This window comes from Euprymna scolopes, chromosome 37 (genome assembly GCF_053919585.1).
Source record: "Euprymna scolopes isolate OS-2025 chromosome 37, ASM5391958v1, whole genome shotgun sequence".
NCBI classification, from domain to species: domain Eukaryota; kingdom Metazoa; phylum Mollusca; class Cephalopoda; order Sepiida; family Sepiolidae; genus Euprymna; species Euprymna scolopes.
In genome coordinates this window covers 52,326,030-52,470,208 of record NC_136518.1, presented here as the reverse complement: position 1 = coordinate 52,470,208, position 144,179 = coordinate 52,326,030, and the positions used below count along the sequence as shown (strand labels likewise).

Sequence of the window (144,179 nt, the reverse complement as noted above, 5' to 3'; positions counted from 1 at the left end):
AACATTTTTTAAAAAACAGTGACGACTTTTTTTTAATATAACAATTCAAGTTAATTTTTATTAACGAACGCTGCAAAATGTTTTCTATTTTACATAAAACAATTTTTGTACATTAACAATTTTGCATGAGACCACGAACTTTCATAAAAAATATATCAATTTAAAAGTAATTAAAATTGATATATTTTTTGTGTAGCAGCAAAATGATGGACTCTCCAAAGCGACCGGAAAATCTTATACGTACTCGTCACGGAATAAAGATGCCATATATTAAAAACAAAATCATTTAAATTGATGAAGTATTTTCTTAATAATTAAGAAAATCAGGTTTTCTAATTTTTAGCGATTAAAAAGTTTGGCACTTCTTCGTTATGATAGCGAAATTTAAAAATCAAAATATTGAATTCAAGTGAAACCAATAATATCTTTAGTGGGGTAGTTGTACCCCAGCTAATTATTTATCTTTTAGAACCCTCGATAAAAAACGACAAACTCCTTTTAACATTGGACCTTTGCAAGTCTTTATTCCACGGGATAATAGTGGTGAAGCGAACAGCCGAGCTGGTCGAAAGAGTGAGAGAGTCTCTCCAGCAGAGATATATATATATAATGAATGAAGGAATGACAAAAGTCTATATTCCAAAGTTCATGATGTTGACCATCCTACAATTAATTCAGTTGACATTTACAATTCTTGACAGTATCTGTTTCATCGCACAATTCAATCACTTAATTATTATATCAATCAGTGAATCTATTTTGCCCTTAACTCATCAGCAGAAATAGCAACAATCAATCCATCAAAAGGAAATAAAATGCGTTTTGACATGATTAAAAATCCGAAAATTGGAAGAGAAGCCATAAATACCTTATAATATGTTTTAGGAATTAATTAATTATATATATATATATATATATATATATATATATATATATATATATATATATATATATATATATATATATGATGATGATGATGATAAGATGGAGGAAGTGAGGAAGCATGGCTGTGGAAATCTTTTTACCCGAATACGATGTCCAGCATGTTAAAAATATACCATTTGTTGTAAAAATCTAAATCTAATGGATATACATCTGAAGAAGTTGGTGAGGACAGGATATTTTTACGGAAACATAAATCTTAAAATTGCCAATTCATTAATGAAACGGCTGTAATGGAAAAATCCAGGAAATAAACGAAGGTTATAAAAAAGAAAACGTGAGTCTTTGAATTTTCAACAAAATTTTGCAATATATATATATATATATATATATATATATATATATATATATATATATATATATGTTTACTGTTTTGGGGGGAAAGAATTCCAACAAACTGCTCAATTAAAAAGAAGAACTTTTTCGATATAAGAGCTTAATATTTATTTATTTAATTGTACAGAAGTTCAGAAAAACATTGGTACCGTCGGTTTCAAGCCCAGCATAAGGGGGACCAGTTAATAAATAAATGTTAGACTCTCGTTGTAACAACATGGTTGGCGAGAGCCTAACATTACTTACGATTTACCATTAACTGGTCTCCCTTATGTTGGCTTGAAACCGACGTTACCAATGTTTTTTGAACTTCTGTACAATTAAATAAATAAATATATATATATATATATATATATATATATATATATATATATATAGAGAGAGAGAGAGAGAGAGAGAGAGAGAGATTGATATATAGAAGTTGTGATATAACGAAATAGTACTGTATGTGGATGACAAATTAAAGCCCCCCCTTTTTGGGTTGAGCACTTTGTAAATATATTTTCACCCGACACGTATTTCAGCAATTAAATGAAGCCTACTATTAATTTGTTTGTAAACAAATGATGGTTTGAGCACTTTCTGCGATGGGCGGGCGTGGATTTAATACACACTCGAAGAGAAATATTTACAGCACTGATTCATAGCCTGATGGTTAGAGCTGTTGACTAGCAATGCAACGGTTGTAGATTCGATCCATGGCTGGGAAAAGGTGTTTGTCTAGCCGCACTGATGAGTTGTAATACAACAAAACATTACTGTATGTGGATGACAAATATATATATATATATATATATATATATATATATATATATATATATATATATATATATATATATATATATATATATTGGAGTGGAGAGGGCTCCCATAAGCCGTGGTGAAGGCAACCTTTCTAGGAGAAGCAAATCTCTGATTTAAAAAACCATAAAGCGGGAGACCAGTACCCGCATTAAGCTGGTCTGCAGTTTAACTTGTTGCTGGCTATCTTGCTCTTGCTTGTTGCTGGATCTCAACATTTTGAACCGAGAGAGAGACTTAGCTGTCGTACAAAGCTAAGACTCTGTAACATCATCTGTGTATAGATACTCCATCAGGCATTTGTCTATAAAAATGGTCCTGTGGCAATGGAAAAGTTGTGACGAGTGGAGGCTTGAAATGCTGGGAGCAACTAATAATTAATCTCAATGACCGTCTTCAGTGTCATGCCTGCTTGAGCATGTGAATTCACCTGTAGGACTAAAAAAAGTCATTTTTGGGCTCATAGACTTTAAGTGTCTGAGGGAGTGGCACTCGTCTGACAAGACGTTGCAATCATCGTATATATATAAATGAGCATGATAGACTCTTACACTTTCTGGCATAGTAATTGCAGACATACTGTTTTATGTAGGCTGTTTTCTCTTTCTTTCTTTTTTTTTTCCATTATACTTCAGAAAGGTCTCAGAAATCAAGGGGGCTCGTTCTTGTGGTTAATACATGATTTATTCATGAGATATATAGATATCTGAATGATCATTTAACATCCTGTTTATTTGAGTTATTAAAACAGAGACTGTTATTTTCTTTCTTCCCAATCGACTATATATAACAATGTTATAGTTTATCTTTCTTGTGGTCTTTTTTATGTTGGGGGAGGGGAACATCTCGGACACGGGAATCTACATGAAATCTCAAACTGAAGTTTGTTTAATCCAATAGGATAAATTGTTTGATTCTTGTCCAGAATTCTTCCCAAATATTAAAAAAAAAAAAAAAATTAAGAAAAATCTGTATGATATACACACCCATCATGAAACGAAAATATCATATTCCAAAAATCACGGAAATTGATCAAGTAGTTGTATTTCTATGAAAAAAATTATTTTTCAGTGATTAAGTGGTTTTCGGGGACATCTATATATTAATACGATAGCATGAGTGTTATTATCTGTGTCACGCTTACATCCGGGTCGTTTAATTGTTATGTACTTCCATTTCTTGTCATAAATGATTTTACCAAGAATTCTTCATAAGTTTTGGTTTCGGTTTCGATTATGGCTGAACGAACTCAAGTTATATATTTATAAGTTTTTATTTTGGTTTCGATTCAAGCTAATGCACCCAAGTCATATAGATATATTTTTTTAAATCGCAACTTTATAATATATAAAATCGATAGAATATTAAATATATGCAAAATCTGCAAGAATTAAAATATCATATTTAAGCGTACTTTACGACCCGGGCGTCTCTGCTAGCTTAGATAAATTCTTTTGCAGTTTTAACAATAATATCAGAGTGTCTCTATTTACACTGAACATCTACAGAATGCCAACATCAATATATTACATACGAATGAGTCTCTTGTGGAATTTCCACAGGTCTCGCTAATTATAACATAAATATCGCAAGTTTAAATCATTAAGTTATCTCCCTTTGTTTTTTGTTCATTTATTTTTTTAGATTTCAAAATGGCGGACAAGACAGCTGCTCTTTCATTACTCATAAAATTTGATTTACTTGCTTAAAAATATATCTACGTGATCAATTTAATTTTTGGAATATGATATTTTTGTTTCGTCAAGGGTATGTACATCATGCAGATCTTTATTTATTTTCTGGGCAAGAATTCTGGACAAGAACCGATTGCTCTTGTTTGTGTCACAACAGATAAAATTGTTAAGTAACAATAACTTCTAAGAGAAAGCCCTTATTTATTTACCTTCTCATGTAGACAAATTAAGATGTAAGGCTCACTTTGGATTGGAACAAATATTAAAATTGCTCCTTGCCTAGCAGGATTTCTCCATTAACCAAGAAAAGAAGAAATTAAGTGTAGTATCAGAACAGTCAACATTTCTCGGTATGGGTCCCTAAGGCGATTTGCAATAAATAAACCCCCGGAAAGGCAAAGACTGAGAAGATGAACTTCCTGGAACTGCACAGGGCCGTACCTCAGACTGACAATGAACAAACCATTTTCCAAAATGATAGGAACTCTGCCGGTCTGATTTTGGAATGAATTCTAACCACAAAAGGATGTAGTACTCTTTTGAAATTTGAAAGTTCACCCTTTACTGCAGGCGATAATAACTACGAATCACAGATTAATTAATTAACACTTCTATCCCAGTACGATTTCACAGAACGAAAACAATCCATTAATGAACACATAGATTAAATAAAGGGTTCAGTTCAAAATTCCGTATAGATTACTGAATTTGAGAAAATGCACCTGGAGAAGGTTGGAGGTTATATCAACCGAAACGTTATGAACATAACAATCAAAATGAGAATAGTAGTTCGAAAAATAAAAAAAAAATTCTTCATTTTTCTTTTATTTCTCAAATTTTCAAACAAATTTAGCCTCTACTTACTTACCTCTTCACAAGGGCAGAGTTAGATACAATGGCGGTTATTAATGCAAGGAAAAGAGGCACTCTGCATTGTGACAGAAATAAAAAAATTGCCTCAGTCTAAAAGCATTTCTTGTAGTTTATATAAATAAAACAGCAGATGTATGTATATGTGTGTGTGTGTGTGTGTCTATATAAAAATGTAATGTACTTGCAATAATCCTTATCCCTGAGTGGATTCCGGGCCTTGATAAGTGGTGATCACTGTGTAAATATATATATATATATATATATATATATATATATTTTTTTTTTTTTTTTTTTTAATCGATAAACTCTTAATCTACTGGTCACATTACGCTGAAATAAACAGGAAATAGTAATCATACACAAAGGATTGTTTATAACGAGTAAAATCTTTGTTTGGATGGATAAATAACGCGTACAGAAATATGTTGCCAACTTGAAATGCAAAATCTTCATTTCAATTTCCTGGCATATTTTTATTAGTTTTATGCACGCGCTAATTCAATCATAGCTACAGTTAGTTTAATTTTAAATCTTTCTTATCTATCTGTCGGGTTAGCTCAGACTGTAAGGAACGTGGCTGGAACGCTAAATGCTTTGGTTCTGATTCTAGCTGATGGTACCCAAGTCGTTTTTTAAACTTTTGAAATTAGTACTATATATTAAGTGCAATACAATATTCAATATAGAAAATTGGGTCTGTAAGAATAAATACGAAATCTGCATGAATTTAAATATATTTAAACGTATTTTACGACCAGGAAGGCCGCATGCCCCCCCCCTCCCCACACACACACACACGCGCGCGCGCTAGTGTTAGAATAGATACCACATTTGCCAAGTCATGGAATTGTAATGAGTTGAACAGAGTTTTCTCCCTTGGATCGGTGAATCAAATACATTCTCAAATGATCGAAGAGGTGTCTTGTTTTTTTACAATAGCAATGTCGGTTAGATACAAGATGAAGAAATTTATTACAGTTTGGGAATAGCATATTTGAAAGTTTTCAGTTATACTAACGTTGTAGATTTTGGTGCTTATTGAGATAAGGTCAACAAATCGATTTTTTCTAATATGTCGTTTTAAGCAAAAACAATACGTACTTAATTGTCATGTCGAAAATAGTAATATATCTAACAATTACGAAAATTCATCGAGTAGAACAACTGTTATTTTGTTTTTATATATATTTAAAAAAAAAAAATGTCTATCGCTATAGACAACAAATATTGCAGCCATGACACAAGTAATCTAAAATATGCATTCCGGAGTTATGCCCCCTGTGTGTGAACTCTTCACTGTCCACTTTATAATATCTAAGAAAATGCAATTTTACCCAATTCCGTAAAAATTACTTTTAACCATAAAATAGCTTTCTAATCGATGATTTAAAAAATTCAATCTGCTGACTTCATCTTATCAAGCACCTAGATTTTTTTTCTATCAAACATTTAGATGGTTTCTTTTAGCGGTTCCAACTTGGGTAAGGTTTTTTTTTTTTTGAATGAGTCGGTTTTAGGAAAATACAGGGTGTCCCAAAAGAAGCTGACGGATTTTAAATTTGATTAACTTCCTCAATATTTAAGTTGTGCTTACCAATTTTCATATGTAGAAAGATGAGCCTCTCCGTGATTTTTTGAGATATTGTAAGATATCATAGTCTACTTATTCTAATTTTATTTACACAACTTAATCTAGGTTATGTTTTTCACAAGGTCTAATTTTAGTTATGAAAAATGATGTTACTCAAATGTCCACCATTTCATTTTCACACTTTTGTGCTCTCTGCAGGGCATTGTCCAGCACATCACTTAATGTTTCAGGGCTTATGGCTCTAATTTCCTCCTCTATATTGTTTTCAAGAGCATTTATTGTAGCTGGTTTGTTTGTGTATACCCACTCTTTCAGGTAACCCCAAAGGAGGAAATCTACACGTGTGAGATTTGGCGAGTGGGGTGGTCAATTTTTCTCACAGCCACGAGAAATTATTCGGTTGCCGAATATGTCCTGGAGCAGATTTAATGTTTCTTGTGCCATATGCGCTATTGCACCATCCTGCTGGAACCACATTGATCGAGAGACCCCAATTTGACTTGATCTCCTTCTTACTGATGTGGATGGATCCTCGGCCACACTCTCTGCTAATCTCTGACAATTCTCATCACTTCTTGCCGTACAGGGTCTACCAGATTTAGGGAGGTCACATACAGATCCTTGCTCATGAAATCGAGCAACCATAGCTTTTATTGCATTGAGAGTAGGGGAATTTCTTGTGTTGAAGTTTCGCCGAAATTCTCTTTGAGTTTTTGAAATTGACTCATTCAACCAAAAATACGACTCTACAATAATTATCCGCTCCTTGGTAGTGTAACAACTCATGATGACCTTGTAAGGGTTATTCTAGATGATCTGAAAAATAAAAGAAAAATATATAAAAAAATTTTTTTTAACTATCAGCTTCTTTTTGGACACCCTGTATTTTCTGTGAAAATGTTTTTTAGGTTTTAAGCGTGTCTGTTCTCCATTATACAAATTATAATTAATTAAAAGTTATTAATAAGAGTTAATAATCATTTGTTGTCATAATAACAAGAAAGTTCAATGAGAAAAGTTAGGAATATTTCAATGGATATGTCGGTTTTAGTTGAGCAGACGATAATGAAATAGTGAAGTGTTGTGTGACTGTGTGTTTGTTAATGTCTGTTTGCATATGCTTATGGTGGTATGTGTGTGAGTTGAGATACAGCCCCAAATGTCACGTTACATCGTTACATGTTAACATGTACAGTCCGTCGCTATAACTAAGGAAAGGAAAAGAAATTCGACCAACTTTTTCACTTTTAATAAAAGGCATTTATTCTTAGTATTTCCAACAACGTATTGCATCTTGTTTTAAAACAGTTCATTTAAACGCGCTTGTCACCCACGTATCGCTCGCTGTTATTTTGCAGCCATGTCTTGAACACTTGCTTCACCGTCGCTTCTCCGGCCATGTGTAACTTTTGTCTCTGCTTTTTCTTTCTATTTTCTTCTTCTCCAGTGACGTCTCTGCTGCTTCAGCCACGTGTCCTTCTGCATCGGATGTGACGTCACTTCACGCAGCCGGCTTCGTCATTTGCATACGTTAGCTGTCATACAGCTGCTGCTAACGGTACTACCGGTTCTGTTTAACAGAAAGGTGCTGAGATAACACTGATTGGTGGCTCAACTAGTTTATTGAAGAAAAACCTGACTTTATATGACGGTCGATGCGGCTCCAAAAGGGCCACTTTGAATAAATTCAGAAAATCCTCTGATTGGCCCAAAATATTTTTATTTGTTTTTATTAATTCAGGTGAGTGTATACACAGGAAAATCTGTGCAGAAACAAGTTAAAGTTATTTTCATTTTGGACGCTGAAATGTAATCATCAGTTGACACAAACATTTAAAAATTGGGGTGGGGGATCTTAAACTTATCTATGTACTAACCAAAGCTTCTTATTTCAGGTAAAAATCATGCAACAGACCAAATACAGGTGAATAAATGTGATTAGTACAAACCAAAGACTGAAGAGAGGAAGAAATGACACAAAAAGGAAATTAGACTAATAATGGAATGCAATTACAAAAACAATCCCCCACATAAAAAGGTTCTTTTGCACGTTTCTATCTCTACTTCTTTATAAAAGCACTTTGTCTGTGTGTGTGTGTGTGTTTATGTTTGTGTTTATGTGTGTGCGAGTTCGTTCCCTATGGAATCTGAAACGACTGGGCCAATTTTTTATTTTAATTTCATATAAATGCACTTCATGTGTCTGGGGGTGTTCTTAGATAGGTGTTGTATTGGAATGCTTTCAATAAGTATCAAAAATCGGAAAAAATTTGATTAAAGAAGGAACGGCCCAATTTTGACTAAAGTTAACACTTTTATACAGACTAACATCAAAAGTGTATCTAAGAAACTTGTCTGTTTGTTTATATTACATCCATTGCATCACTACTACATGTCTTTCCTAATGCATCTTTTTTTAATGCCACATATAAAAAAAAAAAAACAACTTCAAACAAATTCTTTTTGTTTCTTAGTCATCCCAAACAAGAAATATATTACCACTTGGACGCAAGGGGCTACTATTTGAGACCGTGTCCACAGGAGCACTATGTAAGGAGTTGAGCAGCAAGATGTCTGTTCACATACCACTTAAATTTCTGCATGTTAGTACAGTCAGAGAAGCAGGCAACAGGGAGAGAATCCCAAAGTCTAGCTATTCAAAAGAAGAAACTATTAGAGTAGAAGGCTTTCCAACATCTAGGGATCTTAACAGTGAAGGGGGGGGGAGTATGCTGGTTATCGGGTAAGTCGGGATATTTATGTCGAGGGAGCATAAATGCTACGAATTCATCAGGGTACATTCCATTAAAATATTTGTAAAATAGGTACAGAGATTTGTAGCAGTCACAAAAGTATATTTTCTCTTGTGAATCAATGCCCCCACCCCCACCTCTGAGCTGTTCAGCCACACACTGACCACTCAGCTGACAGGGTGCATTGACTCATCTGTCCCCTAAAGAACTACTTGTCGGAACTACAGAGAATCATTAGTTAGGACCGGACCTCCAGCCAAGCAACACCTTTCCTCTCTTGTCTCCTGTCCACCGGACACCTCTACCTAGCATCGATGGCCTCACTTGGAGACAACTGCTATTAACTGGGGGTGATACAGAGAATATACCGACTAACCGACATAGACCCCAAAAAGAGCTTTCTATTCCTTCTTGCTCTACCATACTCCTACCTTTAACTTTCTGCTGTGAAATAAATTTCAGTTTTCGTTGTTATTGTTGAAAAGAAGTTTTGTTGTTCATTTCGTGCTGCGTTCTTTATTAAATATATTTTATTAAGGTTTAAACATTAACCCCCTAAAGATTTTCCTCTACAAAACGAATACCCACCATGTAAAACAGTCCATGCATTTCGAAGTTGGTTAGTCTTCATTCTCATCTCCATTGTTACAGTAAACAATCATTGTTAAAATGTTTTTGATTAATAATGAGGGTATGAACCCAATGATTTTGACAATTTTATTTATAACTACGGTTAGGACAATCAACCAATGAGAAGCCTCCGACCTTATTATAAAAATATTGAATTTTGGATTCAAGTTAGTTTGTTGTCAACCTCCGTCTTGAAATGACTAAATCGTGATTACATTGATTCTTCATCGCCATCTTTGGTATTAAGAATTACTGAACACTCGAAATTGTGACTGCATTGATTCTTCGTCGCCATCTTTGTTATTAAGAATTACTGAACACTCGAAATTGTGACTGCATTGATTCTTCGTCGCCATCTTTGTTATTAAGAATTACTGAACACTCGAAATTGTGACTGCATTGATGCTTCGTCGCCATCTTTGTTATTAAGAATTACTGAACACTCGAAATTGTGACTGCATTGATTCTTCGTCGCCATCTTTGTTATTAAGAATTACTGAACACTCGTAATTGTGACTGCATTGATCCTTCGTCGCCATCTTTGTTATTAAGAATTACTGAACACTCGAAATTGTGACTGCATTGATCCTTCGTCGCCATCTTTGTTATTAAGAATTACTGAACACTCGAAATTGTGACTGCATTGATCCTTCGTCGCCATCTTTGTTATTAAGAATTACTAAACACTCGAAATTGTGACTGCATTGATTCTTCGTCGCCATCTTTGGTATTAAGAATTACTGAACACTCGAAATTGTGACTGCATTGATTCTTCGTCGCCATCTTTGTTATTTAGAATTACTGGACACTCGAAATTGTGACTGCATTGATCCTTCGTCGCCATCTTTGTTATTAAGAATTACTGAACACTCGAAATTGTGACTGCATTGATTCTTCGTCGCCATCTTTGTTATTAAGAATTACTGAACACTCGAAATTGTGACTGCATTGATCCTTCGCCGCCATCTTTGTTATTAAGAAACACTGAACACTCGAAATTTTGACTGCATTGATTCTTCGTCGCCATCTTTGGTATTAAGAATTACTGAACACTCGAAATTTTGACTGCATTGATTCTTCGTCGCCATCTTTGGTATTAAGAATTACTGGACACTCGAAATTGTGACTGCATTGATCCTTCGTCGCCATCTTTGGTATTAAGAATTACTGAACACTCGAAATTTTGACTGCATTGATTCTTCGTCGCCATCTTTGTTATTTAGAATTACTGAACACTCGAAATTGTGACTGCATTGATTCTTCGCCGCCATCTTTGTTATTAAGAAACACTGGACACTCGAAATTTTGACTGCATTGATTCTTCGTCGCCATCTTTGGTATTAAGAATTACTGAACACTCGAAATTGTGACTGCATTGATTCTTCGTCGCCATCTTTGGTATTAAGAATTACTGAACACTCGAAATTTTGACTGCATTGATTCTTCGTCGCCATCTTTGTTATTTAGAATTACTGGACACTCGAAATTGTGACTGCATTGATTCTTCGTCGCCATCTTTGTTATTTAGAATTACTGAACACTCGAAATTGTGACTGCATTGATTCTTCGTCGCCATCTTTGGTATTAAGAATTACTGAACACTCGAAATTTTGACTGCATTGATTCTTCGTCGCCATCTTTGTTATTTAGAATTACTGGACACTCGAAATTGTGACTGCATTGATTCTTCGTCGCCATCTTTGTTATTTAGAATTACTGAACACTCGAAATTGTGACTGCATTGATCCTTCGCCGCCATCTTTGTTATTAAGAAACACTGGACACTCGAAATTTTGACTGCATTGATTCTTCGTCGCCATCTTTGGTATTAAGAATTACTGGACACTCGAAATTGTGACTGCATTGATCCTTCGCCGCCATCTTTGTTATTAAGAAACACTGGACACTCGAAATTTTGACTGCATTGATTCTTCGTCGCCATCTTTGTTATTTAGAATTACTGAACACTCGAAATTTTGACTGCATTGATTCTTCGTCGCCATCTTTGTTATTTAGAATTACTGAACACTCGAAATTGTGACTGCATTGATTCTTCGTCGCCATCTTTGGTATTAAGAATTACTGAACACTCGAAATTTTGACTGCATTGATTCTTCGTCGCCATCTTTGTTATTTAGAATTACTGAACACTCGAAATTTTGACTGCATTGATCCTTCGCCGCCATCTTTGTTATTAAGAAACACTGGACACTCGCAATTTTGACTGCATTGATTCTTCGTCGCCATCTTTGTTATTTAGAATTACTGAACACTCGAAATTGTGACTGCATTGATTCTTCGTCGCCATCTTTGGTATTAAGAATTACTGAACACTCGAAATTTTGACTGCATTGATTCTTCGTCGCCATCTTTGTTATTTAGAATTACTGAACACTCGAAATTTTGACTGCATTGATCCTTCGCCGCCATCTTTGTTATTAAGAAACACTGGACACTCGAAATTTTGATTGCATTGATTCTTCGTCGCCATCTTTGTTATTTAGAATTACTGAACACTCGAAATTGTGACTGCATTGATCCTTCGCCGCCATCTTTGTTATTAAGAAACACTGGACACTCGAAATTTTGACTGCATTGATTCTTCGTCGCCATCTTTGTTATTAAGAATTACTGAACACTCGAAATTGTGACTGCATTGATCCTTCGCCGCCATCTTTGTTATTAAGAATTACTGAACACTCGAAATTGTGACTGCATTGATTCTTCGTCGCCATCTTTGTTATTAAGAATTACTGAACACTCGAAATTGTGACTGCATTGATTCTTCGTCGCCATCTTTGTTATTTAGAATTACTGAACACTCGAAATTTTGACTGCATTGATTCTTCGTCGCCATCTTTGTTATTAAGAATTACTGAACACTCGAAATTGTGACTGCATTGATCCTTCGCCGCCATCTTTGTTATTAAGAATTACTGAACACTCGAAATTGTGACTGCATTGATTCTTCGTCGCCATCTTTGTTATTAAGAATTACTGAACACTCGAAATTGTGACTGCATTGATTCTTCGTCGCCATCTTTGTTATTTAGAATTACTGAACACTCGAAATTGTGACTGCATTGATTCTTCGTCGCCATATTTGTTATTTAGAATTACTGAACACTCGAAATTGTGACTGCATTGATCCTTCGCCGCCATCTTTGTTATTAAGAAACACTGGACACTCGAAATTTTGACTGCATTGATTCTTCGTCGCCATCTTTGTTATTTAGAATTACTGAACACTCGAAATTGTGACTGCATTGATCCTTCGCCGCCATCTTTGTTATTAAGAAACACTGGACACTCGAAATTTTGACTGCATTGATTCTTCGTCGCCATCTTTGTTATTTAGAATTACTGAACACTCGAAATTGTGACTGCATTGATTCTTCGTCGCCATCTTTGTTATTTAGAATTACTGAACACTCGAAATTGTGACTGCATTGATTCTTCGTCGCCATCTTTGTTATTAAGAAACACTGGACACTCGAAATTTTGACTGCATTGATTCTTCGTCGCCATATTTGTTATTTAGAATTACTGAACACTCGAAATTGTGACTGCATTGATCCTTCGCCGCCATCTTTGTTATTAAGAAACACTGGACACTCGAAATTTTGACTGCATTGATTCTTCGTCGCCATCTTTGTTATTTAGAATTACTGAACACTCGAAATTGTGACTGCATTGATCCTTCGCCGCCATCTTTGTTATTAAGAAACACTGGACACTCGAAATTTTGACTGCATTGATTCTTCGTCGCCATCTTTGTTATTTAGAATTACTGAACACTCGAAATTGTGACTGCATTGATCCTTCGCCGCCATCTTTGTTATTAAGAAACACTGGACACTCGAAATTTTGACTGCATTGATTCTTCGTCGCCATCTTTGTTATTTAGAATTACTGAACACTCGAAATTGTGACTGCATTGATCCTTCGCCGCCATCTTTGTTATTAAGAAACACTGGACACTCGAAATTTTGACTGCATTGATTCTTCGTCGCCATCTTTGTTATTAAGAATTACTGAATACTCGAAATTTTGACTGCATTGATTCTTCGTCGACATCTTTGTTATTAAGAATTACTGAACACTCGAAATTTTGACTGCATTGATTCTTCGTCGCCATCTTTGTTATTAAGAATTACTGAACACTCGAAATTGTGACTGCATTGATCCTTCGCCGCCATCTTTGTTATTAAGAAACACTGGACACTCGAAATTTTGACTGCATTGATTCTTCGTCGCCATCTTTGTTATTTAGAATTACTGAACACTCGAAATTGTGACTGCATTGATTCTTCGTCGCCATCTTTGTTATTAAGAATTACTGAACACTCGAAATTGTGACTGCATTGATTCTTCGTCGCCATCTTTGTTATTTAGAATTACTGAACACTCGAAATTGTGACTGCATTGATTCTTCGTCGCCATCTTTGTTATTAAGAAACACTGGACACTCGAAATTTTGACTGCATTGATTCTTCGTCGCCATCTTTGTTATTTAGAATTACTGAACACTCGAAATTGTGACTGCATTGATTCTTCGTCGCCATCTTTGTTATTAAGAATTACTGAACACTCGAAATTGTGACTGCATTGATTCTTCGTCGCCATCTTTGTTATTTAGAATTACTGAACACTCGAAATTGTGACTGCATTGATCCTTCGCCGCCATCTTTGTTATTAAGAAACACTGGACACTCGAAATTTTGACTGCATTGATTCTTCGTCGCCATCTTTGTTATTTAGAATTACTGAACACTCGAAATTGTGACTGCATTGATTCTTCGCCGCCATCTTTGTTATTAAGAAACACTGGACACTCGAAATTTTGACTGCATTGATTCTTCGTCGCCATCTTTGTTATTTAGATTTACTGAACACTCGAAATTGTGACTGCATTGATCCTTCGCCGCCATCTTTGTTATTAAGAAACACTGGACACTCGAAATTGTGACTGCATTGATTCTTCGTCGCCATCTTTGTTATTTAGAATTACTGAACACTCGAAATTTTGACTGCATTGATCCTTCGCCGCCATCTTTGTTATTAAGAAACACTGGACACTCGAAATTTTGACTGCATTGATTCTTCGTCGCCAGCTTTGGTATTAAGAATTACTGAACACTCGAAATTGTGACTGCATTGATCCTTCGCCGCCATCTTTGTTATTAAGAAACACTGGACACTCGAAATTTTGACTGCATTGATTCTTCGTCGCCATCTTTGGTATTAAGAATTACTGAACACTCGAAATTTTGACTGCATTGATTCTTCGTCGCCATCTTTGTTATTAAGAAACACTGGACACTCGAAATTTTGACTGCATTGATTCTTCGTCGCCATCTTTGGTATTAAGAATTACTGAACACTCGAAATTTTGACTGCATTGATCCTTCGCCGCCATCTTTGTTATTAAGAAACACTGGACACTCGAAATTTTGACTGCATTGATTCTTCGTCGCCATCTTTGGTATTAAGAATTACTGAACACTCGAAATTGTGACTGCATTGATCCTTCGTCGCCATCTTTGGTATTAAGAATTACTGAACACTCGAAATTTTGACTGCATTGATCCTTCGCCGCCATCTTTGTTATTAAGAAACACTGGACACTCGAAATTTTGACTGCATTGATTCTTCGTCGCCATCTTTGGTATTAAGAATTACTGAACACTCGAAATTGTGACTGCATTGATCCTTCGCCGCCATCTTTGTTATTAAGAAACACTGGACACTCGAAATTTTGACTGCATTGATTCTTCGTCGCCATCTTTGGTATTAAGAATTACTGAACACTCGAAATTTTGACTGCATTGATTCTTCGTCGCCATCTTTGTTATTTAGAATTACTGAACACTCGAAATTGTGACTGCATTGATTCTTCGTCGCCATCTTTGGTATTAAGAATTACTGAACACTCGAAATTGTGACTGCATTGATCCTTCGCCGCCATCTTTGGTATTAAGAATTACTGAACACTCGAAATTGTGACTGCATTGATTCTTCGTCGCCATCTTTGTTATTAAGAATTACTGAACATTCGAAATTTTGACTGCATTGATTCTTCGTCGCCATCTTTGTTATTTAGAATTACTGAACACTCGAAATTGTGACTGCATTGATTCTTCGTCGCCATCTTTGTTATTAAGAATTACTGAACACTCGAAATTGTGACTGCATTGATTCTTCGTCGCCATCTTTGTTATTAAGAATTACTGAACACTCGAAATTTTGACTGCATTGATTCTTCGTCGCCATCTTTGGTATTAAGAATTACTGAACACTCGAAATTGTGACTGCATTGATCCTTCGCCGCCATCTTTGTTATTAAGAAACACTGGACACTCGAAATTTTGACTGCATTGATTCTTCGTCGCCATCTTTGTTATTAAGAATTACTGAACACTCGAAATTGTGACTGCATTGATCCTTCGCCGCCATCTTTGTTATTAAGAAACACTGGACACTCGAAATTTTGACTGCATTGATTCTTCGTCGCCATCTTTGTTATTTAGAATTACTGAACACTCGAAATTGTGACTGCATTGATTCTTCGTCGCCATCTTTGTTATTAAGAATTACTGAACACTCGAAATTGTGACTGCATTGATTCTTCGTCGCCATCTTTGTTATTTAGAATTACTGAACACTCGAAATTTTGACTGCATTGATCCTTCGTCGCCATCTTTGTTATTAAGAAACACTGGACACTCGAAATTTTGACTGCATTGATTCTTCGTCGCCATCTTTGTTATTTAGAATTACTGAACACTCGAAATTGTGACTGCATTGATTCTTCGTCGCCATCTTTGTTATTAAGAATTACTGGACACTCGAAATTGTGACTGCATTGATTCTTCGTCGCCATCTTTGTTATTTAGAATTACTGAACACTCAAAATTGTGACTGCATTGATCCTTCGCCGCCATCTTTGTTATTAAGAAACACTGGACACTCGAAATTTTGACTGCATTGATTCTTCGTCGCCATCTTTGTTATTTAGAATTACTGAACACTCGAAATTGTGACTGCATTGATTCTTCGTCGCCATCTTTGTTATTAAGAATTACTGAACACTCGAAATTGTGACTGCATTGATTCTTCGTCGCCATCTTTGTTATTTAGAATTACTGAACACTCGAAATTTTGACTGCATTGATCCTTCGTCGCCATCTTTGTTATTAAGAAACACTGGACACTCGAAATTTTGACTGCATTGATTCTTCGTCGCCATCTTTGTTATTTAGAATTACTGAACACTCGAAATTGTGACTGCATTGATTCTTCGTCGCCATCTTTGTTATTAAGAATTACTGAACACTCGAAATTGTGACTGCATTGATTCTTCGTCGCCATCTTTGTTATTTAGAATTACTGAACACTCGAAATTGTGACTGCATTGATCCTTCGCCGCCATCTTTGGTATTAAGAAACACTGGACACTCGAAATTTTGACTGCATTGATTCTTCGTCGCCATCTTTGTTATTAAGAATTACTGAACACTCGAAATTGTGACTGCATTGATCCTTCGCCGCCATCTTTGTTATTAAGAAACACTGGACACTCGAAATTTTGACTGCATTGATTCTTCGTCGCCATCTTTGTTATTTAGAATTACTGAACACTCGAAATTGTGACTGCATTGATTCTTCGCCGCCATCTTTGTTATTAAGAAACACTGGACACTCGAAATTTTGACTGCATTGATTCTTCGTCGCCATCTTTGTTATTAAGAATTACTGAACACTCGAAATTGTGACTGCATTGATCCTTCGTCGCCATCTTTGGTATTAAGAATTACTGAACACTCGAAATTTTGACTGCATTGATTCTTCGTCGCCATCTTTGTTATTTAGAATTACTGAACACTCGAAATTGTGACTGCATTGATCCTTCGCCGCCATCTTTGTTATTAAGAAACACTGGACACTCGAAATTTTGACTGCATTGATTCTTCGTCGCCATCTTTGTTATTTAGAATTACTGAACACTCGAAATTGTGACTGCATTGATCCTTCGCCGCCATCTTTGTTATTAAGAAACACTGGACACTCGAAATTGTGACTGCATTGATTCTTCGTCGCCATCTTTGTTATTTAGAATTACTGAACACTCGAAATTTTGACTGCATTGATCCTTCGCCGCCATCTTTGTTATTAAGAAACACTGGACACTCGAAATTTTGACTGCATTGATTCTTCGTCGCCAGCTTTGGTATTAAGAATTACTGAACACTCGAAATTGTGACTGCATTGATCCTTCGCCGCCATCTTTGTTATTAAGAAACACTGGACACTCGAAATTTTGACTGCATTGATTCTTCGTCGCCATCTTTGGTATTAAGAATTACTGAACACTCGAAATTTTGACTGCATTGATTCTTCGTCGCCATCTTTGTTATTAAGAAACACTGGACACTCGAAATTTTGACTGCATTGATTCTTCGTCGCCATCTTTGGTATTAAAAATTACTGAACACTCGAAATTTTGACTGCATTGATCCTTCGCCGCCATCTTTGTTATTAAGAAACACTGGACACTCGAAATTTTGACTGCATTGATTCTTCGTCGCCATCTTTGGTATTAAGAATTACTGAACACTCGAAATTGTGACTGCATTGATCCTTCGTCGCCATCTTTGGTATTAAGAATTACTAAACACTCGAAATTTTGACTGCATTGATCCTTCGCCGCCATCTTTGTTATTAAGAAACACTGGACACTCGAAATTTTGACTGCATTGATTCTTCGTCGCCATCTTTGGTATTAAGAATTACTGAACACTCGAAATTGTGACTGCATTGATCCTTCGCCGCCATCTTTGTTATTAAGAAACACTGGACACTCGAAATTTTGACTGCATTGATTCTTCGTCGCCATCTTTGGTATTAAAAATTACTGAACACTCGAAATTTTGACTGCATTGATTCTTCGTCGCCATCTTTGTTATTTAGAATTACTGAACACTCGAAATTGTGACTGCATTGATTCTTCGTCGCCATCTTTGGTATTAAGAATTACTGAACACTCGAAATTGTGACTGCATTGATCCTTCGCCGCCATCTTTGGTATTAAGAATTACTGAACACTCGAAATTTTGACTGCATTGATTCTTCGTCGCCATCTTTGTTATTAAGAATTACTGAACACTCGAAATTTTGACTGCATTGATTCTTCGTCGCCATCTTTGTTATTTAGAATTACTGAACACTCGAAATTGTGACTGCATTGATTCTTCGTCGCCATCTTTGTTATTAAGAATTACTGAACACTCGAAATTGTGACTGCATTGATTCTTCGTCGCCATCTTTGTTATTAAGAATTACTGAACACTCGAAATTTTGACTGCATTGATTCTTCGTCGCCATCTTTGGTATTAAGAATTACTGAACACTCGAAATTGTGACTGCATTGATCCTTCGCCGCCATCTTTGTTATTAAGAAACACTGGACACTCGAAATTTTGACTGCATTGATTCTTCGTCGCCATCTTTGTTATTAAGAATTACTGAACACTCGAAATTGTGACTGCATTGATCCTTCGCCGCCATCTTTGTTATTAAGAAACACTGGACACTCGAAATTTTGACTGCATTGATTCTTCGTCGCCATCTTTGTTATTTAGAATTACTGAACACTCGAAATTGTGACTGCATTGATTCTTCGTCGCCATCTTTGTTATTAAGAATTACTGAACACTCGAAATTGTGACTGCATTGATTCTTCGTCGCCATCTTTGTTATTTAGAATTACTGAACACTCGAAATTTTGACTGCATTGATCCTTCGTCGCCATCTTTGTTATTAAGAAACACTGGACACTCGAAATTTTGACTGCATTGATTCTTCGTCGCCATCTTTGTTATTTAGAATTACTGAACACTCGAAATTGTGACTGCATTGATTCTTCGTCGCCATCTTTGTTATTAAGAATTACTGAACACTCGAAATTGTGACTGCATTGATTCTTCGTCGCCATCTTTGTTATTTAGAATTACTGAACACTCGAAATTGTGACTGCATTGATCCTTCGCCGCCATCTTTGTTATTAAGAAACACTGGACACTCGAAATTTTGACTGCATTGATTCTTCGTCGCCATCTTTGTTATTTAGAATTACTGAACACTCGAAATTGTGACTGCATTGATTCTTCGTCGCCATCTTTGTTATTAAGAATTACTGAACACTCGAAATTGTGACTGCATTGATTCTTCGTCGCCATCTTTGTTATTTAGAATTACTGAACACTCGAAATTTTGACTGCATTGATCCTTCGTCGCCATCTTTGTTATTAAGAAACACTGGACACTCGAAATTTTGACTGCATTGATTCTTCGTCGCCATCTTTGTTATTTAGAATTACTGAACACTCGAAATTGTGACTGCATTGATTCTTCGTCGCCATCTTTGTTATTAAGAATTACTGAACACTCGAAATTGTGACTGCATTGATTCTTCGTCGCCATCTTTGTTATTTAGAATTACTGAACACTCGAAATTGTGACTGCATTGATCCTTCGCCGCCATCTTTGGTATTAAGAAACACTGGACACTCGAAATTTTGACTGCATTGATTCTTCGTCGCCATCTTTGTTATTAAGAATTACTGAACACTCGAAATTGTGACTGCATTGATCCTTCGCCGCCATCTTTGTTATTAAGAAACACTGGACACTCGAAATTTTGACTGCATTGATTCTTCGTCGCCATCTTTGTTATTAAGAATTACTGAACACTCGAAATTGTGACTGCATTGATTCTTCGCCGCCATCTTTGTTATTAAGAAACACTGGACACTCGAAATTTTGACTGCATTGATTCTTCGTCGCCATCTTTGTTATTAAGAATTACTGAACACTCGAAATTGTGACTGCATTGATCCTTCGTCGCCATCTTTGGTATTAAGAATTACTGAACACTCGAAATTTTGACTGCATTGATTCTTCGTCGCCATCTTTGTTATTTAGAATTACTGAACACTCGAAATTGTGACTGCATTGATCCTTCGCCGCCATCTTTGTTATTAAGAAACACTGGACACTCGAAATTTTGACTGCATTGATTCTTCGTCGCCATCTTTGTTATTTAGAATTACTGAACACTCGAAATTGTGACTGCATTGATCCTTCGCCGCCATCTTTGTTATTAAGAAACACTGGACACTCGAAATTTTGACTGCATTGATTCTTCGTCGCCATCTTTGGTATTAAGAATTACTGAACACTCGAAATTTTGACTGCATTGATCCTTCGCCGCCATCTTTGTTATTAAGAAACACTGGACACTCGAAATTTTGACTGCATTGATTCTTCGTCGCCATCTTTGGTATTAAGAATTACTGAACACTCGAAATTGTGACTGCATTGATCCTTCGCCGCCATCTTTGTTATTAAGAAACACTGGACACTCGAAATTGTGACTGCATTGATTCTTCGTCGCCATCTTTGTTATTAAGAATTACTGAACACTCGAAATTGTGACTGCATTGATCCTTCGCCGCCATCTTTGTTATTAAGAAACACTGGACACTCGAAATTTTGACTGCATTGATTCTTCGTCGCCATCTTTGTTATTAAGAATTACTGAACACTCGAAATTGTGACTGCATTGATCCTTCGCCGTCATCTTTGTTATTAAGAAACACTGGACACTCGAAATTTTGACTGCATTGATTCTTCGTCGCCATCTTTGTTATTAAGAATTACTGAACACTCGAAATTGTGACTGCATTGATCCTTCGCCGCCATCTTTGTTATTAAGAAACACTGGACACTCGAAATTGTGACTGCATTGATCCTTCGCCGCCATCTTTGTTATTAAGAAACACTGGACACTCGAAATTTTGACTGCATTGATTCTTCGTCGCCATCTTTGTTATTAAGAATTACTGAACACTCGAAATTGTGACTGCATTGATCCTTCGCCGCCATCTTTGTTATTAAGAAACACTGGACACTCGAAATTTTGACTGCATTGATTCTTCGTCGCCATCTTTGTTATTAAGAATTACTGAACACTCGAAATTTTGACTGCATTGATTCTTCGTCGCCATCTTTGTTATTAAGAAACACTGGACACTCGAAATTTTGACTGCATTGATTCTTCGTCGCCATCTTTGGTATTAAGAATTACTGAACACTCGAAATTGTGACTGCATTGATCCTTCGCCGCCATCTTTGTTATTAAGAAACACTGGACACTCGAAATTTTGACTGCATTGATTCTTCGTCGCCATCTTTGTTATTAAGAATTACTGAACACTCGAAATTGTGACTGCATTGATCCTTCGCCGCCATCTTTGTTATTAAGAAACACTGGACACTCGAAATTTTGACTGCATTGATTCTTCGTCGCCATCTTTGTTATTTAGAATTACTGAACACTCGAAATTTTGACTGCATTGATTCTTCGTCGCCATCTTTGTTATTTAGAATTACTGAACACTCGAAATTTTGACTGCATTGATCCTTCGCCGCCATCTTTGTTATTAAGAAACACTGGACACTCGAAATTTTGACTGCATTGATTCTTCGTCGCCATCTTTGTTATTAAGAATTACTGAACACTCGAAATTGTGACTGCATTGATCCTTCGCCGCCATCTTTGTTATTAAGAAACACCGGACACTCGAAATTTTGACTGCATTGATCCTTCGTCGCCATCTTTGGTATTAAGAAACACTGGACACTCGAAATTTTGACTGCATTGATTCTTCGTCGCCATCTTTGTTATTTAGAATTACTGAACACTCGAAATTGTGACTGCATTGATCCTTCGCCGCCATCTTTGTTATTAAGAAACACTGGACACTCGAAATTGTGACTGCATTGATCCTTCGTCGCCATCTTTGGTATTAAGAAACACTGGACACTCGAAATTTTGACTGCATTGATTCTTCGTCGCCATCTTTGTTATTTAGAATTACTGAACACTCGAAATTGTGACTGCATTGATTCTTCGTCGCCATCTTTGTTATTAAGAATTACTGGACACTCGAAATTGTGACTGCATTGATTCTTCGTCGCCATCTTTGTTATTTAGAATTACTGAACACTCAAAATTGTGACTGCATTGATCCTTCGCCGCCATCTTTGTTATTAAGAAACACTGGACACTCGAAATTTTGACTGCATTGATTCTTCGTCGCCATCTTTGTTATTTAGAATTACTGAACACTCGAAATTGTGACTGCATTGATTCTTCGTCGCCATCTTTGTTATTAAGAATTACTGAACACTCGAAATTGTGACTGCATTGATTCTTCGTCGCCATCTTTGTTATTTAGAATTACTGAACACTCGAAATTTTGACTGCATTGATCCTTCGTCGCCATCTTTGTTATTAAGAAACACTGGACACTCGAAATTTTGACTGCATTGATTCTTCGTCGCCATCTTTGTTATTTAGAATTACTGAACACTCGAAATTGTGACTGCATTGATTCTTCGTCGCCATCTTTGTTATTAAGAATTACTGAACACTCGAAATTGTGACTGCATTGATTCTTCGTCGCCATCTTTGTTATTTAGAATTACTGAACACTCGAAATTGTGACTGCATTGATCCTTCGCCGCCATCTTTGGTATTAAGAAACACTGGACACTCGAAATTTTGACTGCATTGATTCTTCGTCGCCATCTTTGTTATTAAGAATTACTGAACACTCGAAATTGTGACTGCATTGATCCTTCGCCGCCATCTTTGTTATTAAGAAACACTGGACACTCGAAATTTTGACTGCATTGATTCTTCGTCGCCATCTTTGTTATTTAGAATTACTGAACACTCGAAATTGTGACTGCATTGATTCTTCGCCGCCATCTTTGTTATTAAGAAACACTGGACACTCGAAATTTTGACTGCATTGATTCTTCGTCGCCATCTTTGTTATTAAGAATTACTGAACACTCGAAATTGTGACTGCATTGATCCTTCGTCGCCATCTTTGGTATTAAGAATTACTGAACACTCGAAATTTTGACTGCATTGATTCTTCGTCGCCATCTTTGTTATTTAGAATTACTGAACACTCGAAATTGTGACTGCATTGATCCTTCGCCGCCATCTTTGTTATTAAGAAACACTGGACACTCGAAATTTTGACTGCATTGATTCTTCGTCGCCATCTTTGTTATTTAGAATTACTGAACACTCGAAATTGTGACTGCATTGATCCTTCGCCGCCATCTTTGTTATTAAGAAACACTGGACACTCGAAATTGTGACTGCATTGATTCTTCGTCGCCATCTTTGTTATTTAGAATTACTGAACACTCGAAATTTTGACTGCATTGATCCTTCGCCGCCATCTTTGTTATTAAGAAACACTGGACACTCGAAATTTTGACTGCATTGATTCTTCGTCGCCAGCTTTGGTATTAAGAATTACTGAACACTCGAAATTGTGACTGCATTGATCCTTCGCCGCCATCTTTGTTATTAAGAAACACTGGACACTCGAAATTTTGACTGCATTGATTCTTCGTCGCCATCTTTGGTATTAAGAATTACTGAACACTCGAAATTTTGACTGCATTGATTCTTCGTCGCCATCTTTGTTATTAAGAAACACTGGACACTCGAAATTTTGACTGCATTGATTCTTCGTCGCCATCTTTGGTATTAAAAATTACTGAACACTCGAAATTTTGACTGCATTGATCCTTCGCCGCCATCTTTGTTATTAAGAAACACTGGACACTCGAAATTTTGACTGCATTGATTCTTCGTCGCCATCTTTGGTATTAAGAATTACTGAACACTCGAAATTGTGACTGCATTGATCCTTCGTCGCCATCTTTGGTATTAAGAATTACTAAACACTCGAAATTTTGACTGCATTGATCCTTCGCCGCCATCTTTGTTATTAAGAAACACTGGACACTCGAAATTTTGACTGCATTGATTCTTCGTCGCCATCTTTGGTATTAAGAATTACTGAACACTCGAAATTGTGACTGCATTGATCCTTCGCCGCCATCTTTGTTATTAAGAAACACTGGACACTCGAAATTTTGACTGCATTGATTCTTCGTCGCCATCTTTGGTATTAAGAATTACTGAACACTCGAAATTTTGACTGCATTGATTCTTCGTCGCCATCTTTGTTATTTAGAATTACTGAACACTCGAAATTGTGACTGCATTGATTCTTCGTCGCCATCTTTGGTATTAAGAATTACTGAACACTCGAAATTGTGACTGCATTGATCCTTCGCCGCCATCTTTGGTATTAAGAATTACTGAACACTCGAAATTGTGACTGCATTGATTCTTCGTCGCCATCTTTGTTATTAAGAATTACTGAACACTCGAAATTTTGACTGCATTGATTCTTCGTCGCCATCTTTGTTATTTAGAATTACTGAACACTCGAAATTGTGACTGCATTGATTCTTCGTCGCCATCTTTGTTATTAAGAATTACTGAACACTCGAAATTGTGACTGCATTGATTCTTCGTCGCCATCTTTGTTATTAAGAATTACTGAACACTCGAAATTTTGACTGCATTGATTCTTCGTCGCCATCTTTGGTATTAAGAATTACTGAACACTCGAAATTGTGACTGCATTGATCCTTCGCCGCCATCTTTGTTATTAAGAAACACTGGACACTCGAAATTTTGACTGCATTGATTCTTCGTCGCCATCTTTGTTATTAAGAATTACTGAACACTCGAAATTGTGACTGCATTGATCCTTCGCCGCCATCTTTGTTATTAAGAAACACTGGACACTCGAAATTTTGACTGCATTGATTCTTCGTCGCCATCTTTGTTATTTAGAATTACTGAACACTCGAAATTGTGACTGCATTGATCCTTCGCCGCCATCTTTGTTATTAAGAATTACTGAACACTCGAAATTTTGACTGCATTGATTCTTCGTCGCCATCTTTGTTATTAAGAATTACTGAACACTCGAAATTTTGACTGCATTGATCCTTCGTCGCCATCTTTGTTATTAAGAAACACTGGACACTCGAAATTTTGACTGCATTGATTCTTCGTCGCCATCTTTGGTATTAAGAATTACTGAACACTCGAAATTGTGACTGCATTGATTCTTCGTCGCCATCTTTGTTATTAAGAATTACTGAACACTCGAAATTGTGACTGCATTGATTCTTCGTCGCCATCTTTGTTATTTAGAATTACTGAACACTCGAAATTGTGACTGCATTGATCCTTCGCCGCCATCTTTGTTATTAAGAAACACTGGACACTCGAAATTTTGACTGCATTGATTCTTCGTCGCCATCTTTGTTATTTAGAATTACTGAACACTCGAAATTTTGACTGCATTGATTCTTCGTCGCCATCTTTGTTATTTAGAATTACTGAACACTCGAAATTTTGACTGCATTGATCCTTCGCCGCCATCTTTGTTATTAAGAAACACTGGACACTCGAAATTTTGACTGCATTGATTCTTCGTCGCCATCTTTGTTATTAAGAATTACTGAACACTCGAAATTGTGACTGCATTGATCCTTCGCCGCCATCTTTGTTATTAAGAAACACCGGACACTCGAAATTTTGACTGCATTGATCCTTCGTCGCCATCTTTGGTATTAAGAAACACTGGACACTCGAAATTTTGACTGCATTGATTCTTCGTCGCCATCTTTGTTATTTAGAATTACTGAACACTCGAAATTGTGACTGCATTGATCCTTCGCCGCCATCTTTGTTATTAAGAAACACTGGACACTCGAAATTGTGACTGCATTGATCCTTCGTCGCCATCTTTGGTATTAAGAAACACTGGACACTCGAAATTTTGACTGCATTGATTCTTCGTCGCCATCTTTGTTATTTAGAATTACTGAACACTCGAAATTGTGACTGCATTGATTCTTCGTCGCCATCTTTGTTATTAAGAATTACTGGACACTCGAAATTGTGACTGCATTGATTCTTCGTCGCCATCTTTGTTATTTAGAATTACTGAACACTCAAAATTGTGACTGCATTGATCCTTCGCCGCCATCTTTGTTATTAAGAAACACTGGACACTCGAAATTTTGACTGCATTGATTCTTCGTCGCCATCTTTGTTATTTAGAATTACTGAACACTCGAAATTGTGACTGCATTGATTCTTCGTCGCCATCTTTGTTATTAAGAATTACTGAACACTCGAAATTGTGACTGCATTGATTCTTCGTCGCCATCTTTGTTATTTAGAATTACTGAACACTCGAAATTTTGACTGCATTGATCCTTCGTCGCCATCTTTGTTATTAAGAAACACTGGACACTCGAAATTTTGACTGCATTGATTCTTCGTCGCCATCTTTGTTATTTAGAATTACTGAACACTCGAAATTGTGACTGCATTGATTCTTCGTCGCCATCTTTGTTATTAAGAATTACTGAACACTCGAAATTGTGACTGCATTGATTCTTCGTCGCCATCTTTGTTATTTAGAATTACTGAACACTCGAAATTGTGACTGCATTGATCCTTCGCCGCCATCTTTGGTATTAAGAAACACTGGACACTCGAAATTTTGACTGCATTGATTCTTCGTCGCCATCTTTGTTATTAAGAATTACTGAACACTCGAAATTGTGACTGCATTGATCCTTCGCCGCCATCTTTGTTATTAAGAAACACTGGACACTCGAAATTTTGACTGCATTGATTCTTCGTCGCCATCTTTGTTATTTAGAATTACTGAACACTCGAAATTGTGACTGCATTGATTCTTCGCCGCCATCTTTGTTATTAAGAAACACTGGACACTCGAAATTTTGACTGCATTGATTCTTCGTCGCCATCTTTGTTATTAAGAATTACTGAACACTCGAAATTGTGACTGCATTGATCCTTCGTCGCCATCTTTGGTATTAAGAATTACTGAACACTCGAAATTTTGACTGCATTGATTCTTCGTCGCCATCTTTGTTATTTAGAATTACTGAACACTCGAAATTGTGACTGCATTGATCCTTCGCCGCCATCTTTGTTATTAAGAAACACTGGACACTCGAAATTTTGACTGCATTGATTCTTCGTCGCCATCTTTGTTATTTAGAATTACTGAACACTCGAAATTGTGACTGCATTGATCCTTCGCCGCCATCTTTGTTATTAAGAAACACTGGACACTCGAAATTGTGACTGCATTGATTCTTCGTCGCCATCTTTGTTATTTAGAATTACTGAACACTCGAAATTTTGACTGCATTGATCCTTCGCCGCCATCTTTGTTATTAAGAAACACTGGACACTCGAAATTTTGACTGCATTGATTCTTCGTCGCCAGCTTTGGTATTAAGAATTACTGAACACTCGAAATTGTGACTGCATTGATCCTTCGCCGCCATCTTTGTTATTAAGAAACACTGGACACTCGAAATTTTGACTGCATTGATTCTTCGTCGCCATCTTTGGTATTAAGAATTACTGAACACTCGAAATTTTGACTGCATTGATTCTTCGTCGCCATCTTTGTTATTAAGAAACACTGGACACTCGAAATTTTGACTGCATTGATTCTTCGTCGCCATCTTTGGTATTAAAAATTACTGAACACTCGAAATTTTGACTGCATTGATCCTTCGCCGCCATCTTTGTTATTAAGAAACACTGGACACTCGAAATTTTGACTGCATTGATTCTTCGTCGCCATCTTTGGTATTAAGAATTACTGAACACTCGAAATTGTGACTGCATTGATCCTTCGTCGCCATCTTTGGTATTAAGAATTACTAAACACTCGAAATTTTGACTGCATTGATCCTTCGCCGCCATCTTTGTTATTAAGAAACACTGGACACTCGAAATTTTGACTGCATTGATTCTTCGTCGCCATCTTTGGTATTAAGAATTACTGAACACTCGAAATTGTGACTGCATTGATCCTTCGCCGCCATCTTTGTTATTAAGAAACACTGGACACTCGAAATTTTGACTGCATTGATTCTTCGTCGCCATCTTTGGTATTAAGAATTACTGAACACTCGAAATTTTGACTGCATTGATTCTTCGTCGCCATCTTTGTTATTTAGAATTACTGAACACTCGAAATTGTGACTGCATTGATTCTTCGTCGCCATCTTTGGTATTAAGAATTACTGAACACTCGAAATTGTGACTGCATTGATCCTTCGCCGCCATCTTTGGTATTAAGAATTACTGAACACTCGAAATTGTGACTGCATTGATTCTTCGTCGCCATCTTTGTTATTAAGAATTACTGAACACTCGAAATTTTGACTGCATTGATTCTTCGTCGCCATCTTTGTTATTTAGAATTACTGAACACTCGAAATTGTGACTGCATTGATTCTTCGTCGCCATCTTTGTTATTAAGAATTACTGAACACTCGAAATTGTGACTGCATTGATTCTTCGTCGCCATCTTTGTTATTAAGAATTACTGAACACTCGAAATTTTGACTGCATTGATTCTTCGTCGCCATCTTTGGTATTAAGAATTACTGAACACTCGAAATTGTGACTGCATTGATCCTTCGCCGCCATCTTTGTTATTAAGAAACACTGGACACTCGAAATTTTGACTGCATTGATTCTTCGTCGCCATCTTTGTTATTAAGAATTACTGAACACTCGAAATTGTGACTGCATTGATCCTTCGCCGCCATCTTTGTTATTAAGAAACACTGGACACTCGAAATTTTGACTGCATTGATTCTTCGTCGCCATCTTTGTTATTTAGAATTACTGAACACTCGAAATTGTGACTGCATTGATTCTTCGTCGCCATCTTTGTTATTAAGAATTACTGAACACTCGAAATTGTGACTGCATTGATTCTTCGTCGCCATCTTTGTTATTTAGAATTACTGAACACTCGAAATTTTGACTGCATTGATCCTTCGTCGCCATCTTTGTTATTAAGAAACACTGGACACTCGAAATTTTGACTGCATTGATTCTTCGTCGCCATCTTTGTTATTTAGAATTACTGAACACTCGAAATTGTGACTGCATTGATTCTTCGTCGCCATCTTTGTTATTAAGAATTACTGAACACTCGAAATTGTGACTGCATTGATTCTTCGTCGCCATCTTTGTTATTTAGAATTACTGAACACTCGAAATTGTGACTGCATTGATCCTTCGCCGCCATCTTTGTTATTAAGAAACACTGGACACTCGAAATTTTGACTGCATTGATTCTTCGTCGCCATCTTTGTTATTTAGAATTACTGAACACTCGAAATTGTGACTGCATTGATTCTTCGTCGCCATCTTTGTTATTAAGAATTACTGAACACTCGAAATTGTGACTGCATTGATTCTTCGTCGCCATCTTTGTTATTTAGAATTACTGAACACTCGAAATTTTGACTGCATTGATCCTTCGTCGCCATCTTTGTTATTAAGAAACACTGGACACTCGAAATTTTGACTGCATTGATTCTTCGTCGCCATCTTTGTTATTTAGAATTACTGAACACTCGAAATTGTGACTGCATTGATTCTTCGTCGCCATCTTTGTTATTAAGAATTACTGAACACTCGAAATTGTGACTGCATTGATTCTTCGTCGCCATCTTTGTTATTTAGAATTACTGAACACTCGAAATTGTGACTGCATTGATCCTTCGCCGCCATCTTTGGTATTAAGAAACACTGGACACTCGAAATTTTGACTGCATTGATTCTTCGTCGCCATCTTTGTTATTAAGAATTACTGAACACTCGAAATTGTGACTGCATTGATCCTTCGCCGCCATCTTTGTTATTAAGAAACACTGGACACTCGAAATTTTGACTGCATTGATTCTTCGTCGCCATCTTTGTTATTAAGAATTACTGAACACTCGAAATTGTGACTGCATTGATTCTTCGCCGCCATCTTTGTTATTAAGAAACACTGGACACTCGAAATTTTGACTGCATTGATTCTTCGTCGCCATCTTTGTTATTAAGAATTACTGAACACTCGAAATTGTGACTGCATTGATCCTTCGTCGCCATCTTTGGTATTAAGAATTACTGAACACTCGAAATTTTGACTGCATTGATTCTTCGTCGCCATCTTTGTTATTTAGAATTACTGAACACTCGAAATTGTGACTGCATTGATCCTTCGCCGCCATCTTTGTTATTAAGAAACACTGGACACTCGAAATTTTGACTGCATTGATTCTTCGTCGCCATCTTTGTTATTTAGAATTACTGAACACTCGAAATTGTGACTGCATTGATCCTTCGCCGCCATCTTTGTTATTAAGAAACACTGGACACTCGAAATTTTGACTGCATTGATTCTTCGTCGCCATCTTTGGTATTAAGAATTACTGAACACTCGAAATTTTGACTGCATTGATCCTTCGCCGCCATCTTTGTTATTAAGAAACACTGGACACTCGAAATTTTGACTGCATTGATTCTTCGTCGCCATCTTTGGTATTAAGAATTACTGAACACTCGAAATTGTGACTGCATTGATCCTTCGCCGCCATCTTTGTTATTAAGAAACACTGGACACTCGAAATTGTGACTGCATTGATTCTTCGTCGCCATCTTTGTTATTAAGAATTACTGAACACTCGAAATTGTGACTGCATTGATCCTTCGCCGCCATCTTTGTTATTAAGAAACACTGGACACTCGAAATTTTGACTGCATTGATTCTTCGTCGCCATCTTTGTTATTAAGAATTACTGAACACTCGAAATTGTGACTGCATTGATCCTTCGCCGTCATCTTTGTTATTAAGAAACACTGGACACTCGAAATTTTGACTGCATTGATTCTTCGTCGCCATCTTTGTTATTAAGAATTACTGAACACTCGAAATTGTGACTGCATTGATCCTTCGCCGCCATCTTTGTTATTAAGAAACACTGGACACTCGAAATTGTGACTGCATTGATCCTTCGCCGCCATCTTTGTTATTAAGAAACACTGGACACTCGAAATTTTGACTGCATTGATTCTTCGTCGCCATCTTTGTTATTAAGAATTACTGAACACTCGAAATTGTGACTGCATTGATCCTTCGCCGCCATCTTTGTTATTAAGAAACACTGGACACTCGAAATTTTGACTGCATTGATTCTTCGTCGCCATCTTTGTTATTAAGAATTACTGAACACTCGAAATTTTGACTGCATTGATTCTTCGTCGCCATCTTTGTTATTAAGAAACACTGGACACTCGAAATTTTGACTGCATTGATTCTTCGTCGCCATCTTTGGTATTAAGAATTACTGAACACTCGAAATTGTGACTGCATTGATCCTTCGCCGCCATCTTTGTTATTAAGAAACACTGGACACTCGAAATTTTGACTGCATTGATTCTTCGTCGCCATCTTTGTTATTAAGAATTACTGAACACTCGAAATTGTGACTGCATTGATCCTTCGCCGCCATCTTTGTTATTAAGAAACACTGGACACTCGAAATTTTGACTGCATTGATTCTTCGTCGCCATCTTTGTTATTTAGAATTACTGAACACTCGAAATTTTGACTGCATTGATTCTTCGTCGCCATCTTTGTTATTTAGAATTACTGAACACTCGAAATTTTGACTGCATTGATCCTTCGCCGCCATCTTTGTTATTAAGAAACACTGGACACTCGAAATTTTGACTGCATTGATTCTTCGTCGCCATCTTTGTTATTAAGAATTACTGAACACTCGAAATTGTGACTGCATTGATCCTTCGCCGCCATCTTTGTTATTAAGAAACACCGGACACTCGAAATTTTGACTGCATTGATCCTTCGTCGCCATCTTTGGTATTAAGAAACACTGGACACTCGAAATTTTGACTGCATTGATTCTTCGTCGCCATCTTTGTTATTTAGAATTACTGAACACTCGAAATTGTGACTGCATTGATCCTTCGCCGCCATCTTTGTTATTAAGAAACACTGGACACTCGAAATTGTGACTGCATTGATCCTTCGTCGCCATCTTTGGTATTAAGAAACACTGGACACTCGAAATTTTGACTGCATTGATTCTTCGTCGCCATCTTTGGTATTAAGAATTACTGAACACTCGAAATTTTGACTGCATTGATTCTTCGTCGCCATCTTTGTTATTTAGAATTACTGAACACTCGAAATTTTGACTGCATTGATTCTTCGTCGCCATCTTTGTTATTTAGAATTACTGAACACTCGAAATTTTGACTGCATTGATCCTTCGCCGCCATCTTTGTTATTAAGAAACACTGGACACTCGAAATTTTGACTGCATTGATTCTTCGTCGCCATCTTTGTTATTAAGAATTACTGAACACTCGAAATTGTGACTGCATTGATCCTTCGCCGCCATCTTTGTTATTAAGAAACACTGGACACTCGAAATTTTGACTGCATTGATCCTTCGTCGCCATCTTTGGTATTAAGAAACACTGGACACTCGAAATTTTGACTGCATTGATTCTTCGTCGCCATCTTTGTTATTAAGAATTACTGAACACTCGAAATTTTGACTGCATTGATTCTTCGTCGCCATCTTTGGTATTAAGAAACACTGGACACTCGAAATTTTGACTGCATTGATTCTTCGTCGCCATCTTTGTTATTAAGAATTACTGAACACTCGAAATTTTGACTGCATTGATTCTTCGTCGCCATCTTTGGTATTAAGAATTACTGAACACTCGAAATTTTGACTGCATTGATTCTTCGTCGCCATCTTTGTTATTTAGAATTACTGAACACTCGAAATTTTGACTGCATTGATTCTTCGTCGCCATCTTTGTTATTTAGAATTACTGAACACTCGAAATTTTGACTGCATTGATTCTTCGTCGCCATCTTTGTTATTAAGAAACACTGGACACTCGAAATTTTGACTGCATTGATTCTTCGTCGCCATCTTTGGTATTAAGAATTACTGAACACTCGAAATTTTGACTGCATTGATTCTTCGTCGCCATCTTTGTTATTAAGAAACACTGGACACTCGAAATTGTGACTGCATTGATTCTTCGTCGCCATCTTTGGTATTAAGAATTACTGAACACTCGAAATTTTGACTGCATTGATTCTTCGTCGCCATCTTTGTTATTAAGAATTACTGAACACTCGAAATTTTGACTGCATTGATTCTTCGTCGCCATCTTTGTTATTAAGAAACACTGGACACTCGAAATTTTGACTGCATTGATTCTTCGTCGCCATCTTTGGTATTAAGAAACACTGGACACTCGAAATTTTGACTGCATTGATTCTTCGTCGCCATCTTTGGTATTAAGAATTACTGAACACTCGAAATTGTGACTGCATTGATCCTTCGCCGCCATCTTTGTTATTAAGAAACACTGGACACTCGAAATTTTGACTGCATTGATTCTTCGTCGCCATCTTTGTTATTAAGAATTACTGAACACTCGAAATTGTGACTGCATTGATCCTTCGCCGCCATCTTTGTTATTAAGAATTACTAAACACTCGAAATTGTGACTGCATTGATCCTTCGCCGCCATCTTTGTTATTAAGAAACACTGGACACTCGAAATTTTGACTGCATTGATTCTTCGTCGCCATCTTTGGTATTAAGAATTACTGAACACTCGAAATTGTGACTGCATTGATCCTTCGCCGCCATCTTTGTTATTAAGAAACACTGGACACTCGAAATTTTGACTGCATTGATTCTTCGTCGCCATCTTTGTTATTAAGAATTACTGAACACTCGAAATTGTGACTGCATTGATCCTTCGCCGCCATCTTTGTTATTAAGAAACACTGGACACTCGAAATTTTGACTGCATTGATCCTTCGTCGCCATCTTTGTTATTAAGAATTACTGAACACTCGAAATTGTGACTGCATTGATCCTTCGCCGCCATCTTTTTTATTAAGAAACACTGGACACTCGAAATTGTGACTGCATTGATTCTTCGTCGCCATCTTTGTTATTAAGAATTACTGAACACTCGAAATTGTGACTGCATTGATGCTTCGTCGCCATCTTTGTTATTAAGAATTACTGAACACTCGTAATTGTGACTGCATTGATCCTTCGTCGCCATCTTTGTTATTAAGAATTACTGAACACTCGAAATTGTGACTGCATTGATCCTTCGTCGCCATCTTTGTTATTAAGAATTACTGAACACTCGAAATTGTGACTGCATTGATCCTTCGTCGCCATCTTTGTTATTAAGAATTACTAAACACTCGAAATTGTGACTGCATTGATTCTTCGTCGCCATCTTTGGTATTAAGAATTACTAAACACTCGAAATTTTGACTGCATTGATTCTTCGTCGCCATCTTTGTTATTTAGAATTACTGGACACTCGAAATTGTGACTGCATTGATCCTTCGTCGCCATCTTTGTTATTAAGAATTACTGAACACTCGAAATTGTGACTGCATTGATTCTTCGTCGCCATCTTTGTTATTAAGAATTACTGAACACTCGAAATTGTGACTGCATTGATCCTTCGCCGCCATCTTTGTTATTAAGAATTACTGGACACTCGAAATTGTGACTGCATTGATTCTTCGTCGCCATCTTTGTTATTAAGAATTACTGAACACTCGAAATTGTTACTGCATTGATTCTTCGTCGCCATCTTTGTTATTAAGAATTACTGCACACTCGAAATTGTGACTGCATTGATCCTTCGCCGCCATCTTTGTTATTAAGAATTACTTTACACTTGAGATCGTGACTGCATTGATTCTTCACCGATTTTATTTACTACCGCCATCTTGTTCAATATAATGTCTCCACACTTAACAATAATTTTTCTTTTTGATTTTTAAACTACAGTAACTTTGTCATCCTTACTATTCAGCAAAAACTAACACTTGCTCCATGGTGCATTCGTCTGTAGAGGTAGGGCTCAAACACTAAAGGTCTGCTTAGTTCAGCGACCAGCAAGCCAAAAGAAAAATGGAGGATGGTTCAACTCTCAGACCTTGCAATCTCATGAGAACGTTGATAAGGTCATGCATTCCATTTAGATTTGAAATAAATGTTGCTTATTCAGATGGGCACTTATGATGGCAATTAAAAGTAAAGAAAATACAGAAAAGTCTGTATGATGTACGTATTAGTCATGAAACGAAGATTAAATATTCCAAAAATCTTGTAATTTGATCAAGTATTTTTTTTATTCCAGAAAATCAAATGTCACTACGTACATAAGATTCTCTGGTTCTTGTCCAGAATTCTCCCTATATTAAAAACAAAAATAAAGAAAAATCTGTATGATGTACATACCCGTGATAAAACGAAAATATCATATTCCAAATATCATGTAGATTGATCAAGTAATTTTATTTTTATAAAGAAAAAGAGTGAGTAATTTAAATCAATATGCATTACAACATAAATCTAGCAAGTTTGAATTATTGTTGAGTCATCTACCTTTGTGTTTTTTTTATATTGTTTTCAAAATGACCGTCAAGGCAGCTGTTCTTTGGTTACTCATAAAATTTGTTTTTCTTTATAAAAATAAAATGGTGCTTATTCAAACTGGCACTTATGGCGGCAATTAAAAGAAAAAAAAAAAATAAAGAAAAGTCTATATGATGTACGTACTGATCATGGAACGAAGATGAAATATTCCAAAAATTATGCAATTTGATCAAGTAATTTTCTTTTTTTAATTCAAGAAAATCAAAGGTGCTTCTACATAATTGGGACAAGATTTTGTAGTCGATAAATGGAGTTTTCAGATAAAAAAAAACAATGGTTTCAACTGATTTTTTTTATCAATTCTAATAAGTTACAATGTTAGCTTCCAAATTATGCAGTCGAAATTACCTGAATATTACTGAATTATTTAAAAAAAAAAAATTTAATTGTGGTAGCAGGTGAAAAACTGCTGCCATCTTGCTTAAATTGAAACGGAAAATTACCTCCTTTTTGAACTCTTCTGTGTCTTACGATCGTTTTTATCAAATTTCTATTTTTATTTTCTTTAATAAATAATCTTGTACCTTATCGATTTTCATAATTTTTGGATACAATGATCTTAAAAATACACAGAATACGCAGATACCATCATTTTCATGTGAAATTGAGTATTACGATTTCCGCAATCTCGTTCTAATAGTGTAGAAGCGCCAAACCAAATTTTAATCCATGCCAATGAGAGGGAAAAAAGTAGCAGCCATAATAGAATCATAAGCAGACAATCGACTTTTATTTCATTTCATTTTTTTTTTTTTTGATAATGTCAGAAAGACAACTGAAACATAAAATTTAAAACCAAACATATCGTTTCAGCCAACTATTCCTTTGGCCTTCATCAGGTGGTATAGGAGCTCCAAATCTCCTAACTGCATTCTCAGCAATTACTGCATTCTGTAGTTGTTGTCGTCTCACCACGTTTTGGCTAAGTAAGCCTCTGACCGGCTTTGGGTAGGATTCAGACAATTCTCACCTGGAATCATAAAGATTCAACATCTTTATCCACTGGACTACAGGCCCCAAAGAGCAATCTAGGTTGGATTTTTTTCTTTTTTTTTTACACGGTGGTCACCACTTATCAAGGCCCGGAAGCCACTCAGGGAATGTTATGATTGAAAACTGATTCCTGACAATTAAAAGTCATAAAAGTTTTTTCTTTTTCAAAATTTTTTTTTAATCCAAAAGTTAAGTTTGTAACCAGAAAATTTTTTTTTAAAAATAAAAAAAGAAGTAAATTGTGGAATTTAGAGTGTGTGTGTGTGTGTGTGTGTGTGTGTGTGTGTGTGTGTGTGTGTGTGTGTGTGTGTGTGTGTGTGTGTGTGTGTGTGTGTGTGTGTGGAGCAATCTTGTAGATGTCCACCAAAAATTTTGTTTTCTGAAAAATAAATAAATAAATAAAAAACATGCGTTATGTTAATAAATTACTGTTTGGTTTTATATATTATTTAATTGGAATTATTGAGATGAGTATTATTTATTAATTATTTATTGCGGACTATTATTCTAATCTTTCTTAGTTGTTTCACAACGTTTCGGCCAACTATTCCTCTGACCTTCGTCAGGTGGTAATCGCGACGGATAGGAACTCTGAATCTCCTGACTGTATTCTCAGCAATTACTGCCATCCATAGTTGTTGTTGTCTCACCACGATTTGGCCAATTAACAAAATTGAACACTCACACTGTGGCCATTATCGAGAAAAAAACGGCGACTCTCTCACGTGACCGATGAATATTCCTGTCTATAAAAGGGGTTATGAAGAGAACTTTCTTAACTCCCTCCTCTCTCTAGATTTTCTTATCTCCGTTCTTTCTAACTCCAAACTTACCTATAAAATGCCAACTTTTATAGGTTTTCCGGTGGGCTGAAAATGAATATCATGGTAATTTCCAAAAATATTTAATTCAAATAAAAAATTGAATACCAAGTTTATTTGTATAAAATTAAATAAAAACACACGCTATCGTATAAATATATAAGTTAAAAAGAAAATTTGAAGAATATTAAAATGGCTTCGGCCTTCACTTATCTGTAAAAAAAACGGCAAATTTGATTTTTTGAAAATAAAAAAAATATTTGATCAGTTTTTGTGACTTTTTTTAATATAACATCTTGATTTCGTGACAAGTAGGTACAATATAAAAGTTTTTCTTCCTTTTTCTCGCCATATGTGCGAATTTGAATAAGCAGCGAAATCTCTCTTGATCTTTTTCTTACCACGAAACTCCATTCTCCTAAAGGCAGGTAACTTTGAAGGGAGGTAACTTTGTCTTCTCTAAAACGACATTAATTTTCCGTTTCTACTAGTAAATAAAATCGAAAAAAAAAATTAAACAAGGGAGACAACTCGTTATTTTGTCTTAAAAATATTAGGTGTATCTTGCATGTCCAAAACTTTGTAATTTTCTTAACATCTGTAAATACAATCATAATTTTATATCATTGCAAATTTGTTTTTATTTTTGTTATTTTTGCATAACAAAAAAAAATTGTTATATATAAGCTCATATAGAAAAAAAATAGGCGGATTTTTTTTTAATATTTTATTTAAGTCAATTTGGCATTTCAACTTTTTATGGTTGTATGGACACGTTGAACTGATTTCTTTTTATTAAATTTACTTCTCAAGGCCAGATGCCACTTGAAGATAAGGCTTTATGAGACGGAATGATGGTCATGATGGTAAGTTTGAATACTTGTGGGGGCGGTTCTATAGAAATGAGCTGCAGTGCAGCTCAACTGCACTTCTATGTAACGTGTCCATACAACCATAAAAAGTTGAAATGCCAAATTGACTTAAATTAAATATTTTTTTTAAAAAACTGCCTATTTGTTTCTATATGAGCTTATATATAACAATTTTTTTTGTTATGCAAAAATAACAAAAATAAAAACAAATTTGCATGATATAAAATTATGATTGTATTTACAGATGTTAAGGAAATTACAAAGTTTGGGACATTCAAGATACATTTGATATTTTTAAGACAAAATAACGAGTTGTCTCCCTTGTTTAATTTTTTTTTTTTTTTTTTGTATTTTATTTACTAGTAGATGGAGAAAATTAACATCGTTTTAGAGAAGGCAAAGTTACCTCCCTTCAAAGTTATCTGTCTTCAGGAGAATGGAGTTTCGTGGTCAGAAAAAGATCAAGAGAGATTTCGGTGCTTATTCAGATTGGCATATATGGCGAGAAAAAAATTAAGAAAAACTTTTATATTGTACCTACTTGTCACGAAATCAAGATAGTATATTCTATATCTTCTATTTATTAGTAGCATAAACAGAAAAAAACATTGTTTTAAGTAATAGAAAGTCTATTGTAAGCCCTGATGATATGGAATGCCATATTCAAAACTTTGACGGTTTAAAGCCAAACAATAAATTTTAAACATTTATTTATTAAAATTAAATTCGATATTTAGATTCAGAACAGAATCTTCATCACGAAATACAAGGTTTATTTCTTTTTTTTTTTTTTTTTTTTTTTTTTACATACCATGGAGATGGTAATGCTGGGCACGTTTTCCTTCAGATGTTGGTAAAGTATAAGGTTTAAATGTCCGATATAGTGGAAGACGTCGGTCGAGCGTGTATTTGTTAAGTAATAGAAAGTTTACTCTTTATAAGCTCTGTTGATATGGAGTGCAAAATTCAAAATTTAACGGTTTATAGACCAAAACAAGTGCAGAATTTCTTTTTGAATAAATAAACATATTTTTTTTTACTAAAATTAAATTCGATATTTCGATTCATAACAGAATCTTCATCAGGGAATACAGTTTTTTTTTTATAACAACAATGAAAAGATTTATTTAATTATCTACACCGCTTGGTATAGGTGGAAGAAAGTCCACACTGTTTGGTATAGTCCAAATTCCAAATAAAGAAAATGAAAAATAGAAAGTTTTTTGAGCTCAAGAAGTCTGTCAGCAGTTATCTTCAGGCAAAGATAATCAATACTTGAGTGTCCAGTGGACAGAGAGAGAGAGAGGGGGGGGTCTTTCCTTGTTGCTTCCAGGGCTCTTTCTGCTGACCGACCATGATTCCCAAAGCGGCTTAAGTTGTTCTTCAGGATATAGATGGAATCAATGAACCCAGGGTGTAATCAGATTGCCGAGCAGGAATATTTCTCCATGAGAGGAAATAAGTATTTATGACTGTAACAACTGACTACAATATGGTCGTCTTCAAGTCCAATGTAAACAAGTTCTTAATGAACCGTTCCCCTTAAGTAATCCAATATACCAAATTTCCACTACCAATGATTTTCCCATTAACACTCATTAGCCCTTATCCTCGAGTGGCTTTTAAATGGTGACTAGTGGTGACTCATTAGTAAAAAAGTAAAATCGTATTATTCCAATTATTCAGACTCCTTTTCTTATCTTTTAATCACCTGAGTTCTCAACTAAATAAAATTATGAGATGTACAACTAAAATGAAAACCACTTACTTCTGCTTGGCAATTCTGACATGTTTAGGGTTTGAATTTTACGTAGTAGATGCGTTTTTAAAAAGCAAATTTTGTGCTTCTATAGAATTAGGACGAGATTTTGTAGTTAATGGAGTTTTCAGATAAAAAACAATGGTTCCAACTGATTTTTTTTGTCAATTCTAATACATTACAATGGTAGTTTCCAAATTATGCAGTCGAAATTACCTGAATATTACTGAATTATTTAAAAAAAAAAAAAAAAGCTTTAATCGTGTTAGCAGGTGAAAAATTGTCGCCATCTTGTTTCTATAAAATGAAGCAAAACGAAACCATAAACAAGGGGAGTAACTAAATTTTTAATGTGACTTATGCAAAACAAATAACAAAATAAACATGACATATATACAGTGTTTCTAAGTCTGATTTTCATTTAAGATTTTTTCAACATTGTTTAATATAAAAATAACTGTTCGCCTAAAAATTAAATAACATAAGAATAATATATATGCAAGTTTTTTTGCAACTGTTGAATTGCCTCCCTTGTAACTCTCTTGTCTCTTACATAAGCATACTAATTGTGTTCTTCAAATTCTATTTTCTTTAATAAAAAATTTTCTACCTTATCGATTTTCATAATTTTTAGATATAATCATCTTAAAAATGCAAGGAATAAGTAGATAACGTTGTTTTCATGTGAAATTCAATATTATGATTTCCAAAATCTCATCTCAATAGTGCAGAAGCACTGCGAATTTTATGCTGCAAATCAGCTACATACATTACAGTTCTGTTTTTTTTTTGTTTTTTTTTTCCCCAGTACAATCGATTCAGTAAAAACTTCTAAGATTATAAAAATTTTTTGAAAAATTTTCCAGTTTAAGTTTAAATAGCAGACGAAATTGCAAGGAACACAAGCAGAAGCGAATTCTCACAGCTGGAGATTTTGTATACACTTTGTTCCTGGCTTGTTCAATCAGAAGCCAATTCTCAGTCATGTGACCGAGTTTATAAAAGGTTAAACCGGCAGCACACTCCCTCTCTTTAACCCTGGATCTTGGACTGGCAACAAATCCACATGGAATGAACCTGACCCCAACTTCTCTCTTGGGACTCAACAGAACTCATCGGCCCGAGGTTTGACACAGAGAAACCAGTCACCAGCAAAGACGAACACACTCACTCTCTCTCTCTTCCCTCATCTTCCGGCATCGATGATTTCACCAGAAAATAACTGCTGATCAGCAGTTATTGGTTAGGGAACCGACAGAATTCCACAAAGGAAATAAGAGAATATCACTTCATATCAACTGGAGGTCGATTTATGCTCAACTTACAGAGCAAACTGACTTCTTCTTCTCATCATCTAAATATTAAACAGTTCTTCAGTTTTTTTGTTTTTTTTTGTAATCTTACTATTTGTAAATTTGACAAGGTACAGTGATTCTGAATTCAGTAACTATAAATTATGTTATCGCAATTGAATCATGCATTTTTTTTACAATGAAACCGTTAATACATTTCTAATTTATTCTAATTTTGTTCAAACTAGCAGGGGAATCCAACGTTGCCTGGGATTGAATAATGATCAATGAATGTTTCACACGTCCATATTTTTATTGTCATTAAAATCAGTGGAATCGCCCATTTTTCCGTCAAATCAATTGATTGCCTCCTGTACTGGGGACACATCACGGTACACCAAGAGGAAGCTTCACATACCTCCTCACAATGACTTAGTCCACAATACATTGTAGTTCACATTGCACTGTTGATTTCATAAAATTACTTTTATATATTAGATTGCTTGAATTAAAATTTAAAATGCAAAAGTCAAGTATTATTGTTCAATTGTGCTTCAAACAGAAACATTCATTTTGAACGTGCCTCAGTCATATCAAAGAACCTACTGTTGTTTTTATAAAATTATTCTCATATGATGGCTTGAATTAAAATTTAAAATGCAAAAGTCAAGTATTATTGTTCAATTGTGCTTCAAACAGAAACATTCATTTTGAACGTGCCCCAGTCATATCAAAGAACCTACTGTTGTTTTTATAAAATTATTCTCATATGATGGCTTGAATTAAAATTTAAAATGCAAAAGTCAAGTATTATTGTTCAATTGTGTTTCAAACAGAAACATTCATTTTGAACGTGCCCCAGTCATATCAAAGAACCTACTGTTGTTTTTATAAAATTATTCTCATATGATGGCTTGAATTAAAATTTAAAATGCAAAAGTCAAGTATTATTGTTCAATTGTGCTTCAAACAGAAACATTCATTTTGAATGTGCCCCAGTCATATCAAAGAACCTAATGTTGATTTCATATGCCGGACCTTTCTGCTTGTCTATCTATCTATATCTATCTATATATCTATAAAAGTGAAAGTGTCTGTCTGTCTGTCTGTCTGTCTGTCTGTGTACATTTCCCTATGCAATAACTCTGTCAATTTTCAATCTACAGACTCGAAATTTGATATACAGAGTACTGAGATTTGGAAAAACCTTTGTAATCCATTTTCGGCCAGAAATTTGTCTGTTAAGGGGTCAAAGTTCAACGATTTGACCTTTGAGAACTCTACCAAACTCCTCCGCCAATTTTGGGTCTAAACACTTGAAATCTTAGATATAGGTTCCTTGGACATGGATCTAACTTAATAAGTTGATTAGAGCCCAAAACAATAAAGCTTAAGGGGTCATAATAAGGGTCAAAATTAAAAAAAGTTTGACCATTTCGGTCTCTACCAAATTACTCAGACAATTTCTAGTGCAAACATTTGAAATTTTACATAAAGGGTATTTAGAGATAAGGCAAGCTTTTTAATCAGTTTGGGTCAAAATTTTGAGCTACCAATATACGAGGGGCATGCAATAAGTAATGCCCCTGCCCCACTTTCCATAGCAGTAGAGCAAAAAAACTTGGCACAGTTATTAGTCTTTCTCTACATAGTAACCACCCAGAGTTATGCATTTCTCCCATCGTTTGATGCAGTTCGTTTTTGTAGAACACCACAGGTTGGTCCTCCAACCACAACGTGACTTCAGAAATCAAGGCTGCATCATCTTGGAAACGCTCTCCTTTCAAAAACAACTTCATGGTTAGGAAGAGGTGAAAGTCAGAGGGTGCAAGGTCAGGAGAGTAAGGAGGATGGGGAAGGATATCATAACCACACAACCGTGCTTCTGATCTGGTGACATGCGAGTTGTTGTGGACCGGAGCGTTGTCCTGCAGGAGGAGAGTACCTTTGCTGATCTTGCCCCGCTTCTTGATTTTGATAGGTTCCCTTAATTTCCTCAAAAGTGAAGCATAATAGGCTCCTATAATTGTGGTACCCTTTGCCAGGAAATCTGTCATCACTACTCCGTCTTGGTCTCAGAAGACTGTGAGCATGACCTTGCCAGTGGAGAGCTGCACCCTTGCCTTTTTTGGAGGTGGTGAGTTCAAGTGCTTCCAATGCATTGACTGGGCTTTGGTCTCTGGATCATAGTGATGGACCCAGGTTTCATCCTGTGTAATCAGTCTTTTGAAAAACTTTGACTCATCTTCTTGGCACATCTCCAAATTCATCCTCGAGCACTCAACACGTTCTCGCTTCTGGAATGGTGTGAGCAACCTGGGAATCCATCTGGCAGACACCTTATGCATATGCAAATGGTCATGAATGATAGTTTCCACAGACCCTGTACTAATCTTGACATCTTGGGCTATTTGGCGAATAGTAATGCACCGATCTTCCAAAATGGCAGCCTCAACTTGACGGACAGATGCCTCATCAATGGCAGAAGGGGGGGCGACCAGGTCTGGGGGCTGTTTCCACAGACTTCCGGCCATGTTTGAATTCACGATGCCAGCGTTTTACAAGGTCATATGATGGGGCATTATCACCATGTTTCTTTCGTTTCATCAAGTCTCCTGTGGTGTGCGTCCTTTCAAATACAAAAACCGGATCACTGCTCAACATTCAACAGGCTCCATTTCACACCTGACTCAGTTCAAACACCTGTAAAACAGAAACCACAATTAGTTCAGAGCTGTAATGTGCCACATAACCCGCAGAGATATAAATCAATGCACATGCAAAATTTCAGCTAGATCAGACAACTGTAAGTGGGTCAGGGGCATTACTTATTGCACGCCTTTCATATAAATGTATGTATGTATGTTTGCATGTCTGCCTAAAACTTTCGACAGAGGCGACAGATTTTTACAAGATCAGTATCGTTTTGAAGTTCGACCTTTCAGACAACAAATATCGAAAAATTGGCTAAAAGCATCAATATCTTCACCTTCAACTGGGCACTTCTACAGGGGGAGGGGTCGCTTTTTTCGCTGATATTTTCGAAAGTCATCCTCTCCTTTTGATTGTCTGGCCTTAATTAAAACCTATGTCACTTCCGGTTTGACGGTGGTTGTAACAGCAAAGACATCACGTTTTTTCCTATTCTTTTTCTCCTTTGCGGTACGGGTTCGAGCCTGCCTTCCTACTATCACTTTTTCTTTTTTTGCTCAACACACACCTCCAAACACCCGGGCAATGCCGGGCTGAAATGCTAGTATAGTAATAAAACTTCTCAAATGCACTTGTGATGTTAGGCTGTATAACTTTGGTCAAAATTACCTGTTCCTTCTTTCATCAGATTATCTCGATTATAAATTATCGATACTTATCATTCTGATAAAAAAGCCTATCTAAGAACACTGCCAGATACATAAAATACATCTGTTTCAGAGACCATAGGCAACAAAATTATGCACACACACAGACACATACAAACACAGACACGTACACAAAGTTCCTTTTAGATAGATAGATAGATAGATAGATAGATAGATAGATAGATAGATAGATAGATAGATTTAATAAAGAAGTAACATACATATGAAAAATACCAAAAATACACATAATCACTCACAGACAAACAATTGTTGTAAGTATCAGTGCCTCTTAGTTAACTTTATTAACCTGAAATAGAAAATATTTAACAAGCATAAATGATGTACAGTGACTAACTAGACTGAGCCTGAGTACAAATCAACACCTCTATTAAATAGACTAACAAATGCGAAGAACATACAAAATTTCACAGCAATAAAAAATCTCAATTAACTCACCACCTGGATTGGAATCGCTATCTTAAAGGACAGGGATATTCCGTCAGTGCTGGAATGCACTCAGCATGGCAGAATATATCTGTATTCAGCTCCTTCAATCCACTCTCTAGTGGTCTCTACCAAGCTAGGATGGTTTTTCTCATTCTAGCGGATTTTCTCTACCATGTCATGCAAGGTAGGATCAGAATCTAAGACAGCATCATCTTACATTCTCACACATGGAATCCGACTAACCATGGGGGGGAATGTGCTTTCGCGTATCGTTGTCTGAGTCTCATTGCCTGAAGGGAAGTAACCCACCAGTGTCTTAGCAACCAATGTTGTTATTTTTTATTCCCCTAAAATGTAATAATGCTTTCTTTGTAATTCTGCATAAAGTGGTGAAACTGTTCACATAGAAAGGTATTCTAGCATCGTTCTCTGTGGAAATACACGTTTATTTTAAGATAAAATACACCTTGGATGCTTGAACTGTGGCATTCGTAAAGAGAAAACCATACCATTGAATTTCGTTTTTCTACTGAGGTTATGTTAGTTGGTGCTTAGCAGAAAAACAAGATGCTTCAAAGGGAATGCTTACACATAAACGTATGATCATAGTCATTCCTAATTGTCTGTATTTTTGAGATGAGGTGTTTGAGTTCAATCCTGAACGAAGGCAGTGAAAAAGTAACATTCAAAACAGAGAATCAGCAACTATGTCCCAGAGCCTAGCTGGAGTCCGAACACGGTACCCCCGTAATAATAATAAAGGGTTGGGTTCGAGACTCCTAACAAACGGTTCCCCAGTTCGATACAAAACACCTGATGAAGGCCGGAGGGCAAAACGGCCGAAACGTTGTGACGATAACAACCAAGATGAGGAAGTCAGTCCGACAATCTCAATCAATAGTCATTCCTGTCTGAAATTATTTCATCATTGATCTTGTAATTGTTTGGTATTTAAAAAAAAAAAAAGGATAATGATTATTTTGTTCTTGTTGTTTTCAAGATGGAAGTTTGTTAATAATTTGAAAGTAAAATTATATAAAATTCATTTAGACTAAAATTCAAGATGGCCGTCCAAACCTTCTTCAAAAAATCTTAAATAAAAACGAATATTTGCTTATTTTCCCTAAAATTTAACAATTTTATTTTTTTTATAAAATAACAAGTCTGCATAAAATTAAATGTTTTCTTTGTCTTAATAAGAAATTTTTTATTTAATTTTGAACGTATATAAACTTTAACTTTTATGCCTACCGATCAGCACATATTTCGATACTACTAGTGTTGAGACGATTAATCAGAATCGGAATTGGGAATCGGAAAAATCAGAACTTTTTAAGATATTGGAATCGGAATCAAAAAAATTTGTGCCTTGCCTGTTCTACAAGTATTTTAATGGTGAATGCTCTGACGAACTGCAAGAACTTATGCCCCCACGATGTAAACACCCTCGACAAACCTGACAGGTAGCTAAATCCCACACCCACACAGTAGAGATCCCTAGATGTAAAAAATCTTTCTACTCCAGTAGTTTTTTCCCCAGAACCGTTAGACTTTGGAATTCTATTCCAAGTCCCTGCTTCCCCAACTGTACTGACATCCAGAAGTTCAAGTGTAACATGAACCGACATCTTGCTGCCCAAATCCCTACATAGTACCCCAGTAGTTGTTGCCCCTGATAGTAGCCCCCTATACCAAAGTGGCAATTTGCCTTGTTTGGGGTGAAAATGTAATAAAAAAATTAAAAATTTCTAGTGCCAAAAACAATTCCTTACTTTGCTGCTTTTAAATTGGTTTCATTTAAAACAAAATCTTCTACTGCTGGTAGATAAATAATATGATAAATAATGAATATTTATTTATTTTAAGCTGCCAGTAAAACTAAAAGGAAAATTGTTACATATGAATGTGTAACAGTAGTTATGTCTGCTTGAAATTATTTCATCCTAAAATTCAAGATGGCCGTCCAAATCTTTTATTAAGAAACATCTTAAATAAAAACAAATACTTGCTTATTTTCCATAAAATTTGATTTTTTTTACACAATAAAAAGTTTGCATGAAATTAAATGCTTAAAGAAGGAATAAGATATCCATCTAACAAGATTATTAATATTATAAACAAATCAATGGAAACATGGAGAGTGGAACTGACAGCTGGAGAACAACACCTGACTGAAATAAGAATACAGAGAGGTGTCTTCCAGGGAGACTCTCTATCACCACTTTTGTTTATTATAGCAACATTATAACAGATGTTACTGAACATAATCAGAAAAGATAATTCCAGATACAAGCTTATAGCCACAGAAAAAAAAGAATAAACCATCTCATGTATATAGCCGACCTGAAGCTATTTGCAAAAAAACAAAAGCAGAAAACAAAAACACAACAAGAAGAGCTAATAGACACAACCAGAATCTTGAATTCAAAATGGAAAAATGCAACTATTATAAAATGAAAAAAGGGTAAATTTGCAACAGCAGAAATCATAGAACTACACAAGCAAGAGGAGATGAGGGCTCTTGTTGAAAATGATACCTATAAATATCTATGAGTTTGGGAAGTAGATACCATCAAATCAAGAGAAATTGAAGACAAGAAAACTCTTAGAAACTAAATTATATAGTAGAAATCTTGTATAAGGAATCAACATCTGGGCAATTTCACTAGTAAGATATTCTATACAATTCATAGGTTGGCCAAAAGAATTTAGGGATATTGATCAGAAAATTAGGAAACTAATGACCATGTACGGTAAACTACAGCTGGAAGATGATACTGACTGGTTCTACAGGAAAAGGAAAGAAGAAGGAAGAGGACTGGTAAGTATAGAAAACTGTGTGGAAGACACAAAAAAAATTGAAAAAAATAAATAAACAAGTACACAGAAATCTGATTATTGCAGTAAAAGATGCCAGAAAAATGAAAAAATACGGAGAGCATTGAAACTGAAAAAAAAAAAAAGAAAAGAAAAATGGCAACAAAAAAAGCACTTACATGGAAGATTTATAAGACTAACCAGAAAAGACACAAACATATCTGAATATGGCTACAAAAAGGTCACTTGAATAGAGAAATGGAACTGCTACTTCTAATGTTGTAGGCCCAACTCACAAAATTGAAACAAAAGGCAGAAAGTAGAAACAAAAACAAAGAGATAGACATGGTTTCAATCAACACCGGAGTCAAACTGCCTTATTTACTCTCCCAGCCCCTTGCACTCTCTTTATTATTTCTGGTATCTCAATATGCATCCCCAGTAGTCTTAACTACTGACACTCAAAGGAGACAAATAATTATATGATTAAACTACTGACAGCAGCACAGAGCAACACTATCAGAACAGACTATATCAGAGCTAAGATGGACAAACACCTCCCCAAAAAAGTAAATGTACACTCTGTGGAAAAAGAGATGAAACAGTTAATCATATAATAAATGAATTCAGCAAAATAGCACAAAGATTACAAAAACAAATACAAGAGTGTGAAAAAAGTCGTTCATTGTTTTCCCCAGTCCTATCTATCTTGTCTTTTATATAATTAGTTGGATCATATTTTGTACAGTAGCAATTCCGTTTCTCTGTTCAAGTGTCCTTTTCATAGTCATGCCAATGTGTTTTCATGCATCGCTTTTTTGGTCATTTTATAAATTGTTCATGAAGCCGTTTCTCTTTTCATTTTGTTTTTAGCACATTTTGTTTCTAGTTTAACTCCTCTTTATATTGCTCACTAGCAGGGAGACCTGACAGTGCTCGGGATTGAATAAAGATAAATAAATGTTTCACATTTCCAATACTTTTATCGTCATCAAAATTGGTGAAATCGCCCATTTTTTTATTAAATCGATTGATTGCCTGCTCTAGTCAGGGACCAACTGCGGTGCACCACGAGGAAGATTTTCATGCCTCCGTGCAGTGCCATAATCCACAATACATTGTAATCTACATTCCTCCGTAGAAAACCTCCAGTTGATTTCATAAAATTATTTTTATATAATAGTTTGAGTAAAAGTTTAAAATGCAAATGTCAAGTATTATGGCTCAATTCCGCTCTAAACAGAAACATTCATTTTGAACAGCACCCCCCCGTCTTATCAAAGAACCTACTGTTGATGCTATATGCTGGGCCCTTCTGCTTGTGTGATGATAAAACTTTTCAAATGCATTTATAATGTTAGGCTGTATATTTTAGTGAAAATCGAACTGTTCCTTCTTCAATTTTTAATACTTATTGGGGGCATTTCAAGACAAAACCTATTTAAGAACACTCCCTGACACATGAAGTATATTTGTGCAAAATTTTTTAAAAAATCAACCCAGTTGTTTCGAAGTCCATAGGGAACGAACCCCCCCACACACACACACACACAAAGTGCCTTTTATATATAAGTAGAGATTTTGGCAATGGTTTTTGGCAAAGGTAATCAATCCTTGCATACTTGATGGTATGCATCATTCTGGTTCTTTTATCGTATCATCCACACAGTCTTCTATATTTACCAGTCCTCTTCCCCTTTCTCTTTTTTTTACATAGCAAATTTTCCTAAGATTCCAGTTTCTTTTCATGTCATACGGAAGATCTTGGTATTTCGTTATCTTTTCCCTCTTAACTCAGTGTAAACCAGCATCATTGGGAACATTACCTTCTACTAAGGTTGCTTCTTTCTATTTCTTGTCTCATACTACTATGTCAGGTTTAATAGCTCCGTTTTCTAGGTACGTAGCTGTAGGAATTTTGTAGTCATAGTGGATGGTGCATGACTTATTTCCAACTGTTTTTTCTGGTAAACATGTTCCCAGGACTTGCTGCCGCTTTCTATATTGCTCCTTTGCTTCATTTTCCTTCAATCAAAGTTCTCAGAAATCAAGGGGACCCTTAATTGGGACTAACACTTGAACTTCATATGAGACACATTTGGGGGTACCAAATTGGTCAAAGGAAAATTATTCCCAACTCGCATTTAGGAAAAAATGCACTTTTGTATAAATAATTGAATTCATTTAAAAAGTATCTTGAACAAAAACAAATAAATAACATCTACATAGAATGTGATACATCCAGCAGTCACGCAAGATAGCCCAGGGGAAGAGGTTTAGGCTTCTAACTATTGGGTCCTGATTTTGAATCTCGCTAGATTCAGCCACTCTGATGAGTCGTAGCCGAAACACATGTCAGTGGATAATTATATTTTAAAAGACAATATATATGCCGCTCCCCATTTGGGGGTACCAAATTGGTAAAAAAGGAAAATTATTCCTAACTCGCATTTAGGTAAAAATGCATTTTTCGTATAAATAATTGAATTCATTCAAAAGTATCGCAAATAAAAACAAATAAACAACATCTATATGAGATACATAGACATTCGAATGTTCAATTAAAGTTCTCCTTTACAAATCAAACACTGAGTTAGTAAAAAACTTGAGAATATAACTTTTCTCTCCCCAAATTGATCGTTTTAATGTTTTAACATATCTTTTTTTTTTTTTTGTTTCTTGTTCTTACAGGATTCTAAAACAAAAATTCATCTAGTCTGGTGGAGTATCCAGCTTCATATTGCTACTTTAGGTAACATAACTTGGAGAAGGTGCACGATTCCTTATAAAAACTAGTGTGGGTAAGCCATACTGCGGAGATCTTATGTGAGCTGCAAATACTACGTGATTTTGAATGTTTGGTCAGTGTTTATTATTCTAAATAGAACGGTATTCAGAGAAACTAATGACAAAAAACAGAATTCATTCATCTGATTCATTTGAAATGAATGAAAGTTTGTAAGCGAGATAAGAGTTGTAGATACGTGTGTATATTAATGTGCCTGTTTTGTTAGTGAGAGAGTGTATATATGAACTCTTGTGTGAGAGAGTTTGGTTAACAGTGTGTATATGCTGTCTCTATGTTTAGTAGTTCGTATGTGTCTCTCAGCTTATGTGTGCCGCTTGTCAAGAGTCTTTTAGCCCCCCCCCCCAATAGATCCGGGTTGGATTGTGCTGTTGCAGTGTTCATGGAAGAAAAATACTGGAAATAAAAGAAGCCCTGTGCTTGGGTTTTTATAGTATGGACAAATTTTCGGCAATGAATATCCTTGCATCTCTGGTTGGGTGAAAAAAAAACTGTTGGTTTCAACTTTTGTCCAACTGAGAACTGATGCGTAAAAACAACATTCACTATTGCTGCTACTGTTGATGCTTCCAACATGCACAAAGATTGTTATGCCTTTATTTTAGCACATTTGTTTCTAGTTTATATTGTTCACTAGCAGGGAGACTCGACGTTGCCCGGAATTGAATGATGATCAACGGATGTTCCACACATCCATATTTTTATTGTCATCAAAATCGGTGAAATTGCCTATTTTTCAATCAAATCAATTGATTGCCTGCTCTAGTCCAATCATGATGCATCATGGGAAAGCTTCTTATTACACTGTAGAAAACCTACAGTTGATTTGCAGTGTTTATGCTTAACCATTTAACAGTTAAACACGCTAAAAAAAAATGCATTCATTTCTTGTTTTTTTAAATAAAAATAAATAAATCCATTTCTTGTTTTTTTTTAAATAAAAATAAATAAATTCATTTCTTGTTTTTTTAAATAAAATAAATAAATTCATTTCTTGTTTTTTTAAATAAATTCATTTCTTGTTTTTTAAATAAAAATAAATAAATTCATTTCTTGTTTTTTTAAATAAAAATAAATAAATTCATTTCTTGTTTTTTTAAATAAAAATAAATAAATTCATTTCTTGTTTTTTTAAATAAAAATAAATTAATTAATTTCTTGATTTTTAACAACAATTAAATAAATTCATTTCTTGTTTTTTAAATAAAATAAATAAATAAATAAAAACACAATTACGCGCACAAAACGAAATTAATCAATTTCAGAGGTGCAAAGATTTAAAAAAAAAAAAAATATGCCCACGCAAATTCTGCCGGGAAGAAAACTTATAAAATGTGTTTTATTCAGCAGACATAGTTGAAAGCATACCACGTGACAAAGACGTGCTCTTTTTAACCAATCAACACTCAAAGAAAGACTTAATTTTCAAACCTTTTTTCCCAACTTACCTGGGAGCCTATCGAAAAATATATAAACGATGGGTGAACTCTTCTCATCCTCACTCACTCTTTTCTTTTTCACTTCTTTTCGTCAATGTCTTCGGTGGTATTTCCTCACAAGCATGACGAAACCCACCTATTCGCACGTACGCACACACGTACGCACACAGAGAATGATGTAAATGTTCAACTGCGCACAAAGACATTTACTTTCCTCCTTATATCACACAGAAAAAGTAAGCTTGTTTTCTCACTAAGAAACAAAGGACATTCTCTGCTTCTTTTCTGTCAATTCAACAAACAGTCTAAATAACTTTCATATTTATAACAACTGTTTACCAAGACACACTTTTTTGGACACTGAAAAATGATTCGTTTTATTTGTTATTTTTATGTAAATAAACAAAGTTTATTTCACATGTTTGATTTTTTTTATTATTTATTTATTTATTTATTTGTGGTGGAAAAAAGGGATTTAATCAGACCTGAGTACCACTACAAAGGGAGAAAACTTGAATGCCTACTAGACACTGTCCTCGAATGTCTAAGGTCTCTCTCTACAGAGGTTTGCCAGAACAACCTGGCATGAAGATACTTTTTCCATTGAAGTAAACCCTGACTAAATATTCAAAATCACATAGTATTTGCTGCCCAAATAAGATCACCTCACTATGGTTAACTTACATTAGCTTTTATGAGGAATGGTGCACCTTCTCCAAGTGATGTTACCTCAAGTAATAGCACGAAGCTGGATACTCAACCAGACTAAATAAATTCTTGTCTTTGAATCCAGTAAGACCAAGAGACCAAAACAAAAGATATACTACAACGTATAAAAATGGTTAATTGGGGAGAGGAAAACTATGTTCTCCATTTCTTTACTAACTCAGTGTTTGAAAGATAAAGAACTTAAATGGAACATTCGAATGTCTATGTATCTCATATAGAGCTCAAGTGTTAGCCCCAGGTTGTGGGCCCCTTGACTTCTGAGAACTTTGACCGAAGTAAAAAAAAAAAAAAAAATTAAAAAACAGAAAATACTGAAAAGCTTCCTTCTGGTCGGGGATGAGTTACAAGACTCAGTGTTCCTATCCCGTCACGGTTAATCACCTGAAGAAGGCCAGAAGATGAGTTAGCCGAAACATGGTGTGGGGGTTGTCAGGCCTTTTTAGGAACTAACTTCCTCCACAAATAAATAAAAATAAAAAGAAGACTTACATGCAAAACAAACGAAGGTTTATTCACAAAAACCAACCATTAACAAATAAAATATAATTCTCTTTATAATGAGTTCAGAAGTCCTTTTTAAGTGTTCGTATAAAAAAAAGGAGAATGTCTTTTTTTGTTGAACTGTTCATATGTTAAAACATGGTAAGAGAGGCAATAGGTAATGTTCGCCTGTGAAATTGTATGAAGCGCGCGGAGCAGTGAAAATGGAAGAGTGATAGTAACACGCGTGGAACGTCTGAATGAGAATGCATTTGGGAGAGAGATTTGATGTTTGTGTGTGCTTAAATACTATTTGGACTGGCTCCCAGCGAGCTTAAAAAGAAAAGTTTAGAAAAATGTCCTTCATCCTGTGTAATCAGTCTTTTGAAAAACTTTGACTCATCTTCTTGGCACATCTCCAAATTCATCCTCGAGCACTCAACGCGTTCTCGCTTCTGGAATGGTGTGAGCAACCTGGGAATCCATCTGGCAGACACCTTATGCATATGCAAATGGTCATGAATGATAGTTTCCACAGACCCTGTACTAATCTTGACATCTTGGGCTATTTGGCGAATAGTAATGCATCGATCTTCCAAAATGGCAGCCTCAACTTGACGGACAGATGCCTCATCAATGGCAGAAGGGGGGCGACCAGGTATGGGAGCTGTTTCCACAGACTTCCGGCCATGTTTGAATTCACGATGCCAGCGTTTTACAAGGTCATATGATGGGGCATTATCACCATGTTTCTTTCATTTCATCAAAAGTCTCCTGTGGTGTGCGTCCTTTCAAATACAAAAACCGGATCACTGCTCAACATTCAACAGGCTCCATTTCACACCTGACTCGGTTCAAACACCTGTAAAACAGAAACCACAATTAGTTCAGAGCTGTAATTTGCCACATAACCCGCAGAGATATAAATCAATGCACATGCAAAATTTCAGCTAGATCAGACAACTGTAAGTGGGTCAGGGGCATTACTTATTGCACGCCTTTCATATAAATGTATGTATGTATGTTTGCATGTCTGCCTAAAACTTTCGACAGAGGCGACAGATTTTTACAATATCAGTATCGTTTTGAAGTTCGACCTTTCAGACGACGAATATCGAAAAATTGGCTAAAAACATCAATATCTTCACCTTCAACTGGGCACTTTTCTACGGGGGGGGGGTCGCTTTTTTTGCCGATATTTTCGACAGTCATCTTCTCCTTTTGATTGTCTAGCCTTAATTAAAACCTATGTCACTTCCGGTTTGGTGGTGGTCGTAACAGCAAAGACATCACGTTTTTTTCCTATTCTTTTCCTCCTTTGCGGTACGGGTTCGAGCCTGCCTTCCTACTACCACTTTTTCTTTTTTTGCTCAATATACACCTCCAAACACCCGGGCAATGCCGGGCTGAAATGCTAGTATATATATAAAACTTCTCAAATGCACTTGTGATGTTAGGCTGTATAACTTTGGTCAAAATTGCCTGTTCCTTCTTTCATCAGATTATCTCGATTATCAATTATCGATACTTATCATTCTGATAAAAAAGCCTATCTAAGAACACTGCCAGATACATAAAATACTTCTGTTTCAGAGACCATAGGCAACAAAATTATGCACACACACAGACACATACAAACACAGACACGTACACAAAGTTCCTTTTAGATAGATAGATAGATAGATAGATAGATAGATAGATAGATAGATAGATAGATTTAATAAAGAAGTAACATACATATGAAAAATACCAAAAATACACATAATCACTCACAGACAAACAATTGTTGTAAGTATCAGTGCCTCTTAGTTAACTTTATTAACCTGAAATAGAAAATATTTAACAAGCATAAATGATGTACAGTGACTAACTAGACTGAGCCTGAGTACAAATCAACACCTCTATTAAATAGACTAACAAATGCGAAGAACATACAAAATTTCACAGCAATAAAAAATCTCAATTAACTCACCACCTGGATTGGAATCGCTATCTTAAAGGACAGGGATATTCCGTCAGTGCTGGAATGCAATCAGCATGGCAGAATATATTTGTATTCAGCTCCTTCAATCCACTCTCTAGTGGTCTCTACCAAGCTAGGATGGTTTTTCTCATTCTAGCGGATTTTCTCTACCATGTCATGCAAGGTAGGATCAGAATCTAAGACAGCATCATCTTACATTCTCACACATGGAATCCGACTAACCATGGGGGGAATGTGCTTTCGCGTATCGTTGTCTGGGTCTCATTGCCTGAAGGGAAGTAACCCACCAGTGTCTTAGCAACCAATGTTGTTATTTTTTATTCCCCTAAAATGTACTAATGCTTTCTTTGTAATTCTGCATAAAGTGGTGAAACTGTTCACATAGAAAGGTATTCTAGCATCGTTCTCTGTGGAAATACACGTTTATTTTAAGATAAAATACACCTTGGATGCTTGAACTGTGGCATTCGTAAAGAGAAAACCATACCATTGAATTTCTTTTTTCTGCTGAGGTTACGTTTGTTGGGGCTTAGCAGATAAACAAAATGCTTCAAAGGGAATGCTTACACATAAACGTATGATCATAGTCATTCCTAATTGTCTGTATTTTTGAGATGAGGTGTTTGAGTTCAATCCTGAACGAAGGCAGTGAAAAAGTAACATTCAAAACAGAGAATCAGCAACTATGTCCCAGAGCCTAGCTGGAGTCCGAACACGGTACCCCCGTAATAATAATAAAGGGTTGGGTTCGAGACTCCTAACAAACGGTTCCCCAGTTCGATACAAAACACCTGATGAAGGCCGGAGGGCAAAACGGCCAAAACGTTGTGACGATAACAACCAAGATGAGGAAGTCAGTCCGACAATCTCAATCAATAGTCATTCCTGTCTGAAATTATTTCATCATTGATCTTGTAATTGTTTGGTATTTAAAAAAAAAAAAAGGATAATGATTATTTTGTTCTTGTTGTTTTCAAGATGGAAGTTTGTTAATAATTTGAAAGTAAAATTATATAAAATTCATTTAGACTAAAATTCAAGATGGCCGTCCAAACCTTCTTCAAAAAATCTTAAATAAAAACAAATATTTGCTTATTTTCCCTAAAATTTGACAATTTTATTTTTTTTATAAAATAACAAGTCTGCATAAAATTAAATGTTTTCTTTGTCCTAATAAGAAATTTTTTATTTAATTTTGAACGTATATAAACTTTAACTTTTATGCCTACCGATCAGCACATATTTCGATACTACTAGTGTTGAGACGATTAATCAGAATCGGAATTGGGAATCGGAAAAATCAGAACTTTTTAAGATATTGGAATCGGAATCAAAAAAATTTGTGCCTTGCCTGTTCTACAAGTATTTTAATGGTGAATGCTCTGACGAACTGCAAGAACATGCCCCCACGATGTAAACACCCTCGACAAACCTGACAGGTAGTTAAATCCCACACCCACACAGTAGAGATCTCTAGATGTAAAAAATCTTTCTACTCCAGTAGTTTTTTCCCCAGAACCGTTAGACTTTGGAATTCTATTCCAAGTCCCTGCTTCTCCAACTGTACTGACATCCAGAAGTTCAAGTGTAACATGAACCGACATCTTGCTGCCCAAATCCCTACATAGTACCCCAGTAGTTGTTGCCCCTGATAGTAGCCCCCTATACCAAAGTGGCAATTTGCCTTGTTTGGGGTGAAAATGTAATAAAAAAAATAAAAAATTTCTAGTGCCAAAAACAATTCCTTACTTTGCTGCTTTTAATTTGGTTTCGTTTAAAACAAAATCTTCTACTGCTGGTAGATAAATAATATGATAAATAATGAATATTTATTTATTTTAAGCTGCCAGTAAAACTAAAAGGAAAATTGTTACATATGAATGTGTGACAGTAGTTATGTCTGCTTGAAATTATTTCATCCTAAAATTCAAGATGGCCGTCCAAATCTTCTAAGAAAAATCATAAATAAAAACAAATACTTGCTTATTTTCCATAAAATTTGATTTTTTTTTCACACAATAAAAAGTTTGCATGAAATTAAATGCTTGAAGAAGGAATAAGATATCCATCTAACAAGATTATTAATATTATAAACAAATCAATGGAAACATGGAGAGTGGAACTGACAGCTGGAGAACAACACCTGACTGAAATAAGAACACAGAGAGATGTCTTCCAGGGAGACTCTCTATCACCACTATTGTTTTTTAAAGCAACGATGTTACTGAACATAATCAGAAAAGATAATTCCAGATACAAGCTTATAGCCACAGAAAAAAAAGAATAAACCATCTCATGTATATAGCCGACCTGAAGCTATTTGCAAAAAAAAACAAAAGCAGAAAACAAAAACACAACAAGAAGAGCTAATAGACACAACCAGAATCTTGAATTCAAAATGGAAAAATGCAACTATTATAAAATGAAAAGAGGGTAAATTTGCAACAGCAGAAATCATGGAACTACACAAGCAAGAGGAGATGAGGGCTCTTGTTGAAAATGATACCTATAAATATCTATGAGTTTGGGAAGTAGATACCATCAAATCAAGAGAAATTGAAGACAAGAAAACTCTTAGAAACTAAATTATATAGTAGAAATCTTGTATAAGGAATCAACATCTGGGCACTTTCACTAGTAAGATATTCTATACAATTCATAGGTTGGCCAAAAGAATTTAGGGATATTGATCAGAAAATTAGGAAACTAATGACCATATACGGTAAACTACAGCTGGAAGATGATACTGACCGGTTCTACAGGAAAAGGAAAGAAGAAGGAAGAGGACTGGTAAGTATAGAAAACTGTGTGGAAGACCCCAAAAAAAATTGAAAAAATAAAAAAAATAAACAAGTACACAGAAAATCTGATTATTGCAGTAAAAGATACCAGAAAAATGAAAAAATACGGAGAGCATTGAAACTGAAAAAAACAGAAAAGAAAAATGGCAACAAAAAAAGCACTTACATGGAAGATTTATAAGACTAACCAGAAAAGACACAAACATATCTGAACATGGCTACAAAAAAGGTTACTTGAATAGAGAAATGGAACTGCTACTTCTAATGTTGTAGGCTCAACTCACAAAATTGAAACAAAAGGCAGAAAGTAGAAACAAAAACAAAGACATAGACATGGTTTCAATCAACACCGGAGTCAAACTGCCTTATTTATTCTCCCAGCCCCTTGCACTCTCTTTATTATTTCTGGTATCTCAATATGCATCCCCAGTAGTCTTAACTGCTGACACTCAAAGGAGACAAATAATTATATGAGTAAACTACTGACAGCAGCACAGAGCAACACTATCAGAACAGACTATATCAGAGCTAAGATGGACAACCCCCTCCCAAAAAAAGTAAATGTACAATCTGTGGAAAAAGAGATGAAACAGTTAATCATATAATAAATCAATTCAGAAAAATAGCACAAAGATTACAAAAAAAGACACACACAAGAGTGTGAAAAAAACAGTTCATTGCTTTCCCCAGTCCTATCTATCTTGTCTTTTATATAATTAGTTGGATCATATTTTTTATGGTAGCAATTCCGTTTCTCTGTTCAAGTGTCCTTTTCATAGTCATGTCAAGGTGTTTTCATGCATCGCTTCTTTGGTCAGTTTTATAAATTGTTCATGGAGCCGTTTCTCTTTTCATTTTGTTTCTAGTTTAACTCCTCTTTATATTGCTCACTATCAGGGAGACCTGACAGTGCCCGGGATTGAATAAGGATAAATAAATGTTTCACACTTCCAATACTTTTATTGTCATCAAAATTGGTGAAATCGCCCATTTTTTAATTAAATCGATTGATCGCCTGCTCTAGTCAGGGACCAACTGCGGTGCACCATGAGGAAGATTTTCATGCCTCCGTGCAGTGCCATAATCCACAATACATTGTAATCTTACATTGCTCCGTAGAGAATCTCCAGTTGATTTCATAAAATTATTTTCATATAATAGTTTGAGTAAAAGTTTAAAATGCAAATGTCAAGTATTATGGCTCAATTCTGCTCTAAACAGAAACATTCATTTTGAACACCCCCCCCGTCTTATCAAAGAACCTACTGTTGATGCTATATGATCTGCAGTTTTTATGCTTAACCATTTAACAGCAGTTAAACACGCTTAAAAAATGCATTCATTTCTTGTTTTTTAAATAAAAATAAATCAATTCATTTCTTGTTTTTTAAATAAAAATAAATAAATTCATTTCTTGTTTTTTAAATAAAAAATAAATAAATTCATTTCTTGTTTTTTAAATAAAAATAAATAAATTCATTTCTTGTTTTTTAAATAAAAATAAATAAATTCATTTCTTGTTTTTTAAATAAAAAATAAATAAATTCATTTCTTGTTTTTTAAATAAAAATAAATAAATTAATTTCTTGTTTTTTAAATAAAAATAAATAAATAAATAAAAACACAATTACACGCACAAAACGAAATTAATCAATTTCAGAGATGCAAAGATTTAAAAAAAAAAAAAAATACGCCCACGCAAATTCTGCCGGGAAGAAAACTTATCAAATGTTTTTATTCAGCGGACATAGTTGAAAGCATACCACGTGACAAAGACGTGCACTTTTTAACCAATCAACGCTCAAAGAAAGACTTAATTTTCAAACCTTTTTTCCCAACTTACCTGGGAGCCTATCGAAAAATATATAAGCGATGAGTGAACTCTTCTCATCCTCACTCACTCTTTTCTTTTTTCACTTCCTTTCGTCAACGTCTTCGTTGGTATTTCCTCACCAGCATGACGAAACCCACCTATTCGCACGCACGCACACACACATGCACGCACACAGAGAATGATGTAAATGTTCAACTGCGCACAAAGACATTTACTTTCCTCCTTATATCACACAGAAAAAGTAAGCTTATTTTCTCACTAAGAAACAAAGGACATTCTCTGCTTCTTTTCTGTCAATTCAACAAACAGTCTAAATAACTTTCATATTTATAACAACTGTTTACCAAGACACACTTTTTTGGACACTGAAAAATGATTCGTTTTTATTTGTTATTTTTATGTAAATAAACAAAGTTTATTTCACATGTTTGATTTTTTTATTATCTATTTATTTATTTATTTGTGGTGAAAAAAAGGATCTAATCAGATCAGAGTACCACTACAAAGGGAGATAACTTGAATGCCTACTAGACACTGTCCTCGAGTGTCTAAGGTCTCTCTCTCTGTACAGAGTTTTGCCAGAACAACCTGGCATGAAGATACTTTTTCCATAGAAGTAAACCCTGACCAAATATTCAAAATCACATTTTGTATTCGCTGCCTAAATAAGATCACCTCACTATGGCTAACCTACATTAGCTTTTACGAGGAATGGTGCACCTTCTCCAAGTGATGTTACCTCAAGTAATAGCACAAAGCTGGATACTCAACCAGACTAGATAAATTCTTGTCTTTGAATCCAGTAAGACCAAGAGACCAAAACAAAAGATATACTACAACGTATAAAAATGGTTAATTGGGGAGAGGAAAACTATGTTCTCCATTTCTTTACTAACTCAGTGTTTGAAAGATAAAGAACTTAAATGGAACATTCGAATGTCTATGTATCTCATATAGAGCTCAAGTGTTAGCCCCAGGTTGTGGGCCCCTTGACTTCTGAGAACTTTGACCGAAGTAAAAAAAAAAAAAAATTAAAGAAAAGAAAATACTGAAAAGCTTCCTTCTGGTCGGGGATGAGTTACAAGACTCAGCGTTCCTATCCCGTCACGGTTAATCACCTGAAGAAGGCCAGAAGATGAGTTAGCCGAAACGTGGTGTGGGGGTCGTCAGGCCTTTTTAGGAACTAACTTCCTCCACAAATAAATAAAAATAAAAAGAAGACTTACATGCAAAACAAACGGAGGTTTATTCACAAAAACCAACCATTAACAAATAAAATATAATTCTCTTTATAATGAGTTCAGAAGTCCTTTTTAAGTGTTCGTATAAAAAAAAAGGAGAATGTCTTTTTTTGTTGAACTGTTCATATGTCAAAACATGGTAAGAGAGGCAATAGGTAATGTTCGCCTGTGAAATTGTATGAAGCGCATGGAGCGGTGAAAAATGGAAGAGTGATAGTAACACGCGTGGAACGTCCGAATGAGAATGCATTTGGGAGAGAGATTTGATGTTTGTGTGTGCTTAAATACTATTTGGACCGGCTCCCAGCGAGCTTAAAAAGAAAAGTTTAGAAAAATGTCCTTGGAGAAATCCCATTGGACGGAAACATCACGTGGGGTGCTCTGTACTACGTCCGCTCGTTTTGAGCCGATTTAATATATAAGGCCACGCCGGAATTTGCGTGGGAGTTATTTTTTTATTTTTCACGCGCCAACATAATCATAATCATACTGCGCGCCTAAATTGTATTTATTTTTATAACAATTTTTAATCCGAATCTTAACCGTGTCAACTGGTACAGTGGCGAAACAACAACAACAACTATGATGATGAGGATAACAGTCCACAAATAAATAAAGAAATGCTTTTTTAGTTTGCACAATGTTGTCTACTCTGTTGAATCATTGTTTTTAACAACATTTTAAGTAAGGAGACAATAATTAAGGGATCAATAGGCAGGAAATAAATAAGGGTACAGTAAGGACACAATAAGGAAACGATCAATAAGTAAGTGGACAATGAATAAGTTTATTTATCTGCCTCCTTAAGCGTCAAAGTTAAACACAATGTTAGTTTATCGTAAGGAATCTATCTCCCTTGAAAAGGGAAAACTCTATCATGAGTAGTAATAGATTACAAATACTTTCTAATGGAGGTGATAATGCCTGGGAGGATGGTTTCCCGAAACCATGCAAAACAGATATTAATTTTGATCTGGCTAGAAGGCCTAAAAATAAATAAGGAGCCAATAATTAAAAAGACAACTTAAAAAAAATAATAAGGCGAAAGAAAATACAAATTTTAATAAAGGAATATTCAATATAATATTTCGTTTTAACATGGGGTGTAGGGGCACATACCTAATACTAGCACAGGAGTCCCTATTTACTTGCCTCCTCACAAGATCAGTTTTTAATGTGGAGAAAATTCAGTACTCCAAAAAGGGACACTCTGGATTGGGACGAAATAGAAATTGCCTCAGTCTAGAAGGTTTTCTCCTTTCATGATCAAGAACAGAAAAATTAAATGTAATATCACAAAAGATACTACACTTTGAATTATTTACTTACACAAAAAATAAAAATTTACATTTCGAACAAATCAGGCTCAAGGCCAAAATGCAACCTATCCTGCCTTAACAAAGTACAAAATAGACTTTGTGGCTTAGTGGGGATGCTCTCTCTCTCTCTTCCCTGCAACCTCTCTCCCACAGAAGAGACGTTGCGAGCATGTCTTTGTTTTATCGTTATTTCCATGGCAAGTGCTCGTTCGAGCTCCAATCTCTGGTCCCCCCTCACCAATCCTTCATGATAAACACTCGTCTAGTTGAAATCACTGTCAGTAATTTCCCCTACATTTTATCTGTGCCTAAATCAAAACGTAGATTTCATGAACATAGCTTTTTTCTGAGAAGTGCACGCCTGTGGAATTCTCTTCCGTTTGCCTGTTTCCCACCTGACTACAACTTGGATGTCTTCAAGTCCAACATAAACAAATTCCTGATTAATCGCCCTCTTAAGTAAGACGCTTTATCAAATCTCCAATACCAACTATTACTACAATATTATCCCATTGATTATTGTACACAAAATAACCCTTATCCCCGAGTGGCTTCTGGGCCTTGATAAGTGGTGATCCCCACGTAAAAAAAAAGGCCACATACTACACTTTGATCCTATTTACAATGCCTCCCCACAGGACAGAGTTAGACACCAGGGTCGTTTTTTAACGTGAAGAAAGGAACAAAAATAAAAATTGTCTCACTCGTGAAAGATTTCTCCTCCACTGACAGAGAATATGACAAAAAGTCATGGATGACTTAAATATTGCCTTGTAGTGGTAAGTATTTTATATTTTCATATATTACAAACAAACGCTAAAATAATTTTAAAATCCATATATACCTGTTTAGAAAAAATATTCCATTATGTTTATTTTTGTTCATAAATATTATCCAATAAAAATATTATCCCAATTAAAATATTGTGGAAAAAAAAAAATATATATATATATATATATATATATATATATATATATATATATATATATATATATATATATATATAGTGTTATAATGGAATAATTCCAGGAGGAAATCCGGGTATGAGAGCTCAATGTGGTAAACAGAGCAATAACATAAAAATATAACACGGAAATTACATATATATATATATATATTATTATTTATTTTTATTTTTTTCCGTTTCGTTTCAGTTAAGTATTTTTCTATATATTCATTTCTACATTTTAAACCAACCCCAAAAATTACTTCCGGAATCGAGAACGAGGCAACGTTCTTTCCGTTTTTGTTTGCGTCAAAATGGTGAGTTTTATTTTCGGTCTCCGTTATTTATCCTTTATCATCTTTAATGTTTAACGAATAATTATTTTCAATTCTTTTGAGAATTGAATTGTATATGCCTTTATCTTTAAATTTGTATTATTTTGTTACCTGAAATGTCTTTTTTATTTATATAAATTGTGAATGAATTTCTGTATATCATTCATGCGAACCTGGTCAGCATGGACGAACAAGTAGAATTTATATGATTAATACACTGGCACGATCGACTATATTTTCGTGAAAATAAATTAATAAGTTTAAACTTGTCCATTTTACGTATTGTTTAATTATTCGTTAAACATAAAAACTGATTTTATTTGCAATTGAACATTTGATTGTCGCGTGTAAGCCACGTGCAACTTTGGAAAAATACATTGCATTTTTATTCGCTTTAATGTTAAAATCACAAATATTTTTTAAATTTCTTATTTCTGAAACTGGTTTAGATATTTATGATTAACGTTTCTTATTTGTATTCACGTTTTATTAAATTATTTCGCCGAGAGAAGCATGGTAGTTTATTGTAGGGGCACACAAAATACATGATTTATCGTTAAATTCTAGCCAGAAAAGTATTTTAAGACTTAAAATTACAATTATGAAGTTTCTCGATCGTAAAAACAAGTCGGTTATTTTAATATTTATGAAATGGCCAACATTTCTGTTAACTCTCCGTATTTTTTATTTTTTTTATATTTGATAAAATGCTTTTAACCGCCGATTTCTCGAAACTGCACATTAATAGAAAAAAAAGTCGTTTAGGATGTACATGAAATTTGAAGGGTTTATTCGTATGTAAAATTTGTTGGGGAAGATAATGGCAGTATCCCGGAGTTTCTAAAGGGTTGACTGAACAGATTTTCGCCGGGAGGCGAGTTGTTCAGCCACAATTTGTAAAGAACCCACTGATTTGAATGGGTTTTCACAAGAGCCAGCAAAACTAAAATGTGAATTTAAAAAAAAAAATAGTACTTGTGAAGATCGTCAACATATCGATTTTTTTTTTGATTTTTTTTTTTTTTTTTTAAATAAATATGGGGGTTAGTATTACTATACACATAGATTCGAAAAAGTTGTCAAAAAACAAGGGGGTTTGTATTACTGTACACATAGATTCAAAAAAGTTGTCAAAAAACAAATATATAACAAATGTTATCAAAGGCAAGATAAGTTACTTTTCTACCAAACTGGATACATTTTTTGTGTTTTTATTCAATGTAACATGTTTATTCAGCTCGAAAAACATGCAGTGTTTACCGATGTATTGGAAAATTCAAAATGGCGCCCGACGCTCTTTAACATGGTAAGTTTGGGAAAAGGTGTTATAAATAACAAACTAGACAAAATACTATTTAAAAAACACCGGATATGTTATATATGTATATTATGTTACGGTAACATATATTGAGCGAATTTCTAACAGTATTTTGTCTAGTTTATTATTTATAACATCTTTTCCTGAACTTACCGTGTTAAAGAGAGAATCGGGCGCCATTTTTGAATTTTCCAATACATCGGTAAACACTGTATGCTTTTCGAGCTGAATAAACATGTTACATTGAATAAAAACACGAAAAATATATCCAGTTTGGTAGAAAAGTAACTTATCTTGCCTTTGATAACATATTTGTTTTTTGACAACTTTTTCGAATCTGTGTACAGAATACAAACCCCGATTTTTTTTTTTTATTATTTATTTTTTTTTTTTTAAATAAATATGGGGGTTTGTATTACTATACACATAGATTCGAAAAAGTCAAAAAATATAACAAATAAATGTTATCAAAGGCAAGATAAGTTACTTTTCTACTTAACTGGATAATTTTTTGGTTACTTTTTACGACGTGCCCCAGCGTATTATAAACCCCAACGACCCCATGTTAAAAACGGCTTTCGAGATTGGGGGATGTTTATTCCGAAATCCGTTCTTAACACGGGGAGGTTGGGGTATTTATAATACGCTAGGGCACGTCGTAAAAATTAACCGATTTTGTGTTTTTATTGAATGTAACATGTTTATTCAACTCGAAAAACAGTGTTTACCGATGTATTGGAAAATTTAAAATGGCGCCGAACTCTGCTGAACACGGTAAGTTTGGCGAAATGAGTTAAAAATAAAAAAAAATATACAAAATACTGTACTTGTGCACTTTGAACCATGCTGAAATAATGGTGCTATTTTGAAAGTCATTCTTAACATGGGGGAGATGAGGGTGTTTTGTAACTATTCTGTACTTTCAGTTAACATAATATGAAAAGATATCCTAAAACTTTGATTTGACTTGAAAATACTATTTAAAAATAACACAATTCAATAAGTGCACATGCACCTAAAATACTGTTAAAATCCCACCGAATATATCAGTCTATGTCATTGTCACGGTAACATATAGTGAGCGAGTTTCTAACAGTATTTTGTATATATTTTTATTTTAACTCATTTTCCAAAACTTATCGTATTCAGCAGAGTTCGGCCCCATTTTACATCCGTAAACACCGTTTTTAGAGCTGAATAGATATATTACATTAAATTAAAAAAAAAAAAAAACACAAAAAAATTGGTAAAACTATACAAACACCGTGACAGCGAATTAACCCTAACCCCAACCCTAAACCTAACCCTAACCCCTAATCCTAACCCTAACCCTAACGCTGTCACGGTGTTTGTATAATAATACCAAAACCTTGTCCAAAGTATCTCTATAGGTTATAAATGTCGAAGCCATTAATAGCGGAAAGAGAATGTGTCCCCTGTATTCGCAATCTTTAAGATATTAGAAAATGCAATTCCCTCAATGTTCCGTAAAAATTACTTTTAACTGTGAATTTTCGTAATTTTTGTATGTTACTATTTTCGACATAAGTGTTTTTGCTTAAAACCATATTTAAAAATCGATCTAGTCTTCTAATCGGCATGGACAACAAAACAAAATGAGATTTGCCTTATTCAAAGTAATGCATTACATAGATTCAAAAAGTTAAAACAAAAAACATATAACAAACAAATGTTATCAAAGGCAAGATAATGTATGGATTGGAGTACTGCTGTCACATTTGGGCTGGTGCAACTGCAATGGTGCATTTCACTCCTGGATAGAGTCCAAAAGAGAGTCGCCAACCTAAGGGGTCCTGAATTGTCATCTAAACTTCAGCCCCTGTCCCACCAACTAAATGTTGCATCCCTCTGCCTGTTTTACTAGTATTTTAATGGTGGATTCTCTGACGAACTACAAGCACTTGTAACCCCCTCGACAAAAATACCCCCGACACACAGCAAAGTCCCGTCCCTACACAGTTTAGATTCCTAGATGTAAGAAAGCCTATAGCTTCTTCCCCAGAACTGCAGAACTTTGGAATTCTCTTCCGGTTTCCTGCTTCCCCAACTGTACTGATATGCAGATGTTCAAATGTAATACTGCTAATTACCCTACATAGTACCCCTGGAACTTAGGTTCCTGATAGTAGCCCCCTACATCAGAGTGGCAATATGCCTTGTTTGGGGTAAACTGGATAATTTTTTTGTGCTTTTATTTGATGTAAAATGTTTATTTGGTTCGAAAAATGACCAATGTTGAACGCTGTCGGAGAACAAGAAAAGATTTGTTTGTTGGATTTCAAGACATGTTCAAGTCAGGAGGGAAACAGGCGTGCAGTTCTAAGAAAGAACCTTTGGTCATGAAATCTACGTTTTGATTTAGGCACAGATATAGAGTGGGGAAAGTTTTTGACAGTGGTTTCAGCTAGACGGGTGTCTATCGTGAAAGATTGTGGGGGGGGGCAGAGATTGGAGCTCAGACGAGCACCTGCCATGGAAATAACGATAAAACAAAGATAGGCTCGCAATGTCTCTTCTGTGGGAGAGAGGTTGCAGGGAAGAGAAAAGGGCATCCCCCATTAAGCCACAAAGTCTATTTTGTACTCTGTCAAGGCAGGATAGGCTGTTTTTAGCAAGACAGGATAGATAGCCTACTTTTAGCAGCTCCTACCCAGATGTGGCAGCGATATTCCATCCTTGGACGTACTTGGCTTTTATATAGATAGAGAATTGCATCGGTAGTGAGATATCTTCTGGAGCAGTAGAAGGATCCCACCATTTTTCCAGTGACCTTGGCAACAGACTTGATGTACGTGTTCCATTTCAAACCAGGAGTAAAGTTCAAGCCCAGAAGCTTGTCAAAACATGGGGTCTCCCCTAGACGAGAGCCATCCATTTCAATTGATGCCAGATGGGGATCAGAGCGTTAATGATGTAAAGATAGAAGCTTGGTTTTAGATACATTAAAGGTAACCAGCCACCTCTTCCCCTCACTTTACCACGTGCTTGAGATCAGAGGAGAAAGAATCAGAACTTTGTCATTTACGGCCTTTGATGTGTTGCCACAGATAGTCGTGTCGTCAACGAATGATGTAAGGATGTGATTTGAAAGATTATTAATGTAGATCAGGAAGAGAGTTGGGCCCAGGATGGACCCCTGAGGGATTCCAGCATTAATACTGCGGGTCTCTGATTTTTATCCATCAACCACAACTACTCTTATGAGCCTATCAGAGAGAAATTATTTAATGATAGAGAAGACATTTCCAGTTATACCGTAGCTGAAAATCTTGTGAAGTATGCCTTTATACCATACCTTATCGAAGGCCTTTGATATGTTAAGAGCAATTGCCCTAGAAAGGAAGCCTTTCTCAAGAAATTCGCTAATCCTATGAGATATAACAGTTAGCACATCTGCTCTAGATCTTGCAGAACGGAAACCATATTGCGTGTCACTAAGAAGGTTATTCTGCTGAGGTGGTTGACTACTTCTCTATTTATTCCAGCAACTTACTCATGACACACAGGAGACTTATTGATCTGTACTGAGAGGGAGATGACTTATCACCTGAATTCTTAAATACAGGGCATACTGATGAGGTTTTCCAGGGTGTTGGAAAGCACTTCTCCTTAAGGCAACGCTTAAACAGTTTTGTAAGTATGGGGTCAAGTTTTGGTTGAAGCTTTTTTAACACTATAATTGGAATACCATCAGGGCTAGTAGCTTTACTGGAATCAAGATTCTTAATTAGCTTGGCGACCTCACGCACAGATATTTGTATGTTTCCTAGCGTGTTGTGTGTTTTAGGAGGAAATATAATGGCCTTCTTTGCATAGGGTAGAATTAGCTGCAAAGTTCTTGGCAAATAGTTTGGCCTTGTCTGATGCTGATGAGATAATCTCTGGTCCTTTGATAATGGTTGGGATAGAATGCACGCTTCTGTTCAGGATCCTGTTTGTTATTTGCCAAAACTGGTGGGAACCAAGCCGCTGCTCAGCTACTTTGGATTTAACGGACTGAGCCTATAGCTCTCTTGCATTTTTTATTACTCTTTTACAATGGTTGCTGGCGTTCCTAAAAGCAGCTTTAGTCTCAGGGCATCTATTATGTTGGTAGCTATGGAAAAAGTGATTTCTGTGCACAATGGCAGCAGCACATTCTGGGGAGAACCATGGCTGGCTGTTAGGTTTTTTGTTGGAATTTTTTGGATGGTATGAATCGGTCTATGCCTACAATTAACCATTCGGTCAGGTCTGATACTATAGAGGACACATCCTTTTTAAACATGGAATACAGAGGTAGATCAGATATGAATGTACGGAAGCTATCCCAGTCAGCCATAGAGTATCGGTATACAGTATGGGGGAGAGGTATGTCTGGGGACTTATTACATTTCATTTTTATCTTAACTGACACAACGCAGTAGTCTGAGGATCCCAGAGGAGATAGAACGGAACATGAGCATAGCTCAGGGGAAGTTGAGAGAAAAAGGTCCAGAAGGCTTGCATACTGATCGGTAGTATCGAGCACACAGGTGGGCTCGCGAACAATCTGAATGAGGTCATAGGTAATAGCAAAATCATGACAGAACCTCCCCTCATCATCTGTCTTGAGTGGGTCAGCCATTTCATGTTATGGGCATTGAAGTCACCACAAATGTGAATGCTAGCCGAGGGATGTGCAGACAGGATGTGGTCTATTTTCTCAGATATACTCTTAAAGATAGTAACTCCACTGTTGTGGGGGCGATAGAGGGCAAATATAAATGCAGTGGTGTAAGCAAATGCAACCTGGAAGCACATATAAGGTAGATTAGGGTCTTCTCTGGAGATATCCCTGCCACACGGGAAGCCATCTTTAATGTAGGCATATATTCCATACCCATGGCGATCTTGGGGGTCAGATTTAGATGTTAAGTTAGAGTATCTGTTAATTATGAACTCATCTAGGGAATGGTTGGCCCTATTCCAGTTTCACTTAGAAAGAATATATCTGGTTTCAACCTCTGAAAAGTTGGAACATAGACCCCTGATGTTGGAGAAGGAGACATGGTAGTAGGGGTCTACGTTGGAGGATGGGGTTCTAGGTTCATTTGTGTTGTTTTTGTTTTTTCGTGGAGATATTTCATGTTGAGGTTTTGGGATTTGTGGAACAGGTCGGCATACTTGGTTAGAGCAGGATAGAGAGGGAAAGTAAGAGAAAAGGACAGGAAATTTTTTTGTTTAGCACATGATAAAGTAAAGCCGTAACAATTACCCACTAGTATGGCATCGAGAAGAAGCCTCACCAGAAACTACTGTATGGTCCAGAATCCATTCACCAAATGGCAATACAGCAAATTCTCTGGGTGATGGTGACAAAGTATGTGTTTAGAACGTTATGATTGAAAACTGATCCCCGACAATAAAGGTCATAAAAGTTAAGTTTGTAATCAATGAGGTTAACGTGGAAGGAGGTAAATTATGGAATTTAGGGGTTTATATTACTGTACACATATTCAAAAAACAAATGCATAACAAATGTAACATATTTATTCAGCTTGAAAAACATTCAGTGTTTACCGATGTATTGGAAAATTTAAAATGGTTCCTGACTCTCTCTTTGAGACGGTAAGTTTGGAAAAAGGAGTTAAAAATAAAAAAAATAGGCAAAATACTGTTAAAAACCCACCGAATATGTCAGCCCGTGTTATGGTAACATATTCAGCAAGTTTTTAACTGTATTTTGTCTAGTTTTTTTTATTTATAACTCTTTTTCCAAACCTTACCGTGTCTAAGAGAGAGTCGGGTGCCATTTCAAATTTTCAAACACTTCGGTAAACACTGTTATGTTTTTCAAACTGAATAAACATGTTACATTACATAAAAACACTAGAAAATTATCCAGTTAGGTAGAAAAGTAACTTATCTTGCCTTTGATAACATTTATTTGTTATATATTTGTTTTTTGACAACTTTTTCAAATCTGTGTATAGTAATACAAACCCGAATTTACAAGGGGGGGGGGGTCCAAACTTTTTTTTTTTTTTTTTTTTTTTTTAATTTATATATATATATATATATATATATATATATATATATATATATGGGGTGCAACTTTTAAGGAAGTAGGTCCAGCAGACGAGCCTCGTTCTGAAATTCAGAAAATTTAAGTCAAAAACCGATGGAGCTACTGAAAAGTAACCCTTTTTAATGAATACAAACAATATTTTTTAAATTAATTTAATTTTACTTCAAAACAAAATGTAAACAATATATTTTAGAAAATAATTTTAATTAAAAATATATTGAAAACAAAGAAAACATTTTGTAAATAATTGTTGAAAAAAATATTGCAAAGTGTTTACATACCGTGACCTAACATTTCAGATTTTTCAAAACGAGGCTCATCTGCGGGGCCTACTTCCTTAAGTTATGCTCATTTTGGTTCTTATGCAAACCTATTAAGAGATTTGCAGACACAGATGAGTGAATTTTTTCGAGATGGATTCACTTCAAAGTTGCAACTAAATGTTTTTGCAACAATGTTTTTATCTTTCAATTTTTTCATTTTCTTCCTTTGACGATTGAGACGCTGAGTATGGGGCTGCCAACATTACCCTGCTTTTTATTGACACCAACCGAGAGCTCTTTTTAGTATCCTCGTTATTGTGCGATATTACATTTAGTACATCAGCTGTAGATTTCGCAGAACGGAAATCATATCGCTGATTAGTTGTGAGGTGGTTGACCACTTTTTTATTTATCACAGATTCCAGCAACTTATGATGCACAGGACTTTTCCAGAGTATTGAGAAACATTTCTCAATAAAGCAACGCTTAAACAGCTTTGTAAGTATAGGAGCTAGTTCCGGTTGAAGCTTTTTGAGCACTGTAACTGGAATACCGTCGAGGCCTGTTGCTTTACTGGAATCGAGATTTTTGATAAGCTTGGCAACATCATGTACAGATATTTGTATGTCGCATAGCGTTTTCAGTCACAGGAGGAAATACTTGGGGGGGGTGACCCTGATCGCAAAGGGTAGAATTAGCTGCAAGGTTCTTGGCAAAGAGTTTTTCTTTGGAAGATGCTGACGACATTACCTCAGGTCCATTGACGATGGTAGAGATAGAGAACATGCTTCTATTCAGGACCTTGTTTGTTATTCGCCAACACTGGTGGGAACTAAGCAGCTGCTCAGCTACTTTAAACTTGACGTACTGAGAATACGAATCTCTTGCATTTTTTTTGTAACTCTTTTACAATGGTTGCTGTAGTTTTACACCATCTATTACATTGGAAGCAATGGAAATAGTGAATTCTGTGTGCAATGGTAGCGACACATTCTGGAGTGAACCATGGCTGGCTGTTGGCCTTTTGTTACTATGACACTTGGGTGGATTTCTATCAGTATTTTGTTCATTTTATTTTTTTTTTTTACTTTTGAATCATTATTGACACTCTGCCTGTTATTGTCGGTTTAACTTACCAACTCGGCACTACTTGTTTTTCAAACCGAATAAGTTTTAAAGTATGTTAAAACAAAACTTAACCAGGTATGTAGAAAGTAACTTATCTTGCCTTTGGTAACATTTATTTGGATTTTTTTTTTTTTTTTTTTTTTTTTTTTTTTTTTTTTTTTTTTTTTTTTTTAGCGTTTGGATGTAATTTTTGACTCTGGTAAGCCATAACTTGACTATTATAATGCATTTGTGTTTCTAAACTAAAGGAAAGCCTTAATTCCTAAATGTGTTAATGTAGAAATGCAACATTTTGATAATTTTCTTCTCTTTCTAGACGAAGGGAACATCCAGCTTTGGTAAGAGGAACGACAAGTCACACACCCATTGTCGGAGGTGTGGACGTCGTTCATTTCACATCCAGAAAAAAAGATGTGCTTCCTGTGGCTACCCAGCTGCTCGTAAAAGGAAATGTAAGTATATAAGTTTTATTTCTTCTGCCTTTTTTTTTTCCAGGCCAGAGTTCTCCTTTAATTGTACTCTGGGGGTGGAATAAGCAAAAAAAAAAAAAAAAAAAACTTATGTAGGTTTGACCACCACAACTTTATTTACTATGCACTCGATTTAGAAAACAGCCATATTGGAACACAACTAACAAAAATTACTTCGGGGTAATTGCGCCAACTAACTAAAAGTGCTCTTTTGGCAACCACGCATGTAAAGGGCGTTTTTTTTTGGGGGGGGGGGGTTAGTTCGCACAATTGCCTCAAAGTACGGTTATTAAAGCTTTGCGTATCAAAACAAAAGGTCATCTATTAACACAGAAAGCATTTTACCACCGAAGCATAAGAGTCTACCCTAATAAAGGCTCTTTTTTTTCCAAGTTTGATTTTTGTGGATTTAAAAATACTTTTGCATTGCTTCTCACCTTTTTCACACCAAATCAGTTGTCTTTTTTACAGAGACTACTTTGGCTTGAATTTGTACCAAATTACTTAGAGTGCAATATTGAAATGGAGATGGTACATCTTACATGTTATGTGCAGATATTCTAGTTTTTTTTTTTTTTTTTTGTTTTTTTTTATATATAAAATGGGGGGGGGGTATTGCCCATGAATATCTGAGAACAATAACAAATAACTCCTTGTCCTAACAATTGAAATCTTAAATTTTACTTTTTAACGATGCCTAATTTTTTATGTTAATTACTTCCTTTCCTTTTTTAAAAAGTTGTACTCATGCTCCTTGATTAAATCAGAAAATTTATGTCATTTTTTTCTTTTCCAGACAACTGGAGTGTGAAATCCAAAAGAAGGAGGACAACAGGCACTGGCCGGATGAAGCACTTAAAAACTGTCTACAGAAGATTTAAGTAAGTTTTATGAATAAACTATAAATTAACAAATAATCTCATATTGTAATCTGTTGGGATGAGGATGAGAGGGAAGACACTAAAAAAAAAAAAGAAAATACAAACTCATTATGTGAGATGATTTCTTTGAAATTAAAAAAGATTGCATTATATCAATAATCTTCTAAATGTTATTAAAACCTTGTTTTAACTGATTTAAAGCTAACCTTTTACAAGAATAAATATGAACTGTATTTTAAGAAAACAAACATGAATAGCAGTAAAAATTTCTATATCTATAAAAGTGAAAATGTCTGTATGTCTGTGTACATTTCCCTACCAAATAACTCTGTCAATTTTCGGTCTAGAGATTCGAGATTTGACATAAGGAGTATAGAGTTTTGGGGAAATCGTTTTAATCCATTTTCGGCCAGAAATTTGGCTGCAAAGGGGTCAAAGTTCGATTTTACCTTTGAAAACTCTATCAAACTCCTCCATCAACATTGGGTCTAAACACTTGAAATTTTAGATATCGGTTTCTTGGAGATGGCTCTAACTTAATAACTTGATTTGAACCTAAAACAATAAATGTTAAGGGGTCATAATAGGGGTCAAAGTTTTTTAAAAAAATTGACCGCTTTTGTCTCTACCAAATTACTCAGAGAATTTCTGGTCTAAACATTTGAAATTTTACATAAAATGCATTCAGAGATAGGGCAAGCTTTTCAATCGGTTTTGAGTCGAAAATTTGAGCTGCCAAGGGGTCAAAGTTTAAAAGATTTCGCCTTTGCGGTGTCTAGCAAATTACATGCCCAATTTTGGGTCTAAACATTTGAAATTTTATATAACAGGCATGCGGCAAGCATTTTAATGTTTGTGGGCAAAGATTTGGCTGCCAAAAGGTCAAAGTTTAAAGAGTTGGCCTTTGCAGATTCTACCAAACTCCTCCGCCAATTTTGGGTCTAAACACTTCAAATTTTAGATGTAGGTTACTTGGATATGGATCAAACTTTAATTTGATTTAAGCCCAAAACAAATTTTAAGTGGTCAAAGTTTGTTTGTTTTTTTAATTGACCATTTGAAATTTTACATAAACTGTATTCAGACATAAAGCAAACTTTTCATCAGTTTTTTTGGCCCAAAATTTAGCTGCCAAGGGGTCAAAATTTGACCTTTGCGGTCTCTAGCAAACTATTCAGCCAGTCTAAACATTTGAAATTTTACATAAAAGATATATAGACATATTGCAAGCTTTTTTGCGAAAATTTGGCTGCCAGGAGGTCAAAGTTGAAAGAATTGACCTTTGCATACTCTACTAAACTCCTCCGCCAATTTTTGGTCTAAACACTTGCAATTTTAGATGTCGGTTACTTGGACATGAGTCCAACTTTTTAAAATATATATATACACTAGCATGGGTACCCAGCATTGCCTGGGTTGACATGAAGTTCCGTTTGGAACACGCCTGCTATATTAATCATTTTCATCATGGATCACGTGGATACCCCCACAACAATTACAAAAATAAAAGAACGGATAAAAGCATGTAAATGTAATCGCCCCAAAAAAAGAAGTATGTGATACACCCGCCACCAGATATTTCGGCAGAAGGGATACAATGAAAAGAAACTATTCTCCGGATATTGAGACCTGGAAAGCTAAATGTTTCAGGTTTGATTCAATCTAGCCGATGGTAGTCAAGTCAAGGTCTTTTCAAACCTGTGCAAACCCTTTTTACATATAACTTTTGAAATCAGTACTATTTGCACAGGTTTGAAAAGGCCTTGACTTTTTAGCTTTGTCTCTTGAAAAAAAAATCCAGTTTTAATTATTGTCTTGAGAAGAGCTTGAAAATCATGTTCTTTTCATTCGATGATCAAAATACATTCTTTTGAAATTGCATCGTATTATTTCCAATATTATCGATAACAGTTATGTCCCTTTATCACAAAATTATTTGATGTGCCTTCTCATCAGGGCAAAGTTAGACACAGTCGGTTTTTAATGTAGGGAAAATCCAGCTCCCCAAAAAGAGGCACTAAAAATAAAAATTCTCAGTCATGAAGAAAAGAACTTTCTGTGAGTTCATTCCCTATGGACTCGGAAACAGCTTTATGTAATTTCACATGAAAGTATTTTATATGCCTGGCAGTGTTAGGTTTTGTATCAAAATTGATAATTATCGATAATCAAAATAATTCAATGAAAGAAGGAACAGGCAATATTTTTTTTTTACCAAAGTTAACATCTTAAACAACCTTACATCATAAATGCATTTGAGAAATTTTATTACCACACAAGCCGAAAGGCCCAGCATATACAATCAACAGTAGCTTCTTTGATATAGCAGTGGTGTATTCGAAATGAATGTTTATTAAAAGCACTATTGAACCAAGATACGATACTTCTCTATTTGAAACTTTAATTCAAGCCATTATATATATAAAAAAAAATTATGAAATCAATAGCTTCTCTGCAGTGCAATATAGACTATAATATATTGTGGACTGTTACTGCAGAGTGACATGAAGCTTCCTCCCAGTGCACTGTACCTGTTAGAAAACTTGGAAAAAATAAATATATTCTATTAAAAAAATTTTCTTCTGAATCTTTGGATTCAGCATTAAATAGCCCGAAAAGGGTTGATATGCTATAAAATAAAAACAACCAACCAACCCCGTGCACTGTGATGGGTCCCCAACTAGAGCAAGCAATCAATTGATTTGATTGAAAACTGGGTGATTTCAATGAGAATTAAAATATGAAAGGACAAAACATTTGATCATTCAATCCCGGGTAACGTCAGGTCTCCATGCTAGTATGCTATATATTTGTTACAATATGATAATCAATACAAGATTGGGTCTCTTAATGATAAATATGAAATTTGCATAAATTAAAATATTTTTAAGTATATTTTAGTCTGAGCAACACTGGGCATCTTACTAGTATATTATAAATCCGTGTTGATTTTTAAACTCTGTACAATCTTTTGTAAAAACCTTTTTTGTTTATTGTTTTTAATGTTCCTGTTTTCTTGTTTTCCAGGAATGGTTTCAGGGAGGGCCAAATAGCCAAACCACGTACAAAGAAAGGCATGGCTCCATCTGCTGCTGTAGCAACAAAATAAACTGTTAATAAAAAGGTCCTTCTGTAAAAAGATATAACAAAACTTGTCATACTTTTCTTTTTTTAGTTGTCTGGAATTCAATTTAATTTTTTAAAAAATATATACATAAAAATCCTTGTTGTATTCAAAAAATCCCATTAATTGATCAAGTAATTTTTATCCTCCACAATTTTTTGCGATTAAGAATAAATTGTATCCCATTACAAGGCTCATTTTGATCTCGGTAGTTCAAGTTAAATGGGCTGGGACACAACATTCTCACTTCCTTGTAAGAATTTTTTTTTTTTTTTTTTTTTTCCCCATAAAAAAAAACTACTTGATAAATTTGATTGGGGGGTGGGTATCTTTTGGTCTGTGCCAATTAAAAAAAAAATACAGAAAAATCTTCATTATATAGATATGAGACGTTGAATGTCTTAATTGGAAAGTGCCCCAAACAAAAACGCAAAAAGACACTGTTAAAGTTCAGTTTGAATGGGTCTAATTTCTACACATGTTCCGGTCTGAATTCAGCCATAATTATTGTATGCATCAGAGGAGGCTATGGGGAATAAAATGACATACTAACTTGATATTTTGCCAGGATGGCGCTTACTAAGTTATGACATTCAGCGCCTCACATGTACATTATAATGGTTTAAAGATTTGAATGTTTTTAATATTGATACTCTTTTATTCTCTTGTGCATCAGTGTTGATCAGAAATTGGTTGATAGAATTTATGATTAATATTGGGTTTATTTTGCTGACCATCATACAAGTTAAATTTTTCGAGGTGTTTTTCAATTGATCAACCAAACATTGTATGCTAATCCCATGATTTCCCCCCCCCCCCACCTCCATAAAGATTCACAATGAATGATCTGTTGACAGACTAGCTCACTCATGAACTTTTAGACGATGTTCATTCACATGTGACTGATTTTGTCGATTAAATGTGGGTTGGGGTTAAATATTTGTACATATTTTTCTATCTACATGATTCACTCATTAACTAATTAATTATGAATTTTGAAACAACAGGATTTTTATTTATGCAAAGAAGGGGTATTTCTTTGGGATATTTTACGGGCCAGAATATGGATACTTCCCATTTAAAATTTTAGATTTGCATTAAATTTGGATTTATTGTCATTAAACATCAATTAAGCAAGATTAACTGATTTTCACATTTCTTAAACCCCTAGAATTGAACTCCTCAGGATTCTAGACATAAGGTTAATAATAATAGTATTACAGGTTTATTTTAATCTTTGCAAGGGCTTAAAATCGGTGCGCATCTGTTAATGGAAATTAATGTCTTAGAACAAGTATCTTTCTACTGTCCTATAAAGCTGATATTGTTTGAAATTTCTCATCACACTTGAACCTCAAATGGACACATTTCAGTACCACAATGCAACACGGTTCATTTAATTTTACTGTTGCACGCTCTTTAAGGTGCAGCATAGCTTAATATTGGATGTTAGAATCTCTAAGTATATAAACTTCCCTCATTTTCAACAAGTTCATTGTCAGATTATAAAGCACTGTAGTTTTTGCAATAATTAGTTTAAAATAATTGTAAGATGCTGTGCTCCTACCATATACAATAAAAGTTTCGGAATTTCAGATGAGATAATGAAGACTTAAAAAGTTGAAATAAATAATTCAGCAACAAAAGCTAAGTATACTTAGCTGAAGAACTTTTAGGAAGAACTGTGTAGGGCGTTTCTGAAAATATAATTTAGTAGTTTTTAAATCTTGAAATTTTTAGTTTCAACACGGTCATATTACAAACTTTTATGATTAATTTAATATTTGTACTGATCTTGCAAAAATATATTACTAAAAATCGTACCGGCAAGATGCCTTCCTGAACTCATGTTTGCCGCAGCAAGTGGTGACGTGTGACAGCAAAGTTGCGCCTCGTGGATCACCTTTAAAAAAAAAAAAAACACTTTGTAGCTGGTGCTGGCTAAATCCTAAGTTCTGCCAACGACAATTGCTTAAAAACAAAACTTACATTCATTTGAAAAACTAAAATTAACTAATTTTTTCTGAATTCTTAGATATTTGATTATTGCGATTCCTTAGATTACATTTTTTATTTTGACTAATTTTCAGGTCTCAATCGATGTAACCTCCAACCTTTTTCAGGTATATTATGCCAAACTCGGGAAATACAAAGGTTGCGTTGATCAAAATGTTATAACTAGGACAACAGCATATTCTTTTCATTGTTTTGACTCTCGAGTGCGTTGATATCTTATATAGAGTGATGTGATTTCCGGTTGATTAACTGTCAGATATATACTCGAGAGTCATGACAATGAAAAGAATATTCTGTTGTCATATCCCTAATTATAACACTCAAGATGGGGACAGTAGTCTGAAAAATCCAAATAAAATTAGAAACTCATATCATTTGAAATCCATGACATCCTCCTATTTTATATTGGTTATTTCTGGGACCCCATCAATTTCATATGATGATCACTTTAATATTAAGACAATACTTTCCAGGTTTATTGAAAAACATGACCACTAATATTAAGACAACATTTTCCGGGTTTATTAAAAAAAACTTTTCTTTATGAAAGATATGTAAACAAATCAAATGAATAATCATCCATTTTCTGGACGGCATTTTTTTTATTAATATCAACCCGGAACCACAAAAAAAAAAAAATTGAACTCTGATGGAATGATATGTTTTCATCATCATTTTCGAAACAGTCTGTTTTTATCAAACCAATTTAATGTACCTACCGAGTTTTTTGTTTTTTTATATATATATATATAGCTGAAATTTCCATTAACCACAAGTTATGACATGTAATCCTTAGTGACTTGCCAGGAGATCTGATACACACCTCCTCAGACTAAGAAATTTAGCAGAGAAGCAAACAAATGAAAAAAAAATTCAAAGATCACAAATAAATGACAATGAGTGAATTTTTATCAGTATTTTGTTTTTGAACTTTTGAGTTGGAAACCTGTTCTTGTTGGTTTAACTTACCAACTTGACACTAATCGTTTTTCAAACTGAATAAAAGCTTTAAAATGTTAAAACAGTCCTATACAAGTAGATAGAGTAAATTATCTTGCTTTTGGTAACTTATATATATTTGAATTTTGGTTGATTTCTTTGCTAAACCCCTGAAGTGAATGACAATGGAGGGGGTTGACAAAATTATATAATTTCCCAGACTGAATAGCAACCTGTTAGTTTTCTCCTACCAACACGAAAACTGAGAAAAAGACCAGACATCTGAGATTTTTGATTGAAAAGATTGAAGATACAATTTGACGGCGATTTAGATCTCATTGAGCAGGTGGTGCGATGACCTTACGTGGACAATGATTTACCTCAACAGGCAAACACAATCGCAGTTGGTACCCAACACCATGAATACATATTTGAATATACAAAGAACTTGAAGCATAAAAACTTTCTTCAAAATTACTGGATTCAGCATTAAATAACTCCAAACTGACTTACTGGAACGCTTTAACTTTAAAGCTGATAAATTTTTCCCCACTGCATCAAAATCTATTTCTGAAATTTGTAGACCTCTTCAACTGGTGATGCTTTGAATATAGTGACCAGAAATCCAATACAAGTAATATCAATAAGGAGTCTTCTCATGTGCAGCACCTTGTATTCCCAAAAGTTCACCCATTTCATACTGACCAGGTTCAATGGTGCTTAACTTTTGATCTAATAAGAACTGCTGTGTTAGCATGATTATGCTTTGTCTCATAAGTACAAGCCCTACAACAAAATTAAATATAAGATGTGAAAAAAATAAAAAACCCAGTGTTTTTGAGGAGAGAGAACATAGAATTCCTTATAAAATCCTGTATCTTCCTGCGAGTTTGTACATAAAAGGTGTCCATGGACATAAAGGATACGTAAATATGAGGCAGTTGTCATTTTGGCAGCCTGAGGGTTTACTTCATTATGAAGTAACTTGAACATTATCTTCCCAGTGTAGAAGAATATAGGTTCGGTGACCCCCCCCCCATTTGTGCTAGGTTTTTGGGGTTTTTTTTTTTTACCTGGCTGTGTCATCTTGCTTGTACTGACAATCTTCGATGGCATATGTACAAGTTGTATACAAAACATTTAGTGTTTGATTTGGTAACGGGTATTGGATGTTCACTGCCATCAGCCACCTTTGAGTTAGGTATTTATCGTTACACCCCATGATACCAGGGTTGAAAAGTCAGTACCCCCAAGAAGGGGCACTCTGGTCTGCAAAAAAAATGCTTGGGCAGCTTACAAGTGATTAGCAATGAACTATCTCTTCAAAAAGAGAAAACAAAGCCTGGGAGAGTGAACCTCCTAGATTTGCAAAGGCCCAACACCACCAACAGGAAAAAGACTATTTCGGAAATATTGATATTAGTCGTATTGGATTTTATATTATATTCAAAGCCCCACCAGTTGAAGAGGTCTAATAAATATTTACACTGAAAACCATTTTAAAACATTTCCTATTGTGAATAATTCATTCGTAACCAGTTTCATAGCAACAGTATTTGTGTTATGAAAGAGTAAATCTTTAATAAAGCAAAACTTATCAAGATAAGAAAAACTCAACACTATCAAGAGCAAACAATATTAAATGAAAGATAAGGAATAAAAGTTATATAATTTCATATCGTTTGAACAATAAGGAAAGGGAGGAAATCAAGAAAAAAGAAGTCTTTGGGCCATGGCATTTTGAAGCTAAACGGTTCTCATCAAAAGAGAGGGGCCAGAATTATACAAAATGCAAATACAAAAAAAAAAACCTGGATTAATGACATTCAGATATGAAATAATAGTCATTTTTTTAGGGGGGGGGGGGTCTATATTTGCATTTTGTATAATTTTGGTCCTTCTCTTCTGATGAGAAGTATTTAGCTTCAAAATACCATGGCCTAAAGAGATTTTGTCTTAATTTTTCCCTTATTATTCTGATATAATAAAGTTATATGTAACTTATTCCTCATCTTTCATTTAACATATTGTAACCAGATGGTGCACCGGGCAACACCGAATAGTCTTGCTGTTGGATCGAGAAGCGGTCGGTTTTCTGGGTGGTCCTTTTGACACGAGTTCAGGAGATTTCACATTGTTGAATATGATGGAAAAAAAAAAAACTGTGCTATTAAAAGATAATCAAAATGATCCCACACCCACCCTCCAAAGCTGGAGTTGAAGGATTTAAGTGGAAATCATAAAAATATTTTCCAGGCAGTGAAAAAGTTGCCACTTAAGTTTTATTTGAGGGGCCACTGGAAAATCAAGTCAAGTGGTCAGTTAATTTGTAATTGGCCATGAAGCCCCTTTGGAAAGATTTAGATAGCCGATTTTGTTATGGTGTCTTATATAGGTGACCTTTGGCAAGAGCATTCCACAAATGATGGTAAAAGAAAAAGTAAAGACAGCAGGACTGGGGGTGAGGCTCTTCCACTTTAGTGATAAGATGAGAGAGGAGAAAAGGGAAAAATCCTTCAAAAACTTGAGAAATACTTCTTTTTGAGATTGGTCCATGAAATAAAGTTCTGTTGATCAGGAAGGCGGGGCTAAGCTACCTGGTTCTGAATATGAGGCAACAATAGCCTCGAGGACACCTTTGCCAGACCACCGCTGGGAGACCCAGACCTCTGAGAGAAAACACATTTTACTTGGGTCTTTCTCTCTGCCTCAACTCACGGAGTCCACACTGAAGAGACAGTTCCCTCTCACTTAGGGTTAGTCACTCCGATTTTATGAACAAAAGTCACTAGTCCCCGAGTATTTATATGTGGAGTCAGAATTTGTAACTACCTCTAAATAATTATCTTGTTATTGTAGTACAAGATAAGTTGTCTTTCTTCTCTTCCTTTGTTTTGAAATGACCTCTACTTTCCAGTGACGCTGACTTTGGAGACCAGAGCTGAACGGATTGTACCCTCTATCAAAAGCAACGTGGGGAGAGTGGCAACCTCCACAACTGAATCGTTTTATTAGCCAGGACCCTTGCCAAAGAGGCAGCATAGTTCCAGCAGTCACTCATGACCAGAGCAAACAAGCCGGGTTGCATCACTTGTTGGATCTCGTCAGGAAGTCGGGGTACAATATATAATCTAAGTCACTTAGCAATTTTGGCAGCGATGTCTTAATTCACCTAAGTAGCGTCTATAAAATAATATTTTAACAAATACAAGGTGTTTAATTTCCTAAAAAAACTTTTGGTTACATTTTAGGATGAGGATTGATAATTTGGATTAGTCTGACTACCGTTCTCATTTGGGATATTATTTTTACATTTTCACTGACGTAATCTTTGGCATTTAGATGCATCTTATTGAACATTATGTCAACGAACATGTGAAAAAATATATAAATATTTATATCTAAGACGTGAGTCAGCTTTTTTGGAGTGTGATGGCAAAAAAAGTTATGTTATTTATAGGAAGAGGGGGGGGCAACCAGCTTTGGCTACATCATGGACAACAAATGTAAATAAATTTTTTGTACGTTTGAAAACTTAAATATAATATATATTTAAACGATATTACTTATTTTACTATAATATATACACACACACACACACAAAAATAAAAATAAAAAAGATGGTAAGCCAAACAAAATTCACTCACTCAATAGTTAGATTTGGTCTGCAGGCCGGAGGTTGCTGATCCCTGATCTAAGAGAACAATTTTTGTACATTCTTTCAGCCTTCCTCAGTGTGTATGACGTAGGGGTGGGGAAATAGTAGAGAAGACTAGAGTACATATAATGTGATGAAGCCATGTTTATATGTGACTTATTCATGTTGGTGGCATTGTGAACTTTTGTCTCCAAAACCTAAGTAGGCCATAAAATATTACATTAGTCATAAAAGGCAAATAAAACGAGTTTTAAGATAACACATCTAAAACAAGATAAGGTTTACAGTTCCTAAGTCATACTAGAATTGTTTGCAAGGACTATAAAAAAAATAAAGTCCCAATGATTAGGGATTGAACCTTCACCCTCCATGTGGGTGATAAAAATACAATTACGAATTTAGACTTCTACCTGGTCGTGGGTGACAGAACAAAAGTAAGCTTAATTTGTAGATCAAATAAAAGGTTCCATACAGGTTCTTCAGTTCGACAAGGTGTACCTGAAAAAATTTGGAGGTTACATCAGTCAAAAAGTTAAGAGAATAACTTCCAAGATGAGAACAGTAATTTGAATAATACATACTTTTCAAATAAAATGTGGATGCCATGACCAGAAACTAAAACCTAGAGATCTTCAGTCTTGAGTTCTACCAACTGACCTTTTTGTTCTTATAAATAAAGCATAAAACATTACCTTGAAATAATTTTAGCTTTGATGTCAAATTTGATTTATGTCCTGTTTCAAAACATGAATTCAGACAAGCAATAAAAATAAATAAATAAATAAACAGGTAAACATCAATAGGAAAATATTTTAATTCAATAACTTTGTTTTAACTACATATTAACATAAAAATATATAACGGTATAGATTTTTAATAAATAATGTAGATTTTTGCCATAAAAATATATAATAGTATCATTGCTTTTGGATTCAAAAAATAAGGCAAAACTAAAACGAATTTTTATGATTCATATTTAAAAGAAAATTTTAAAATTCATAATCAACTTTATTTTGATTTTTCTTTGAGCTCTCTTTCCATTAATATGCCTTCACTTTGACAAATTCAGTTTAAATTGAACACTTAAATTTTTTTTAATTATTAGATTTTCAGGCAATGCCAGGTACATACAGTTAAAGGGATCACGAAATAAATTTTTTTTCTTTTTTTTTATTTATTTATTTATTTCAAAAATTAAATTAGGAATCTGCCAGGAAAAAAAGCAATAATCTAACATTTTCAAGATTGGAAATTATTTGATGCAAAATCAAACAAACTGCAGTTTATTTTTTGTAAATATGGTTGGATTGTAGAAAGCATATGACTTAACAATTCCATGGCTGATATATAAGGGTTCTATACTTCTGTGGTAGTAATATATTTAGATCCAGCAGATTTATGTTCCTGAAATCTTTTTAAAAATTATCGCCACTTTGGGTTAGTAATCCTGTAATCTCTCTATCACCCCCCCCCCAAAAAAAGGAATTTGCGAAAGACAGTACATGCTTGCAAAATTTGAACACAGGTAAAAGGAATACATTTTATTCAAATAATATCTTCATTTTGATTTCCATCAGATTTATTTGGGATCATATCTATAGGGGGACACTATGTAGGGAGTTGAGCAATAAGATGGCTGTTCACGTTACATTTAAATTTCTGTATATCAGTAGTCAGGAAAATGGGGAGGGAATTCCAAAGTCTAGTAGTTTGAAGGAAGAAACTATTAGAGTAGAAGATTTTCCAGCATCTAGGGACCTCCATAGTGAAGGGGTGGGATTCTGCCATTTGTCAGGAGGCACAAATTCAAGGAGTTCAGAGCACATTTCATTAATAAATATTCGGGTCTCTTATATCCGGGTTAGACTGTATTTGCTGGATTTCATTAAATTTTCATTAACCAAATACAATAATTAACAAGGGAGGGTTTTAGCAGATGAGATCAATTGATCAAACAATCGATAACTATCAACAAACATCTCGGGGGGGGGGGCAATTTAATAAACAAAAGATACCGTAAAAATTGAACTTGAGAATCCTATCTAAAAAAAATAGCATGGCCTGTATTCTGCATAAGTACCAATAAAACAACCCGAGCATGTGGGATCCCCCTTACCGAGAGAAAAATTTACTTTCTCCATGATAATGTTTGCGTAAAATTAAAAAAAAAAAAAAAAAAAAAATCCAAGGTGTGGTTATTGAGAAAAGTGCAAACAAAGAGAGTGATTTACTAGATCCAATCCGTCCTTTGTGGAGACCAACAAAATATTAAAAAGTGATTAAAGTAACAAAGAAATGGAAATACAGGGTAATTTTAATACAATCTAAGATGTAGGGGGGATGCAAAATTCAAACAATCTTTATTAATGGAAAAATATCTTAAATATAACCAATATTCAGCTTCACATATTTGTGCCCTTTCCAAAACATTATTTATGATAGATTGCAGAATCTCTGGATTGCGATTTAACTCCCTTATTTTGTTACTAATGTTTTCCTTCAATTCTTACAGGGTTTGGGGTGTCCATAAAGTTACTGCAAGAATTGAAGGAAAACATCAGGAATTAAATTTAATTTTCTAATGTTTTAGTCAGATTGTGTGAAAATTACAGAAAGATATCAAAAATAAATCTATTTAAGTTCAAAACCCTCCAGTGACTTTTTGGACACCCTGTACGTAACTAAAAAGATTGGAGAATTTTTCACATTATAATTTATGGAGAATTAGGACAATTAAAATTAATGTTATCTTTTAAACATAACTCAATCCCAAAACTAAACAATATTTTAGCATTAATTGTGATTAAAATATATAGGAAAAAAATCAAAAACGGGAAACAAACGGGAAACTCCACCTTAGTTTAATAGATTATGCTGTGTATTGGGAAAGGGCGGGGGCATTCTGTCTTATTACAAACTGTTTTGTTGGTCCATTTTATCGGGAGAAGAACAGAATTGAGCTCTCTTTCCATTAATGGAAATTGTGCGAAATTGTATAAGGTTATATATATATATATATATATATATATATATATATATGAGTCTTAAGCTCTCTTCTTCAAGTGAAGAAATTTGGGTGCTTGTCTAGAATTCCCCCCTTCCAAAAGAAAAAAATAAATAAAATCATACCATAATTTTCCAAAAGTTATGTAAATTGATCAATTTTTATAAAATAATGAAAAATTTATGACTAAACTAGAAATGACAACCTCATCAACATCACCTTGAAAAGTCTGAAGGAACAAGATAATTCCAAACAGGTTTTAGAAAGTCATTCTTAACATGGAAAAGTGAAGGCATTAAAAAACTAAAATTTGCTTAAAAATTATAAAAATAAAGCTCCTTGATCAATTTAGGTGATTTTTGGTGCATATTTTTTTTTCATCACAAGTATGTACAGCACACAGATTTTTTCTGTGGTCTAGAATTTCCCATTATATATATATATATATATATATATATATATATAAAATAAACATGAAAGGAATGATTTGTGAAAACAAGCATTAATTGCAGGGGACAAAGTTGAACCAATTCGTGTAAACTGGGACAAAGTCGCAAGTTGTTGACTTGCGCAGTAGGAGGTACTTTATTTATCAGCATGGATTTGTGACAAGTGAGGCAAATCCAATTAGATGTGGAAGTGAAGCAATGTTGTACGTTGGCGTTACTTTGGTATTTGTGAAGGTGCACAACATTTTTGCAGTATTCACATTTCCAACATATATTACAGGCGTAAATTGGGCCTTCAGAAACTGCTTGTTCATATTTCTGCGCAATGAGTTTCAATGCCGGTGATTTCAAAATGCTTCGATCAACAATGCTGTCATGTTGAGCAGCAAGAAAGGCAGCTTTGTCATCGAGTGCTATAGTCACACATGCAGCACTCTTCCTTTGACGGGTTAGGGTTAGAGGGACAAGGCTTTCTGCTCTGAAGTCATGTTGGCACATGAAGTAGCAATTCCTTCGCAGCGAACAGAAAGGTTTGAGGCTTTCTGCTGTGGCGTCGTCTTGGTACATGCAGCACTCTTCCTTTGATGGTTTGAAAAGAGGGACGAGGCTTTCTGCTCTGTAGTCATGCGAAGCAGACATTCATTTGCGGGAAGAAGAAATCAATGCAGATTTCTGCTCAACAGACACGATAGCACATGCAGCAGACTTGCGTTGCTTGTCAAGTTGAGCTGCTTTTCTTGAAGAAAGTGACTTTGTATTAGTCTTCCTCTTCTTTCTTGAGACTGTTCATTGATGTCTTTTTGTACTACTGCCTTTGCAATATTAATCGTCTGTCGAGAAAGTTCACAAAGCAGGTTGTTCTGCATGTTGCTTGAAGAATTGATATGAAAATTGGACTTTGATGCAGCTGCATTAACATTGTCATACATGCGATTAATTTTGCGGTGAACAAGGGTTGATGCAAGTTCAATGTCAAAGTTGCGACGATAAAATACGTGCTTCAGACAAAGCGTGTGTGTACTTTCAGAGGACGGAAGAATAACTGGAGTGTGATTCAGTTCAGACTTGACATAGAACCTGATGTAGGGCACAGCAGGGTCCATATTGGAGAAAATGAGTAATGGGTCACAGATAATTTCAATGACAGAGTCATTTAAGAAAAACCAAGTGTCCCCTCTGCAAATCATGGCAGTGTAGTGACCACTATTTGCTTGTTCTCCTTCATGGATTCGAGAGAAGACAAATTGTTCAAAGACGTTGATGCTCTTTGAAATTTCAATGTACGGTTTTATCTTAGCTGTGTTACCCATAAATCTGTCATAATAAAATAGCTTCAGGGAAATGAGTCCAGAAGAGGTGTGACTGATCAGATGTTTTCCTAGTAGTATTTTGTTCACCGCAAGTTGGGCAAGGATTGTCAATCGCTCACCATGCTGAAAGTTATGAAGAAGGTCAGAAATTGACTGCAGCTTGTGTGAAGGTGGCACTTCAATACACAAGTGGTTGTCTGCAAATGAGACAGTGTACCGCTAACTGCAATCACACTCAGTTGACTGATCAACATCAACCTTGAAGAGATGGTCAAGTTCAATGGAAGGAAAAATGTGAAGTAAAAGCTGTACAAGACACTCATGTGCATCGCATTGCAGTGGGAATCAATATTTAGGCAATTGAAGCTGAAGGATTGGAACGTACTGCATTCGTTGTGTTTATGGAATGCAGCATTTGTTCAGGACATGTGCTCTAAAAGGTTGCAAATTGTTTAAGTTCTGCATCGCAGAATTGAAGAAACAGGTGTTCCCAATGTTGACGAGTCTAACAGAGGGAAGCGTGTTGCTTGGGACGATTGAATTGCAATCATGAGAAGTGATTGAGGAAGTACCACGAAAGCGCCGTAATTTCTTAGGACGACCAAGCATCATGATGAGCCAAAAAGAGCAAAAAAGTTCAAATAACTCAAAAACTAATTGCGCGGTCATAGCTTGGTGTACAAGGACCAGGGATGAAACTTCCTATGTGCGAAGGATTACTTCTAAGGTTGGCTTTGTCATCTGTTGGCATTTAGTAAAGTAACCATATGTTATAGTCACAATGCACTTAGCTTGGTGATCTCACACTGGAAAGTGCAGGTTAGGCATAGGCTGTTCCTCCAATTTGGCCACAGAAAGTATGGTTTGCCGCATAGTAACGCCACAATAAAAAGTAATGAAAAGGAAATAAATCTAGAAAATATATTATTTTGGAAACCACTATTTTGGAGAAAAAGTCAGTCATTGATTTGAATGTGTAGTGTAGAATCTGAAGTTTAACGAATTTATATTTGGAACAATTGCCTTCAAAATTTTGTCACTGTTCAGGAAAAGGTAATGGATGGATGAAAAGTTGTGGGGCCGTAAGTGTCATTTTAGCCATTTTGGGGCAGTTTTATTCCTTTTGAGACCATGGGGGACACTGAATCCGAGTAAAAAAAAAAAAAAAAAAAAAAAAAAATTTGGCATCATGGAAAAACCACGATATACACATTGTTACATATTCTTCTCACCAAATTTTACCGAGAACTGTAGAATCTTATAATGTAACAAAATATATTAACCAAGAAATTCCGGGTCTCAGCAATGCTGATATTGGGAAGGGTTTATCCATCTCAGAACGACTTATTGTTTCAATGCGAACCACTGTCCCTCATAAGACAAGCCAATGAAAAGTTAATTAACATTTAAGTAAAAAAAAAAAAAAAAAAAAAAAAAAAAAAAAAAAAAAAAAGTCTCTGTAAATGAATGTTTTATGGTAAATCCATTGACCGAGAGAAACTATCTTTTGCAAATTAGCAGACAATTCATCGAACACTAACTTGGAATAGAAAGATTCATAAGTTTGACAGAGTGAGATATTAGTGGGATTGGAAGAACTCACTTTTCTCTTTGATATCCCTTTTTGTTTTATTTTGTATTATGATGTAGATATCTAAAGTTCAAAGCACTACCGTCATTATTTTCTTTTGAGTTCTTTTCGTGTCCAGTGCTTGGTACATTTCAGTGATACTATTTATCGTTTATGTGTCTCATACAGTCCATATGTTTTCAGAGAGATACCTCTGTTGCGACCTTCCCCCATAAGTTTATCTCTTTCGTCCTTCTCTCTAATTTATAGTCTCTTTCTCCCCCCCCCTCTCTCTCCCATCTATGGGGTTTCTTTTCTTTCCTCTACCTTTCGTTTATAGCCTCTCCTTTTCTGGTTTTCACTCTTTCTCCTTCGTTTCCTCTCTTCCATTTTATCTGAGCAGGCGAGAATGGTTAGTTTCCACGCAAACGTAAACAAGCAAATAAAATTAAATAAACTAGATATTTTCTATTGGCTTTTTTTGGAAACAAAATAAAATAATTTATTTCACATTTGCTGTATTTTCTTTTCAATCCCCTATACCCCATGTAAAAAAAAAAAAAAATTTTTTTTCTAAGAAACTTTGTTTATATATAACTTATACAATTTTGCACAATTTCCATTGATATATGGACTTGTAAAAACCATTCACTGTGATCGAAGCTCCAAAACGATCTCGTCTTCAGGCTATTAAATCATTATTTAGACATGGACTTAGAGAGGGAGATATGAGAAAATAGTCACTAACTGTATCTCTCTCTCTCGCACTTCTCTTTAATGTATAGTCTCTTTTTCTCTCTTGTCCATAGGCTTTTTTTCTTTTCTTTTAAATAAAAGAAACTTAAATTTACATGATTTTTAGAATGATATTTTCGTTTCATCACAAGTACATCATGCAGATTTTTTTTTTTTTTTTTTTTTTTTTTAAATGAATTCTAGACAAAAGTTGATTTTTCTTTTAGGGAGTAGAGAGGGGTCTGCACAACAGAAATGGTGAGCAACAGTAATGGAATTATAATATAACTGTATCATAATACAGAAAAAGAATTTGAATTTAAAAAGCAACCATGTTGGCATAATCAGCTGTCTAAACACCAGTTATAGCAGGTTTTAGAAATGATATTTTCATGGCATATTTATGGAGAGAAAATGAAAGTTTCTTCTCCAAAAATTCCGCCCCACTCCCCCCAAAAGTCATGATATAGATATGTACATCCTTGTGACAGAACAAAAATTTCATATTCCAAAAATCATAAATTGACCAAGTAGTTTTATTTTTAACTAAGAAAATAAATTCTATAAGTTAGGAGAGAGATCGTCTCGTATTGCTATTTTGTAAACTCAATAATTTCAAACTTGTGAGGAGTCTTGTAATGCCTACGATTTCCTATTAATCACTTAAAATCATTAAAATGATTTTCTTTATCTACTAAATATTTACTTAATTTACGTGCTTTTTGGAATATGATCTTCACGTTTCATCACAGGTACATAAAGATTTTTTGTATTTTTTTTTAGGGGGGGGGGGAATTCTAGACAACCGACAAATAAAATTATAATTTATAAAGTTTGCTGATAATTTATGACAAAACCAATAAATTCAAAAATACTTCTGCTCAATTATTTATAGCTGAGAAGACATGGATATTGCAAATAACATTACAAAGATTTAATCTTTTCCTTTTAAATTGAAAAAGTTTTTTAGCAAAAAGATTCCCTAATTCAGATTCTTCACCTTTTGTATGATGAATGCCAGCCATCAAAACATAAAAATTAGAAAAATGTTATTAATATACAATTTTTTTTTTTTTTTTTTTTTTTTTTTACAGGAAGGGTAAAGAATTCATCCATAAAAATCGTCTAAACAAATTGTCCTTGCTATAATTGTATCCTCACAGAAAGTATACTCAAATATGGGGGGGGGGGTGCGCAAAAAGGAGGGGTGAGCAGGGTAGGAGGAAAAAAAAAAAAAAGTAAAAACTCATAAAACAATATTTATAATATTTATATACATAGAGTTAAATTTTTTATATAAGCTCCCAACTTATTCAATATTAAAAAGCGAGAACATAAAATTTATACAAAAAATAAAAAAGCTTTGTTTATTTAAAAATTTTTTTTCAAAAGAGCAAATAGGATTATTTTTCACTTCCAAATCAAACGACCACTGATCACAACCACATCACATGCAAACCTTAAGAGGAAATCAAGATGGAGCAAAATGAAGAGAAATAAAAATTTACAGCAAAACTATACAAGAAATTTGCAGAAAGACCCCCCCCCCTTCCCATTTTTATTTTTAAAATCATGCAGAAACAAGGCAACACGAATCTCATCGGATGGATGGCAAGTGTCCCAGCCCACGACCTTTTGCGCTACTCTTCTGTGCAGCTTTCTTTTGTTCAGGAACTGAAAAACATTTCCAAAGTCGTAAGGTCTCGTCAGCGCCAGCCGATACAACAGTGGAACCGTCAGGGGACATGGCCAAGTGAAGCACCCTGGCGGTATGACCTATAGGGGAGAAAAAAAAAAAAAAAAAAAAAAAAAAAAAAGGGGGGTGAATCATACAAGTACAAAATCTTTCTTTGTTGCAAAAAATTAAAAAAAAATTTTAAAAAATGAATAAATAAATAAAATATATAAATAAAAAAAATAAAATAAATTATATATTTTAGTGACGGGCCGATTAATTGGGAATCTGAAAACTCAAATTTGGGGGTATCGGAATTGGTATCGAAAAAATTGGTGTCTATTTTCCAATATCAAAACAATTGTCTTTTTTTATTTGATTTTTATTTAAAGCAAAATTTTCCATTGCTGGTAATAATAAAATAAATATTTATTGAATTCAAATCACCACTAAAGCTAAAATTGATAGATCATCCTCCACAAGTGTAAATTTATGTTTAGGAAAATCTCTGCATATTTATTTATTTATTTTTTTACAGAAATCAGGGGAAAATAACGACTGTATAGTTAAATATTTAGAGATTTAAAAAGAATTGGAATCAGTAATTTAGTACGGAATCAGGAAAAATATTGGAATCATCCCATCACTAATAATATTTATATATAAATGTTTTTAATGTAATCTCACTTCAAATGGCATTAAAACCTTTATGAACATAGTGAAATAAAATGGCTTCAAATACAGAAGATAAATATAATTGAAGAATCATATTTGAAAATGTCCAAATTGATGGCCATTGTTGTCTAAACAATACGGATAACAGTTAAAGTTAGAGTTTAGACACCCTTTATAAAGTTCCAGAAGTTTTGAGATGAGGATTGATAATTATTTGACTACTGTTCTGATCTCTAACGTTATTCGATGTAACCTCAGCTCTTCTTTAGGCACATCTTGTTGAACTCTGGAATCGATACATAATTTCTAATAGAATCCTTCATTTAATCAATGAGGAGGGAGGGATGCGTACAGCTTGTTCTCATTCTGTCAGCCAACACTGACAATCAAAAACAACCCCCAGAAAGCTGTTACTTAGGAATAATTACACTTACAGCCGTTACGTCATGATGCACCTGAAGATTGATGGTTACATTGGCCGAAACATTACGCGAAAAACATCTAAGATGAGCATAGTAATCCATAAAAACAAATTAAAGAACATTAAACTTCACGGACAATGTTCTATTTTCATATTATTCAAGCAAAAATTCCAGACAAACTGCAACACCTAAACTAATACTGCTTTTCAATCTTAGACAATGCTCACATTTTTTTAACACAGATCCAACCACAAAGAATATCCTTATCAGACATATCGCAACCAGCAAGAAAGGAAATTCAACAACCCAATCATGTTGGAGCATTTTTTTTTTTTTTAAGGGAATCACCACTTATTAAGACCCAGAGGCCACTCGAGGATAAGGATTAGAGAGTGTACAGTAGTCAATGGGACAATATCATAGTAATCGTTAGAAGTGTAAATTTGGTAAATTGGATTACTTAAGGGGAACAGCTCATCAAGAACTTGTTTACATTGAACTTGAAGACGGCCATATTGTAGTCAGCTGGAAAGCAGGAAAACAAGAGTTCCACAGGTGTGCAATTCTAAGAAAGAAGCTTTGTTCATGGAATTTACGTTTAGGTTTAGGAACAGATAAAGGGTGTGGGAAATTATTGATAGTGTTTTCAGCCAGAATAGTGTTTATCGTGAATGTTTGGCGAGGGGGGGGGGGAACCATAGATTTATTTACCCTTTTCCAGAAAGTTAGGCCCAAAGTGAGGTTTTGGCTTGGTTATTTTGTTTTAAAAGGCATATCAACCCTTTTTGGGTTATTTAATGCCAAATCCAGTACTTTCGGAAAAAGCTTTTATGCTTCAAGTTCTTTAGATCTTTAAATATTTATTCATTTGGTTTGCTTTTTTTGGTACTAGTGCATACTTTGAATTAGATGTAACTCGGCGTTCACTCAGCTTTTCCTGGAACATGACATCAACAGGTCAGGCTTAACTAGCATCTGACGTAACAATCACAATGCCACGTGCTTAGTTTCAACTCAGCATTTATGAACACGAGTGCTACTCCCAAGCAGCAGACAAGAAATTGGATAAATATTGGAAGAGGGAAAGAAAAAAAAAAAAAAAAAAGACCATTTCTTACATGCAAGTCAGTCAGGATTTATTGGTTGTTTTTGTTTTCCGGCATATTAACCCTTTTCGGGTTATTTAATGCCGAATCCAAAGATTTTGAAGAAAAGCTTTTTAATAGAATATATTTGTTGTTTTCAAGTCGGTTTCTATTCAACCCATAGTTGGGACCCTAACAGGTACTACTACTCTTGGTCAGAGTGGACCTGGGAGCAATGGTAATTAAAGGGTGGCTCCACACTCCCCAAAGCCCACAAGCTGGGGCCTCACCACTGGATATAGTTTAAGGTCATATCCAGGACCAGTCAGTCAGGAAGAGAAGTGCAAAACATGAACTCGACCGTCTGGAGCCAACAACCGCAACAGACACCAGACGTAATTGACTTTTGTCAACAGCGGAAACTACTGGCAAAAACAATACATGTGCAACCCTAGCAAAAAGAGAGAGCATTTTACTAATAGCTATGGCTGGAGAGGTGCTATTTTCTTTTATTGCCGACACTCGCCATAATCCGGCTGTTGAAAGCCGAGTGAACGTGGAGTTATGTCTTGTTTAAAAGACGCACTAGTACTGCTTTTTTATATAGGAAAAGTGTTTTTGTCGAATATGATTAAGTTTTGTAAAGGCAATTAAAAAAAAGAAATAATAACATTAATGTTCAGTGCATTTTAGGTCAAAAAGCTAGCCTCTTCAGACAGTATGAGCTGGGAATATCAAGGAGGTGAGATTTTGAAAAGCCAGCACACTAGAAGTGGCCTTCAAAAACGGCTCAAGCAGCCCTCTCTGCATACAGTAGAGGGTGCTTGAATAAACTACCACTCCCTCCTTATAGATAGAAAGTAACGAGCGAAGGCTGTATAGAATCTTCAGCAGACAGAAGCAAAACCACTGTCGGACTGATCACTGAGGATGTATCTGACTAGTATAAAGCAGCACCTACTTGACTTGTTTGAAACTGAGCCAGAAGAAGAAAAAAAAAAAAAGTTGAAGCCTCTCAAAGACAACTTACCTGTGAGTTCTGCTACTTTGCTCAAACTGGGATATTTCCAAATGATTAACTGATTCTGGGCAAAACCATGACTGGAAATTAATTCTTTGTATTCAGTGGACCAAAGGAGGGCACACACCTAAAATAGAGAGAGAGGGGGGGGGGGTTTACAAATTTTTGTTTTTTTTGTTTTTAAATTTAAAATTTTCAATTTAAAAATTTTATTAAAAAGCTTATTTCTTTATGTAAGCATAGAAACTTACAAAAATGTGTAAACAGTAAATGCAAATATTTCCAATCTCTTGTAAAGCTATAACATTCATCACTACAAACATTACTGACATCGGGTCAACACACGGCACACAGATACAGAATTTGAAAAAGGAGGTAATTAACTTCAAAATATTAGAAAAATATTAACACAAAAAAATCATTAATGAAAAAAATAAAAAAAATAAAATAAAAAATAGATAGAAAATAAAATTATTACACAATATATTGTCTGTCTTAACAAAACATCCTTTTACTTCACCTAGTGCCCCAAAATGTACAGCCTTCTAAAACTCCAACCTATTTATACATGAAATGCAATACTTCAGGCAAACTATGGCATTTTCTTACTACAAAGAAAAAAAAAAATAAAATAAAATTTATTTTTTTTTAAAGCCTACTTCTTGAATGATGCGAGAACACTTAAAATACTGAGGGGTGACTTATGAATCGAAGAACGATATGGACTGACAACCCGAGAGTATCAAGTTTGAATCCAGTGAGTTAGCCCCACCTTCACTGTAGATGTTTGAAACTTTCACATGATCCATTCTGCAAGTACCTGTTTCTAGAAAAGACTGGGGAGGGGGGGGGGAAATAACAATGGAATAGATTTGGTCAATTTGTTGGGCACTCGTATACTTTAACTAACCAGAAGTATTTTTTTTTCATTTTTGGAAGAGACAACCCAAATTTTAATCACTACCTAGTGTTGCCTGGTTGTAAAATATGCTTAAATATATTTTAATTGATGCAGATTTTGTATTTATTTTTATAGAGCCAATTCTCTATTGATTATTATATTGTACCCAATATATAATAGCGATTTCAAAAGTTAGAAAAAAAAAAAAAATATGACTCGGGTACCATCAGCTAGAATTGAAACTAAAGCATTTAGCTCTCCAGCAGTATTCCCTACCATATGATCTAAGGACAGATGAATGTCAAAACTTTAAAAATTAACAGTTTAACGCATGTATATTTGTGCATGTGTAGACGAGCACTGTCGACTTACATTTCCGAAGTTCTAATTTTTAAATTTAGACCTCTTAGCAGTTATTTTTACTAACTAACAACTAAATAAAATTTGTTCCACAAGTGTGAATCCCCTACATATCAAGTTTCAAGTCTAGACCAAAAATTTACAGAGCAGATTGGTAGAGATTGTTCCCCACACACAGGTCACTTATATAATATATATATATATATATATATATATATATATATATGACAGATTTCTCTGAAAATGGATGTAAACGCACTCAATTTTGTTTTGTTTTTTTTGTTGGCCACTGATGCACTTTAACCTAAAAAAAAAAAAAAAAAAAAAAAAAAAAAAAAGGTGTTGCCCGGGTGTTTGGAGGTAAAAACTCCGGTTGAGGGGGTTTAAAATAAAATAAAAAGTTTTGGTAAGTGAGTATGAGGCTCGAACTCGAACCCTTGAGGCAAAGTTGGAAATTAAAGTGTGAAGAAGGAGGAAAAACAAAAAACAAAAAAACATGCGAGATTTAGAATTTGCAAGTGCACGTTTTAATGTCTTAATGAGGTCAACTTCGACTGTGGGGCTTTTATTTTCTCAAGATGTTGGGGGGGGGGGGCAGCTCCCCTTGTCCAATTTGAATAGCAATTGTCTCATAAGGAAAATATTTCCACATTGATCAAACCGATTGCGATGGCGACCGGAAAAATACCACCAGAATTAGTGTTGCTTTTATTATAGGAAAAAGCCTAATCCATGTGCGGCGAGCGAAAACTGTTGAATATTTATCTTCCCGAAGTCGAGCAAATTAAATAGACGAGCTCCGTTGTTAACTCGAGATATGATTTCTATGTAATATAAAAAGTTTTAAGTTGTGAGCCGACCGAGCGCTTCTCTGAAAAAAAAAAAAAAAAAAAAAAACTTTCTTGGACATACATTTTCGCTTTTATATATATAGATTAGTATATTTAAAAAAATTTTCTAAAACCGTCCTATCATGATTATGACCGGTTCTACGCATGCGTCAGATGACATCATGACCCGAGTTACTTTAAATAGTTGAACTGACTAAATTTCATGTACGTCATGTTAGCTCAGTTGGTTAGAGTGTTAGTTTATTATCTAAACATTTTGGGTTCGAATCGTGGTGTGAGATGTCTTTTTTTTTTTTTTTTTTTTTTTTTCGATTTTTTAAATTTAAATATTGAACCAGTGTTATTTAAGCCAATTTTCACGTAACGTTCGTTTTTGTTTTTTTACTTCGCTTATTCTTAGGTTTTCATTAACACCCCCGACCAACCACACACCCAAAAACACCCGGGTACCCACCGATTTTTGAAATTTTAATATCTAAACAGGCTTATTTAAGCCATTTTTCACATGTTTTTTTTTTTGGTTTTTATTTTTCAGATTTTTTAAAGCAGTTTTAACGTTCGTTTTTCTTTTTTTTTTTTTTCGATTTTTACATTTAACAACGTTTGTTTGCCTTAGGTTAGTTTTTGTGTTTTTTTCGCACCTGTTTATTTTTTTTAACACTTTACTATTTTCCAACTGCGTGTCGTGAAGGCTTCGTTTTTTTGGGGTTTTTTTTCACATTTTTGGGGGTTTTTTCACATACCCCGAAAAACACCCGGGCAACGCCGGGTACCCCTCGCTAGTTATATATAAAAATATAATTTACTGAATCGAGTTTTAGTTTGGTTTGGTTTTACGGCATATCAACCTTTTTTTTTTTGGTTATTTAATGCCGAATTCAGTTTTTTTTTGTTTTTTTTTGGTAATAGATATTTTAATTTAATCAATGAGTCAAATCAGACTTTTTGTATCATTAGGTGATGTGTTTCCTTCCTTTTTTGGGGGTGGGGTGTAAAGTTGGATTGAATTAAAGTTATATTCTTTTATATAGATTTACTTTTTTCAGAAATGTTATTTTGTTGGAGTTTATTTTTTTAAATAGTTCTTTCATATTGTTGACATGGTAATAATTTTGCCGGATATGCGCAAGATCGCCACAATCCAAAAGAAAGTGTTTTACTGTAAAAGGTTCTTGGCATGCAAAACATTCTGGAGGGTCTTCTTTTTTTAGCAGGAAGGAGTGGGTTATGTGCGTATGTCCTATGCGAATACGGGACAAAATCACTTCCTCTCTACGTGATCTTCTGGCATCTGGTAATCGTTCTTCTATTGTGGGTTTGATCTTGAAAAGTTTATTATTTGGACAGTTATTCCATCTTTCTTGCCATTTCTTCATAATGAGATTATTTATTTGTTGTTTGTAGTCAGAATGTGGAATTTTTATATTGCTTATAAATTTGTTGTGGGTAAGGTCAGTGATGAGATCTAGTGCCATATGAAGTTGTTGATGAAGATGGGTAGTCTTCCTTTCACTCCAGCTTCTTTGAGATCTTTCATGATGCCATACCTCCATGTGGTATCGTACGCCTTTTCAAGATCAAATAAAATAGCAGTCATATGCTTTTTTTGTATAAATGAATTTCTGATGAAAGTTTCTAAACGAATTAAATGGTCTGTTGTGCTACAATGTTTTCGGAAGCCACACTGAAAATTAGTTATTATTTTATTTGTTTCCAGAAACCAAATTAACCTGGTGTTGACCATTCTCTCCATGATCTTACACACACAGCTTGTTAGAGCTATGGGGCGATAATTGGAGGGGTCAGATGCATCCTTTCCTGGTTTTGGTATAGGAATGACTGTGGCTTGTTTCCATATGGCTGGAAGATTGCCATTGAGCCAGATGTCATTATAAATAGAAAGTAAATACTTTAATGGTTCATCTGGTAGTTGTTTTAGAAATTCATACGTTATTTTATCAGGTCCCTCAGCCGTGTTGTTGGCTTTTTTTAATGAATCCTTTAGTTCATGGATGGTAAAAGGTTTGTTGTATTCTTCCTCATTATTACTTTTAAAGTTCAGTTTGTTTTTTTCTGATTCCTGTTTAAAGATCTGGAATTTTTTATCGTAATTTTTAGAAGATGAATTATTTGCAATAGTATCTGCAAGCAGGTTTGCCATGTCCTCTTTTTTAGTTATTTTACTATTGTTTACACAGAGGTGGTTGAGAGGGGAACTGGTGTTTTTTCCTGATATTTTCTGAATCATATTCCATACAGTTTTGTCTTTGGTGGTGTTATTGATTTTAGACACAAAATTCTTCCATGATTCCCTTTTGGCTTCGTTTATTGTTCGGCGTGCTTTAGCCCTGCATATTTTAAAGTTGTTTAAATTCTGAGTAGTTGGTTAATTGTTGAATTTTCTTAATGCAGCACATCGTAGCCTGATAGCCTTTTTACAGTCATTATTAAACCAGGGACGATTATACTTGGTTGATGATTTTGTTTTAGGAATACATTCTTCTGCTATTGAGATAATGGTATCTGTAAAGTGAGTGATTGGGTCTTTCTCACATTTTTCAGGTACGAGTTTGTGTTTGCATAGTAATTTGAATTTGTTCCAGTTAGCTTTTTTAAGGTTCCAGCAAGGAATTTTTGAAATTATTTCAGGACCAAAATGTTCTAAAGTTATTGGGAAGTGGTCACTTCCACAGGTATCTATATGCACTGTCCAATTGTAATCTATAAAGATACTAGGATCACTTCTAGAGAGGTCAATTGCTGAGGACGAATTTGTAGCGGAGTGAATAAAGGATGGTTTTTTGTTGTTGTATATGCATAGATTGTTGTTGTTGATAATATTTTCTATAGTGATTCCTTTTCTATCTGTGTTTGAGCATCCCCAACTAACATTATGACTATTAAAATCGCCTAATAATAAGAAGGGGCGAGGGAGTTGGTTGATGAGTTTTTCTATTTCGGTTTCATCTATGGGGTCGTTTGGAGGCAGATAAATGGAGCAAATTGTGACCGTTCTATGTAGGGTGGCTGTGACAGCAATTGCCTGTAAGTTAGTTTGTAGATTTATTTGGCTTTGTGCCGTGTTTTTGTTAATGAGAATGGATGTTCCTCCTGAAGCTCTATTTGGGTTATTTGTTGTATAGTTGTATTCAGTAAAACTTTGAAGATTGATATTTTCAGATGGTTTTAAAAAGGTTTCTTGTAGGCATATTATTGTGGGACATAGATCGGATATCAGCAGAAGTAATTCATTCCGGTTGGCTTTTATACCTCTGCAATTCCATTGGATTATTTTGTTGGCCATAGTTTAGATTTTATATATTTGATTTCCCTTTTGTCTTGGGAATAGGGGTGTTTTCTTTTTTATGGGGGTTTAGAAGTTTTGTCTTCTATTTCCATTGTTTCCAAGGAGGTTTTAAATCTATTTTGGTCTGTAGTTCTTGTATTTGAATCATTGGACTGTTTCCATGGCTTCTGGTTCTTTGTGTTCAATTGGTTTGTTAGCTTTTATGCTTGATTTATCTCTGCTTTTAGATGTTGAGCGAGATCGTGGTTTGGTTTTTGTGGGGCTGGTTTTCTTTGAGGAATTTTTCCCATTTATTGTTCTTGTCTGTTCGGATGTTTTTAGAGAATCTTTATTTTTTTGCTTGTTGTTATCTGTTTTTATATTAGAACTCTTGTGGGGGATTAATAGACTCTCCTTATTGTTGGTATTCTGCTCTTCAGAGTTCTCGATCTCCAATATCTTAAAGCTATTGGAGAGGGGAATTTGTGGGTTTATTTGTAGTTTTTGTTTAGTTAAGTTTGGTTCTGGTTTGTTTTTTTGGATTTGTTTCTGGTCTACTGGGTGTGGCGTTTGGATTTTTGGTTCCAGTGAGTTTTTTTTCATTTCTTCAATTGTATTTATCAATATTTTGATTTGGTTGGTGAGGTCTTGGATTTTAATATCGAGGTTTGTTGTGCAATAATTGTCATTGTGTTTATTTGTGTTGGGAATATTCTTTTTGGTTATTTCGGAATATTTAGCTGTTACTGCCTTTTTCCTTGCTTCTGGGTAGGTGATGTTTAATGAGTGTTTAATTTTAACAATTTCTTTTTCTTTTTTCCAGATTTCACAGTCTTTGGAGTAGGCACTGTGATTTTCTGTACAGTTGGCACATTTATAAGTTTTTTGACAGTTGATATGATTGTCGTTTTCTCCACACCTTCCACAAACTGGCTGGCGTGTACATCGGTCCTGATGATGACCAAACTTTTGACATTTAAAGCAACGCAGTGGGTTGGGGATGTATGGTTCGACTCTTAGTTTCTCATAGGCTATTTTTATTTCTTGTGGAATATTTTGTTGGTAAAAGGTTAATATATATGAGTGTGTGTTTATCATTTCTCCATTTTTTTTAATTTGAATTCTTCTAACATCCGTTACATTTTGTTCTTTTAGATTTGAACGGATTTCGTCGATGGAGCAAAGTGAAAGTTCAGGGCTTTTCACAACTCCTTTGCATATGTTTAGTGTTTTGTGAGGGTACGTTTTTATTTTTATATTGTCAAAATGTTTCCATTTTAAAAGTTCATCTGCCTGTGTTTTGGTAAGAATTTCTATCAAAAGATTACCATTTAATTTTTTCACTAGTTTAGGTTTGACCCTTTCTGATAGTATTTTTTCTATCTTGAAGGGGGAGAGTTTGGTTAAAGGCACTTCTCCAATTGACTCCATTACTATAAAGTTTGGATAGTTATCCGATTCCTCATTCGTGTCACTGTCCGAACTGTCTAAAAATCTTTTTTTACTTGGATTTTTATAACTCATATTGGGTTCGTTTTTTTTTTTAATTCATCATCCCTGCTCCCCACCCACCTTGGAGCCCTACTTGGGATGCGCACAGGGGGGAAGCCCATTCGCCCTGGCTACAACAGGGTTACAGGTATGATATACTTGTACATAATGTAGGCTTCGAGCACTCGTGTATCTTAATTTCTCCCATCCAAGTAAAATATGGGAAAGATCAGAGAAAAACATCCATGTCTAGTCCTTGTTCACTATATACAATTGACCCTCAGCCACCGCTTTCACCACTTGTTTGGGGATCAGTATTGATGGGGAAGTGTTGTGTATTATTTAGATTTGGTGTAGATTGTATGCGTATAAGTGGTGAGCTAGACGTGACCAGCCGATTGATCGGATCGGGCCTCTCCGATCGCCCGTCTGGCCCAGTACGAGGCCAAAGTGGAGTGTTGCAACTGATACCTTTATTTCCCCAGGTATCAGTTGCTCAGCCACCAGGATCCTTTTCGTAGACATTACGGGATGCCACCTACGGCCAACAGGTGGCCCCATTGAGGGACTTTTACTCTCTGCAAGGGGGCAGTCAATGTATTCTAATGCCCCACTGACGGGGTTGGGAAGTAGGAAAAAAAAAAAAGGGAAGGGGGCTGTTGTTTTTGTTTTTGTAGAACATAAGTTTTACAAAAGAGAATAGGAAACAAAAACGGAAAATCGATGTAGGTGCATTTCGTCTCAGGAAGCCCATAGACAGCCTGATCTGGTAGCACCAGGAATCGAGTTTTATCGTGTTTTAATGTGAAAGAGTTATGCAACCAATTAAATATGACAAACTGAATTAAGGGTTTGCCATTTTTAAAGAGAACAATGATGGATGATTTTTTTTGCTAAAAATACATCTACCACATCCACTGGATAGTTTTTTAGAATTTATTCTAATTTCACCATGACACGCAAGTATATAATGCGTTGGTTAAAAAAAAAAAAAAAAAAAAAAAAATGAATTAACTTACTTGTGATTTTGTATCTACATTTTGTAAATTAGTTCCGCTGTTACAATTCCAGAAATGGATGTGACGATCGGCTGTACCGCCACCACTGGCCAACAAGCGGGGTTGCCAAGGACACCAAGCTAAAGCCTAAATAAACAGAAAATAAATAAATATAAATAATCACAAGAATTTCTGCATAAAGCAAATACATTCAGAATTTTTTTGTATTTTTAGTATATTGTAGTAGTTTAAAGTAAATTAGGTGTTGACAGTGTATTCAAACTAAAGTAAAAAAAAAAAAAAAAAAAAAAAAAAAAAAAAAAACTAAATTATTAGGTCGAGAAAGTTTTTGCAGAATTTAAAATTGATTTCAAATGATGTTTTTCAACTAAGTTTTCGTTATAATACATTTACTTCATATCATTTTAAAAGTGTTTTTCCCTCTACCCAATCGTTTAAATTACAACCGTTTTAAAACAATTGTCTTTTTAGAACATTCAATACAAGATGGAAAAAAAGCAAATCGCACAATTTTCTTATTTTAATTCAGGCTAGGCCGAAAAGCTGCTGAAACAGCTTGTGATATCAATGAAGCATTTAGCCCAGGAACTACTACTGAACACAAAAGCACAATGATGGTTCAAGGCGAGAGCCTTAAAGATAAGCGTATTGGTCAACCATTGGATGTCGATAACAATCAATTAAGAGTCTTAATTGAAGCCAATCCACACACAACTGTTCAAGAACTTGTTTCTGAATTAGACGTAATGCATACAATTTACAACCACTTGAGTGAGATCAGAAAGACAAAAACTTGATAAAAGATAAATGAGTGCCTCACGAATTCAACAGCAAAAAAGCCATTATGAAGTGTCATCTTCACTTCTTTCATGTAATAAGAACCCATTTCCTAACTGGGTTGTAACTTGCGATGAAAAATGGGTTCTTTACAACAACCAGCAACATTCAGCTCAGTGGTTAGATGCTGACGAAGTTCCACGACACTTCCTGAAGCCAGAGTTGCACCAAAAGATGGTCATGCTTACTGTTTGGGGGTCTGCAACCAGTTTCATGGATTATTTTTTTTTTTTGAATGCAGGCGAAACCATTATGGTAGAAAAGTACAGAATGTGTTTGTACACAAACACACACTGTACTTGTTCAATACTTCTCCGTGTAAATAAGTATTTTTTGTATATATGTAAATATGTAAACCTGTTTTAGCATGCTTTCTTTTAATGCTTCTTTTAAATGTACTTGTTAAATTTGCTCTTTATTGTTGATTGCTTATTACTAGAGCTAAGACAACAGCATATTCTTTCCATTGTTTTGACTATTGTGTATCCGTTGATATATGCTTCTATATAGAACGATATGGTTCTCGGTTGATTAACTGTGTCTAACTGTGCCGGATATATACTTGAGAGTCAAAAGAATAAAAAGAATATGCTGTTGTCATAGCCCTGCTTATTACGCTATCTCAACTACAAACGACGATCTTCAATGTAACAGCTTCTATGAAATATTAAACACACAACATAGAGCAGCAACGCCATTCCCAACTAGTGATCAAACTGATCTCTACAACTGGTAACAATGTCTGTTACACTAACCAGCAGAGTTTTATTACAGGATTCATTCATGTAGAGTTTCAATGTCTATTTTCAAAAACTTTTCAAGTCTGGAGAACCAGACAAAATTCAAGTTTTAAAAACAAAATTTGATATCGGAAGAATGATATAATAAAAAAATATTTTTAAATAATATTTGAAAATATTTTAATATTGTTTATTTAGATTTTGAATTTCACTTTGGCTACATCCATAAAATATATGGATGACATCAGATAGTTTCACGATAAAGGGGCATAACTCTTGTATCCACAATACCGGAAATAATGCTACAATTTCAGAGGAATGTATTTTGATTTTATTTTTAATATTTAAAGTATTTTAACAGTATCAATTTCAATTTTAATATTCTGACACATGTTTACTGAATTATAAAGAATACGATTTAAGCTTTTTTTTTTCAAGACACTTTCCATATTTTCAAGGTAATAATAAAAATAAGGCCTTTTCAAGACCAAACTGAAAATTCAAGGCCTTTTCAAGCCTGTGTGAACCCTGTATTACTGCCGACCAAAGGAAAAGTCTATCAGGCATGTGTACACAGTGTGATGATGTATGGAAATGAAATTTGATCAGTGATTACAAAAATTCAAAAGGAATTTCTGCCATTACTGGGTAACAAAATGTTTTGTTCATATGTACAACTGGAGAAACATGAAACAGAAAAAGAATTCCAAAGGCAAGCAGTAAAAAAAAAAAAAAAAAAAAAAAAGTGGGATTTTGCTGCTAGCCCGGTAGATAAGGAGCAATTACAAAAACTATCAGTACTTTTATCATTACACAGAGTCATCTCATTGCACTGTAGAAAACAGTAAGAAATCCTTTGAACAGTTTGATTTGCTTTATAGCATATCAATCATATATAAAGTGGTCAAATATAATTCTATAATAGATAGAATAATCATTTATATTCTTAGAATACATTACTCCTAGAGTATGTTGTTCGTAGAAAGAAATTTCAGTGAAGAGGGGAACATTAATCTTAAGAGGAAATTTCAGAGAGGGCGAGGCATTTCTTTTTTCAACCCCCGCCTCCTAAATTTGGCCCATACCGCAATAACCATTTACACTTCAGTGGCAATATACTTGTTAAAAAATAAAAATGTTGGCTTGACTTACTTTAACTGCTGCTTGATGGTGCGTGAGTGTATAGATAGGTTGTGTCTGGGGGATTTGACTTCCGGGATCACATGCCCAGATGTTCAGCAGATTATCATTCCCGCCACTGGCCAAGTAGGAACCATCGGGCGACCATTTCAGGCCACACACTTCCTGCGTATGCCCGGCCATGTTGCCTTGTTGGTGCTGAGCTACACGGACATCATGATGGTGAATGTGTCCACTACGAGAACCACTGGAAAATAAAAGAAAAATATTTATTGGCAAGAAACATTTCAAAGCTTTTGTTATTCGCTTCTTCAACCATTAAACAAACGGTTCAACACTTATAAACATGCCACCATTTTTTTATCCATTCGTTTCTATACACACTTTTCGCACTACATTTACTATTTATTAATTAGCTACAATCACTTTGCATTTCTGGACTTTTCCGATATTAAATTCAATCATTGCTGATGTTATTATATTTATTCAACATCAACAGACACTCGAAACAATACACAGCTCTGTGAAACTGCTTCTAATTCCACTCACTCGGAGGAGGGACAGTTAGAGGTAGAGAGATACAGAGAGTGGGAGGTAGAGAGAGAGAGAGAGAGAGAGAGAAAGAAAGAGATCAGTCGTGTTACACTTATTATAACTTAATTCAAAACCAATTAAAGTGACAATTTATTGTGGCCGATTCGGTAGAGGTGTTTACTTTTAATTTGTCCCCTTTTCCACTTAGTGTTCCACATTCGCACCTTGGAACTGCCAGTAAATTTTTTTTCTTTTACGTTTGCTGAACACGGTACTAGATGCTATCTGCACTTTTCTATAGGGGGTTGCTTAATTTTTTACACCTTTTTTGTGGGCTTGCAAGGAAAATAACTAATATTAAATGCTTTGCTTCTAATTATAAACCCACATAGGTCACAAACCAAAATACAATTGTAGTTTGCTTTTATGTATATTTGAAAAGATATCAGAGTGTAATTTAGATACTTTTAATTAATCAGAAACCTAATTTGCTGTGAAATATATTTATCAAAAATACATAAAATGACCAACTACTCCCCACTCACAAAAGGGGGTGTTTATTCCGAAAGCCGTTCTTAACATAGGGAGGTTGATGGTGTATCTTGAAAGCTGTTCTAATGTGAAGAGGTTCCTAGTTGGACTACAACAACGAAAGTACTTTAATTTTGTATGTGAGAGGTGGGGGGGGCATACTAACACCGGGTAACGCCAGTTAACGGGTCCTGCTAGTTACAAATAACAAGTACTGAACAATAAACTTAATGCATTGAAAATTAATGATCAACAACGAACTCACATTGGCCCATTTTTTTGATTCAGGCTCAAAAGTGAATTTATATTGATTAATTTTGAAAAATTTCTTTAATTGCAAGAAGATTTATAATATAAAAAAAATTCTAAAAACAAATTAGGTACAGATCCATTAAAATGTGTGGGAAAGGGAGTCTATGGTCATTCTTGTCACCGTACCCAATGTTTATCATTTTCCTTAATAAAATCCTCAATAATTATAATACATTCACTCCACAGGTGGTCGTATTTAAGATCCTTAAATCGATTTTTTTGTGTGAATAAATATGTAAAAGAATTTCATTGATGTGTGTGTGTGGGGGGGGGGGGGCAACCAAACAAAAAACATAAACAGATGTTAGCAAGACCCTCCCAACCCTGTCTAAATAGTTAATTTTGATTATTTGGATTTTTCGAGCAATTATCACGACATGTTATTTTCACAGCTTTTCGGATGGTGTAATCTCCAACCTTCTTTAGGTGAGTATTAATTGAGAGTTGGATAAAAGCCGACAGGATTGCCATTTTGTAGTAGGGGGTTGCTGCATAGATATCCATCCTACTCACTGTTGAAAATGGAAAGAAAAAAAAAAAAAAAAAAAAAAAAAAGAGGGGGGGGTCACCATGTCTTTGTTAAACGAATCAACTTCCTCTACAATTTAAAATCAATTTTATTCAAATAATTTCATCAACACAAAACATGGTCTGGAAAGAGTTATGAAAACAGCAATACAGAATGGGTAGAGTCCACACACTTATAAATGTACAGTCAACACAGGATTGAGTTTAGGGAAAGAAATATGGCATCTTGTCAACACGAGGCTCAGTCTGACCTGTTCGTAAATAGCAGGAAAAGATTTGGATGAAAATACAAAAGTGTTTTGCCTGAAAAGCACATGAATCACTTCAAGAGTGAAAAACATGCAAATGCAACATAAACCGTAATTATGTAACTGCTACATGCTCAGAGGATCTCAGAACACATAAAAAATTTCGGTACTTGTACTATTTAAAAAATGAAAATATCGAAAAAAGTTTAAATTGTATGTATCCGTTATGGAACGAAGTTCTCCGGAGAAAAAAAAAAAAAAATCACTTAATTTCATCAAGTAGTTTTTTTTTTTTTTTTTACAGTGAAAACATTTATGATACAGAGCAAAATGTTTGATTTTTAGGAAGAAAAACTAGTATTAAAGATGGGGAGGGGTGTCAGCACTTTAACTGGAGTTATCTCCCTTTGGCATTTCTAAAAAGTTTTTTTTTTTTTTTAAATCCAAGATGGCTGCCTTCAACGTGCTCTCATAAAAACGTGTTTTTCTAATGTAAAAAAAAAAAAAAAAAAAAAAACTTGATGAAATTAAGTGATTTTTTTTTTTTCTCAGAGAACTGTTACATAACGGATACATACAATTTAAAGTTTTTTTTTTGACATTTTCATTTTTTAATGTCTTGACTAAACTGTACAAGTACCAGAATTTCGAATGAAACTTTCATTCACAGAGGTAGTACGCTTTTATTCCATCAGCCATGACTGGGTAGAAGTCCTAGATAATTCATAATTATATTCTGAATACCGCCTGCACTGAGCATTAAACCTTCAAACTCCAGAAGGGTAACTTAAACTGAATTTTACCAAGTATTTGAGCGAAACATAACCGTGTCTAACCTTGCTTACAGATATCTTCCTGCTTGGATTGACTGGTGAGAAGATGCAAGCTGCACTCAACAGAGTGCAGACTTGTTCGCAGATTATGGATGCACATCAACGCCGTCAAAACAAAAAGGTCAGGTCCTTGCTGAATGACCAGAATATCTGGCAGCCGTTTACGCTGGACAGAATTCAACTAGATAATGTGGATTCCTGTATTTATCTTAGCTTTACTATCATGCCAACTAGGCAGGCAGCGGCTGAGATTGGACGGAGAATAAGAGAAGCACAGTCTGCATTCTTCCATCTCGACCAGTCTTTGTGGTCCTAACAGAAAATATGCCTGGACAGGAAGGGATGCATTAGGCAGTGGTGAGGACCATCCTTCTCTATGGCTGTGAGAATTGGCCTATGAGAGTAATGGATTTGCACAAACAAAGTCTTCAATAACTTTTTGCAACATTGTGCACGTGTGATACTATAAAGTGGACCTGAGTCACTAAGTGCTGAGAGGGGGCGGGGGCAATAGACAAACGAATAGGAATAGCAATACACACGAAAAAATTGAAATAGCTTAAAATATTTCAATATTGGTATCTATAGAAAGAGCTTGATGAGCTTAGAAAGAATCTTTTTAAATTTTTAAAATCCGATTAAAATTAAGGAAGTTATGACTATTTTTGTACCTCACACGTTTGGATATTTTTCCCTCTTTAAGACCATATGCGTTTTGTCACATTTTTTACACTACTTTTTCAGTAAAAATGCTATATCTTTGTTAAAACAGAAGATTAAGCAATGAAATTTTTACCATATAAGTGTATTTTTATGCTAGGAATTAGAATATGCTACTGAAAATCTCCAAAAATTAGTAGTTTCCAAATAATCTGTAATTCCTTAAAAATGCCATGTATTCATTAAAAGAAAAGTTAAAGAACTCAAAGCTGAATTGTAATGCATTATATGTACAAATAACTGAAATTGAAATCTAGGACTGTTTAAAAATAAATATATTATAATATTTCGTTGGTATTATTGTAGATTAATACCTTCCGTTAGCCTACACCCCCCCCCATCTGACCACCTCTCCAAAATATGCAATTTTACGTTTGTAGGCAATTACATGTGAATACCTTAAAAAATTTTAATGAAAGATAAAGTATTATTTTAGAATTTAATGTAAAATGATTCATTTTGAGCCATTCTAGCGTTTTAGGGCAGTTAAACATTTGTTTTTCTATCGGAGATAAATCCTGTGCGCTTTTTTTTTTCCCCTAAAGACGATTATGTGTGGTTTTTAGAGGGTCTTTGTGCAATTATGAGAGGGTGGGGAGGTTGCCACTCTGACTTTGGGTTAATGATAAAGCTAAGGAAAATTATGTGTGAACATTCTGAAGACTTGATAGAAAGAAAACAAAAACAATTTTAGAATTTAGAGTGGGGGTTAGTTTCATATAAATTTAATGTAAAATAATTCACCATTTCGAGACCATTTTAGCGTTTTAAGACAGTTGACTAATTTATATTTTTTATGGGTGATAAATGATGCTTTTTCTTTAAGGAAGGATTTTTTTTTTTTTTTAAGAGGAGGAGGCTTGCCACTCGTACCTAGAGTTAGAAGTAGGATTAAGTGTGTGTTTTTTTTGGGGTTTTTTTGGTTGTTTTTTAAGGCGTTTGACCCCATATTTACGGTTAGTGGGTCATAATTATTGGCCTTTGAAAATGTTATGCCTTAGATTTTGGACATCAAATTACTTTTAAATATGGAATTTATTTTTGTTTGTCGTAATTCTTAAGGGGTGTGAAACTTACAAAATCTTACCGAAAACGCTGTTTCATGAGGTTAACATTTTTAGCACTTTATTTGCTTAAAACTCCTAAAATATATAATGTACATTATTATTTATTAATTTATTTGAAAGTATATTCATTTTCGAACAAAACGGTATTTTGAGGACTTAAGATGCTTTGGTTTTTAAAATATGATTTTAGCAGAACCCCTTTAAAATCTGTAATTATCCAAAGTGTTTTTATCATCCATGTGTATTGCTAATAGGAAGTGTCTTACAATAAACAAAGAGATGGGAAGCAGCAAACAATGAATCTGTAGGTATTTTTAGATTGAGCCTTTTTGATTTAACAATGACAATAGAAACCTACGGAACAGATTACACAGGGAAGGGCAGCTTCTGGTAACCAGGGTGGGGGGAACTTCAGATACCGACACAAAGACAGTCGACAACTAGATGCCATTTGCGGCGGATGGGAGCTGATAGCGACAACAGTTGGACAGTTTTTAGAGTTGACTGCAAAATAGAAATAGACAAATTATGATTGACAGACGAATGTAACATCGATAGAACAGAGAGAAAACACACACAAGTCCAACAGTCAAATATCGATGTGAAACATTGGCGTTTGTGTTTTTCGTGTTTTATTTTAATATTTCAACTTTGTGAACCCACATGTTCCCATCTATAGTCGCCAGCGAGAAAATGACGATCCGGCCATAAGAAGAATAGTTGAACGAAAAATCGATGTTGGGGGGTGTCACATGCTGATGCCATAGAGATCATGTTCCGGTTTTTATGCTCTATTTTGATAGAAATTATTTTGATTAAACTTTTTTTTTTTTAATCTTGTATCTAATGAACAAACAAAATTTATTTTAAAAAACAACAAAATAAATCCTTTCAGGTTTGAAGCATAATAGATATTTAAAGCCAATAATTCCAATTATTAACTTGTGATATTCTCCAGAATTCCCCTTATATTAAAAAAAAAAAAAAAAAAAAAAAAAAAAAAAAAAAAAAAAAAAAAAAAAGGGGCAAGCATGCAGGGGTCCCCCCTCCATGAGTGAAAAATTTACTTTCACTAGGAATAATGTTCAGGCAAAATTTCAAAAACATCCAAGGCGCGATTGAGAAAAGTGAACAAATGAACTGACAAATGGGAGTGAATTACTAGGTCCAATTCCTCCTTTGTCGGGGTATCAACAGAAAAAAAATTCTATAAATTGTACATACCCTAGACACTGAAAATATATTCTAAAAAATCACATAAATTGATCAAGTAGTTTTATTTTTATAAAGGAGTAGTAATTTTAAATTAGTAAGAAGTAATTTTTAAGAAATTAATGGGAATTCATAGGCATTACAACAAAAATCAAAGGTTTGAGTAATGGATTTATATCCTTAGATCATTTTCAAAATGACAAAAAATGACGGCTGCTCTTCAGTTTCTCATAAATTTTGTTATGTGACATATGTACATCATACAGATTTTATTTTTATTTTTTTATTGTAGGAAGAATTCTGGACAAGTACTCGACCTTTTTTTATTAAGAGAAAAAAGTACAATTAAAAATAAATCTGTAGGCAGAGAAAAGCATTAATATAGATTTCCTTTAATTTCAAAAATTTTTTATAGAAAAAAAAAAAAAAATACCTGCTTAAAATGTGTAAATTCCAGGCGAGTGACCCAACGCGTCCTGAATGTCCGGTCATTGTTCGCAGTTTCTTTTCTCTAATGACATCCCACAGCTGGAGGGGGGGAAAAAAAAAAAAAAAAGACGTTAGAATAAAAGAAACGAAAGGCCATATTTGAAAAAAAAAAAAAGCAAAATCAATTTTACAACTTAGAACGACTTTCCAGAATGGAAAGTTTAAGACAAAAGCAAAATATTTTCAAAAGCAAAAACATTGACATCCAAATCTAATAGCAAACAATCTCTTCTCTTTACAGTCCCTTTTCATAGAAAAAAAAAAAAAAAAAAAAAAGAAAAAAGTGCAACTTTACTAGAGTGTTTTCAAAAAAATGCTTTTCAAAGAAAAAAAACAAACATTACTTTTGTGTCATGCCCAAATTAGTACAAAATTATAAAAATTAGGAAAAATGGTCCAGTAGAAAAATAAGTAAAAAACAGAATTTTTCAAAGTTGCAATTTCACAGTAAAATTAACCCTTCAGATGCTCGACAGCAAAGGGAGATGTCCGTTTTCAAGTCAACCATCTTATTCTCGATAATGCTACATGCTTTTTTTTTTTTTTTTTTTTTTTTTAAATTAGCTCTATAGCACATCTAGACGAGGTTTCGTAAATTTTGGAATTATTTATACTAATTGACATGACACATAAGTTCGAAAATACATGATTGGGTTGGACAACACACTATAGTAAAGTTGCACCGAAAAAAAAAAAATTGCTAAGTTTTCTCTATTGCATCAGATGGAAAGTGCTCAAACCAGCTTTAATCTCTACAGACCCTTCCTCCTGCAAGACATGAACAACCAAACTCATCTTCCCACCACAACTGCTTCTTTATAACCAAGATACAAAATACGGCAGTTCAAAATGAAATCGGAAAACATGAAAACTGATAAGTATTATCAGTTGAAAATATTAGTGTACACCAAAAATTACAGAAAATAAGTAGAATTTTTATAAAAAAATAAAATTTGCTATTCGTAGTTAAACTCCGAATGATAAGTGGTGTTTTCATACTAGAAGAAGGGACATAATTATAAGCAGTGTTCTTGAAGTAGGAAACCATTTTTGGCACTTCTACAGAATTGGGATGAGATTTTGCATCGATAAATGGAGTTTTCAGGCAATTTAAAAAATAAAAAAAAAAAAAAAGTTTCAACTGATTTTTTTTTGTCAATAAATTACTATGGTAGCTTCCAAATTATGCAGTCGAAATTACCTGAATATTAATGAATTATTAAACAACTTTGTGTTAGCAAGTGAAAGCTTGCCACCATCTTAAATCAAATAAAAAAATTACCTCCCTTTTGAACTGTGTTTTACGATCCGTTTTTAAATTCTATTTTTTATTTTCTTTAATAATTTTCAACCTTATCGATTTTCGTAATTTTTAGATAATCATCATAAAAATTAGGAATACGTAGATATCATTGTTTTTAAGTAAAATTCAGTCTTATGATTTCCGAAATTTTGTCCCAATAGTGTAGAAGCTCCCCATTTTCAAACTAATCATTTGCGTTATTTGGGCAAAAGATTTTAATTTGCAGACATTCAAGATATTCAAGATATTGAAGAAAAAAAAAAAAAAGTTATTTTTAGAACACATTTGTCAAAGAAACAGAAAAAAAATTCTTAACTTCAAAATGAACAAGAAAAACTGATTATAAATTAAGTCAAAAATGAAAAGTACAATATACAATTGATTAGAACTCATTACTGCAAAACTTTTTCGACAAACTGCAACATGGATATCGTCAAATACTTTGGTATAAATTTGTTTCTTGACAGATGTTATTTATTGACTGGATTTAAAAAGAAAAAAAATTTGTACAAATTGGTTTCTTAAAAAAAAACTATTAGAAAAAAAGAAAGAAAGCTATATTTTCAAATGTATGTTTTTATATTTGTTATGTATATTTTTTTCTGTTTGATTATTACCAGTCTTTCTTAGTCTTTCATTGCAATGGTTACACCAATGCTCATCTTCAAGCATATTTATGCAAATTAGTCGGTGAATCAGAACAGGTGACTTAAAGTCCACAGTAAACAATGTCAGATAAAAAATTGGCATTATACTTGATTACTTTTTGCATAAAATAAAATCTTATTTTACTGTTTTGAGTATTATATATAAAAAAAAATAAAATATTAGTTTATGAAATACTAGATGTACCCAGCGTTGCCTGGTATTAAACATAATGTCAAATTTCTTTAAAAAAAAAAAAAAGAAAAAAAAAAAAAAGGAAACCGAAACGTGCACATATGAGTATCGTTTTTTCTGAACAGTTCACTTCTTGTAAGTAAAGGAAGAAAAATATACTAGAATCGAGATCGAAACCAAAGCCTAAAGACAGCAAGTCAAGTATGATAACCATTAGATCAGCTTGACACAAGCTTTACAAAGTGTTTCCAAACCTACTTATTCTTAACATAAGGAATCTGTCACGTGAACCATTCACACATGGATATTTATGAAACAGTTGACAAACAGATAAAAATCTGATGCCCCCCCCCCACATTCCAATTTTGACCCTTTATCAGCCCTTACGAAAATGCATTAGTTTTCCACATGTCTGAATATCCTTGATACCAAATTTAAAGTCTAGATCAAAATTTGTTGAGTATATAGGTTGAGAAGTGTCCTCACACACTCACCTTTATATAGTTTTTAGAAAAACAGAAAATTTTTTATTTGACATCATTTGCTGCGAACTTCAGGACACCCATTTTTCTGATTAACTTCTGATTAAGTTTTCAGGTTTATAGAATAAAATCGGAAAAAAAAAAAATGCTTACTTCTACTGCTCCTTCACTGGTACCAACTGCCAAATAGTTTCCCTCTTTGACCCAAGAAACAGAACTAATGTAAGCCTCTTGACCTTCCATTTCAGTCAGCTGAGTAATTTGTCCTGTTCCAGCATTCCATAAATAAAGATGGCCACCTAAGGCAACGGCAAGTTGGTTGTTTGCAGACCAATCAAGTAAATTTAAATCTGAAAATTAAAATAGTTTATAAAAATTGAAATGTAAACTTTTAGACTTAAAACAGGAGTTGGTACAATTTTAATAAAATTTAAAAATTACTTTATTTTAACAAAGAGGTATTTTGGATTTTCAAAGTCTAATGCATATACGATGCGTTGTTATACTGCACTTATTTCTATAGTATCACAGATAAATAAGCCTGGGCCTGGTGTTGCCACATGCACCAATAAAACCTGAAAATGATGGATATAAAAACCATGCGACTCAGAAGAAAGAGTTCAGCATCATGAGGGATTCCTTTGATAGCCAAAATGACATCCTGCAAATGTTGGTCTTTAAGATTTTAGCCTTTTAAAGAGATATTTTTAAAGCGTTTGCTGATTGACAAGATAATGTAATCAAATGAATTGGTATTCGTCGTTAAATATTTTGTTAATACTGAATTTTTTTTTAATATTTGTACAAATTGTTCTTTTATTTTAAGAAACAATATCTGAAGAAGCTGTATTTTCAAAATGTTTTCATATTTGTTACTATGTAATATTTGTTGTGTATATTGAACTGCAAATACTTAAGTTTTTAAACAGGAATTGGTAAAATTTAATTCTTTTTTTAGTTTAACAAAGCTATCTATGATTTTCAAAATCAGACTCAAATAATCTTTAAGCTAACAAATCAAACTTTGTTTCAATTTTCATTTGTTATTGTTTTATCAGGTTATTAAAAATATGATAGCGTATTTCACTACAATTTTTCAAATTACTTAATCCAGCCCAGATCCTATAGGTTATGAAATATTTAAGAATTAAAAATAAAAATCAGTAAATAAAGATTATTTTTAAAAAAAAAAGAAAAGGGAGGTAGGCACCGTATTGGAATAAAAATTAAAATTACCACAGTTTAGAAGGATTTCTTATTCAATGACCGAGGACAGAAGATGAAGGGTAGTATCTTAACAGAGAAAGAGACAAAAATAGATTGAGTGGAGAAACATTCCGGAGTTACCTCCCTTCACATTTATAACCAAACAAAGTAAACAAAATGTTTTCAATAAAATTAAAGATTCAGATTTAATGTTTGACCAAAATATAAAAAACAAAAAACTTACAATAATCATCTAAAATTTCAGGAGCATCCAAGATTCTTTCAGGAACTTGCGCAATGTGTCTCGTGACTTTTTTAGCACGATCATATTTACTAGAACTGTACAAAATCTTCAAGTTATTCAGATGGCCTAAAAATAAAAATGAAAGATTTTATTCGACATTTCAGAGCTAAAGAGTTCAGTGAAAAAAAATAAAGATACTAATGCAAAAATGTTGACAAATACAAGGATTAGACAAAATAATGGAAAACACCTATGAATTTTGCATGTAAAAGTATTTAAATGAAACCACAAGTAAGTTACAGATCTTCCTTGGTTAAAAAAAGGGTGAGGTAAGGGGAATAGGAGGTAAAAGAAAAAATGATAAAAAGATGCGGGAAATATCGAATAATTAACGTTTGAAAGTCAATAAAATTAAATAGACAGGCGAGCTCCGTGGGTAACTCTGAGATATTACAATTTATAGAGGATATAAAAAGTTTTAAGAAGTTGTGAATCGAGCAAGCGCTTCTTTGAAAGAAGCCTTTTGTGGACATCGAGGAAAAGCGTACATACATACATACACACATACATTTTCGCTTTTATATATATATAGAGATATATATATATACACACACACACACACACACACACATAAATATTTAGCGAGGAAAGCAAAAATGTTTTTTCAAGTGGTACCTACGGCTTCATTTCAAGTAACATTTTGTTTGTCGAGCAAGTAATTACTCGACTAATATATATACACACACACATATACACACGCACACACACATATATACACACACAACATTAAAGGAGGTAATTTACTCTATAACATTAGTCCCCTAAAATCCTTCCTTAACGCAATAACCTTACAATAAGAAGCCTTCAAATAAAACATAGTAAAATCACACATAATTGCCTAAAAAAGTTAACTGCCCTAAAATGCTAGAATGAGCAGGAAATGAAAGATCATGCTAGATTAAGTTTATGTGCAAAACTGATCTCTAACTTTAAATTCTCTAAAATACCTTTTTCATACTGAAAGTATAGACTGATATTTTAACTTCATCTTCCTTGTAAATTCAGTAAAAATTAGCTTTTTGTATAACAGGAATGTTCAAAGATTTCTGTAATAAAACTTCCAAACATAAAAAAAAAACATGCTGTTAGCAAGAGTAAGATCCCCCAAGTATGTACATAAGAGAAGACAAACTTGATTAAAAAAAAAAAAAAAAAAAAAAAAAAAAAAAAAGTAGTCACAAGAAAATAACTGTAGATTGATCTTTTAAATCAACGCATTTCAGGTGAAAATATTACATACTTATGTGTCATCAAAATTCATCTAAATTCTCAAAATTATAAAAAATGATAGAGTAGAAAAATAATTACAAATAAAAGTAAAAATTATCTAGTTTAGTGATTTATATAGTTTTATCATATTTTAATGTTGGAGAGTTCGCAAGATCCAGAGGGAGGTAACTGCAATCAATTTGGACCAAGTAAATACGTACCACCATTTTTAAACAAGATTTTTAAACACAATTGTGGCAGATTTATTTCAAATACTTCTAGCATATCATCTACGGTCTTATTTTTTAGAATTTCTTTTTTCATCTACAGTCTTATTTTTGGGAATTTATACTAATTCAACATGACATACAAGTACATAAGGTTTTCACTTAAAATGCATTTGTTTAAAAGTTCAATCTACACAAACACCGAATCCGATAGATTTTTTAATTCAGATACCCAGAAAGGTTTTCTCTTTGAAAAATATTAGTGTCTCCTTAAATAGGGTTTCATACTGAGAGCGAGATACTCAAATGTTCATAGACTGTCTGCAAGAATTTCAATTCCAGTTAACTAAAGTCTAAATTTACAAATAAAGATAAAAAAAGTAACCATTCTTGACTTTAGACAAAACAAATAAGTGATTTTATATATATATATATATATATGAAGATTTTTCTGTGATAATAAATTCCAAACGTAAATTTAGTGAGCAAATTGACCAGATTTTTTTGGGGTTAAAATAAACATTTATTTCTTTACAAATAAAACTTTGACGTCATCAGGTCTTCAGGATAGACATTTTTTTTCCCCCCATCTTTTTTCTCCCACGTGGCAATATGTCACCAAGAAAAACAAGACCCACGTGGTATTAATCAAAGATTTAATGTCCAAGCCAGGAGCAACAAGGTCGTGTGTGGAATGTAATAAAGATATGTTTTCTCCATGATAAAAGTGTTGTTTAAATTCCAAAAGTAAGTTTAGTAAAGATGTGATAACGTCGAAAAGTTAGATTTATAAACAAATAAATACTTGTTTATTTTTGTTAAAAATCTGCATTGAATTGGCTTAATTTAAACTTAAACAATGGTTTTATGACAAAACAAATCTTCATATTGTATGACCTTGCATATCTCCTGGCTTGGACATTTCAAAAATCACTTTTTTTAGTGGCATCATGCCACGAGAGAGACAGAAAAAAAAAAAAAAAAAAACTGTCTATCCTGACGAAAACATGACATTGAAAAGTTTAATTTATAAACAAATGTTTTTTATTAAAAAATAAAAAAACTGCTTTGAATTAGTTTACTAAAATTATATTTTGAATTATATATAAATAATAAATGTTAAAAGCAAGATAAGTTACTATTTATTCCACCTGGCTGTATGTTTTTAGTGTTTGAAGTTATTTTAAAGCATTTATTCATTTAAAAAAATGTGTCAAATGTTTTATGAAAACAAGAAAAAAATGGTAGAGATAAAAAAAGGATCACTTCTTGATCGCTCAAAAAAATAGAAAGTTAAAAAATACTGATAGAAACCCAACTCAATAAACGTTATGGCATTTACTTGGTAAAACATGCCAGAATATTACATTTTTTTCAAAACTGGCAACATTTATTGGATGGGTTTTTGTTTTGTTGTCTATAGTAAAAAAAAAATTAAAAAAAAAAAAAAAAAATAATTAGTTAGAAATAGTTGTTTTTACCTTCTGGTGCAGTTGGGGGTTTTAACTTATAAGACATGATTTTGGAGTTGAGAATTTCGCCATTCAAATTTTCATTCATGATTTTCTGATATTCCTGCTGCGAAGGACTCATCGTCTCGTCTGTCGTGGGGGCATTCTCACTCATTACTTTATAGTAAGCCAAATCAAACTGGGTCGATGCTCGATTTGGAATGAAGCGATCACCAGTGGTCGGAGTTTTGGGAGTTTTTAATTTTTTCTTAGATTTACCAGAAGAAGATTTACCTAAAAGGAAAAAAAAAAAATAAAATTTGAAACAAGCGTTTGACCTTTGGGGGCAGAGGCAATGTCAAATTATTTTAGTAACAAAACAAAAACCAAAATATATGCCTCAATCTTGGAGGATTTCTCCCTATGACAAAGATACTACAGTTCTTGTCCAGAATTACCCCCACATTAAAAGTACAAAATTTATGATATATATACCCGTGACAAAATAAAAATATCATATTCCAAAAATAATGTAAAGTGATCAAGTAGTTCTATTTAAAAAAAAATCAAATTTTTTGAGTAATAAACCAAATATCAATATCAGAGTGGCACCAGAAAAATCTTGTCCAAGAATTTAAAACTGAACACTAAGGTGTCAGATATTTGACAAATAGGTGGAAAAAGAAATTTGAATATTTCGAAAAGGTTTGACGAGAGGCTAGGCACGTGTACTCTAGAATATTTACTTTGCTTACCATAATTTACCAAGAAAAAAACAAAAACAAAATGATTCCAAGAGCCAATGCTACATCTGAGATCGGAATTCCTAACCTACAGTCCTGTGGCCCTTTATTTTATTAGAATCTTGTTTGTAAGTAAATACATGTTGGTTTCATTTTTTAGTATCAAAAATAAAAGAATCATTTCTGGAATTGGAAATTATGCTAAAACTGTTTCAGATTCCAATATACCAAAAAGTTCTGACCCCCCCCCCCCCGGTTAATCATCCCAACACTTGTTCTTTTTTTCCCCCCTGTAATTGTGTTTTTCAATATTTCATTCACAAAACCCTGTTGATGTATTTATTTAGCACTTGCTAGATAATGACCCTTTTATTCTCAATCATTATTCAATGTTTAATATGCGTGCATTTTTATTCATTTTCTCCCTTCGCTATTTTATAACATTATCGCCATGGTTCTTAATACTTTCAAAAGTATCAAATGTCTTCTGTAATTGAAGCCAGGAGTCACACTACAACTAAGGGGGTGGGGTTGGGGAAACAAAAAATATGTTGATAATCTATATATATATAAAAGTAAAAATGTGGGTGTATGTATGCATGTTCGCTTTTTGTGTATGTCCACAAAAGGCTTTTTTCGCCGTGATTCTCGGTCAGCTCATTATTTCTGAAAACTTTTTATATCGCGTCTAAATCATAATAACTATGACTTAACAATGGGGGTCACGTGTGTATTTAATTTGTCCGACTTTTACCAGCTCGCCGCGTCTTCAAAAAAAACGAATGATCTGCCTTTTAGCGCAAAACTAGATCAGACATCACGCCACTTCCTCGCACCTGTTTATTTCGCTTTATAAACCTTCACTTAATGCGCTTATCAGTTCCTCTCCTCTCGTGGCCGAGATGGTTAGGTGCCTGGCTTTCCCCCCCCCCCCTTTTGTTTTCACCTTCGCGTCAAGGCTTCGGGGGTTCAATCCTATCTTCCTGCTAAAACCTTTTTTTTTTTCTTTTACCCAGCCAACGTTTTTTTTTAACACATACACCTCCAAACACCCAGGCAATGCTGAGTACCCCCCGCTAGTCTATAATACTGGAGGGGGTTACCCGGTGTTGCCCGGGTGTTTGGAGGTGTGTGTGTGTGTGTGTGTGTGTGTGTGTTTGGGGGGGGGATTTAGATCAAAACCACCATGTTAAAACAAAAAGAAAAAAAAAAGAAAACGTTGGCCGGGTGTTTGGAGGTGTAAAAGAAAAAAAAGTTTTAGTAGAAAGGTAGGCTTGAACCCCGAACCTTTGGCACGGAGGTGGAAAGGAAATGGGAAAAAAAATCTGCGAGCTAACCATCTCGACCACGGGAATAGATAAACTGATAAGTGTGTTAAGTTGACGTTTATAAAACGAAATTAACAGGTGCAAGGACGTTAAGTCGCGTGATGTTTGACCTTGTTTTGCGCTGGAAGCCAGTTTCTGTTTTCCCCACTACGCGGCGATCAAAAAATATCTCGAAAATAGCTTGTAAAAGTCGGGTAAATTAAAGATAGCTGCGACCAGAGTTCCTTGGTCATAGATATTATTTAGACAGCATATAAAAAGTTTTAAGAAGTGAGCCAACTGAGAATCACGGCGAAAAAATCCTTTTGTAGACATACACAAAAAGTGAACACACATACATACATTTTCGCTTTTATATATAGAATATATATAAAAGCGAAAATATGTATGCATATATGTTTGTGTGTCTGCTAAAAACTTTCGACAGACAACGAAAATTCACAAACTCTGTATCATATTGAAGCGCCATCCTTCGCTCGAAAAATATCGAAAAATTATCCAAAAACATTGATTTTTTCACCCCGAAATTGACAAAAACGGTCCTCGTGACGACCAGTTCTACGCATGTGTTAGATAACGTCATGACCTGACTTACTTTAAATAGTTGAAAAACTGACTAAATTTCATGTACGTCGCGTTAGCTCAGTTGGTTAGCGCGTTGGTTCGTTATCTAAACATTATGGGTTCGAATAGTGGTGTGAGAAGTCTTTTTTTTTTTTCGATTTTTTAAATTTAAATATTGAACCAGTGTTATTTAAGCCATTTTTCACGTAACGTTTGTTTTTTTTTTTTTTTGTTTTTTTTACATCGCTTAACCACCCCCGACCACACACCCAAAAAACCCGGATACCCACCGATTTTTTAAAAATTTTAATATTGAAACAGGCCTATTCAAGCCATTTTTCACGTGTTCGTTTTTTTTTTTTTTCTCGATTTTTACATTTAAAATCGTTAGTTTGCCTTATGTTAGTTTGTGTTTTTTTTTTAATGTTTTGATTATCCCCCCCCCGCTTAAGTTTTAACGTTTTTTTTTTGTTTTTTTTACTTCGCTTATAACAAACAAATCTGGTCATTGACCTCATTTGCTGAATAGCCATGCGCGCACCTGTCAATTTGGTTCTTAAATAAATTCAAACATCTTTCAGTAACTCATTCTGGCTGGCCGATTTTATTTTCAAACTTCGCCTCAGTTTCTTTTTTATTTAACAGCAAACACACACACCTCCAAACACCCGGGAAATGCCGGGTACCCCCGCTAGTATATAGATAAATCTCATCTGTTTAAATGTATGTTTGTATGTCTGCCTAAAACTTAGGACAGAGGTGGCAGATTTTCATGAAAACGGTATCATTTTGAAGATAGACCCTTTGGACAACAAATATCGAAAAATTGGCCAAAAACATGAATTCCTTCACCCTCAATTGTGCACTTTTCTACAGGGGGGGGGGTCGCTTTTTTCGCTGATATTTTCGATAGTCATTGCCTCTTTGATTGTCTAGCCTTAATTTAAACCTATGTCATTTCCAGTTTATTTGCTAAGAACTTTCGTCAGCCACATTGGAATGGATCGAAACTGGTACCATCTGAAAGAGCGATTCCCCCATACGCATGTGAAAATTCGAGAAGAAAAAAAAAAAAACATTAATTTTGTGGTGGTCAACTGGACCATTTCTTGCAAGGGAAAAAAAAATAAATAAATAAAAATAAAAAAAAAATAAAAAATCGCACATGTAGCAAACTGAAAGTATGTTTAAAACCGTTATTTTGCAGGGTTATGATGTTCTAAGTCATCATGGTCCGATGGACAAAAGTGCTTGCCAGTAACATTTTTCACTTTCCTCCCTTCAGGTTCAAGCCTGCCTACCATTGACTAATTATTTTTTTTTTTTTTTGCAGTCGCACTCACTATTTTGATTGAAAGAAAAGTTGTTTTGATTCATTTATGGGGGGGGGGGGGTTAATGCAGAATCTGTTGAAATATCTGGTGAGGAAGTTGTCACCTACTTAGTTATTTTCTAGGGGTTGCTCAATATCCTTAGTATAGCAGCTGTGTCCAAACCGAACTTCATGTCCACCCAGGCAACACTGGGTAGTCATGCTAGTTTTAAATAAGTACCAAAATAGCAAAAGAGAACTAGATAAATTAAAAAATAAAAATAAAATAAGCTGCGTGGTCCCCCTCTGATACTGCAGGTGAAATGACGCCACAAAAAAAAAAAAAAAAAAAAAAAAAAAAAAAAGTGAAGAAATGAATTTTCATCAAGTTTCAGAAAAATTTAATCGATGGGGCAAAAATTATGGGGTAAAAAAAAGCCATTTTTTGCAATTTTGGGGCATTTGTGATCCCTTTTGAGCTCCTGGGAATTCTGAATCCCAGTGAAAATGGACAAATGGTGCAGTTTCATGCCTTAAGACATGTATATTTGAATTCAGCACCATGGGAAACTACTATATAGATATACAAGTTTTTGAGTAATATGGAAAAAAAAAAAAAAAAAAAAAAAAACTCTAAAAAGGCAAGGTTTTTTAGCCCTAAAAGTCCCAGAGGGATGAGAACCAGAATTTTGCCAGGGTCACCCATATTGAATTTATATTAAGAATGGGGTCCACATTTTGGCCAAGTTTCAGGAAAATCTAATAATCTAATGGATCAAACGCCATGGAGCAAAAAAAAAAAAAAAAAAAAAAAAAAGTGCCATTTTTTTTTTTTTTTTTTAAACCCCACACGGGAATTTTTGCCAAAAAAATCTTTTACTGTGCACATCTATTTAATAATTTGTAGCAAAATTTCAGGAAAAACTAATGGACAGTCATCTGGCAATCTTCCGGAATAACAGATGCACGAACGCCACTGAAAACATAGGTCACTCTCCAATAAATCGGTGGACCAATTTGAAAGAATGACAAAAAAATAGGAGGTAAGGCCTTAGCGATTTCGCAAAAATCAGCTTTTCTTAAAAATGCAGATTTCAGCAACAAAATAAAAATCCATTCTAGTATGTTTATAAAGTAAAAAAAAAGAAAAAAAAAAAAGAATAAAAAAAATCAAAAGGTAAAATACCAACTCAATTACCATTACTCTTTGGCGTTTTAGTTGCGACTGGCGTTTTATTTTGAGAAAGAGATTTCATTGGGGTCTTTTCACTCATGACACTGGTATCCATCGAGATATTTGACAGACCAAATTTTCTCGATCTTCGCTTGTCAGGTACATCCTTTCGCATAGAATGGTTCATCTCATTCTCCAAATTGTAGTGGGCCATTGCACCAACTAAAAGCAAACAGAAAAATAAAATTGTTTTTTAAAAAGCAGCACTTAAAAAATTAAATATACTTTCCAAAAACATTGCATACAAGTGAAAAAGAACTACAGCAACACTTATTTTTTTACCTGGGTCACAACACCAAAATTATTTAATAAGTATTTCATAAAGTTTTGTCATTTTATTTTTAGCTGCTGAATCGGAAAAGTTAGAGTCGCACAACAATATTCATTATACACAGGTCTGAACGCTTCTTTCTTAGAACTGCCCGCCTATGGAACACTTGTGCTGGCTTGCTTCTTGACTATTGTTGCCTTCAAGTCCAATGTAAACAAGTTCAGAAAAGTCTGATGATATTCACTCTATACAGGTCTGAATGCTTCTGCCCCACCCCCCAGCAACCTGCTTTTATGGTGTCCAGGCGCACCTCAAAATCATGTTGAGATGCAATTTTTCAAGAACTGTTTGAGATCGTGGGGATTAAAAAACCAGTCACCATCTTGGATCTTTTCGTTTTTCCTTTTCAGCACGCATGACAGACATGAGCACTTTTTTTTTTTTTTTTGCGGTAAGCCTTCTCTATTTTCCCCACAGCCGCCTTGTTTCAGAAACAGGTTTTTATGCACAAGCACTTTCATTTGTAATTTCTGGGTTTAATTTAATGGGAGATAAAAATTCATCAGATAAAGGCAGCACTTTTTAGGTCTGCTACCAATCACAATCAGGTTTTCGTCTCACAGAACGCAAATTAATCAAATAATGATAAAAAAAAAAAAACCTGTTTAGAATATTAAAAAACATTTGTGTTAAAACTTTTTTATCTAACCTTGTAAAGTTCTAATTTTTATTAAAAACTTGTTATAGTGATAAAAATAACCAAATTTTATTGAAAACACTCCAATTTATTATTCAAGATATTCAAATTTTGGTAACTTTGAACAATGTGCCATTGATTAAAGACTACATTTGTATTATGTTAACTTTGTTGCATTTAAAAAATATATTAGCAGCAGCTTCCTTTTCTTTTGTAATATTTTCATTCTTTTTTTTTTTTTTTTTTTAATTAACATTAAAAAAATTCCAAATTTTTTTTAAAAAAGTAGTCGTATTTCTTATAATTTCTTGAAATTTTTATAAAATGTTTTTGTGCTTATACAGATTGGCACTTACAGCGATAAACAAAGATGAACTTTTATATCGTGCCTACTTGTCACAGAATGAAGATTGCATATTCCAAAAATCAAAAATTGATCAAGCAGTTTGCCGATAAGTGACAGACGAGGCCATATTTCTCTAGAGAACATAAGGGGAAGTAACCAGTAATTATTTTAAGAATTAAGAACCTAAAAAATTTTTTGTATTTGTTTTTTTTTAATTATCAAGTCAAAGAACCCAAAAATTTTTTCGTAGAAAGCCATTTTAACTAAATTATCCAGATTTTTTCATAAGTTTGATTTCAAAAGATATTTATGTACTAGTAACTTTCTATTTAAATTATTCTTTGAATTTAAATAGTTTTCATCTTAAAATTATTGTTCGATTTTAATTTGCTTGATTATTGTTTATCTACTTCCCAAATTCAGTTTTTGCAGTGTTTGATTGTCTTGCTTCAAGCAATACATAAGTAAATCAAAGTTTTGGCGCTTCTGCAGTTTATAGATTGTGCCATTATTATATAGGATTTTAGGGCATTTTTTAACAAGAGAAAATACATACAAAAAACATGTTACCAAAGATAAGTTGCTCTTTTACATACCCTGTTAAGTGCGCGTGTTCGTTTAGGCAATATGGGCTTTTGTAGGTTGAATAGACAATATGACTGACCGATGCTGATGTCACATGGAAACTTAAAATTGTGAAATGCATTTTAATAGTTTTTGACAGCAAAAACCATCCTCTCATGACAAAGTCGCTTCTACGCATGCGTCATACGACGTCGTAACCTGATTTAGTTTAAAGATTTAAAAAGACCTAACTTTGTGTACGTCGTGTTAGGTCAGTTGGTTAGAGCGCCGAGTCGTCATCTAAACGTTTTGGGTTCGAATTGTGATATGAGATGTCTTCTTTTTTTTTTTTTTGATTTTTTAAATTTAAATATTGAAGCAGGGTTATTTAAGCCATTTTTCACGTAACGTTCATTTTTCTGTTTTTCACTTCGCTTATTCTTAGGTTTTCATTAACACCCACCACCACCAACCGAACACACACACCCAAAAACACCTGGGCAACGCCGGGTACCCACCGATTTTTTAAATTTTAATATTGAAACAGGCTTATTTAAGCTATTTTTCACTTTTTTTTAAAGTCATCCCCTCTTTTCGATTGACTAGCCTTAATTCTAACCTTCGCCACTTCCGGTTTGGCGATGGACGCAACGGCAAAGACATTAAGTTTCTTTTTTTCATGTTCTTTTTCTCCTTTGCGGTACGGGTTCAAGCCTGCCTGCTTACTACCACCGCTTTTTTTTTTTTTTTTTTTTTGTTCAACACATCTCCAAATACCCGGGCAAGTCTAATATATAAAAGGCAAAATATGTGTGTGTGTGTGTGTCGCAAAAATTTGACACAGCAGATCCTCACAAGATCTGTATAGTTTTCAAGCTTGATCCTTCAGATAACATCAAAAAAATAAGCCAAAAACAATTCATTCCTCACCCTCAACTAGGCAGTTTTGTACAAGGAGAGGTAACTTTTTTGCCGACATTTTAGCCAGTCATCATTGGATTAACTACGCTTAATTTCAATGCTCTTAACTTCCGGTTGCGTGATAGAGACATCGGCTAAGACGTTACTTTTTTTTTTTTTTCTCCTTCGCGTCATAGGTTCGAGCTTGCCTGTTTACAACTTTTTTTAAAAACACCTTTTTTCACCTAAACTGTCTGTTTTGATCCCTCTCCACTACCATTTTTTTTTTTTTTTTTTTTTTTTAAATTCCCCCTCTCCGGGATTCCTTACTACACCACCTACACACACCCAGGTAACGCCAGGTACTCCCGCTAGTTTATTTATAAATTAGAATTTTAACAAAGTTATGTCACTTCATATTTATATGCACTTCCAATCCACTATTCCAGAATAGATCCTCAAATAAAAGACTTTCTGCTAACAATATCAGATTATCATTAGATTATAATTATCTAAACATTTTTCATTAATCATAATTGTAAGGCAGTTTAACATTTTAAAATCCTATTTCGATCACCTAAATTCTTTCACTTTTGTACATAGATTTTATTTTACTTTAGACAATCGCCACCATTTATTATTGACTAGCAGTATCCGCTAAGCAGCATTGCCCGGTGAAAGCATAGCCCCCTCAATAAAAATTATAGTACCGTTGTTGTTGATGTTGCTGCTGCTCCCCCCCCCTCCTAATGTTACGAACAGCTTTCAGAATAGACACCCCCTCCCCCCAACTCCTCACGAAGACAATTTTTTTTAAGGTAAGTTGTGTTGGTCAATATTTACCAAAAATTAAAAACAATAAACGAAATATTTTGCTATTTTATGTTTCTAATGTAATTCCCTATCACCCTCCCCCCAATTTGTCATATTTTGTTTGAAATAGGTAGGTGAAAGTACAGAATGGTCTCATAAAAGAACTTTAATCCCGGACCCCCTTCTGCCAAAAAAGAATTTTCTTTTTTTTTTTTTTTTTTTTTTTTACACAGTGATCACCACTTATCAAGGCCCGGAAGCCACTCAGGGATAAGGGTTATTGCAAGTACATTACGTTAGTGAGGAGATTTGCTGAAATGTTTACTTAAGGGGGCGGTTCATTAGGAATTTGTTAACATTGGACTTGAAGACATCCAAGTTGTAGTCCGGAGGGAAGCAGGCAGACGGAACAGAGTTCCACAGGCGTGCAGTTCTAAGAAAGAAGCTTTGTTCATGGAATCTGCGTTTTGATTTAGGCACAGATATAGAGTGGGGGAAATTTTTCACAGTGGATTCAGCTAGACGGGTGTTTTTTGTGAAAGATTGGCGAGGGGGGACCAGAGATTGGAGTTCAGACGAGCATCTGCCATGGAAATAACGATAAAACAAGGACAGGCTCGCAACGTCTCTTCTGTGGGAGAGAGGTTGCAGCGTAGAGAAAAGGGCATCCCCCACTAAGCCACGAAGTCTATTTTGTACTCTGTCAAGGCAGGATAGGCTGTTTTTGGCCGCTCCTGCCCAGATATGGCAACAGTATTCCATCCTTGGACGTACTTGGCTTTTATATAGATAGAGAATTGCATCCGTAGTGAGATATCTTCTGGAGCGGTAGAAGGATCCCACCATCTTTCCAGCGACCTTGGCAACAGACTTGATGTACGTGTTCCATTTCAGATCAGGAGTAAAGGTCAAACCCAGAAGCTTGTCAAAACACGGGGCCTCACCCAGACGAGAGCCATCCATCACAATTGATGCCAGATGGGGATCAGAGCGTTGATGATGTAAGGATAGCAGTTTGGTTTTGGATGCATTAAAGGTAACCAGCCACATCTTCCCCCACTGAACCACGCGCTCGAGATCAGAGGAGAGAGAATCAGAGAGAACTTTGTCATTTACAGCCTTTGATGTGTTGCCGTAGATGGTCGTGTCATCAGCATAGATGTCAACGAATGATTTAAGTATGTGTTTAGGGAGGTCATTGATGTAGATCAGGAAGAGAGTTGGGCCCAGGATTGACCCCTGAGGGACTCCAGCATTTATATTGCAGGCCTCAGATTTTTGTCCATCTACCACTACTCTTATGAGCCTATCGGAGAGAAATGATTTAATGATTGAGAAAACATTTCCAGTTATACCGTAGCTGGAAATCTTGTGAAGTAGACCCTTATGCCATACCTTGTCGAAGGCCTTTGATATGTCGAGAGCAATTGCCCTAGAAAGGAAGCCTTTGTCAAGAGATTCACTAATCCTGTGGGATATAACCGTCAGCACATCTGCGGTAGATCTTGCAGAGCGGAAACCATATTGTGTGTCACTAAGAAGGTTATTCCTGCTGAGGTGGTTGACTATTTCTCTATTTAATATGGATTCCAGCAACTTACTCATAACACACAGGAGACTTATTGGTCTGTATTGAGAGGGAGATGACTTATCACCTGAATTCTTAAATACAGGGCAAACTGATGAGGTCTTCCAGGGAGTCGGAAAGCATTTCTCCTTAAGGCAGCGCTTAAATAGTTTCGTAAGTATGGGAGCAAGTTCTGGTTGAAGCTTTTTTAACACTATAATTGGGATGCCATCAGGGCCAGTTGCTTTACTGGAATCTAGGTTCTTTATTAGCTTGGCGACCTCATGCACGGATATTTGTATGTTACCTAGCTTGTTCTGTGTTATAGGAGGAAATATGAGGAGTTGATGGCCTTCGTCGCATAGGGTAGAATTAGCTGCAAAGTTCTTTGCAAATAGTTTGGCCTTGTCTGACGCTGACGAGATGACCTCTGGTCCATTGATAATGGTTGGGATAGAACGCACATTTCTGTTCAGGATTCTATTTGTTATTTGCCAAAACTGGTGGGATCCAAGCCGCTGATCAGCTACCTTGGATTTAACAGACTGGGCATATAGCTCTCTTGCATTTTTTATTACTCTTTTACAGTGGTTGCTGGCAGACCTAAAAGCAGCTTTAGTCTCAGTGCATCTATTACGTTGGTAGCTATGGAAAAAGTGATTTCTGTGCGCGATAGCAGCAGCACATTCTGGGGAGAACCATGGCTGGCTGTTAGGTTTTTGTAGGAATTTTTTAGATGGTATGAATTGGTCTATGCCTGCAATTAACCATTCGGTCAGATCTGATACTATAGAGGACACATCCTTTTTAAACATGGAGTGCAGAGGTAAATCAGATATGAATGTACGGAAGCTATCCCAGTCGGCCATAGAGTATTGGTATACAGTACGGTGGAGGGGTACGTCTGGGGGCTTCTTACATTTCGTTTTTATCTTAACTGATACGACGGAGTGGTCGGAGGATCCTAGAGGAGAATGAACGGAATATGAACATAGCTCAGGGGAAGTTGAGAGAAAAAGGTCTAAGAGGCTTGCATATTGACCGGGTGTATCGGGCACACGGGTGGGTTCGCGAACAATCTGAGTGAGATCATAAGCAATGGCAAAATCATGACAAAACCTCCCCTCATCGTCTGTCTTATTTGAATGGGTCAGCCATTCCACGTTATGGACGTTGAAGTCACCACAGATGTGGATGTTAGCCGAGGGATTTGAAGACAGTATGTGGTCTATTTTCTCAGATATGCTCTTAAAGATAGTAACTCCGCTGTTGTGGGGCCTATAGAGGGCAAATATAAATGCAGTGGTGTTAGCAAGTGCAACCCTGAAGCACATATAGGGTAAATTAGGATCTTCTCTAGAGATATACCTGCCACACGGGAAGCCATCCTTAATGTAGGCACAGATTCCATGCCCATGGCGATCTTGGGGGTCAGATTTGAAAGCAGACTGAAATAAATTGCTTCTTATTTGTTTATTAATCAGAGCCTGTAATCATCGAAAAATAAATGAGTTATCGCTGGAATTGTTTTAAAATGAATGAAAATATATGATGCAAATAAAAATATATTCTGAAAAGAAAGCTATCCTTACCAGTAAAATCGTTAAATTTATCGTTATTTTTCGAATAGACAGACAGGAATTTAATCGTTGGGCTATACGTTTATGAATCTGTTAAGAATCCGTAACTTGTGTATACATGTACACAGTGTGGAATAGGGGCGTAAGAGGACTTGTGGAAGAGGTGGTGAAAATCTAGCTACTTCATCTGTAGGTTACGCGATGATGAACATGGCGCTCCTCGGAAGAAATGTAAGGTTTTAATAACATGAAATAATGTATGTAAACAAGGTAATGGCTAATGGTGTAAACAAACTTATGTGCCATCTGTTAATGTCAACCTACGCTAGTTTCGTCCAGAGAGTATACAAGATAATTCAAAATCAGTTTAATATTTTTTGAAATCCTATTTTAGTAAATTAAACTGAAACGATTTTACTGGTAAGAATAGCTTTCTTTTCAGAATATATTTTTATTTGCATCATATATTTTCATTCGTTTTAAAACAATTCCAGCGATAACTCATTTATTTTTCGATGATTACAGGCTCTGATTAATAAACAAATAAGAAACAATTTATTTCAGTCTACTTTCAATTATTTAGTGCATAACATTTCTCAGTGTTAAACATTTTTAGCAGTTTATCCAGTTACTATTTAAGTGACACGCACATAATTTGTTATTTGTTTTTCAAGGGGGAGAGGCAAGTTCTCTTATGGAATCTGTTCTGGCTTTGTTGCATATCTCCAGTGGGCAATATTGATTTTATGGAAAGTACTTATTTCCTAGAATTTTAAACATTATTTTCGTTTTCAGCATCCCCGAAAAGCCAATATAGTAATTTTAAAGGCTTTTTTGAGGGTGGAAAGATACTGCATAGTGCACCTTTACCGAATCAAAATTATACAGATAAGTCTTTATTTGCACTTTTAATAAAAAAAAATATTTGGTGATGCAGATGCACAGTTCTGTTGCTTCATAAACTAAATAAATAATTCATTTATAGTTAAAGACTTTTTTTCAAATACGTTGGTATTATTTTACTTTAAGGCCCGTCTCACGTTCGTATAGAAGAAAATGTTTTTTTTGTAGATTCCAGTGTGCTGAAAAAGAATATGAAAACCGTTTCCGTCGGAAATTTACCGTTTGCATGGTATGAACCTCGGAATGTTGGAAGTACGCGCGAGCGCGCGGAAACATAAGCGAGCTTTTTTAATGGCGGAATCGCGCGCGCACTCGCGTACCTGACGGCCTTTTCATAGAGCAATGTAATGTTTGGCGGAAAATTTCAAAGTAGATGAAAAACAAGAAAAATAAAACAACTTTGCGGGGGAGGGGGATGTCGGAAAACCCTTTTTTGTGGCGGACAAATCAGTTTTTTTTTAGGGGGGGGGGGTGAAGTTGGAATATCATTAATAATCTCGGAAAGACATTTTTTTTTTTTTTTTTTTTTTCAAAACAGTTCTTGGTACGCTACTACAGAACACCGACCACTCTAATTTGTTTGTTTTATAGGTAATTGAGGTTGCTGACAACTTACATTATCTCCGTTGTTGGCAAATGTTCCTTGGCGCGTGTAACCGGTGGCTGCTGGGTGGGTGCTATAAACAAATATAACTTCCGGCGCAAATTAAACCCCACACCCCCACCCACCCCAATATATACGCGGAAGAATATCAATGAAAGAATTTTTCGAAATTTTTGAAATTATTATATTCTAAAATATATTATAGCACTTTTTGGGTGGAAAATTTAAAATTAGCTGAAAAAGAAATAAAACAAGAAAAGGAAAGCACTCGAAGTTGGAGTAGGGAGGGGGGGGGGTAATTTTTTTTTTTTTTTTTTTTTTTTTTTACCTGGAACATAGAATTTTCAAAAAGTAACGCACCGACATTTACCAATTAGAACACCATTTAACATTTTCCGAAGATTTTACTGTGTACATTGGGGGCGCGAGCGGGCGGGGGGGGGGATGTGATGTTGGGGCGCGCGCCCCAACATCACATCCGCCCCCCCCCGCCCGCTCGCGCCCCCAATGTACACAGTAAAATCTTCGGAAAATGTTAAATGGTGTTCTAATTGGTAAATGTCGGTGCGTTACTTTTTGAAAATTTGAAAATTCTATGTTCCAGGTAAAAAAAAAAAAAAAAAAAAAAAAAAAGATAAATTACCCCCCCCTCCCTACTCCAACTTCGAGTGCTTTCCTTTTCTTGTTTTATTTCTTTTTCAGCTAATTTTAAATTTTCCACCCAAAAAGTGCTATAATATATTTTAGAATATAATAATTTCAAAAATTTCGAAAAATTCTTTCATTGATATTCTTCCGCGTATATATTGGGGTGGGTGGGGGTGTGGGGTTTAATTTGCGCCGGAAGTTATATTTGTTTATAGCACCCACCCAGCAGCCACCGGTTACACGCGCCAAGGAACATTTGCCAACAACGGAGATAATGTAAGTGTCATTTTGACATTTTTTATCATTCTGATTCCGACTTATCCCCCCTCCCCCCCAAAAAAAGTAATTTGTCCGCCACTAAAGAAAAAGAATTGTTTTGAAAAAAAAAAAAAAGTCTTTCCGAGATTATTAATGATATTCCAACTTCACCCCCCCTCAAAAAAAAAAAAAAAAAAAAAAAAAACTGATTTGTCCGCCACAAAAAAAGGGTATTTCCGACATCCCCCTCCCCCGCAAAGTTGTTTTATTTTTCTTGGTTTTTCATCTACTTTGAAATTTTCCGCCAAACATTACATTGCTCTATGAAAAGGCCGTCAGGTACGCGAGTGCGCGCGCGATTCCGCCATTAAAAAAGCTCGCTTATGTTTCCGCGCGCTCGCGCGTACTTCCAGCATTCCGAGGTTCATACCATGCAAACGGTAAATTTCCGACGGAAACGGTTTTCATATTCTTTTTCAGCACACTGGAATCTACAAAAAAAACATTTTCTTCTATACGAACGTGAGACGGGCCTTAAAGTAAAATTTTACCAATACGTTAAAAAATAAATAATAATTTCAATAATTCTCAATTAAAATTGAACCGAAAAAAATCTTTTCAATGATTAACTAAAAAATAAAAATAACGATCGGAAAAACGTAATAAGTTAGTACATGCACAAGGGAGATGTAGGCGCGTGAGAGAAATAAGCGAAGGGGCTAGTTTGTCTTGTCACCGCTTCCGGCAGCAGACACACCGGATGTTAGCGGCCTACTATCGGATTTCTAACTAATGGGATTATTTCAACACGGTCTGTATTCTGCATATATACAAAAAAAAACAGTCGAACGAATGACTCGCTTAATCGGAAATTAAACAAATACTCGTAATAAAAATATAAAGTTCGGTACTGGTCGCGGTAAGAGTTCCCTGCCGAACACCCTAAAAAAAAAAAAACAAAAAAAAAAAACAATGACTTCTCCCCACGCATGCGCAAAGGACATGTTTTAGTTTATCGACTTTTTTTAACTTTTTTTTTTTTAAACTTTTAATAGCATTTTCTTTTTAAATGACAACGTTAATGTTTATGAATATTGAAATAAAATACATTACTACACATTAATATTTTTTTTTACTGTTTATGTGTCACTTTTATTGACTTTTTCTTTTCTTATATTGAAATATATATATGAAATATTGAAATTATTCTTATATTGAAAAGAAAAAGTCGATAAAATTGACACAAACAGTAAAAAAAAAGATTAATAAATGTGTAGTAATGTCTTTTATTTCAATATAAGAATAATTTCAATATTTCATATATATAATATTTCAATATAAGAAAAGAAGTCGATAAAAGTGACACATAAACAGTAAAAAAAAAAAAAAAAAGATATTAATAAATGTGTAGTAATGTATTTTATTTCAATATTCATAAACATTAACGTTGTCATTTAAAAAGAAAATGCTATTATAAAGTAAAAAGTTTTGTTACTATGGCAACTAAAACATGTCCTTTGCGCATGCGTGGGGAGAAGTCATTGTTTTTTTAGGGTGTTCGGCAGGGAACTCTTACCGCGACCAGTACCTAAATAGGGTACTATATTTTCTCGCCGAAAATGGAGACGCCATTTTTTTCGGGCACCTGTCGTCATAATCAGAGGGAGAAATCACTATTTTAAACTTTGGCCAAAGCACGAAATAAAAATAAATTAATAGTAATATTAATAGTTAATGATTACTTCTGGAAAGAACTAATAACTACACGCACAAGCGTAGTATAAACACCCCCAACCTTGAAAACCATTCTTAACATGTGGAGGTGTTTATACTACGCTGGAGCACGTAGTAATTAGTTTCCAGAAGTAATCATTATCTGGTTTAATTTTTTTGTTATTTATTTCATGCTTCGCCGAAGCATTGCTTCGGTCATAGTTTAAAATACTGATGCCCCGGGTTTGTATTACTGTACACAGATTCGAAAAGTTGTCAAAAAACCAATATATAACAAATAAATGTTATCAAAAGGCAAGATAAGTTACTTTTCTACCAAACTGGATATATTTTTTGTGTTTTTATTCAATGTAACATTTATTCAGCTCGAAAAACATGCAGTGTTTACCGATGTATTGGAAAATTCAAAATGGCGGCCGACTCTCTCTTAAACACGGTAAGTTCGAGAAAAGGTGTTATAAATAATAAACTAGACAAAATACTATTAAAAAAAAAAAAAAAAAAAAAAAACACCGAATATATGTCAACCTATGTCACGGTAATATAGAGCGAATTTCTAACAGTATTTTGTCTAGTTTATTATTTATAACACCTTTTCTCGAACTTACCGTGTTTAAGAGAGAGTCGGCCGCCATTTTGAATTTTCCAATACATCGGTAAACACTGCATGTTTTTCGAGCTGAATAAACATGTTACATTGAATAAAAACACAAAAAATATATCCAGTTTGGTAGAAAAGTAACTTATCTTGCCTTTGATAACATTTATTTGTTATAAATTTGTTTGACAACTTTTTCGAATATATGTGTAGAGTAAAACAAACCCGTAATCTAAAATATTCTTTATGTCCCTTGTGTGTAGCCTCATACTGCCTACATATAACGTCTAAGCAAAATGCGATTTTACCCAATTTTCCGTAAAAATTACTGGCGGACGGACACGAGTGCAACTGCAACCCCCATAGCGAAATACGCATCGGCACCGATGTTGTCCAATCTTCACACTCGTTTGGCAATCCCGACTGTACGCAGCGCGTTTAAGGGAGCGTTTGTTGTTCTGAAAAGGAATAAATTTTGGCGTCTGTGGTCTTGTTCTTTTTCTAATTTTGGCTTGAACTTGGCGCTTTTCAGATTATTTTGTACTCCGAAAAATTACTTTTAACTAGAAATAAATTACGATTTTTCGTAATTTTTGGATACAATATTACTATTTTCAGCATGACAATAGTTTTTGCTTAAAACATTAAGAAAAATCTGTCGACTGTATCTTAAAATAAAAATATAAAAAAAAAAAAGCCTCACCGAACAACAAATTTCGAAACAGACTTTGATACTTACGCAGAATACAAACCTTGTTTAAATTTTAATAACGTTAATATTTAAAAAGCATATCTTAACAGGCGAAAGGAGGGAGAGGTTATTTTGTACTTTCACCTAACAATTTAATGAAAAAGTTCAAGTAAAAACGGATTTCAACTTTCTATATAGCACGATCCGTATTTTATCTAAGCACCCAAACTTGTAGAAGTTTCTGCAATAAAATTTTAAAAAATAATAATTTTCAAAATTACAAACTGTTTAAAATTAAATAATAAATCAACAAATAAAATGACGAGAAGCTTTAAAACTGCTAAAATTTTCAGGCGAATGAATGAACTTATAATTTTCAAACAAGTTGTTTTAAAATTAGAACTTACAATCTAATTATTTTACTCAATCGAAATGTTAATTACAAAATAAAGGCATTAAATTTTAAAATAATAGTAATAAAATAACTTACTTTTATTTGAAATCCCTATGAAGAAGTTTAAAATTAAGTGGACGCGCGGCTCGAAATGATGATGGAAAAACTTTAAGATGACTTGAAGTTTTTTTACTTGTCGCTGATTGGTCCAAATGTTTCTATTTCTCGTCGTTGATTGGTCCTTTCTAAAAGGCACGAGATTTGAATTTTTGTTAGTATTTGTTTTAACCGTTTAGACTCACAACAAAATAAATAATAGTTATCACCAAGTTTCGCGTGTTTTCTTTTTTTTTTTTTACTTCCGGTTTCCACTGACTTTATTGCTTCATGATGAATGCCCTGGAAATGTCCCTTCTAATTGACGTTTACTAGTTTTAAAATATTCGGTAATTATGAAGAAAAAAAAAATAAGCCAACTTCGTTCGCTTATTTTAAAACTTTAAAGATTTCAGAAAGGGACTTTTTCAAGGTGTTCATCGTGAAGCAGAACGGTTAGCAGAAACCGGAAATCTAAAGAACACACGAAACTTGGTGATAACATGGGTAATAATAACAATAGTTGAAAGAGTACATTTAAATGGCCTCTTTTTATTAGAATGTTGGTTCTATTGACCTGGAAAACAAAAAGAAAAATATTTTAACTTATTTTAAATAATTTAAAAATAAATTAATTTTAATAAGGTTATGGTTTCCGCTTGCTCCTTCGTTTTTAATTGCATTTTTACGGTATCTTTCGTTTATTAACTTGTTAGATGAAAGTACAAATATATATATAAAGGAAGCATCATTCTCAGAGTGTTAAGAAGTGCTTTTTCTAAATATGTTATTATTTAGAAAAAGTCATTCTTAACATGGCGAGGAGGAAACCGAACTGAAGTAGAAACAGTAACCGTAAAAATAACAATTTCTTCACAAAATATAAATAATGTTAGTAGACACTTTAAAATTGAGAGAAAATTTATCTCCTCTTGCCCCATGTTGTCAGCGGAAATAACCAAGAGATTGTATTATACTAGCAGCCGCTCGCTCGGTATATTATATGGTGCTTCTACACTTTATTACCGAAATTGGAGACGCCATTTTATTTCACGCACTTGCTCTCCAAATTTAGGGGAGAACATTATATTAAACTATGGCCGAAGCATGAAATAATAACAAAAAAAAAAAAAATAAAATAAAACTTCCGGAAAGAACTATAAAAAAAAAAAGTAAATAAAGAAAGTAAAAGAACATATATCCATAATTGTTTAATTGGAAATGTTTCGATTTAATTAATGAGAACGGGAAAGTTTTTCCTGGAACATTTTTTTTTTATTATTATTATTAAAAACAGAAAATGAAATTACATATAATGGTTTAAACTGGGCGAGCGCCATTTGAAAACGAAACCAAAACATTCATATAATTGAAAAAACATTTATTGAAAAGTTTGCGTAAAAAATATAATTTTAATAAAACAATTTTGTAATGAAAGCAACATTTATAAAATAGTTTGTTTTGTTTTCGAACAAATAATTTTAAACATATTTTGGTACTTATACAGTTTAATGACGACATTAAAAAATGGAAATATTGAAAAAAATATTTTTTGTACGTATCTGTTATAGACTGAAGTTCTTCGAAAAAAAATTTCACTTCATTTGATCAAGTAGTTTTTTTTTTTTACAGCGAAAAACAATTATTTATCTCGACGACGTCAACGTGCCCATTTTGGAAATGTACCTAGCAGAATACCTCCATTTTAGGCCAGATTTCGCAATCTAGCCTTTTTTTTTTCGCCAGAATGAGATGCGCACATCACATCTGCAATTTTTTTCCGTTTTTTTTAAATTTTATTTTTAAAGCAGAATACTATTGAATATGCCAAGAAATTGAAGAATGCAAAGAACTGAAGAATTTTTTACGCGATTATTTTCGAAACATGAGCAGTAGTGTTTACCGATGTATTGGAAAATTCAAAATGGTGCCCGACTGCCCGACACTCTCTTTAACATGGTAAGTTTGGGAAAAGGTGTTATAAATAATAAACTACACAAAATACTATTTAAAAAACACCGAATATATGTCAACTTATGTCACGGTAATATATATTGAGCGAATTTCTAACAGTACTTTGTCTAGTTTATTATTTATAACGTCTTTCCTGAAGTTACTGTGTTAAAGAGAGACTCTGGCGCCATTTTGAATTTTCCAATACATCGGTAAACACTGTATGCTTTTCGAGCTGAATAAACATGTTACATTGAATAAAAACACTAAAAACATATCCATATACAGTAATACAAACCCTAAGTTTTTTTTTTTTTTAATTCGAAAATTTCGGTTGCATATTTCTAATTTTTCTAATATTTTATTTTTTTTATTTTCTTCTGTTACAAATTAAAAAAAAAAAAAAAAAAACTCAAAAAATGGCATCTGTCTTCAAAAAAAAAAAAAAAAATTCTCATTCTGGTGGAAAAAAAAAAGGGCTAGATTGGCCTAAAATGGAGGTATTCTGCTACGTAGGGCAGTTACCGGCCCTTGGGGAAAGTTACCTGCCCTTGGGGAATTCCTGGGCGCTGCAATAACATTTCCAAAATGGCCACGTTGACGTAGCCGTGATAAATAATTGTTTTTCGCTGTAAAAAAAAAAAACTACTTGATCAAATGAAGTGAAATTTTTTTTCGAAGAACTTCAGTCTATAACAGGTACGTACAAAAAAATATTTTTTCAATATTTCCATTTTTTAATGTCGTCATTAAACTGTATAAGTACCCATTTTTTTTTTTTAATTAAAGCAAATTTGAAAAGTCAACAACAAATTTACTTAAATGATTGTTTTTTTGTTTTGTTTTTTAAGGGGGAAGTGGGTTGTTTTTTTTTATTTATTTATTTTTTGTTTTAACTGCAATCGTTCTCCAGTTTAATTTTTTTATTTATTTCATGCTTCGGCCATAGTATCCCCTGGATTTGGAGAGCAGGTGCGTGAAATAAAACGGCGTCTCCAATTTCGGCAATAAAGTGTAGAAGCACCTATTATATTTTAATTCATACAGAAACTGCGACATATGCATGCGAGTATTGTTTTTTTTTTGTTTTTTTTTTCTAAACAGTTCACTTGTAAGTAAAAAAAAAAAAATTTTAAATACTCGAGCTGATATCGAAATCAAAACCTAAAGAGAGTGATTCAAGTATTAGGCCAGCTGGACAGCTGGAAGTGTTTTCAAACCTACTTATTTTTAACATAATGTGAATGATTCGCGCATGTGCAGTCGTGAAACAGTTGACAAACAGATAAAAATCCAATGAACCGCAAGTACCAAATTTTTTTAATTTGGACTCCTTAGCAGCCCCTTTTTCCGGATGAAACCCAATGAAAAGGTTTTCCACATGTCTGAATACCCTATGTACTAAATTTCAAGTCTGTAAATCAAAAATTCGTTGAGTGTATAGGTTGAGCAGTGCCCTCACACACACACACAAACACATTCTCACTTTTATAGATATATAGCTTATATTATCTATATATTAATACGATAGCATGTGTGTTCTTTTGTATGTCACTCTTTTCGGCAAATTTCATTGGTTTTAATTTAATTCCAGAATATACATTAATTACAGAATACACATTTACGAACTCTCCAGGCAGCATTCAGTTACCATGTTCTCACCGCTGTATTTGTTTTTAATACTATAAAATTTAGGGTTTTATCTTTCTAGTAAATGCAAAAGTTAAGAAATAATTGATTTTAAGTTATTCTGTAGTAAAAAATGATAACACAAATCTCTCGGCCAGCGGACACTATAAGATTTTTCTAATTTAAAATATTTGTGACAAAGATTAATGCATCACTGCAGTTTTATATTTTGTAATTGTTTGAGAGAGCAAGCGAGAGAGGGGGGCTGGTGTTATCGTTAATCTATTCATTAATACGATAGCATGTGTGTTCTTTGTGTGTCACGCTTCCAGCAAATTTCATTGGTTGAAATTTAATTCTGGAATGAGACATTAATTCCGGAGTACACATTTACGAACGCTCCGGGTTGCATCCGATTAGCGTGTTCTCACTACTATATTTGTTTTTAATTTTATAAAATTAAGAGTTTTATCTTTCTGGTAAACGCAAAAGTTGTTAAGAAATAATTAATTTTAAGTTATTCCGTAGTAAAAAACGATAACACAAATCTCTCGAGCGCTATGAGTTTTCTAATTTAAAATATTTGGAACAAAAATTGAGCAGTTATTTGTTTTTTCATTGTTTTTGTTTTGTTTTTTTTACATTTTTTATTGTTTGAGAGAGAGAGGAAGAGAGAGACGCCAATGTTTTCGTTAATTAAAATATTATTGCTACTACTACAACATTTTCATGTAAGATGCCTATCTGTTATGAAACCTCAAACTTCATGAAAAGCCTTGACGTTGCTAAACAAAAAAAGTGACATGTTATCAGCGAAATGAAATTGGCTTTGTACATAAAATATTTTCATAAAAACATTAAATCTAAAATAAATATATATATATTAAATGACAGTTCCTTTTTCTAAATGAGTTTCTAAGAAGTGCTTTCCAACACCCTGGAAAACCTCATCAGTATGCCCTGTATTTAAGAATTCAGGTGATTGATAAGTCATCTCCCTCTCAGTACAGACCAATAAGTCTCCTGTGTGTCATGAGTAAGTTGCTGGAATTCATATTAAATAGAGAAGTAATCAACCACCTCAGCAAAAATAACCTTCTCAGTGACACACAATATGGTTTCCATTCTGCAAGATCTACCGCAGATGTGCTAACGGTTATATCTAATAGGATTAGCGAATCTCTCAACAAAGGCTTCCTTTCTAGGGCAATTACTCTTGACATATCAAAGGCCTTCGATAAGGTATGGCATAAAGGCTTACTTCACAAGATTTCCAGCTACGGTATAACTGGAAATGTTTTCTCAATCATTAAATCATTTCTCTCTGATAGGCTCATAAGAGTAGTGGTTGACGGGCAGAAATCAGAGGCCCACAGTATTTATGCTAGAGTCCCTCAGGGGTCCATCCTGGGCCAACTCTCTTCCTGATCTACATCAATGATCTCCCAAAACATATACTTAAATCATTCATTGACATCTATGCTGATGACACCATCTACGGCAACACATCAAAGGCTGTAAACGACAAAGTTCTCTTGCATTCTCTCTCCTCTGATCTCAAGCGTGTGGTACAGTGGGGGAAGAGGTGGCTGGTTACCTTTAATGCATCTAAAACCAAGCTTCTATTTTTACATCATTAGTGCTCTGATCCCCATCTGGCATCAATTGAAATGGATGGCTTTCGTTTAGGGGAGGCCCCATGTTGTGACAAGCTTCTGGGCTTGACCTTTACTCCTGATCTGAAATGGAACACGTACATCAAGTCTGTTGCCAAGGTCGCTGGAAAAATGGTGGAATCCTTCTACCGCTCCAGAAGATATCTCACTACTGATGCAATTCTCTATCTATATAAAAGCCAAGTACACCCAAGGATGGAGTACTGCTGCCACATCTGGACAGGAGCTGCTAAAAACAGCCCATCCTGCCTTGACAGAGTACAAAATAGACTTTGTGGTTTAGTGGGGGATGCCCTTTTCTCTTCCCTGCAACCTCTCTCCCACAGAACAGATGTTGCAAGCCTATCTTTGTTTTATCATTATTCCCATGGCAGGTGCTCGTCTGAGCTCCAATCTCTGGTCCCCCCTCGCCAATCTTTCACGATAAACACCCGTCTAGCTGAAACCACTGTCAAAGATTTGCCTCACTCTATATCTGTGCCTAAATCAAAACGTGGATTCCATGAACAAAGCTTCTTTCTTAGAACTGCACGCCTGTGGAACTCTGTTCCGTCTGCCTGCTTCCCACTGGACTACAACTTGGATGTCTTCAAGTCCAACGTTAACAAATTCCTAATGAACCACCCCCTTAAGTAAACACTTCATCAAAAGTCCACACTAACGTAATGTACTTGCAATAACCCTTATCCCTGAGTGGCTCCCGGGCCTTGATAAGTGGTGATCACTGTGTAAAAAAAAAAAAAAAAAAATAGAGAGAGAGAGAGAGAATAAATGACAAAAAGTTATATTCCAAAATTCATGATGTTGACCATCTTATAATTTATTCCTTTAATTCAGTTGACTCGTAA

The 144,179-nt window shown here is 34.5% G+C and overlaps 2 protein-coding genes across 2 annotated transcripts; one reads left to right on the top strand and one right to left on the bottom strand.

Annotated features, from left to right (window-relative positions):
- Positions 1-64,133: 64,133 nt before the first annotated feature.
- Positions 64,134-77,575, top strand: LOC145261162 (large ribosomal subunit protein eL37-like). Its single transcript, XM_080119484.1, has 4 exons — positions 64,134-64,276; positions 73,390-73,525; positions 74,340-74,424; positions 77,452-77,575. The coding sequence occupies exons 1-4, from the start codon at positions 64,274-64,276 to the stop codon at positions 77,531-77,533; spliced, it is 306 nt and encodes a 101-aa protein (XP_079975610.1). The 5' UTR covers positions 64,134-64,273; the 3' UTR covers positions 77,534-77,575.
- Positions 77,576-92,483: 14,908 nt separating this feature from the next.
- On the bottom strand, positions 92,484-138,205 carry LOC145261161 (cell division cycle protein 20 homolog). The gene is made up of 10 exons (XM_080119483.1): positions 138,074-138,205; positions 125,374-125,571; positions 120,259-120,522; positions 117,282-117,407; positions 115,985-116,181; positions 113,151-113,245; positions 106,745-106,979; positions 104,016-104,141; positions 96,117-96,234; positions 92,484-93,005 (listed from the first exon to the last, which is right to left on the bottom strand). Exons 2-10 carry the CDS (start codon positions 125,561-125,563, stop codon positions 92,827-92,829), a joined length of 1,530 nt encoding a protein of 509 aa, XP_079975609.1. The 5' UTR covers positions 125,564-125,571; positions 138,074-138,205; the 3' UTR covers positions 92,484-92,826.
- Between the last annotated feature and the right edge of the window lie 5,974 nt (positions 138,206-144,179).

Excerpts from the sequence above, each read along its gene's own strand:
- LOC145261162 (XM_080119484.1), top strand. Across the intron at positions 73,526-74,339 it reads AGCTGCTCGTAAAAGGAAAT|ACAACTGGAGTGTGAAATCC; the intron begins GTAAGTATATAA and ends TTTCTTTTCCAG. Across the intron at positions 74,425-77,451 it reads ACTGTCTACAGAAGATTTAA|GAATGGTTTCAGGGAGGGCC; the intron begins GTAAGTTTTATG and ends CTTGTTTTCCAG.
- LOC145261161 (XM_080119483.1), bottom strand. The coding sequence starts at position 125,563 with ATGGCCCACTACAATTTGGAGAATGAGATGAACCATTCTATGCGAAAG. Across the intron at positions 117,408-120,258 it reads ACCCCCAACTGCACCAGAAG|GCCATCTGAATAACTTGAAG; the intron begins GTAAAAACAACT and ends TTTTATTTTTAG. Across the intron at positions 106,980-113,150 it reads AATTTACACATTTTAAGCAG|TGGTTCTCGTAGTGGACACA; the intron begins GTATTTTTTTTT and ends TTTATTTTCCAG.